We start from the raw sequence: 141,750 nt of genomic DNA, 5'->3' as shown, positions 1-141,750 counted from the left end.
TTTCAACTCTGTGAGAGCCACGTCTCATCCTCCACTAAATCTTTCTTCCTCTTCTCTTCCTCCTCTCTTAATTGCCACTGATCAAATCCCCCGTTCTCTCCCCTCATCCCTCCTGCGTCCTCCAACGTCTCCCTCCTCCGTTTCCAAAGTCCCGACCTCCTCCTCAGTCGTTCCAAGTTCTGCAATGATGAGAAAGTTTGATGCGGTTCTTGTCACGGACACACTGAATAAACCTCAGATAAAATCAATGTTTAATTCAGATGACTGCAGGCCATTGACTGAACAGTGAAAGCCTTTCATCTATAAAAGGACTGAGAGAAAGAGGAAGAGAGGACTGACAATCCAGAGGATTGCCATCGCTTGACTTCGCAGCATGGAAAACTCTCGACACTCCTGATATAAAGTGAACGCCTGCAGATCGATGCGTGTGATTGACGAGTTGATATGTCATACATTAAGTCAACATATCACCGTTTGACCAGCAGGAAGGGTCATCATATGTGGTGGTTGCTGGTGCAATACCATGAAATCCCGTGGGATATATAAGCAAGCGACAAGTTATCTGATACTAGTATCACTTCCTTTCACTATGTTGATTGGTTGTACCTTAAAGATAGGCAAAAATTCAAGGTGTGGTTACGACTTTTAAAGATGGAAAATCGATATTTTGGAGAGTATATCTTGATGATGGTATCACGCGTTTATTGTACCTTCTACTTGGATTGTGTTTGTTTTGTCTGCGACAGTAACTACCTCCTAGTTTATTTCAAGTTCCCTTCTAGCAAACACTGCAAAAATGGAAGCTTTCAAAAAGATGTGTGCATTTTTGTCAGTATTTGTATCCGAATTGTATTCAATCTGAGCATATTTTTTAAACGTGTGTGTGTTTTTTAGATTTGTCCTAAATGTATGTGCCACAAATACGCCTCAGCAATAAAAGTATGAACACGAATCACAACCGCGACACATAACTGTAAAAAAAAAATGTATGTGTCTGGTTTTCGCAAGTATTACTTATCGATCCCAGACACAATGGCTTTAATGACGCGGCAGTTTGGACGTGTTGTACTCATAGCTTCTCTATTACGTCCGTCAGACGAAGGTAACATCAAACGCGACGTGGCTGAAGAGCTTAACAACGGCAGAAACACGGAATGAAATCAGGTTTTTAAAAAGTATTCCATTGTTCCATGTTGCCGCTGAACTGATGCTGACGAACTACTGACATCTGGTGGCATTGACTCAATATAATAAATATATAATAAAATAAATTTAGACTCAATAGGGATTTTTGTCGTTTTCATCACAAGTTTGATGAAATTCTGTCGACGGACGTAGAAGATCTGTACACGATGTGTCTCAGATTAGCCTCGATATAAGGTACCATTTTCTCGCACTACGTACACTTGTCTTGTTTGTCCGTTGTTGTATTTTAGCTCTGAAATGTTGCCAAGCTATTTATTGATACTGTAGGGTGTTGATATTTGGAATACACTCGCTCACCAACTCTTACCATCTTGTTGTCACAAAGATAATCATAGACATTTTTCAAAAAAAATTATATATTATATATATAATATTTACTTAACTGTGACAGAAAGTACTGTATGCTTCGGATTGTGATATTTTCAATACTGATCAAAACTATCTCCGTTTGTTTCAATGTTAGTCTTACAATAGCAAGTCTCCGTACAAATTTCAACGTGCCATCTAGCGGTCACACAAAATTGATTTTATTTGAAGGAATTTATCGGATTTATAGTTTACACTAAATAATTTTCCCCCCAGACTTTCTCTATTGTCGTTTTTAGAGTCCATTTATAAATAAGTGTCTCCATTGTTTCCATGGTTTCAACAGTTTCTACGGCCTCAGTTCAGGTGTAGTATGGTTTTAAAATTAGCTTATTTATTTATTTTTGGAGTCAAAAAGGTGAAACAACACTGCGTTATGAGCCGTCGACATGAATTAAAATGACTTTTCGACTAATTTTCTGTCTCAATAAACACTGTACAGCAAGCGCCATATGTCGACCTGGAAACTATTTGTTCCTTATCATGGCGGGTCAGATTATGACACGCGTGTTCTAGACAGCAATAAGTAGCTCGCTAACACTACCCGTCGTTTCTCATTTATCTTGTTATTTTAACTGTTGTGTCAGAGCTGTGCCTGTTGCAGTGCAGTTTGGGACCTGCAGTCATAATATACATTACATGTATATATAGCTATACAGGTATGAACATTTATTAAAACGTAGGTGAATTAAATTTTCATCCTGAGACCTTAGAAATATATTTTTTTACTGTAGTCAAACCACTCAATGGGAAACTTTCCAGTAGGCACTGAGATGTTCAACAAATGGGAGCGAAAGTGGCAAAAAAAATCCAATTATTTGAATGTATTAATACCTTCATGGATAAATTCCAACCCGCTTACTTGGTGTCAACAAGTAACACATGCACAGAAACGGCTCCCACACAACATATGGAAATGCGGCGAGCACGTTGCGATAACGTCACGTGTATCCGAACATCAACCCCTGCTGGCTCCGCTGTTCAAATGTCAGACCTTTAACCTTTTCGAGATTCTTGGCCCGCGGCGGCGTCCAGACATGCGAGCCCGGGAAACGTGTGGAAATAAAGAAATGAAAAGTCTTTTATCTGCCGCAGAAGAGACAGAAGCGTCATGCGGAGAATCTGTTCCCGTGCAGGTGGCGAACAGAAGGCGCAGACCGAGGGGAGGACGGGGGGGTGGGAAGGAGGCGAGGAGGAGCGGGTCTTACACCCGTTACATCATTAATGAGACGAGAAGACGCGTTTAAAACACAAGTTTAATTCCTCTCAAGACGGAAGGAACGAGAACGACGCCTTCGATGTATTCGGCGTGTTTATAAAAACTCTCGATACACAAAAAGCTCCAGCAGGACAAGAGTCAAGAGCTACTGACAGACTTTTTAAATCAATTAACAATCAGTACCGTTTCCGGAAGCTAAAACATTTTAAAAAAGCTGTATAATGTAGCTGCAGGGATGAGTTCACTGGGTGGGGGCGAGACAATTACTATTAATATAATTATTAGGAAACTGTTTCCTTCAACTGAGAAAAATCTCTAAACTTAGGAAAATATTGTCGGAACATGATCTGGAGCTTGTAATCCATGCGTTTGTTTCTTCTCGTCTGGACTATTGTAACAGTTTGTTTTCATGTCTTAACAAGAAGGATCTGTCTCGTCTGCAGTTAATACAAAATTCTGCAGCGAGAATTCTGACCCGCTCAAGTAGAAGAACTCACATTTCTCCGATCCTTAAAACTCTTCACTGGCTTCCAGTTTCTTTCAGGATCAACTTTAAAATTCTGGTTCTTACTTTCAGATCTATTCATGGTCAGGCTCCTCCTTACATCACTGATCTGATCCAGCCTTACACCCCAGCTCGGGCTCTGAGGTCTGTGGATCAGAATCTACTTATGGTTCCTCGCACACAGCTCAGGAGAAAACTTTTCAGACTGTTGCTCCTAAGATTTGGAACGATCTTCTTTGCGCTTGATGGAGTCTACTGACTCCTTTAAGAAACATCTTAAGACTTTCTATTTGTTCAGGCTTTTCCTTGATTTCCTGTTGTGTTATCAGTTTTATCTTGACCTTTAAAGTATATACTTTATTGAATATTGTTTTGATTGTTTAAGCGCTTTGTGACCCTGGTCTGGAAAAGCTATATAAATAAAAATTACTTACTTACTTACTTACAATTAGACTCAGTTGGAAAACACATTTGGAGTTTGCTGTGTTTATCGAGACAGAAAATTAGTCGAAAAGTCATTTTGATTCATGTCGAAAGCTGATTATGTTTTGTTGCTTCCGCTTTTTCATTAAAAAAATAAATAAATAAGTAAATGTTAAAACCTACCACTGTTGAAACCATAGAAACGAAGGGGAGACTTATTTATAGATTTACAACAACAGAGAACATGTTTGTAGGAGGGTGGTGAGGTAGTGTACGTAACATAAATTATTTTATTTGAAGGAATTTATTTGTTTTGTGTTGCAATTAAACTTCCAGCCACTAGATGGCACATCGAAATTCCGCTAAATGCTGGCGATGACTGAGGACGAGAGGATACAGTCGACTCCAGCAGCTTTTAATATCGATGTTTGGACATATTTTGGTTTGAAAACCAATGAAAGCAGTTACGACTTCGTCAAGAGTCATGTGGTCTGTAAATTCTGCAACACCAGAGTCAAGTACTCGACAATACTACAAATACATCCTCTTTACTACAGTGTCACTATATATATTTTATTGTTGCCACTGTAACGTATCCCCAGATTTAACTATTTATATATATATATATATATATATATATATGGTTCTTATTCATCTTATATTCCTTTGTTTTTTCATTTAATTTAAGAATTAGATATTAAAAAATGTATTATAGTTCTCAAAGCATTTTTTAATAGGATTAATGTTCTACAAATTCTTATGTGAATCTTGTAATTTTATGTCTTTATTGAATGTGTGAAGAAATTAATAAAAGTAAAGTGGAAAAAGCAAAAACTAACCAAATATTATTTTTGGTCAAGGATCCAATTCATGTTCGACATCTTAAAAAATTGAATACTGGATATTTATCTTTCCAGGCAAAAAATATTGTATAATAAACTGTTGTTTTTTTGCAAATATGCAACAACGTTTTGCTCTCGATCTTTTCTAGACATGATTCTAGTGTTTGTGTCAGTTTCTCCATCGATGTAGGTGAAAGTGTGCGTTTGTGCGCACGTGCACTGGTGTCAGCGATGCGTCAGCTCACAGATTGACAGGTGACCACACTACAAAGATAGAAATGTCAAGCGGCGGAGGGTGACGGGGTGATGAAGGGGCCGTGTTGGGGGAACAGCAGCCCAGAGTGACGACTCCATCGCTGCAGCCCCTGTCACTTCCTGTTAGCGCCGCGGACACACTCGCGCGCGCTTACTTATTAATTAGACGCAAGTTTATTGCGAGGAATAAAATGTGCATAGGGCAGTTAGAGCGAGAGTGTGTTTGTGTGTGTGTGTTGCATCATGTAAAGAATGAAAGCTGACAGACTGTGATGGCATGCTGGGGGTTAATCCAGCAGGAAGCTCCTCCGCCCACATTGACACCATTACCTCTCCACATGTTCTGTCAAGGCCACTTATGGACTGGCAACATATGATGGTACGTCTCTATAGGATAGAGCGGACATCATCATCATCAACATCAGAAGGAAAAAAGAAAAAAAAAAGAGCATTTCAGCCGCTCTGGCTTAAACGGGAAGAGAAAAGTCAGAACTGGTGATCTGAAACAGGTTTCATCTGTCAGTCAAGAGACGGAGGTATTCTGTTCGCGTACATGTCATCTTTTATTTAAATAAAAAAAGAAAAACCGGGCTGGAAAATACTTGAACTGAAACTAAAACGACAGATGTAGCCACTTTGTTAGTTTAGCCAAAAGATGCTAATCATCCCGCCATTTTCCAGGTTCCTCTCCTACACAACTCTGACTCCAATCTATATATTTATATTTATATGTAACTGTGTCATGTCTCTTATCAAGTCAAAAAATTCAGTTACAAACAGTTACAGCTGTAATAATAACTAGCATTAGAATTTTTGATAGGCATTTGTAGTTTAAGACACAAAACCGTGAGGTTTTTTTTAAAAGAAAAACAGATAACAAAGTTAGCCAATTATGTAGCGACAACAAGCTAGGATGCTACAGATTATTCTCATTGCTTCTGTCTATAACAAATCTGTCAAACTCAAGGCAACAAAAACTGTATTGTCAAGTTGTTTCATTTAAAAGGAGGAACAGAGATTTTTGATGTCAACAATTAAACGGAGACTAACAATAAAAGTGAAACGGTGGTTGAAAGAAAGGAATTTGATGGGAATTTGATACTTTATGTTTGGTAAATATCGGCCCGTTTTTTTAAGTCATTCAAAATTCTGAAAAATGTCATTTTCACGTTGACTAATGCTGCTTTATTTATTAATTTGAGAGAGTGCATACCTCTGTCAAGGAAACTTGATTCATACATCTTTATAAATTGACAGAATAATACAGTTATGAAAAAAATTAAACAACTCAAATTATTGTCTAATCAAAGAAAATGTGTACATATATATATATATATATATATATATATGCTTAGTGGGTCAAGTTTTCTGCTCTTTCCCCTTCAGGGTTGCAATAGTGTCTACAAGCAAAGCATTGAAGGCATAAACAACTCTTTTTTTTTAAGGGAAATCGCTTTATAAAAGCAAATCCATTTTTCTTTTCACCAACACTTAGGAATCTCATTTATAATCATTCAGAACTTTTTGAGGGTTCGTGCCAACAGGTCGAAAGATGCATTCTTGCGAGGAAGCAGCCAAGTCGACCATCAGCAGCTCTCTAGCTAGACAACAACCAAGGATGTGACCACAGCAGCAGCACTATTTAGACGTTGTTGTTTTTTTTTTTTTAAATGTTCAAGGTGAATCACAAGTTGGGTTCAAATCCCTTTTGATGATGTTAACTTGCTTCTCTTCGCACCACCAACCCACGCACACGTGCGTCACCAAGTTTCAGCAAATGTTTTTCATTCCGTTCACAGATGCCGGTGATTCAAAAACCAACCGTTTATATTTACAAGAGATTTTTCTGTTTCTTCCCAACATTTCCCTGCAACAAGTCGACTCCAGTTCGGGATTCTCCGGGGACGACAACACACACTAATCCTCGAGGACACACTCTGATGTTGCACTACAGTACATTACACTCCAGATTTTTCGGGGGTGCACGGAAAGGTGATCTTTTTTTTTTTTTCTACAGAGTTGTGTCACTGAACCAGCGCTCAAACGACTGTCAGATCCAGGTCTGCCCAGAACCTTGCGGGCAGTATTTCATAAGTGAAGCCCACTATTCTGAGAGTGGGCCCGGACCCAGGTCTTACTGAGCGGAAACCACCTGACCATCTGTGGGTCTCCACGCCGTCCTGGCACCGCCGCTCTGCAGACGCCCATCTCTACACGACAAAAGCAACTTTGATTGATAAACACAAACGTTGTCAAAGATGCGAGGATCATTTAGGGGTGAGATAAAGAGGGGTGAGGGGGGGATTGACAGAGAGGACTCAGTTAGGTCCGTTTTTGTAAAGAGACTTTTAAAGTCGTCTTCATCCAGTTTTTAACCGCATTTTTACGACAAAATATCCGTTTTTTAAATTGACCAAATGTATTTAATCGGCAAGAGTTGACACTTGTTTAGAATGTTTGTCTCGTCGTCGGCCAGCTCGGCGGCTCGGTCGAGTCGACCTTCTGCGGTGGTCGGGTGGGAGGGCAGGAGGACACCCTGTGCCCCGGCCTCAGCCTGTTGAGAGGCCATCTGGTCGGGGGAAAGACACGCAGAGTACCTGGCCAGACCCGAAGCCCGGCGTAACCTGCATACACACACTGTAAGGTGACTCCTAATAAGAGGCGAGATCGCGGGTTTTTTTTTTTTTTTTAATAAAAGGAAAATTCGCAGCATCAACTGAATTAGGGGAGATAATTGATTGATGGCGCTTCCTTCTTTCAGGCCGGTTAAAAAAAGCATCTACTTTAAGTTGTGTTTTACCCTCAGGCACCAGTTAAATTAACTCTTCTGAGAAGCTGCTTCGTATCCGGGCGGCACGAATCCCTCTCACAGTTTTCTTCCTGAAACGATCACACATTCAAACTCGGGGTGTTTATTGTCAAGAATTTGTTAAAACGATGCACATCACAACACAGACGCAGTGATTTATATCATGATACTGTAGTAACAAGATTATATGTGTAGTATTGTCAAGTACTTGACTCTGGTGTTGCAGAATTCAAAGACCACATGACTCTTGATGAAGTCGTAACTGATTTAGTTTGTTTTGAAAACAAAATATGTCCAAACATCAGCTTTAAAAGCTGCTGGAGGGGACTGTATCCTCTCGTCCTCAGTGCCAGGATCTCGCAGGATTTAATCATTTCTTTAGCAGAGGACGTAAGGACTACTGCCATCTAGCGGCCACACAAACATTAACAAAAGCCAAGAATCTGTGTATGTTAATTGTAAATAAATTTAATTTCTAACACTTAATTGAAATATAAACCAAAGAAATCGATGCTGTTGAATATCAACATGAAACTGTAAAAAAATATATATTGTCAATATCCTAACCATAAAAATTAATTTTATATTTGCTTCTTGGAGTTGAATAAGCATTAAGAGGATTACTACGAAATCCATTAAATCTGGTTTTGAAATTTCCATCTGGATCCACTGATTTTTTAAAGGATTTGTGGTCAACCGAGCTGCAGCGTCTTTATCTTTTTGTGCTTTCTACTGCCAACTGCCGTCTCCAAGAGCTATTTGCTATAAACCACATTTCAAATCCTAGAAAAGAAAGGTTATATAGATGGTAAAAAAAAAAAAAAAGAACTACAATGGGGTGTTAATGAGCTGCTTGGCAGAGGTCTACGCTCTCTCAATGCTTTTTTGCAGTCATTTTGTGAAGCGCTATTCAAACATTTACTTTATTATTTGACTTAAAACATCTAGAATTCAAATAACCATTTTAATGAGGTGACATTTTATTTTGAGGTCTCAATATTTTAGAATAAATTGTAATTCAAACTTTAAGCTAAACATTTTTTTTAAATCATCATAAGAATAGAAGACAAATCTGAACTAATATGGATCATTTTTGGTATTTTATCAGCCTGATAAGATAAAAGAGACACAAAAATCAGGTGCGACTAAAGAGAATCATCTGTAGAAACATTTCCAGCATCCGTCCATCTCCACATCTGCACGTCTGTGGCTGCGCACGTGACTTCCTCCCGAGTACATTAAAACCAAACACAGCTTACAGTCAGACTCCCACTCACACGGGCCTCGCGCAGCACTTGTCTGAACGTTACACTCTCACATTCTGCCTGCAGATGAGTGTTTTACATTTGGTTAAAAACATTTCTGCCTGCGCCGCTTTGTGGAGAGCTACATTTGGTTAAAAGCCATTATTATGGAAATGTGAGGGTGCTTGAGATAATGGCGAGATGAGAGCGGCTCGATTGCCTCTGACATAACAACCCTACTCCATCCATCTCTTCAAGCTTCTTCCTCGCCCGCTCGCTGGAGTTTTGCACACTTTTCTCGCTTTACCTCACAGAACCCGCTTCACTCACGGTTTCTAACGTCTGTTTGATCCCGGATCAGGACCCCGAGAGGTGAGGGTTTTGTTGCCGCAGACCAGAGGCGGGAGAGAGAGAGCCTGAGCTCCGAGAATCAGTCGCTGGCAACAGATTTTTCAGGTCACTGGCGTTGAAATCCGTGAGTTGATGCCGACAGACAGGGAGGAGAGAGATGAAGAAGGAGAGTCAAAGAGGTAGAGAAGATCAGTGGAAGAAAAGAAGGGAGAGATTGAGGGGAATGTAATGCCATGCACATCAAATTCCCCTTAATATGATTTTGTGTTCTGTGCCTATTCAAGTCAGCCCTGATTTGGTTGTGAGTTATAATCGCATCAGCGGAGGGATTTGCTGGAGCTTTTTCACCGCTGTTGTGTTGTTTTTTCTCCTCTTATTGGAGTTGGCATCAGCCTTCATGACACAAATCCCCTCTGATAAATTAAAAATGATTGATTCACAGTCAAAGATGGAAACGGCACCACGGGGAGGGGGCGAGTGTCTCCGATTGAGGCGTGCAAAGAATTTTTTTTTTTTTTTAAAGAACGTGCAGGAGAGTTGCAGCATCACAACAGGGAAAGGAATGTTATCGGGATGAAGACGTGACTACAATGCTTGGGGGGGTGGAGCTCATCTGACGCTCTTGTTTTGCTGACACTGGTGATAAATTTAACACCATTTGATATAAATTCTAGACGGTTTGTCCTGGAAAAATACCTTCATAAATCAGTAACATGGATTTTAATTATGCAATTTTTTATGTAACAGCATGTATTGAACGATGAAATTGAATTAAAAATAAAAATAAAAATTGTTTAATTAGAATTTTCTTAAAAAAAACGATCAAAGAGCTGCTTTATTCACTTTTATTAATTATGCCTTAAAATATATTCCATTTTCTTTTAGTGGATAAAAAGGTTCTACAGTCTATTCACATTTTTTATTAAACAGGTATGAAATTAAATCTATTTTACCTTCAATAAACATCATCCTAAAAACATTACATTTTTAGATTAGTTACAAATGTGAATTTAATTTTGAAGGTACAGGTATATAAATGAACTAATGTGGATGTTATTTTTTTAAACTTGTGTCTCTTGTGTCTCATAGATGTTGGACTCTTTTGTATCATCAGTGTCTGTTTGTACAAATCTCTTTTTCATTTAAATATTGAAATTAGAAAATGAACTTAAGCCCCGCCCACTGAAATTGCCACCGTTATTGGGTCGAACATAAAAGGTTTGTCACCACGCATCATCAATCCCGGAAGTCTCCACCTCCAAGGGCATCATTGTATAAACAAAGCAGGGCGTGATAGCAGCTGGCTGGAGAAGGAGTAAAGACCTAAAGATCATTACGTCATGATGGACTCCGCTCTTGTAAACTCTCTTTCGCCCAGATTTCAGACGGGGGACAACTTTATAAAGTAATAACTTCAAAAAATGGTCATGATGAGAGACTTACTGCATCTTTAAGAAAGTTGAAAATAGCAGATATGTCCTCCAGCTCGTCCGTGGGAATACAGAAGTGCACCATGGTCAATTGACAAGAGCTTTAAGCCTCTTTTATCAGATTTTGGGCCCTGAGGGTCATCTTTCCTTCTTCAGACACGACCTAAAACAATTGATGAAGAGACTTCCCTCCTTCTATCACTACTAAACAAGATGCCAAACCCTTGTCTGACTGAGAACCATGGTCTTGGACTTCAAGAATGGAAGGTACCTTCAGTAACAGATCATCTAAAAGGCCTCTCTCATCAGTACTATACTGGTTCTAGAACCTGTTCTGGATTCTTGGTGCTGTCATACACCATTAAGAGGAACTAGAGTGAGAGGGTGTCATTAAAGTAGAAGAAACACTAACTCCTTAACTTCTTTTTGTCAACACAGATGATGTCACGGTTCGGGAACCAACTTTTGTGGTTTACATCTCTGTCGGAACCTCAGGAATTTTGTTCCCACAGTAGTCCTAAAAACGTTTAGTTTTATGGTTCCTTTTAGAACAGTTTATTTTAATTGTGTCTCTTTAGATTACATTTCAATTTAAACTCATCACAGATTATCGCGCGATACTCAAGAGCCAACGTCTCGGATCAAGAAGTCCATTACCTGCAGGTCAAGAGGCCAAGGTAATAAATCACGATTGGAACCGACTTCCGTGTTCCTCGAACAAGCGAGTTCATAGATTTCCAATTTCCTCGACTACCGGCTGAGACATTTGGACCAGAAACCAACGGAGCCGTGAGTCTGTTACATACATTAGAACGGCGACCAAAAATATGTTGGCTTAATTTAGAGTCTACATTGTCTGACATTCACTTATTCCTCCTAAACCAGATTCTAGCTCTTTGACACACACACACACACACTCACACACACACACTTATTGTGGGCTCCGGCTCGCCCAATTAAGTGGAGGAGTGTTGTGGAGCATCAGTGTCGAGGGATTCTGCTTTCTTCTCCTCTGTCAGGTCTCATCACAAAGGCTCCTCATTAGTGTCAACCTCAGCTGTGCCGCCACTTCCTTCCTCCCCTCTTTCCTTTTCTCCTTCGCTCATATCTCGTTGACTTTTTCCATCCTTCATTCCACATCTCCATCGCACCCTCGTTTGACTTGTGCATTTAACCGGCGTCTACCTCTGCCAAAAAGCTCGCCGCCCGGGCGCCCGTCGTCATCCCATCCGTCTTTAGGGGCCCCCGGAGTCGAGTGGCCGTTTCCTGCTCCCCACTCACGCCATTTGGCGCCCTCGCCCGCCCGCCGCCAACGACGACAACAAACAGGTGTTTGTCACCGCCGAACCCGTAATGACGCCTGAAGAGACGCTTGGTTCGACAAGACAAAAAAGGGGTTGCAAAAGTTGGTTCTGATCATTAAAGCGACGGAGCGGATGGTAGGAATGTTAATTTATGAGTCACCGCGCGGCACCGCGGCGCCGTAATGATGGTAATGATCAACGCGCTGCAAACACGGCAACATGTAAACAAGGCGACGGGGGAGTCGGCGCGGAAAGAGTGAAGTTCAGAGATCACTAGATGCACGGGGAGGACAAGATCACTAGAACAGGGAGTGAGATAAAACACACAATTGCCGTTTGTTGTTGTGTTTTTTTTACCCCCAAGAGCAACAGTTCCCTTCACCCACTACAGATGCTCGTTCCTCCTCTTCTTTCACATCATCAGTTTTCCTCCCCGCAGTCCGTCTTTGTCTTTCTTCCCCCCTCGCTGTGAAAGTGTGCCAGTTCCATTTCTATCTTTACTGCGGCTTTGATTTCCACGCAGGGTTAGAGGTGCTACAGTGGGGTAGACCCTCCCCTCGCAAAGACTCCTCTCCCAAAATCCCACTCTGGGTCTCCCTCCTCGCAGACTCCCCTCCACTGCTTTGTTTTTTTTCTTCTTTTCTGCACAATTTCATATCAAAGACATGATAATTAGGCTGCACAAGAGTTCATCTGCTTCTGTAACGGATCTTTAATTAACGGTGTCGTAGAAAGTTACAGTGAAGTGACACCAAGACATTTTTTTTTGTATTGATAGCTTTTTATCTTCTCCAAAACTGTACAGATTATGCTTTTAACTTAATAATAGCACAGAGGCTTTAAACTTTTTATTGAAGGTCCATTTTTATAAATGCAGGCCCAGCACGGGACTCAAATCTTTGTAAAATGTCAGATGGTTAAGACCCCTGCTTACAAACCCTGCTTTTCCAAAAAATAGGGATAGTTTGAAAGAGCAAAACTGGGTCCTTTGTGTGGAGTTTGGAAGTTCTTTCTAAGGTTTGCATTTCCTGACCTCCAGTTTTCTCCTAAATTCCACGATAAACAAATTCCTGATGAATCCAATTTGCCCATCTAATTTAAGTGACACACAACTTTATTTAAAGTTGATTTCGTCTATTTTTAGCTCCTTTCCTGTTGCAACATTCAAATGACCATAGATCATCTGAAGTATATCATATAAATAAACTACAAAGAGGACCTAACTAACAAAGGCTTCAGGCCCAAATTACTTCTACTACATCCAGACCCAAGATTTGGAGTAGCACTGTCCATTTTATAAATCACTATTTCCCAGTATGCCAGGGTCACAAAGGGCTACGGTAGGAGGGGGAAACCCATGACAGAGCATCAGTTCATCATATGTCCAATGCAGACAGACAACAACCATCGATCAAACTCACTTTTGTCCCTCCATCCCTCATTCTCCTCACTCAGCTGTTCTTACAACCCTGAGAAGACGGAGCCATGGCTCAAGGAAAGATCTGAAGTAAAGGACTTGGACTTTTGAATCCACTAAAGTTTGGTCAAACCATATTTCAAGATTTACCCAGACTTTAGTAATTAGATTTATAACAATCGTGTGGATTGCGTTGACCATCATGGTAAACAGCTTTTACTTCTTACTTTTTTTCCTTGCTCGTTCAACTATGAGGAGCAATAATGGGTGTTAAGGGTGTTTCACTAGGAGACACATCGACACAAACGCATGGAGATCTAACTGGTGACCTCAGTCAAAGAGTAACCGCTATATACCAGGGATATTCTATATCTAAAAATATAGATTTAAAATATCTAAAAGATACCTGAGGGCGAGATTTGGGCTGGTGACAGCCGTCTTCTACAATTTCCTGTTGACTGTTACAATAAAAATAGATACACAATGTCGTGAATCATTTAGCACTTTCCACCTCAAGTACAGTAAATCTTCCATTTTTTGTCGCCGAAAAGTGACGCAAAGTGCGGCAAATCAAGAAAACTATAGTTGTGTCAGCTTTTTGAAAACACGTTCATTTTGCAGACCAGTTCAAATAGCTTGAAGAACAAGAGCAGCTTCATTCTCCAGCACATATTGGTATAAATACATGGAAATTTTCATGGCTGTGGACGTCTCCGAAATGGGTGTTAAAAAAGTAAAACAGGTAGATAAAAATAAACAATATATTCTCAATATATACCAAATTATACAAAAGAAATGCAGAGGAATAAATAAAAAAACAAGCAAAAACTGTCAAATAAATTGCAACAAATGGAATATAAATGGCATGCTGGGAATTATCTGTTCATGAGTGAGTCGACGAAGGGGAAGAAAGTGTTCTTGAAGAGCCATAACTTGCCACTGACTTGATTAAAGGTAACTTAAAACTCCAGGTTACGGACTTAACCTGAAATCCATTCCATTGACGTCACTTTATTACTCTTAAACTTTACTTTCCTCTCACCCCCCACCACCCCTTCTCCATGTAGCATGATTTCTCGTGTCGCGGCTTGCGAGGCCTAATGAGGACGCCTCCTCAATCACCCCGGTTCTAGTCTTGGAAAGCAGGTATATCTGAGATTCGCTCTCTTCCCCCTGCAGATGAAAAACAAAAAATAAATAAATAAACAAATAAAAGCACGTTTAATGTGCCGCGCTGATGTGAAAGGAAAGGGGGGAGCATGAGAGGGAAGACTTGAAAGAGGACTCGGTGGGAACAGAGCAGCGCTGGATTCACTAATCTCTGAGGAGGCATAAAGTGAACATGCCAACCACCTTCGGCTCCAAAGGAAAAAACACCATTGGTTCGGCGATAAATAGGATTTAAGTTGGGGTGACAGCTCCTCTGTATGTGCGCGCGTGCACGTGCGCCTCAATGTAAGCCTGCGTCCGTGCGCACGTAAACACGCCGGATACGTCGGGCATTCTTCCAGCGAGCCCCGGATGCTTCGCTCCCAGTCGTTGTGACTTATCTCCCCAAAACAAAGATGGATGTGTCAGCGCGCTTATTAAAAACATGCTTTTAGCCCTGGCCGCCACTCTTGAGGAGGAAAATCGCTTTCTGGCGGAGATTGACAGAAAAGAAAAGAGGAAACAACATCCTCATTTAGGCCCCAACATCTCGGACATGATTGCTCGCTTTAAGCTGGGTGTTCCTATTGAGGTTTTTTAATTGTTGTTCGCTTCATTCGCTCGCAGCCCCATATTCGTGGAGCCAGGCGGCCATGGTTGGAATCTTTAATTACCTTCAGTACTCATCCCCGTGATTTCAAACAATTGTATGATTAAAGTAGTGCTTCACAGTATGCGCCGCGTCCACAGTGAAGTAAACAATTTCGCAGTTTGACTAGTTTGTTCAACAGTTGAGCTTTTGCTTTCAAAGCTAAAAGGAGTGTGTGGTGTGTGTTTTTTTATTCCACACTCAGATTCAGTCGATTCCCGCCTCTATCACATTATCGCGCGGATACGACGGTGTCAAGCTAGCAGAGGGGATGAAAAGATTGTTGTTGACAAATCATCGGTGACAAGAGTAGCTGAAGAGATCCCTCCAGCATCACACAGGATTAGCATCCTGCCATCTTAAAACAAACACTGTGTTGCTATTTCCATCACAGATTAAAAAAAAAAAAAAAAAAAAAACACTACAAAGAGAAGCCAGCGTTTAAGTCTTGGCAAGCTGATGGGCGTTCTTCAATCAGTATTAGCAGATTAGGCGTGTTTTATGCGGCGATCACTCCAGATGATGTGTGTAGATGCAGCAGGACGAGGGGGGGGGGGGCACTTGAATTATGAGAGGAACAATATGGAACAGGAAAATGTTCATCTGTTACGATAATATTTCCGCGTCAGCTTCGTTTTAATGATCTTCTCTTTGGGGTGCCGTCAAATAAAATGAAAGTTTTCTCTACCTTTCATCTGAATTTGATCACTAATTGATGACCCCTGTCAGCTACACCTGGAGGTACAAAAAAAAAGAAATGCGATCTTATATTTTGACCGGAGCGTGATCCATTCTTCGTCGGCCCGGCGGCAGCAACGGAGCCTCGATTTTTAGTCATGCAACAGGATTGTTCCGTTTTCTTGATTCCGCTGTGATGTCTTGCCAGAGTAATCGAGGTAATCTCTGGTAAGAGCGCAGAGGAAAGACGAGGAGAAGCGAAAGAAACGCCGAGTGCCGTCGAATCGTATCAAAACTTGTGTGTATGAAAGTCTCTGTAGGTTCACAGAGAGGACGGAGTTTCACATTAAGTCTAAAGAGGAATGAAAAAAATACAGTCAGAGATCTAATTTATTAATGATACACTGACTTGTAGTAGCTTTCTTTTGCTTTAGGGATTAAGTAGAGTTGACTGAGATTTAGTGAGATCACAACTGTGTGAGATAAAGAACAGGAAAAACAGAAGTTTGTGTTTAACATGATGACTTTTGTGTTGCTTCCAGCAGTAGTACCAAAACCGAAAGAGACCCTGAAGCACTTGTTAGAACACACGAAAATTAAAACTCATATATACATGTCCATTGTTAGAGTCTGAAGAGGTTTTTAGATTTAAATAAAAAAACAAATTCATTCTGATGTAACTGTGCGTCTTGACTAGTGTTGGTCACGTATAAATTAATCAGAAAATAAGCCTGCAAACTAGTGAAAATGAAAAAAAAACAACTACTCACCCACCTCGTCTGAAAAGCTGGTTCCTTTAAAAATACTTACATTAAACTGGTTCGTGGTACAAAAATGTTTGGAGACAATTAATGGTTTTTGACCAAAGTTAAAAAGCTTTTACCCTTAGAACCCAAGTAAATTTCAAGAAAGAAGAGGCTACCCAGCATTCACGATTCAGGATTTTGTGAAAAATTATTGGTGTTTATTTATGTGGTGTGTATTGGCAAGATTCTGGCAATATGATACACATCACAAAACAAGGATAACAATACAATATATTGCAAAACAAGGATACATTTGTAGTATTGTCGAGTACTTGACTCTGGTTTTGCAGAATTTACAGACCACATGACTCTTGACAAAGTCGTAACTGATTTCATTAGTTTCTAAACCAAAAGTTGCTGGAGTCACTGTATCCTCTCATCCTCAGCTATCACGAGGTCTTGCGGGATTTCATCGTACGTTTAGCTGCGGAGGACGTAATGACCGCTTAAGTTTAATGACATCATAAAATTTAACATACAGTCACAGTATAGTGAAATAAAATATCATGATTTATTGTGGTATTGATATTTTCTAAACCCTCCACTGGTTAGTTTGAGTTCAGATTCCTGACAAAAGATTTTGAGCCAGGAAAGAATCATTGAGAGAAATAACTCAACTTTATATATAAAGGGCTTTAAAAACAACAACAGTTGTTACAAAGTGCTGTACAGTGACATAAAAGGAAGCATAGTTAAAACACACAAAGGTAAAAACAATATCAAATAAAACAAGTAAAAAGCACTTAAAGCAGCTCAGAGTCTCATGCTGTGTTAAAAGCCAGGGAATAAAAGTGTGTTCTTAAACGAGATTTTAAAAAAAATGGCTAAGGTAAGTGGTAAGACTGGCAGGGATGTCAAACTCATTTTTTTTATAATATTTACAGAAGTGTCTGTGACTGATCTGCTATACAAATAAAAATGACTTACTTACAGTATGTGCGACTTTGATATATAGTCCATCATATTTATAAGAATCTCTTTGTTTGTTCTTGTTAAATGTTTTCATTTGACAGTTGGTCAGTTTTATTCTTATTGGAAGTCTCTTTATAATCGTTGACCTACAAAATATCCTTCTTATCTTAATCACTGGCATCTTTACATCATCATCATTTTAGTTCGGCCACATAAAATAACTTGTTGAACAAATTTGGTCCCCAAAGAGTTTGGCCCATGTTCCACAACAGGGACAGGAAATATTTTCACTGTCGGGTTTAAAGCTCCAGCGTGAAAGAAATGGACGGGTCAACCTGGAACTTTTTTTTGGAAGGTAAAGATCTACAGCAGTTTGGATCCGACATATTTGAGTGAGGTCTGTAGGTGCAGCCGTTGATATTAACTTCCTCTCATCACTTCCTGCCATAACCCGAGGGGACACAGTGTCTACAAGAGACTTCAGGACAGTCCTGTGGCCTAATGTGCCACCCTGCCTACTCGGGTGTCCATCTGCCACTCCGACTGGTGTGAGTGCCCGTCGCCCTCGCTTCCGTTAATGGCTTCCGACACCCCTGAACCCTGAGGGTCGCCCCCCCGCCCCCACCACCACCCGCCGAGGCCGAGTGGTGGGCACCTCGTTTGCGGGACCACAACACATGTTGACCTATTCTTTTGGCTTTAGCGTCACTGTCAGACCGCACTCCCGACTCCTCAAGTCAGACGGCAGATAACCTATTCGCTCGCCGACATCAAAGAGACGAATGTGCGTCGCGGGCAAACACGCCGATCGTGTGGGGGGGCGGGGGGGGGGTACGGAGAAGTTAACCCTTTCAGCGAAGAACCTCTGGGATGACTTCAAACACTTAATGATGCCAGGGGCAGGAACAGCGAGTGATTACCACAGCAACTGCCTACAGTGGTTGCTATAGAGACAGTATCCAAAGACGGCTCGCGACGGAGCCTTCAGTTCTCACACTTTCCCGAGGAACAAAACTTTAGTAGAACTGCTATCAGCACAAGTTTCTGCCAAAACTTTGAGGCAGTGGAAAATATTGTGGGATGCATACGAGCATCAGCACAACAGGATCCTCCCGGCCGGTTTTTAAATGACTCTAGTGTTGACCGAAGACTGTATGGATCCTCTGTGAGCTGTATATTCCAGACATATTGCTGTATAATTGCTAACATGGGGAAGCTCGTCCTCCCATCCGTCTGCTCGTCCTGCTTACATTTTCACCCCTAAGCGCACATTTTGAATCAAAAGACATATCCTGCTTCTATTTCGGTACATGCCGCTGTGAAAATATAATTTAATGAAGCTATCCCTGTGTGGAGGCACGATAAAAAAGAAAAAAAAAAAAAGGTGTGGAAATACTCACAGCTCATCTTTTGTTACACACCGACAGAAGAGTCAGTCAATAGGCTGAAAAGAGCATTGTGGCGCGAACGATCCCCCCGCTGGTTTCCAACGCCGCTATATGTGATCATTGTATACACATTATGAGTGAAAAGTGTACGGGGTGTGTGTGTTTGTACGATTCCCCAGCATGACACGCTATGATTACCTATGGTGCGATAATTCTCAGTTTCATAAAGATGGAAGGCAATTTTCCAGAGGTGAGCGAGCATGTAATCACATATGAGCCGTGTGTGTATGCAAGCTAAGAGGGCATGGCGGCGGCAGATTATCAATTTACAGCACAGTATATACTACTGCCATGTACGCCAGGAAAAGATGGAGAGACATTAGGCCGAACGGACGGTCACGAATGCCTTGGGGGGGCCTTGAAATCATTACCGTCTTATTGCTTTGAGACCAACTTTTTGACATCACCCCCTTAGAGCCGACAGCTGACCACACAGAAGACAGGGAGGGGAAGATAAAAAAACAACACAAAACTCATCCATCCTTAATTTTGTGTATCGCTTTCTCAAGTTGGGTCGTTCACCCAGACGTCCCTCTTCCCAAAACTTTCCTTTTGGTCCTCTCTGGGTGAATAGGAAGGAATATTAAGGAACGTTTCAAGATCCATGTCCAGGTTCTTATTGACACATTGTTTTACAAATACATCGATCGCGGTCGATCAATGTTGCGAGTCGATGGCGTGACATAATAAAATATGATTAATAACAAAGAAGAGAGCTCACATTGGCGGCTTAGTGCGGATTTCCCGACAGGCATTTCAGAAAAACGAGAAGGAAATATAGCTTTGTTCTTATAATACAACGATAAAAATCTTTGCCACGAGAGACACAGAAACAACGTCACTTCTTTCAAACTGAATCTGCAGGTTCAAATGAAAAGCGCATTAAAAGCCGGTTTCCCCTCATGTGAGCGGAGATACCTCCTACATCGCTAAGTCGTTTTATGCGGCCCCTCGGATCGTCTCAAAATCAATGTAGAGTAATTTCGTTTTTGATATAGTGATCTATAAAGACTCTTTTATTTTTTTCTTCACCACTTAATCCTGTATGGGGGTTGCGAAGAGACTGAAACCTACCACAGTTCTTAGATAACAAGACAGGGGACACCCTGGACAGGACGCCAGTCCATCACGGGGCACACACAACACACAACCATTCACACACACAGACTCATAACTACAGACAATTTCGGCAAGTTCTCAATCAACCTCTGTATGTTTTTTGAACTGTGGGAGGAAACCAGAGTGCCCGGAGTAAACCCACGCAAAAGACAACAACGCAGGGAAATCTGGAATTTGTTTGAGACAATTAAAAAAGGATTTAGCTTCAAATCAAAAAAATATTCTACTTCCTGATGGGTAAATATACGTAGCGTTCTGCCTCCAGTTTGGCCCTCTTTGTGTCATCGAGTTCGAAAACCAAACATGGTTGAAACATTAGCTTTATTTTGTAGCACTCCTGTTAGAACCGGCCCCCTGCTGGTCGCCCTGACATTAGGGTGAAGGAACGCTGTAGCAGAAAGGTCAAAACCGAGCGAGAAAAACCAGCAGGAAGAATAAAGTACATAAAGAAGAAGAGGACGGCGAATCTGAACAGGCAGGTGGGCGAGAGAGGTCTGTATGCTGCAGAAAAGGTCTTTCCTCCGACGACTGGAACAACAAAAAGTGCCATTCAAGACCAAGTCGTGTGTTTGGGGGGGGGGCGGCGTGGGAGGTGGATGGAGGATACCCAAAATAAGAGAGGGAGAGGAGGAGCGATGGCTGATGTCGACGAAACCATGGTGTAGGTGGGAAGAGAAGAAAGGAACGACCGGAACCGGAAGAGTCGAAGAAAAAAAAAAAAAAAAGCCGAGAGAGGTAGTCCCGTCATCGCCCCCTCAGCACTGGTGTCAGAGAGGAGAGCCGGTGCTGAAGCCACCCACAGAGCAACAGTCACTAGGGGAGCCCTGCTGTCTGCCTGCTGCCTCCCACTCCACGTTCAATAACCAACCTTTTCCCACCCACTTGTTACCTCACCCGGCCGCCGACTCGCGGCACAGACAGCCGGATGATTAGTCAACAATGACGAGCAGGAATCGGGAGTCGGTTGTCACCGTGACATAGGAGACGGAGGAGTTTGACGGTTTTCGCTTCGGCAACGACTTGAGCAAATGACGCCGGATTCTGGTCGGATGAACTTGAGAGCAACGGTTCATTATCAGTTACATATTCATGTGGAGAACCTGAAGATAACCCCCCCCAAAAAAATCACTCGCCCTCATGTCGACTAAGGGTTGGGATTATTTTCAGAGAAATCTGTTTGTCTTTTTTAGACTTATAGGCAAAAATGTTTGTTCATTTTAATGTAGTGACTGGATCTTTGTTCAAAAATACATATTAAAAAAACATCAGTACTGCTCGTCTGTAACGTCCCTCTTGTATTTTAGTGTCGACACTAGAAATGGTTTGGATAAAAAACTATATTTTAATCTTGACTTGATTTGGAATAAGTCCTTTAACCCAGGGTGGATGATCTTCAAAACGATGTGAGCAAGCTATATTTTTAAACTGAAAAGTCCAACAGTCTTTGTCCAGAATGTTTTCCAGAAACCACAAAGGTGCACCCCAACATTAACTCAAGGCTTATTCACAAAAAGCAAAGCAAGGGGCGGGACAAATAAATGATTGACATGTCACAAATCAAATCATTCTGAACAGGCGACTAACAATGACGGTTTTACACTTCTGTACATTCCCTGGGTGACAAAATGGTTTTAATTTTTGTGTTAATAATAAAGTGAATAACAGAAAAGAGAACTGAAAAGGAAATTGTTACTAATATACCTTCAGTGGTACAGAACGAAAGTGAATATGATCAAAGTTGCTTTGTTGCAAGAAGCTCATATATTAATTGTATTTTATTTTCATTTTCATTAGTGGAAGTTTAAACTATTGACTGGGTTTTAGGTGACCAAATTGCCTGAAAAAAATGCTTAAAATGTTAAAATAAATTAAATGTAAGCCAGAGAAGCAGCGGTTCAAGCAAGTACTTTTCAATGACTTCTTATTTATTTAATTATTTATGTATTTTAAGTAAATATTTTCACAACTATACAAATATTTCCTTTAACTCCTACAGTAAAAATATGTTTTTTAAATCTCAAACATCTCATGAATTGAACGACTCCTGGAACAAATTGATTTAAAGTATTTGTATCTGCAACTTGATAGTATGGATAAAAGATGCTAAACTTAGCATTAGCATCATATCAGTATTTAGCTTCATTTTAACTTGATATTTAAAGTCATTAGATATTGTTAACTTCTCACTCATATTTGTACAAACCTTTCCTTTGCATTAGTGAGACTCCTTTGTATTGGAATAAGATATTTTTTCATGACAGTATTTGGATAAAACTTCATAAAATGTATTCAAACATTTACCTGAGAGCAGGTGCAGCAGCAGATCCTCAGGTCGACAGACAAGATGTCCGCCTTCAGGCCTCTTTTGTCTTCTTCTTCTTCTTCTGCGCGTGAGCTGTCGTCTCACAGCGCCCTCGTGTGGACGGGAGCGGAACCTTTTGTCAAACTAATCATTAAGATGTATGTACGTGTCAGGAGTTTTGCTCTCGAGTGAGGGGGAGACATTTAAGAAGTTGCACCTCCAGATCCTGAAGGATGATATGAAACTGTATCGTGAGCGATTCGATGGTTCGAGAGAACAAGTTGTACATTTGTATTCTTCTGTCGTGACCTTTTGTTAATGTCACGAGAAACCAGATCCTTCTTATCAGCTGCCGAGAGAACGGAGTCGGAGCGTCTTCTTATCCGACAGGTGACGCGACCTTTTTACTCTTCCTGCTTGACCCTGATGCTAATCAGCATTAGCATTAGCATTGTTAGCATAGCTTTTATAACTCCATTGCTCCTTCTTATTCGTCCACACACCGGAGTGAAGTGGTCATGTGACTTGATAACATGATAACACATCTAAAATTAAATCATTAGCAACTTCATAGCTATATATAAGTTTGTCGCTAATGTTTATCGTTAGCCATTAGCTCGACTCTTGCGTCTCCATCCCGGGTCCAAAAACCAAAAACATTCACAGGTCACCACAGGTCGACTCTAAATTATGCGTGAGTGAGTGGTTGTTTTTCTATATTTATGTTGCAAGATGGACCTTTCCAGGGTGTCCCCTGACTCAAGCCCCTGCTGTCTCAACAGTGCAACATGTGTTCAATTATTCTTGAACATATCTTTTAAAGTAGAAGTTCAGCATCTGGAGTTTATCCAGGAGTTTGAGAAATATCGATTAACTTAAACATTGCGATATTTTTCTTTATGATACGATAATTATATTTAGCACTGTATCCATTTGTTAATTAAATAAAAGTGTTTTTGTTTTTTTTACTTTCATGGTATTTTTTTAATCTTAGCTTATTTATGGTTTATATTTTAATAGTGTTTAAAATAAAATAATTCAATTTTTGTGTTTACGATTAAAATGCAAATATTCATGGTGTGTTCATTTTTGTGTTGCAATTAAACTTCTGGCCGCTAGATGGCAGCAGTCATTCCGTCATCCACAATTTAAGGAACAATTGAAATCCCACGCAATCCCAGCGGTGACTGAGGACGAGAGGATACAGTCAACTCCAGCAGCTTGTTTTTTTTATTCTTTTGGCTTTTCAAATATATATATATATATATATATATATATATATATATATATATATTTTTTCTATCATAGATAGCAGCAGTCATCCGTCCTCCGCAAGTTAAGAAACAATAAAAATCCTGCGAGATACCGGGGATGACTGAGGATGAGAGGATACAGAAAGATAATAAAGTTGATGTTTGGACATATTTTGGTTTCAAAACAAACGAAAGCAGCTACGACTTCGTCAAGAGTCATGTGGTCTGTAAATTCTGCAACAACAGAGTCAAGTACTCGAAAATACTACACATATATCCTTGTTACTACAGTATCATTATATATCGTAAAGTTGCCCGTGTATCGTATCAGCGGATTATTAACAATAAAAGTCGGCCAGAGAGTCGTTTCCTGTCCAATAAGAAGAGAAAGGACTCGGTCACCAGTGACATTGACAGAAGCAGTGGAGGAGGAGAAAGAAAGAGAGAAAGAGAGGAAGAGAGGAAGAGAGAAAGAGAGGTATCCAGGAAGAGTGTGTGGGCGGAGGTTAGCCCTTGGGCTTTCCCCAGAAACCGGCGGCTTCATTACAAAAGCAAACACACAAGTACACAGCGAGGCACGAGGGCTTCCCTCGGAGCAGCTGCGAGGCCGCGACACGCTCGGGTGTCCACGGCAACACCTGGATGGAGAACAGGTAAGACGTCTATTATCCGCCCGGCTGGACTCCGACGCCTTCCTCCAGCAGCGGCAGCAGGAAGCTCAATGTTATATTCATAAAGTCAGGAAGTTCATTATTCAAGCGTGACGGCGAATACGTGGGCGAGGGAAAAAAAAAAAAAGGGCTTTCCCGAACACATGGACGTGTTACATAAACACAATAGTTGTTCATCCACCTACACTGGAATGATCGCGTCACACTTACATAAAGACGGATGGCCTGAGTCAGACCAGTGCAGATGGATGCTTCACACACACATGAGCAGAGTGACACACACAACACAAACACACGTACATGAGTGACACACACACACACATGTACAAGAGTGACACACACAACACACACACACAGGCCAGTGAGCAAAACATCAATACTATTGAAGACACACTATTATAACAGTCTGTGTAACAGTAAGATTACATGTATTTTTAATCATTATGAAGTTAAGTCTTTACAACTATGAAAAATACAACATTAATATGAAATTAATTTATAGATAAATACACTAGAATGTAATAAATCAATTCAAGGTTTATTATTTTCACTCATGTAGCAAAACATTTCTCACTGACGCTCTTGACAGAAGGAAGTTCTTTATAATGACTTAATTAAATGTTTAAGGTAAATGGAAAAGATTAATTTTGCTGCACACACACACATGTGCAAACACACAAAATCACACACAGACACACACACACATGTACATACACACAAAATCACACACAGACACACACACGTGTACATGCACACAAAATCCCACAAAGACACACATTTACATACACACAAAATCACACACATACATGTACATACACACAAAATCACACACAGACACACACACACATGTACAAACACACAAAATCACACACACACATGTACATACACACAAAATCACACACAGACACACACACGTGTACATGCACACAAAATCCCACAAAGACACACACATGTTCATACACACAACATCACACACACACATGTACATACACACAAAATCACACACACACACAAATGTACTTACACACAAAAACCACACACAGGTACATACACACAAAATCATACAAAGACACACATGTAAATACAAACAAAATCAAACACATGTGCATACACACAAAGTCACACACAAACACAGTGATATGCATATATACATTGTAATACAGAAAAAGTGCATGCATTAGCTTTCCCCAACTTGCACACTTACACACTCTGATGCGCACACGTGGATGTACTTGAACAAGATTCATGTACACACAGACACAAACACAGGGAATATGCATGCACTTTAACACACGCACGCACACACAGACAGAAAAATGGACACAAATACACAATCAAATGCAATAGCCTTCATCGAGGCACACATTAACACACATGCATGAAATTAGACACACACAGATGCATGAACTCAACACACAAACACGTATATAAACTTTGACACACACATGCACACACAAACACACATGCATGATCATGACACACACACACACACACATATATATGCATGAACTCAACACACACACACACACACACACACACACCCCCACCCACCCACCCACACCCACACACACACACACCCACACACACACGTAAGTAATTCGACACACACACAGACGCACACATGCATGAACTTCAACACAAACACACTCACATAAACAAATACATATGCGTGAACTTCGACAGACACACACACACACACTCTTGCACATAGACACACACACAAACATTTGCATGAACTCCGACAAACTCACACACACACACCCTCACACACAAACACAAAAATGCTCCAACTCAACACACACACACACACAAATATGCATGAAATATGTTTGTGCGTGTGACTCTGCGTGTGTGAGTCGGTGTGAGTGGGTGTGTAACATGCAAATGAAGGACTCCCACAGTAATACGAGGCTGATTAAAGCATTGATTATTTGAATGTTAATTAAATTCTTCTTTACGTTACATTATTATGTGTTTCTACTTCAATCACGACTCGTGGATCCCTCGACGCTCCACCATCTTCTTCACCTCCTCGTTCACTCCTTCACCTCCATCGCTCCCTCCTTCCTGTCGGCTCAGCACATTAAAGCATCGGCGGATGCCCGAGTCCCAGTGACTCACCCTCGCATGTGCGTGTGCGCATGAGCGGATACGTGTGTGTGCGTGTGTGTACGCGAGTGTGTGTGTGTGTTTGTGTGTGTGTGATTGTGAGTGCGGGCTTGGCATGGAGACACAAATTGGTTTGTTTTCATTCCTGTGCTGCGCCCAGAGAGGTCTTGTAGGCGACTGTCAGGAGGAGCTCGGGTCGTTGATACACACCTCAGCAGGACGTGTGTGTGTGTGTGTGTGTGTGTGTGTGTGTGTGTGTGTGTGTGTGTGTGTGTGTGTGTGTGTGTGTGTGTGTGTGTGTGTGCTGTAACTGGAGCAGTTGTTTGAAACAACACAACTTTGCAGGTGTATTTCTTCTCTGGAGGTGAGTCGAGTGAATACAAACACTGAGGTCACAGCTGGTTCTACTCTGAGGCTCTGATGGTTGACAGAGCTGTTCAGACCATCATGTGACTCTGCAGAGAAACTAAACAGCTGCTCCAATCTACTACGTTGGTCTCTTGGCTGGAGTAGGAATATATATACTGTATATATATATACAGTGAAGAAGTGTATATATATATATATATACACATCAGTGGGAACAGCAGAAGTAGTAATATTAAAGAAGAAGTAGTAGTAAAAGGAGTAGAAGAAGTCATAAAAAAGTAGTATAACTGATGGTAATACTGATGGTAATATTGATGGTAATACTGATGGTAATATTAGTGGTAGTACTGATGGTAATATTGATGGTAATATTAGTGGTAGTACTGACGTTATAATCATATTCTACTGAATATAAAACATTGCGATGTTGATGGAAAAGTTAAACTTCGTGATTTCTAGATTCTAAATGTAAATTTCTTGATAATGAGTCAACTCAAGTCAAAATTCACCTTTATTTCTTCTCTTCTTTCCCTCCTTTCTTCACTCTGGTCTCTCTCCCTTCTTTCTTCCCTCTCTTTCCCTCCTTACTTTCCTCTCTTCCCTCCCTCCTTCCCTCCTTCTCTTCTCTCTCCCTCCTCCCTTCCCTCTCTTTTCTGTCCCTCCTTCCCTCCTTTCTTTCCTCTCTTTTTTGTACCTCCTTCCCTCCCTCTCTTCTCTCCTCCTTTCCCTCCTTTCTTCCCTCCTTCTTTCCATCCTTTCTTCCCTCTCTTCTCTCTCCCTCTTTCCCTTCTTTCTTCCCTCTCTTCTCTCTTTCTTTCCCTCCTTTCTTCCCTCTCTTCTTTCCCTCCTTCCCTCCTTCTCTTCTCTCTCCCTCCCTCTCCGAGGTACAGTAAGTCAAGTAAAGTTTGGATCCTCCACTGAGATCGTGTCTACACAGTGATGGTGAATTAAATGAGTCGTCGTCTTAATAATGTGTTTGTGATGTAAAAAAAAAATGGCGGCTTCATCTCCACAGATTTGCTTCCAGCGTCAGCGTGTCCGTGTGTTGACTCTCCCCGTGTGATGCTGCTGCTCAGGGGAGAAGAAGATCCTGCCGTCTCACAAACTCTCACTGCAGTCATTCATAGACCAGAACCACTACATTCTATGGCCACCACCATAACCTCGCGACTAATACCACCACATGAACCCACCCTCACCAACCCAAGTCCACAGACACCCCTTTCCACAAACCCCATGACCACCACCCCCACCACCACTACCAACCCAAGTGTACGGGCACCCCCACCACTAACCCCCGATCCCCACCACTACAAGCGCTTCCCCATGACGACCACCACATACCCAAGACCATCAGCACCACCATCACCAAACCCTGATCACCACCAGCACCACGCCATGACCACCACACCATAACCACCCCCACCCCATAACCACCATGACCAGTACCCCGCCCGCCCTCCTCAGCATGTGTGGTTATGTAAAGCGTGGGGCGAGGAGAAGTGGAAAAAGGTCCCCGGAGAGCGTGGTTGTCATCATACATTAAACAGCACCTCAGGTCTGACTAAACACCCGCTCATTAATAAACAATGAGTGGTTAAATATAGACCCTCCCCCCCTTCCTCTCTCCATCCCTCCATCCCTCCCCCTCCCTCGCCTCCCCCCCTCTCTGACAGGAGCGTCTCCACGTGGGGGGCCGCCGGAGAGGCCACTTCTTCTGGACCCATGTTTGGTTCAGCACCACGGAGAGAGCCACGTGTGTGGAGTAAACAACTGTTGATAGGATGTCAAACACACAGCTCACCTTATTTCCCCTCTGGTCTCTGAACTCCCTCCTTCCTCCGCTTCATTAATCCGCTACTTTCTTTTCTCCTGACCTCTTCTTTCACCGCTCGCTCAACCTCAAGCGCCGTCCTTCCTCGCCTCGGAACATCCACGCACAATGTCGGCGCCTCACTCTTTAATTCCTCTTTCAATACCTTCTAACATTTAGTTTTTCTACCTTTTTTTTTCTCTCCATCTCTAACAAACTCCTTTCAGACGCCTGTCGGATTCAAGCGCCGGAACCATCTCTCCGTCCCCTTCCTCAAAAGGGCAGATGGATTTTCTTTTCATGAAGGAGGACGAGCAGGGAGGATGAGGAGAGTGTGAAGCCCCCCAGAGAGGGATAAAGGGGAGAGGACAGAGGCGGAGGGTGATGCAAGCGGCAGACAGTTTTGGGAATCGACGAGTCTGAGGAAAGCGGTTCAGGTGTGTCGTGGAATTCACTCAAGACGGACGATTTGTTTCGCTTATTTTTTGGTCTGAACTTTCACCCAACGTTTAGAATAGTTCACAACCGCATGGTAACGCCACAGATACTGATTTAGTTGCAATTTCCCGATTAAAAATATTGAACCAAAGCACTTTTTTTTTAATTGTCATATTTGGGATTAGCATCAGTCGCTAACGCTAACCTCATGCTAAGGCACACATTTAGCTCCAAAGTCAAACTGACAGAAATAATTACAAAAGCATAAACCAGGAATTAAAAATATATTTTTTTTAAAGTTTTGGGCAACTTTGAAAAATACCAAAAAAATCAAATTCAAATAAATAATTAAAAATACATGACGCCTTGTAGTCGAAGGTTTGAAACTTTAAATGTTTATATATCGTTAATTATTGTTGATCATTTAAGATATTGATGCAGATTCTTCGTTTGACTCACAATGAGACGACCAGCATCATAGTTCCAAGAAGTATTGTGTGTATATCGCTGTATTTTATGTGACCGGTAGGGGGCCACGTGTGGTCTGATCAAGGGCCACACATTTTTTTAAGTAAACAGGCAAAAACTGAGCTTTTAATGGCGACAACCTTCAAGAAATGATTTTGAGGTAAATATTGGGCGTTAGCAGCATTAAGTGTAAATGAAGTAAAAACTCAACTTTTGAACATTTAGTTTTTGATTAAGTTAAACTGCTGTGTGTGCTTTTTCAACTTGAGAAAAAAGGTTTATTTGAAATGTAACTAAAATATGAAAAGTAATTTCTATAGATATTTTCTTGGACAACATTTTATTGAATTAGAATGATACACTTAAAAAAAATTAAAGTATAATTACATTGTTGTGAAACCAGTGTATCAGGCCCGTGTGTTGTTTTTCCTGTATTGTACTCTTGAAAAAAACTCTTGCAGCTTCAAAAATACTCTTGGTATTTGAGACAAAAATGGGAATAAATGCAACTTCTGTCTCCAACCCCATGGCTGTTCTAACCTCCTAAGGGCCTAATTATTACAGTCAAAGGGCCAAATGTGCCCCCATGAACAGCATTCAGTTCAATTGTCAATTCATTTTAAAAATCTGAATAAAACTTTTTTACACTAAAAAAAATAAAAATAAACACTGAAAATGGGAAAAACGTTTAAAAAAAACTGAATTAAATAAATAAATACTTATTTTTGGTTGTTTTCTTTAATAATCAATATTTCTAAATAAAGCTTTATTTTATTTTAACTCTTTAAACTACACTTGATAGTAATATCACTAGTAAAAGAAGTAGAATTAAAAGTAGAAAAGTAAAAGTTATCAACAGTTACACCTATTTTCTATGTCACAACAAGTATTATTGAATACTCAGTTAGGTCCAGACGTGAACCACATGTTGGTGCAGATATATTTGAAGTTTCCATCATGTTCAGTTCCAATGAGTCACACCCGTCCTTGAAGCCGTGAAGGTCTAACCTCCGCCCCAGTCGGAGACCAGTCCTGGTCTCCCTGGTCGGGCGAGAGGGAGGAAGACCTGGAGTGAAACCCGGACCACCGTCCCGACACCATCATCATCACGGAGAGATGAATCCGTGTGAGTCAGTGAGAGGGAGAGGGGGAGGAAGTCGGGGTGAAGGTCCAAAGTTGTAGGACAGAAGAGGGTGTCGAGTGACGCTCAGGAAGGTGAGCCAATTGTCCCGGTCACTTGACCCGCCGATTACCACGGCGACGGTTAATTAGCGCCGAGGTAAGCTCGAGTAATTACCACGTCTTGGACAAGAGGCGACACACGGATGCTTCAGACACACACACACACACACACACACACATGCGCAAACACGTTGCTATGGATACCTAGCATCCTCTCCATCACCGGGAGGAGAAACGAAGAAGATAGAAATAGATAAAAAGATTTGAGGGAAAATAACAAGAGCAGAAACAGGTGGAGAGCAAACAAAAGGAAGCAGTAACGATGTTTAGTTCGGCGCCGCAGACGAGAACTTTAACGACCGTTGTCTCCGTCGAGGAACGCGTCAGAGGAGACGAACTTACAAATGACTTATCAAGCACATCAACCTTAACACGGCGGAGACGCTTTCATCAGCTCGACAGTCAAGCAACTTTTCCAGCAGAATGTCTCGACAAGTGTTTCTCTTCTCGTCAGATCAGGTTTGAACCGGCTCGGTGATTAGAGGTTCAGAGAGTCCTTTTTTCTTAAGGTGTTCTAGTCCAGGTTGGTTTCAGACCACCTGTGGTCTTCTCCCTCAGAAGATATGGGGGGCTTCTGGGTAGAGGAAAGACTGGTATACGTGTGAACCAAAGTCAAAAAGATAGAAGAAGAAGGACTGAGTTCTCCAAGAAAACGGACTTGGTTCAGGGAGGCCTACAAACTGGACTGAACTTGGAAAAAAAATCGCAGTAACAGATCATTGAGGACTTCTGATTCAGACCTTCAGATGTCAAAGAATGGTTTGAAACTCGGTCTAAAACGGCAAGAAACATGTTCACATTTCTGGTCCGCTTCTTCAGTTTTATCAGTTTAAACATCTAACATCTGGACCTGGTCTAGGTCTTTAGCAAAGTGCTCTTAATTTTAAACATGCAAATCCAGTTCTCCGAACTCGATTCCTTCAAAAAACGAAGTCCTTTTCTCCACCACCGACTACCCCACTTGAGTTTTGCCTCAAAATCTTAGGCCCTCGGACAATCTGGATTATAAATCCTAAATCGGACCTGGGATCAGATTGCAATCTGCTGGGATCTTCACCCCTGAAATGATCTGTACTTTTTGGTCGGTACTGGTTAGAGTTCTGGTCCAACAGCTCTTTCTGTCTAGAGACAGAATTACTCGGTTTGTCCTTAAAAAAAATAAAAGTATTGGCCTCAATCTTCCGCCCCAAAAAGAATCTGGTCCTGATCTGAATCCCTGAAGGTCTCAACACCATCCTGGATTTCACCTAAATTAAGTCTCCCAAAAGGTCACAACGTGGGTTCACAAGAAAGTCCTTATATTTCGATATTGTTTTTTTTCTTCTTCCTCTGGGACAACAATGTATCGTAATCACAGCGAGAAACAAATCCCTCTGATTGGTTCAGATGGCGCGCTGCATTACGGCCTACTCCCATCAGCACCTGATGCTTGAATATGCCGCTTGGTTTGAAGTCCTTTTGGTGCTGGACAAGTACTATACAAGTAAGACCCGTTTACCATTTTCCCCTGGTCACCTCCCTGCACTTGTATATGTTCTTTCACCAAAAAGTCTTCATAAAAGTCCGTCCTCGTCTGGATCAAGAACTTCTCGTGGAGCACACACCGGCTGCAGCTCAGAGACCGGGTCGCGGCGTTTAACTCATCACACAAGCCATTAGTGACACTTCTCACCTCCGAGGCTTCGTACCAGGAGCTGGCGTGGGTGTTTCTCTGGGCAACCCTTTTTTTTTTGTCAAGATCTGACACACCAGCTCACGTCACACACACACACACACACACCTTTTCCATACGACGCCTATATACACTTACACACACTGAGGCCAGACAGATTGGTCCTGACACTCTGACCCGACTCGTTGGCCCTGTCAACACCTTCCACCCTTTAAAACACTGATATAGTATGTCCTGGAACACACGTGTGCATGTACACACACACCCGCACACACACAGACACACACATAGACACGTGTCTCCCTGGTTTAGTTGACATCTTGCATAAGCTGTCGTGAATTATATTTATCAGCCAGAGAGCAGGAGTTCTGGTCTCGGTGCCAACTTGGGCCACGAGTGTCACGGACAGGACGACCCGCGGCCCGGTCAAGAGACGCCACCGTCGGCGGGTGAAGGGATTCAAAAAAATGGTCAGAATAGTTTGGAGTTTTTAAAAAGAGAAACACGCTTTTAAATGGATGATGACTTGTTTTCTTAGGAAAGTTGTTAAAATTGTTGTTGCTCACTTGAGACTTCAAACGTCCTGGGAGCGCCCTCTTCAGTCAAAAGATGGTATTTCTTCTACATTCTTTATTGAAAGAGTTGCTGCTTCTGGAACGATATGGGAACAAATATTACCAGGGATACGGTAATTGTTCAAATTTATTTTCGCTAGATTATTTTTTATATTTATAAAACTTGTTTTGTTTTTCAAACTATATTTATCACATAGATTGCAGGTGGTAACAGCCTGCACGCGACTTAGTTTAGGAGACAGCGCCACCAAGTGATGAGAGCGCATATGATTAGTCAGTATTTGAACCAAAAGAAATGAACAATTTAGGCGTGAGGTTAACTTGTATGTATTAAAAAAAGATTTGTTTTAATGGCAGAATTTCGTCTCTTTAATAGCCATTATTATTATTAAAATGAAAATTTAAACACAAAGGAAATGAACACGTCCGCCTAGTAAATATATATATAAAAAAAAAATTAAAAATGGAACTACTTCGAAGCTTTTATTTTTTAACTTTTAATTATTCCTGCTTAATATAAAGTCATGACTTGGCGTAACTTCAACTTTTAATCCTAAAAAAAATAATATAATTTAAATAAATCGCAATTGGCGTCAATCTAAATGGATGCGTTACGTTTATCTAAGAGGGGTGTGTGGCGCCCTCTTCCGTTTAAATACAGCAGTGCAGGAGAAAACGTTTTTTTTTTATTCAACAATGAACTCTATTGTCCATTTATTATTATAACTAGTATTATGATTATATGTACTCTATATAGTTTTCAATTGGAAGCTGCTGTAGGAGTCTTTCGTCGATATTTGGTGCAGGTAGTTTCTCTGAATAGGTCAAAATTGAAAGTATTCTGGTGCCACGTCTTTGGAACTAACCTTTCCTGGATCCACAGCACCACCAGAATTAAATCAACTACTCCTCCTGTTTATATCTTCCGACATGCCCCGGGGCCTCCACCCAGATGCAACTGAATTACCTCACCAAGACGTCCGAGACCTATTTAACAAATATAAATATAAACAATTGGTGTTGGAAATTATATTTAGCAGGTCACTAGATGATGAATATACTTCATATATATTTATTTGGAGTTAAGTTTTAATAAGTAAAATAGGTAAAAGATCCATTTGAATGATTGACAGAGCGTTTAGTGTTTCTTTGATTTCCTTTATTAGCAGATTCACTTACACGAAACCCCTCTCAGCCTCTGTTGCTCAAGGGCACATACAATTTGATGAGCTTCGACACAAGAGCTCAACTGAAACAAATATGCAGTTTAAAATGTGGTTTAAACGCAACAAAAAAAACTAACAAATTCCGATTCAACTTAACACTGTTTCAACTTTACAAATGTCACAATGAAAGACAACAGCGTTTCCAAATGTCCTTTCGGCAAAGTGAGAAGAATTTAGATTTGCAGCTGCGTTGTCGGTCATCTGTGTAAAAGATATTTAAAGAAGGAAGCACCTCGAATCACTTTTGCTAAATTAAAAACACTTAATAAAAATGAGTATATGCAAGTTCAGAGCATGAATAAGGCAAGCAAGCTCTTTGTTTTACAATGTGTCTATTTACAATGTGTACACTGTCGAGCAGAAAAGGTGGAGTTTGTCTCCCCCTACTGGCTCAAACAAGGGTGACGCAAGACAGACCAGCGGTGCTCAAGCAGAGAAACCCTTCGTATGCAAAACAACTTCCCTGAAGTCTAAAACAGCATCTCAGAGATTTACTTCTTTAGCCGTCGTATGTTTTTTTTGGTTACGTTTAATAGTTTATGCTGCAACAGAAGACTTTAAAGTCACTGATGTGACTCCTGGACCACGTCAGCTTGTATCCAAAAGTAAAGACGCTAGAGATTTAATAAATAAACACAACAGGACGTCAAAACAACATGGTGGCGTGGAGACGTGTGCTTTGTAAAGCCAGACTCCAAACGCTCAGTCGATTTAAAATGGCGTCAATTAGAAGAATAAAACTGGTCACAAAACAGCTTCATTATCTTTCATCTAAAAATCGAAATGAATCTGATCCGACAAACTGACCTATAGGTGTCACTAAAAGCAGAAGAGATGATTTAGAAAAGTGTTAGAAGACAAACACTCACAGGTGAGTATTAAGAGATCAAGACCACCGACTGTCACCTACAAGAGTAAAGTCTTACTGTCGCTATAGATACCTAAAGCAGTGCGTCTGTGTGATGGGTGTGTATATACCAGTGTGTCTGTGTGATGTGTGTATATATACCAGTGTGTCTGTGTGGGCTAATCTCAGCGGGGGGGCAGGCTGCGGGTGAACGCTCAGCAGATGTGAACTGCTGGACTCATGGAGGCGTCTCAGCGGTGGTCGTCGTCTTCTTCTTCACAGTCTTCTTCACCGTCTTCGTCGCGGCCTGTTTGGACAGTGAGCGGACGGACAGAAACTGTTTGTATACGTTGTAAACGCTGTCAACAAATGGATGGAAAACCATGGGTTATAGATCTAAAAGTGGTCACTCGGCCACTAGGGGGCGGAGTACAGTTACAAGGAAGGTGCAACAGGTTTAAAGAAAAAGATGAAAAAACAATAAAATACAACCTTTAATCATGAAATGATTCAATGTTTACATGTGCAGACAAATACTGGTAAGATGGGGGTGGGGGGTTATTTATGCACCAATGGGGACCCCAACAAATGGTTGCAAACCCCTACAGCTCTAGACCCACATGTCCATCCGTGTTCATCTTCCTTCTCTGACTTTAGAGATATCGAGGCGAAAAAACATGTTTTCAAATTTTATTTTTTAGTAGAATTAGATGCTCCCCAGTCCATTAAATAAAACTCAACAATTAAACTAGTTAGTGACCCTTTTTGATCTAGTTTGTTTCGTGAATTAAACAATATTTGGTGAAATATTTATCATAGTTTCATCAAGTGAAGCAGTCAAAAAAATGGATCCTAACTTTTGATGCCGTGGATCCTAACTTTTTGAAAAAGTGTGCAACCCAAATACTACACTATGAACAGTAGTGTACTACAGTATGACGGACATCAAAACATGGAGAGATTAATTGATGTTCTGATGTCAATAATAAACCTGCCCAAACACTTCTTGCTAGTGAGGATCAACCTGAGGCATAGCTCAGTTCAGACTTCCCAGTGTGGGAATAAGAATAAAGGTTACATCTTATATCAAGTTCAAAAGGTTCTTTAAGCCGCATTTGTCGCCCCCTGTCGTTAAAAATCAATACATCTCCCTTTTTTTTAAGTGTTTGTAATTGTTCATTTATTAGACAAACTTGTTATTGAGATGTTCCTGAAAATAATCAGCATCATAATAACATGTATACTAATATAAGTTTAATTTTTTGTATGAATTGTGTGTGTGTTGGTTACCTCCGTCTTAGCAGCAGCAGGTTTCTTGGTGGTCTTGGCGGCAGCAGCCGCCTTCTTGGGGGTCTTGTCTGCCACGTCCTCGTCAGATTGTTCGGTCCTGGTGTCGGACTGGTCCGAGCCGTGTTGTGACGAAGTGTCTTCGGCAGCAACCGATGATGCTGCCAGTGAGCGAGCTGTAAGAGTGAAGTCTCGTTGTGAAAGAAATAGTGTCAAAGTTTTATTCACGCATAACTTTATTTCTACGATACTCTTCACAGCGTTACTGTGCTGAGGACAACCTGCCCAGAGAGTCACATGACCACCAGCCTACTTAGGGCTGCAGCCATACACTAATCTCACGATACGAGATATTAATCTCAGAGTCGACTGTATCCTCTCATCCTAAGTCATCAATGGGATCTCACAGGATTTCATCGCTCGTTAAGCTGCGGAGGAAGTAATGACTTTTGCCATCTAGCGACCGAAAGTTTAATTGCAACACAAATGAATAAACTGTGAATATTTGCATGCTAATTGTAAATTTAAAAAAAAAAAAAAAGAAAATCTATTTGTACACACACAATTAAATAAAAACCATAAAATAACTGCTAAAAATAAGCTATGATTTTATTTTATATTTTGTTATAATAATAATAAAATCAAATAATTAAAATGCTGTTGAAGATCAGTACCATGCAACATTAACTTGGAAAAAAAAAAAAAAGACTGTTCTAGATATCGCCGTATCGTTTTTTTCCCCCCACACACCCCTAAAACTGCTTTACATTTGGCAAGAGTTTTTATGTGTTTATATTTAAAACTACAGAAACTCATCTTATTTTGCAAATAATTGAGGACTGAAAACTGAGTAAGATTGCAGTTGTACGATTCCGACACTAGAGGGAGCTATAATAATAGCATGTTTCACAATAAGAAACTTTTATTGCAAATGTTGTAAATAAACATCGAATTTTTTGTGGTACAAGTACAGAATTAAAAAAAAAATGCAATAGTAAAACAGAACCAAGCACTAATGCAGCCCTTCTAGAGCACCTTTTTCTTTTAATAGTTACATAAGCTTCAGCCTTTTCAGAAATTTCCCTGAGAGTGTCATCTCAAAGGGATCAATAAAGTGCAGTCTAAGTGCAGTCTAAGTCTAAGCCGATACGAGGAGTAATGTTTCTGAAGACCAAAATGTTTTTAAGAACGATAAAAATAATCTGCAGCTTATATCGCACCGACTCATTCAAAAGTCATTTTGATTCCTCAACTAGATCAAGTGATTTTATATTCAAAGAGAACATCCACAACACTTAATTATATGGTGAGAACGTTGCTCATGAGCAGGACGAAGCACAAGGCTGTGGGTACATAAGGACACATTTTGGAAAAATTCAGAAAATGAAAAATCAGCGAGCAGATTATTTTCACTCGTGCCTGTTAAACTTGGGTGAATAATTCAAGTCCACATTAATGAGTCTGAACTCTCGACAACCTCAGAGTGACAAGTCACTGCTGCTCGTCACAGGTTCTGTCGGGCAGAGATTTAACTCTTTAAAACAAGGTTATATTCATGTCATATCCTGTCGGCAGTGACAGGATCTGCAACGAAGAGTTAAACAAACACTAAAAGCTTTGGGGTTATTTCTTCTCTTTTTACTAGTCTCTGAAAAACAGTTTCTCTCTGTATTCTGCTCACAGCATTTGAGGTTCACACAGTCAGAATTGTGCGACCAACAAAGAGGCTTACCCCCCTCCCTTCACTTTCAACACCACATGACCACATTTGGATCAGCTCCGGTCCCTCTCCGACAAGATTTAACGAGATAAAGCCCCTTCAACTTAGAGCCAGTCATGTGGAGGGAAAGGCTTCTTTACTCGGATGCCGTGGGACGACGAGCACAGTGGTTGCGACTGTGTTTTGACTTACTCTGTCTGGCCGCGGCGCTCTTCGCCCGGGGCAGCGTGCTGGACCCCGAGCTCAAGTCGTCCATGTGCTCCCGTCTCGTCCGGGCCTCGGTGTGGAGGGACAGCTCGTCCTCCGAGTTGATGAGGGTCAGGTCTTGCATGCTGAAGCTCCGTAGTTTGTCGGACAACACGCCCTGCCCCTGGTTGTGGACACAATATATATATTTATTTTTGTGCGTCAGAAGGGTCAGTGCCAGAAGTTAAAATGCTTTATATGCTGAAGGAACTTTGCAGAAATGAACTCATAGTATACAAGACGACATCATGAAAGAAGCCTCAAATATACACTCCCGCAACATTAACCTTTTTGTTGTCTCAGGGTCAAGGTGACCCGGAACCCTTTAAACAAATACGTTTGAGGTATCCCTTATGTCATCTCTGGGTCAAGGTGACCTAGAATTGCGTCAACAAATGCGTTTGTGGTATCCCTTGTGTAGTCTGTGGGTCAAGGTGACCCCGAAGCCCATCAACAAATGTGTTTGTCGTATCCCTTGTGTTGTCTCTGGGTCAAGGTGAACGACCTCCACCACTGCATATGTATTTACGGAAGTCAGGGAGGTCGTTGTCCTTGACCCAGAGGCAACACAAGGTATACCACAAACACATTTGTTTTCCGACCTTTCGGGTCTCCTTGACCCAGAGACAACAAAGGCATACGACAAACATTTGTTTTCCGGCCTTTCGGGCACCATGACCCAGAGACAACTAAAGGGTTAAGATCATAAAAATGACATAATAAATCAAACTAAATTGGAAAATGTTGGAAAAAAATGAATACCTATACTTGAATAAACTCATTGTACAGTTTGGCCCAGAAAAATCAAATCATTTCTTATCATATCGTGTCCACTTCCTCATAGCGGCACTTCGAAAATCCAACAATGTCACAAAAGGGAACAGAACGCTCTGAATTTCAAGCATCTCATTATCAGATGGTATGAAGGAATTTTTCAATGCAATTATTGAAACAAGGTCAGAGACCTGATAGTCGCTAAATTCTTGTGATTGAAGCACATCTTTGATATTTTTGGCAGGAGAAATGTTATATAAAAACTAGACATTTTAAGTTTCATAACAAAACTGGATTTTGTAACCAAATGACATGTTAGGAACTGAAGCCTTCATTTTAAATGTAACTATTTTGAATGTTAAAAATAAACTTTCAATCCTGGTCTTTCAGTTCCTGAACTAAAGCTAACTTTAACAGCACTTGTGTTAAGGAGATTCTTCAGCTGAAAAGCAAACCTTCCTTGTCTTCCATGTGCCGATCGATCTGGTCTTTGGAGATTTATATTCATTCTTCCTGATTTGAAATCATATTTTCATAGACGATGGAAAAAACTAATTCAGAGAAAATCATTTCTCTTCACCTTGGCAGCTGCGGTGACGGCAGCAGTAGCGGCGATGTTGAGACCCCTCTTCCCGAACTTCATCATGGTCTCGTAGCTCCGGTCTTTAGCCTGTGCAATGTACTCGTCGATCTCCTGCGACGGATGAGAAGAATTAAAGCAGCCGTGGAACACAACTCAAAGACACAAGAAGCTAAAATTTTTACATGTCATCAATCATCTCTGTGGTTCGTCAACTACTCCATCCAGTTTTCCTTGATGTTCACATTCACTAAAGCAATTTGTGTTTTTCTTGTTCATGTTTAGTTTTTGAACAATGGATACAAACTCTCCTCATCAAATTAATTTGTTATCCTGAGTTGGCCCCCGGGCGTTTTCCAAAAATTGCCTCGTAAAATACTTATTTTTGTTGAAAGACAGACACCGTTATATGAATGTTGACGAATATAAATATACAATACAGCTGGTGTGTCAAACTCCAGGAATGCTGGCCACAATTATAACATTGGGCTTTCACACAACTTGTCATCAATTTCCATAGATATTGATTCCAAACAATGCCAACTACATTAGTACAGTGGCTTAGCATACTACATTAGCATGGTAGCTAAGCTTTCTACACTGGCAGAGTAGCTTAGCAGACCACATTAGCACAGTAGCTTAGCTAACCACACAAGCAGAGTAGCTTAGCGAACTACACAAGCACCGTAGCTTAGCTAACTACATAAGCACAGTGGCATAGCTAACTACATAAGCACAGTGGCTTAGCTAACTACATAAGCACAGTGGCTTAGCTAACTACATAAGCACAGTGGCATAGCTAACTACATAAGCACAGTGGCATAGCTAACTACATCAGCAGAGTAGCTTAGATAACTACATGAGCACAGTGGCATAGCTAACTGCATAAGAACAGTAACTTAGCTAACTGCATAAGCACAATAGCTTAGCTCACTACATAAGCACAGTAGGTTAGCTACATAAGCACATTAGCTTAGCTAACTACATTAGCACCGTAGCTTAGCTCATAAATAAGCACAGTACGTTAGCTACATAAGAACAGTAGCTTAGCTAACTAAATTAACACAGTAGCTTAGCTCATAAATAAGCACAGAAGGTTAGCTACATAAGCACAGTAGCTTAGCTAACTAAATTAGCACAGTAGCTGAGCTAACTGCATAAGCACAGTAGGTTAGCTACATAAGCACAGTAGATTAGCTAACTAAATTAGCACAGTAGGTTAGCTACATAAGCACAGTAGCTTAGCTAACTAAATAAGCACAGTAGGTTAGCTACATAAGCACAGTAGCTTAGCTAACTAAATTAGCACAGTAGCTGAGCTAACTGCATAAGCACAGTAGGTTAGCTACATAAGCACAGTAGATTAGCTAACTAAATTAGCACAGTAGGTTAGCTACATAAGCACAGTAGCTTAGCTAACTAAATTAGCACAGTAGGTTAGCTACATAAGCACAGTAGCTTGCCTTCTCTTTGTTTGATAGCGTAGGGTGGACAAACTTGCGGTACAGCACGCTGGATCCCTTGGTGTATGGGCTCAGGAGCCAGATAACAAAGGCAATCTTTAGCTCAAAGTAAAACGGAAACCTGCAAGACAAATCGTAAACAAACATTAGAGAAAATTTAAGCTGAAATATTATCAACGAATGACTTTTAAATCATGGAATGCTAAAGGCCTTGAGGTTCAAGTGAAAGAGTCCATTGATACGACATCAGCACTTCTTTTATCACCAGCTATATTGGGCAGTAAAGTCTGGAACCACGAGCGTCTCCTGACTCACCACGAGACCGTCATGTCCGTGACCGTCTCTGCCGTTGAAAACAGCGCAAACACGATCCAGTACATCATCCACTTCACCTGTAAACACACCAATAACACGAGTCAGTGTCACTAAAATAGCATATGGAGCATCAGCGTCTCTGAGCTCACACGTGTCGAGGCATGTGGACGGATCTTGATCGTAGTTTTTTTTCATAAATAATGGAAAGCTCTGGGTCACATGTGTCTCAGGATTGAACTTGCAGTAGATAAACTGGGGCAACTTTAAGTTATCAGTTCTAAATGTGCTGCCCTCCACTCCGTCCTGCCTCACTTGTTTTCCTGGACGTCTGCTTCAATGGAGATCGAGAGGAGGTTGCTATGGTAACCCGTCAGTAGGAGGAGAGTGTTCAGCACAAATCTAGGCTTTGAGCCAAGGTGCAGGAATCTACTCCTCCAGGACCCCTTTTTTTAGTGCCCTGCAGTGGTGAGGTAAGTGGGATAAGAACTTCAATGCTACTTCTCCATTTAGTTCACCTGCACCTCTGATTCATGAACGAGTCGACATGTACTGTGGGTTTAAAAATACATCATATTTATTCAAATAACAAACCCTAAAGAACCTCAAAAGGCAATTTGGAAATATTTATTGAAAAATACTCATTTGAATAACTTTAATTAATAAATGTTTTGTGCACAAACTATTAGAAATAATAATAAACCTTTAAGATTATGCTTTAATAAAGAGAAACTATTCAAAAGCACTAATTGAAAATATAAAATACTAACTTCATCTGACATGATTATCAGCTTTTGTGTCCATTTGTTTTTGCAAAATAACGCAAAAACGGAAATCTCTCAGGATATGTTGACTACAGGTGACAGAACAGTGGATTACCATCAAGCTCCACTAAGATTTTGAAGGGTAAATGGAAAACATTCGTCGTAGAGACGCTTTCTCCCTTGCAATGGATCCTTCAAAGAGTTCCTTGATCGAGAACATCGTAAGATTTTAAGAATTTAAATGTTTGTTTCTTGTTGCCTTATCAAGGTGACTCATATTTAAGTAATACGTCTTCTATTGTAATTGTATCGTAATTTGTAATCTGAAAGATTGTGTAACTTCCTGGCATTATATACAATGATGGGACAAAACAATATGTTTCCCACCATATTATTTATATATATAATACAGTAATTTTACTCAGATTAGAAGACTGTGAGACCTGAAATCCAGCCTTCACTTTCATCCAATGACAAATACTTTGTCAAGGATTTACGCAAAAGACTGAAGGTTTTTAATGAAATGTATTCAACAGTAATCAAAAGATGGTAGAACAGACTCTGCCTCGAGGCTCACGCCATTTTCTTTGGCTTATATTAAATCGAGTCGTCTAGATAAATAAAACGCTTCAAAGAGTCAACGTTTAATCTGGACTTTGTCTTAAAGAGAAACACACACACAGAGTACCGGACATTTGTGAAAAAGTAAACGACTGACACTTACATATTCCTTCACGTTCTTCGTTTTTACAGCCTTGTACGAGGCGTAAGCCGGGTAAAGTGTCCCGAAAGCGAGGCTGTAAAAAAAAAAAAAAAAAAAACAAGGGACAGAAAAGTGTGAGTCAGAGAAGGGGGTTCAGAAAGAGAGTGTGGCCCCCCTGAGGTGTTGACTTGAGAGTGAATGTGCTTATACAGCAGGTTATCCCCGTACGGTCTGTACTTAAGCACAACTGTCGTTTCAAGTCACTGGATGAAGGATAAATCTGACTGGAGGTCAAAGAAAAAACGACTCTGCTGAAGGCTTGGATTAGACGAGCGTCACTGAGCAGTTTTGTCTTTAAATACACATTTTACATCCATAGTTTTAACATCTTATTTAGTGGTTTTTAACAATGTTATACGTCAACACTCATGACAGAAGTCAGTTTCACAAACATGTGTTGACCTGTTATTGTTTTTCCACCTGAAAGAAGATATTTAGTTGAATCAATATTGCTAAATAAATGTATATAAAACATGGTTTATCAGAGTTTTAAAGAACAATAATTTAAATATTTCCTTATGATTTCTTTGCATTTCATTTCCTGTTTTTCCTCATTTAATAAAAAACATCTATTCGTCCATTTTGTTTATCCCTGTGGACTTTGTCCATTTTCTGAGACTATGGGATGTTTAGGTAAATATTGCTTCTTTGTGACAAAGTTGTAAATAATGGTCTAAGAAAATATTGATACACTTAAATATTGCTATAGATTTATTTTCATTATACCATATCAATATTGAACAGTACTGTATCAATTGTATTTATTTATTTGTATAATTGAAGGTATCTCCAAATGTATACCATAGTTTCTTTATGGTTTACATTTCATTAACTAGTGGATTAATAAATAATTAGATAACTTTTATTTTATTTAAGTTTTAGTATTAACATACAAATATTCACAACGTTTGTTCATTTTCATGTCGCAATTAAACTTCCTCTATTAACAACGTCCTGTGTGCCAAAATCCCAGCGATGACTGAGGGCGAGAGGATACGGTCAACTACAGCAGCTTTTAAAGGTGATGTTTGGACATATTTTCTTTTCAAAAACAAATAGTTATGACTTTTGTCAAGAGTCATGTGGTCTGTAAATTCTGCAACACCAAAGTACTTGACAATACTATGAATATATCCTTGTTACTACAGTATCAAAAAACATCGTATTGCTGCCCTTGTATCGTGATACCTATCGTGTCGCTAGATTCTTGTCTAAACACAACCCTACTGTAACATTATTTTATAGTAGTGTACATCAAGTAAACATGTTTTCCTCTTGCTTGACTGTTGTTAAAAGGGAGCAAGAATCATGGAACGGCAAACAAGCTCGAATAAAATCAATAGAATTTATAGATTATGATGAAACAGAATATCATCAAGTTAAAAAAAGACTTTCTGAGCTCTGCCCCGGCCAGAGGACGACACGACAGAAACATAAAAAAAAGGCCCCGTCGAAGGCGCCAGGAAGGCAGTTCTGGTGGGGGGGTCACATGGAAAAACTGACAAAAGGTGGGGAACGTGACGCGACTTCAGGGGTCACATCCTGCTGATGTGGCGGAATATCGAGCAGGGACCGTTCACGCCTTCATCGAACCGCTTCACACTGTGCTTTCATCTTGGAGTGAAAGTAGGAATCTGTTCGGCACAGAACATGCCATATTGTGATTTAAATCTGATTATTAGACGTCAAATTTTGGCAGAAACTAAATTAAATGAGATTATTTCAATCCAGGCTTCCATTGGTGAAACACAAGCAGTGAGAGCCGCAGTGAACTGGACAAACCAGATGGAAATAAATTAACACCTTTGATGATTCTTATGTAATATAAATGGCCTATTTATAGACACAAGCATTTTGGTTTCTTATCCACACAACAGGGAAATATCAAAGTCATGCTTATCCTTCTTTTAAAATTGAAAAAAAATAAAAATGCTATTTTTAAAGATGATTCCAGTTATTTTTAGCTCATGTTTACTGTTAGCATGATGCACCTGACATGAGTCATGCTTCAGCCTCGACACCATGTTTGATAACAACTACCATATGGAGTCAACACATACATAAATATATATATTTAGTACATTTATATTTGTTTACAAGACAACAAACGCGTTTGTTTGTTCGCTTCTTAAAGGCTAACGTGTTAGCCGCAGCAGCTAGCAAACACAAATATCGCTGAATCATTCAATTAATTCAATATTGAGTCAAAGTGTGACTCGAATAGTAATAAAGTCGTTAAAATGTCGTTTATGGCGTTTTTTTTCTCCCTTTAAATTCTGACAATAATTCCAGCAGGAACGTGTCGCTCGGACGTTGATGCTTCGACAACAGAACCAGTGACTCACACGACCATCCTCGATATGATCCACGACACCATCTTCGCTGCGTCTCTGCCGCTCCAGGGGAACCTTTCTCGGGGGAACTCAGCGGGATATGTTGCCCCCCATTCCAGTCCAGCCGTGGACCGGGTTGCGTGGGTGACGTTGACCGGGAGGCTCCAGTGCGCGCAGCCGAGGATGTGCTGCAGTCTCTCGGCTGATGCTCGACTCTCTCCTCCGCTGATGGATCCGCTCTTAAAGGAGCCACACATGACGAGCGGGTTTTTTTTTTAAACAAAACAATATATATTATTATTATTTTTTAATAGATGCTTTGATGTTGTGTCGTCATGGGGTTTTATTTATCGCTACTTGAAGTTTAAAATAAAATATATGGTATTCTAGTCATAATTCAGGAAAATAAAAGTTTAAATTTACTCCGGGGATAATAATAAATTAATATCTTTGGAAAATGAGATTGTAACAGAATAATATTAAATAAGTAAAGAATTACGTATTTGTAAATGTAAAATATTCTATTTTCCTTTTAACCTTAAGTTTTGTTTTTTTCTTGGGTGACCTTTTGACCTTTTAGATTGGAGGCTCCACAGTTATATAATACGAACATTTAATTTTTCCAATTTATTTAACTAGTTCAACTGGTCTAGAAAAGCGCTATATAAATATAAATGACTTACTTACTTACGAGTAACTAACTGGAAAGACAATTAAATTATTATTTATAATAGCTAAAATTGTTGATTTCTAAATAATTTGAAACGAAGTGTGAATTGAACTCAGTATGAAATTAAATAATTTGCAAATGGAGAATTATATCTTCCTATTTTATCCTTAAGGTTTTTTAGTTTGGCTAGTTTGTACTTTAGATGCCCTCACAGTAATATAAAGAGACAAAACCTTTTTATTTTCTACTTGTTTAACTAGTTTAAGTAACCTTTGCCTCGAAATCATTCGGCAGACAATTGAATATATATTTACATTTATTAAATATTTTAAAGTAATTGTCTGTTGAATTTAGTATAAATTAAAATATTCTGTACAAGTAAAACCACATTTTCTTATTTTCTCCTTGTTACTTTTCTCACGCGGTCTAGTGGCCGCATGTGGTCCTTACACTTTATTTTGTAATACAAAACAACAACTAACAATTTAAAGTGTACATTTAACTTTTTTAATAGATTTAAAAAAATGTAATATTAGTTTATTTTTACAGTTTCTCCTTGTAACTTAAGCTTTTAGTTATTCATATTAATTGTTGATTTTTCTTCAACGCAGCCCCCAAGATAATTCAGTTGCATGAAGAAATTAAGGTTTCTGGTCTGGATGTAAACGTTTCTTGTCCAAATATGAAAAGGTTATACTTTCTTTTTTCCAAACTAACTTTTACCATTCTATTGAATAGAAACATTATTGTTAAACTGAATCTTTAAGCAGGTCTCTAGAACTACACTCCCCATAATCCACCAGCAAAAGTAAAATGGCTGCCTGTCACCCAATTGTAACCTGTGTTTCTATCTTTTAAGGTTAAAACCTGATTTACGTTAATCTTTATTTGTGCACATTGTCACCTTGTTGTTGACAAAGTAAGACGTTCAACCACTTGTGTTTTTGTAAACTTTATTGTGAAAAATCATACAGACTGCTTAGATCAATATATATATTGATGCGACATTAATGGCCAGTAGTTCTGTTCAGCTGCAATTCATTTCTTGTTTTTTTCGGTGACTGTGAAAACCTTAAAAGAACTCCCGCCTCTTGCTCTCTTCTTCCGGCGTACAAAAAAAAACCTTCCAAATGCATGAGAAAACTGAACGTAAAAAAACTTTGGTCTGCTTTCCGTCTCTGGTTGCTTCACAGCTTCCAGCGCCGCCCGTGGAAGAAGCCGTATCAAATGTGTGATGAAAGAAAATCTACAAAATCGATTTGAATCTCGTTCCTAGTGAAGTAAAATAAGGAAAGCGAGTCCAGAACTCGTGATACGTCGCTTATATGGTAGCTGAACACTTGCTCTGAAGGCACGTCAGCCGATTCCTCCCACACGTTTTACATATACAATGAAAACAACAAAACAATCACACTGACCTTAAATACAGTTGTTAAAAAAATTCAAAAACAACTAGACAAGTTTAAGGGAACTTGTTAACAGTGATAAAGGAATTTCCCTTATCGAAGCGCTTATCACTCCTGTTTAACGTTCCGCTGCTCCCCGAAGGTGACACTTCACTGTTCTAAGAAAACTATCTTCAACCTTTTTTTTTTTCTTTTTTTTTTTAATAATCAGGAGCCCGCGAGTGCGTGAAACTGATGCGCTGTGTAGAGTGGTCGACAGATTGAAACAGCACCAGGGGGCGGCAACTAAGGACGAGCTAGTTTAGGTTCATGGGCCTTCAGTGTGCCGACGGCGTCCTTCACTGCGTGATAGATGATGTTCTTCACCTGAAAATAAATAAGTACAAGACTTTAAGATCACGCTTAAGACACAAGAGGTTTTCTTTTCTTATTTCACATCTGAACACATTTATTTTGACAGATTGTATAACATTGAAGTCCAAATTATGGCCCCTAAAATAAATAAAGATTAATCAAATACTTTAAATGATGTTCGCCACTACATCTTCGCGCCAGCGCGCCGCTAACGCCCTCGCGGCAGCACACCGCTAACGCCCTCGCGCCGCTAACGCCCTCGCGGCAGCACGCCGCTAACGCCCTCGCGGCAGCACGCCGCTAACGCCCTCGCGGCAGCACGCCGCTACGTCCTCGCGTCAGCACGCCGCTACGGCTTCGCATCAGCTCGCAGTGACAGCTTCACGTCACGGCTTCACATCACGGCTTCGCGTCACTTCGCCGCTACATCTTCACGTAAGTTCGCAGTTACATCTTCACATTATTCCGCTGCCAATGGCCTGAACACAAATGCATTTGATCTTCTCACCTGCAGCTTGTCTTCGTGGTTGGTGTGAGTGGTGGAAAGATGTCTGAACTCCTGGGTCAGCCTGAAACAGTGTCTCACGTGCTCGGGGGACACAAAGTCCTCGGCGACCTTGATACAGCTGTACAGGTTGTGCACCTGAGACACAGACATGGAGGTGAACAAAGAAGCTTTGACGGACGTTTAACTTGAGCGATGAGGATTTAGCTGACCTGGTGAGGAGCACCCGCTGGGATGAAGACGGCGTCTCCCAGGAACTGTACGATGGCCCAACCCTGCACGCCGTATTCTTCGTAAAGCCTACGGCGGAGCGTCTGGTCCAAGTACCAGCTCTGGTCGTGGATGGGATCGTGGTCCGGAGGGTTCTCTTGACCCTGCTCGTCCCCGACCTGAGAACCAACAGAGCAATGAGTAACCATCGTTTTTAACACCAAACTAATTCTAAGACAATGCTTGGGCTGCTCTGACCTTTCGGAGCAGCTCTCTGATCTTCTCAGCATCCTTGGCAGCGTAAATATGCCAGAGAGCACCAGGGTTTTCCTTTCCCACGTACACCCTCCTCTTTGTCACCTCATCCACGTCACCCTCCTCAATCGTGATCATGACCTCTGCAGGAACATTTACACACACAGGCTTCAGAACAAATGTTAAATAACATTTAACATCACCACTCATCACCAAAGGCAATGAAGTCGACTTTACACATCAAATATGAAGTACTGACTGGAGTTCTCAAGTGGCGTCACCAACTACGTGAGTGAAGGATCAAACTTAATCTATTAGTGTCTAGAAGTGTAAATCGGAGGCATTAACAGCGACTACCTCCATCATTATCACAAATGTGAGGTGAACATGCATCAGAAGAGGAAGAACAGAGATGAAAAGTTGTTGTTAACCATTTGAGAATCAGCGGAGAGAAGTTACAAGACACTCACATTTACTAACACATCAATAACTAGACGACAGCTTTACATAACAGTTGATGGTCATACAAATCCAGAAATGTCACTTTCACTTAGGGGTGTGAGAAAACATAGAAACAATGATATATTGTGATATTGTTTTTCACTATACCGTCTGTATTTAAATGTATTTAACATAAAAAATATATATAGTTTTTCTAAAAACATATACTGTACATCATTTCAATGTATTATCATTAAAATAGTTTTTTTTATATTTCAATAAAGTGGGTCTTAAATAAAAAAAATATATATATATATATATATATATATATTGCAAATATTCAAAGCATTTGTTCATATTTGTGATGTAAATCAACTTCCAGCCTCTTCCAGTCATTACGTCCTACGCAGCTAAAGACTAATTAAATCCCTGAGATGACTGAGGACGAGAGGATACAGTCGACTCCAGCAGCTTTTAAAGCTTATGTTTGGACATATTTTGGTTTCAAAACAAATGAAAGCAGTTTCGACTTCGTCAAGAGTCATGTGGTCTGTGAATTCTGCAACACTAGAGTTAAGTACTCGCCAATACTACAAATATATACTTGTAACTACAGTATCACAATATATCGTATCGTTGCCCCTGCACCGTGATACACATCATATAACCAGATACTTGCCAATACACATTCCTATTCCATATAGTAATGAGGCTAAACATTCAATTACATATCTCAATATTTATACATTTCTATGAACCCTCACCTAAGTTCAAAAGTAAGTAAAATAACATTTGTCTACAAGAGTCAGTATGGAAATCCTGAAACAGGCCCGACTTCACATGGAACCAGGATGGCAGAGGTTTAAGGGAAGTTAGTCAGGAAAAGAAGGTCATGCTACTGGAATAATACGATCAAAAGTCAACAAACCTTTGTGTCCAGATATTTCTTTCTCTGAAAGGAGAAATTTAGGCAAAATGACATCAAATAAGACCAATTGAATGAAGGGTCCAAATCAAATTCAAATAATTTGGTCATCAAGCCAAAATGATAATGTTGTTGTGAAAGTAATCGCACACAAAAACAATTTTTAATTTTACCAATCATGACGCTGAGAAACATATGCGTCAAAAATAAGGCCGGATCTCTGACGTAGAGTCAAAATTATGTGGCCTGCTAGATAGTTGCCTTTAAATAAAAGTAGATTCATATTCACCACGTTTAAGATTAAATAAATAAGAGATCATGGATGTAAAACAATATGCTGAGAATTCCTATACCAGCAAAACAGGAAGAAATAAATTGAATGTGAGAAAAACTTGGATTTATTAATAAGGCTCACATTTCCAGCCACAGACAGTTTGGAAAATAAATAAATATTTCAGCCAACGAGCTTGACTGATTTAACTTTGGCCTCATCTGTGATTCGAGTTTGAAACCCCAGATATAGGTAATACTTAAGGAAAGAACAGCAATTATGAATGTTGATAGTGAAGCATCGTGACCTTGGTGAGGCGAGCATTTTTGTACAAATGCCCTGATAAAGAAAGAAGAGATGGAGGCTCACCTTTCTCCTGGTCCCCTTCTCCTTGAGGTATCCCAACATAAACCATGACATTGACGGCATCAGACACATCCAGATGGAGGTTTGTGGTGCCAACTTTCCTGTCCTCAGTTGATGTCAAGCCTGAGAAACGCAGGAAAGAAACAACAATGACAACTATAAACCAAAAGGAGAGATGAAAAGAGAAAAGTATATCTACCATAGGCGTTGTACATCTTTGGTCCAAGATCAGGACGCACAAAAAAGTTGGGCAAACGAGCTGCAAGATTTAGACGTCCGTCTCTTTTTGTGTACTCGGGAAGAGGGAGGTTGTCCATCAAATCATCGAACCTTTAAATAAATAAAAAAATACAACAAGTTAAAATGTGATTAACCAATACACTACAACACAATTGTTAAAGTAATGACCCCACGGCTCAAAATGAAAGTAGAATAATGTTTCTAATGTGTCAAATTATAGTGACAGTAAAAGTAAGTAAGTCATTTTTATTTATATAGCGCTTTTCCAGACCAGGGTCACAAAGCACTTAAACAATCAAAACAATACTCAATAAAGTATATACTTTAAAGGTCAAGATAAAACTGAGAACACAACAGGAGTTCCAGAAAATCAAGGAAAAGCCTGAACAAATACAAACGTCTTAAGATGTTTCTTGAAGGAGTCAGTAGATACTCCCTGTAAAAAACAGTTATTGGCCAAACACATTTTGTATTAACCTAACTAAGAGCGTTTAAACTGTTAACCAACCTTGTGGGCATCATGTCTCTAAAGTCTTCTCCTGGTGGCCAGTCCTTCAACTTCAACACCATAGGTTGGCCCTCGGGGTCTCGCAGCCGCTCTGTGTTCATCAATGAAATCATTTTCAGTGACTGTGAAACTGACGTTACCCAAAAAATTCAGAAGGGAGGAAAGACACTCACTGGAGATGACCTGGAAGCCGTCCCAGAAGTCGCGCACCTTCACGTCAGAAATAATGGTGCAGTTTCTGCAGTTGACCAGATCCACATCTTGATTCCCAAACTCCTCACTGAAGGCCTCCGGGCGCCATAAATTAGATTTTAGCCGCCTGTGTATTCCTGAAACCAGTACAGGCTGCAAACAAGAAGTTAAGGTTAAACATTGGAGGACACTTTGAAACCACCAACGGCTAGAACAATGGTTCTTACTTGTCCCTGCTTCCAGCACTCTCTAAATATCTTCCAGTTGTTGCCGTTCCTTGGATCCTGAAGGCAAAGAAGTCGCCCGTCACAGAGCCAGGTGTGTGAGGTATGTGGTTCCAAAACACTGAGGCCCATAACTCCTTCTTTGCGACCTCCCAATATGCCGATCTCATTCCCCTCAGAGGGTCCTGTCCGACGACCCTCTGCCTTCTTGGTCTCTACAACCGAGGCTATGATGTGATCCAGGAAGTTGGGAAGGCTGCTCTTCATCTTGTCACTCTGTCAGGTAAAGATAACGTTATTAGTATTTGAAGAAGAATTTTTAAAAGTCGCACAGATCTTCGTGATACTTACTCCTGATGAAATGAAGACAGACGGGAATGGGACTCCACTCTCTCCAGTGCCCTGTGAAAGCTTTCCAGGTCCAGAGTTGAGCAAATCTCGCAGACTAGACCCTTCAGGTTTGGACTGGGTCATGCTTGAACCCAGCAGAAGGCTGTTAAATAGCTTAGGGCTGGAGGCTGAGGGTTTTGACAATGCACTGAGTGAGTCCAGGCCGAAAGGCGGCCGACAGTCTTTGCTCATCATGGAGCGAAGTGAACCACTTTCTAGAAAGAAAAAAAAAAATACAAATGTTAATGTTACTTCACATCAATGCACTTGAAGACACATCTTTACATTCTTTATCCTACATACCCTTAGTGTCATCCTTTGCTTTCTGTGTAGCCAAGTCTGCTAACCAGTGAAGGGCGGAGCTGTTCCCCTCGCCGGATGAACGCGACTCCTTGGCAGGAGGTTGCGTGACGTTGCAGGGAGAAGATGTCCCGCTGGTGGAGTTACTGGTGCTGCCCACACTTTCTCCACCGCCGCTATCTGACGACACCGGTACTGCTGCACCTTCTGTTTTTACAGCGGGGGGTTCTCCTTCAGTCTTTGGGGCGGCTGCTACACTTGCGGGTAATGAAGATACTGAAGGAGTAGGAGTTCCACTTCCACCACTGTTTGTGTTGGACTGTTGTGGAAGAACAATAAAAGTTACTCATAATCATTGATAGCTATGATAAGACATCAGTAACAAAGATCTTCCTGAGCATTTTTGATTTGAAAAATGTATGAGTAACAAAGGGTGACTATATTCTGAATCTTAAAAAAAAGCGCCTACTTGCCTATACAAACTTAAAAACACGGATATTTAAAGGATTTTATAAACTCCCCCCCAGATAGGTTGGAATGTCCAGAAAAAGAGGACATGTCCAGGTAGAAGAAGACGTGTGGTCAACCTATCCAACATCATCTTATTTATCTTAAGTCAGTTGGTACCTGGGAAATTCCATTTGGGGCACCGGCTCTCATTAGAGGCTTGGTGTGTCGACTGGTACAAGGACAGTTGGCCTTAATCCCCCACTTGCCTCTCGCTGAATGAACCATATCACCAATGTTGTAAAGGGCTGTAAGAAGTGTAAAATATATATTTTTAATAACAACATCTTTGAACGAACATAATGCAAGTAGCAATGTTACCTGTTCCAGGAATAATCTGAGTTGGCATAAGATTCTGCGGCTCATGAGGTTGACCTTTGGCACACTTCAACCAAGAGAAAACGTCATCTTCTGGAATATCTTCAATTTCTTGAAAAGGTACAAATGTGATTAGACGGCATCGACGTCTAGTTTAAATAATCAGACGTGGACCACTGACCCTCTCTTGGCCTGCTGCGACGAAGCCAGTAACAATCCAAACACACTCCGAATCCACACTTGCGGCAAACCCAGTGAATGTTGAAAAGAGTGGTTTCACAAACGTCGCACATCTCTCGGACTCCTCTGACGGCTCGTTTCCAAGCAACTTTTTCTGTGGAACACACCAAGAGCACCAAGTGTTTAGAGAACACATCGATGGAGATCAAACCATTTCTGGTGGAGCCCCGAGAAGTAGACTTACGGTGGGGTTCCACCATCATCATGGCCTCCTTCTCAGACATGACCAGTTGACAAAACTGGTCTCCCACGTTTGCCAGGATGTACTTGGAAGTGTCGAGGTCCAGACCTTCTTGTACAGCCGGTGCAGGTAACCATAAACCCATAGCCATAGCGTCACTCTGCTGGGGGCTCAGGAAACCTTCAACTCGCAATATCCCTTTGCGTGTGAAAGCTAACCTAAAATTATCAAAAAGTATGGATGTTAGTGATCTGATCAGTTGGGTTTATTTTTATTATTATAAGTATTAAGTTAATTTACCTTCTGAAGTGGAAGAAACGACAAGCTACATTTGGATCATCTTCATCATCACTGTCTTCTTCTGCCGTGCGGTATTTGCGGTAACGCTCGAGGCGACACTCTCTGCACTTGTGCAGGTGCGGGGCCACATTAATGCAGGAGCCATCCTGAAGGAAGGATTCCCCCGACTGCTTCAGACGTCGCACCTTACTCTGATCCTTGAGAACACTCTGTCCAACTGTGGGGAAGAAAAATGATCAGATTCTACAACTTTAACTGAATTTGACACAGATGCTCAATTTGATTCTTACCCTTGAAAGGCTTGTTACGAGGTCGACTTTTCGGGGCCTGCACTTTCGCCTTCTGCAACATGAGGACGTCCTTGGCCCCCTGTTGAAGCTGACCCGGGATCTGGCCTTTATCCAGACCCTCCTCGTTCTCACTCAGGTCAGACAGGTCACTGTTGCTGCTGGACTCGGAGTCACGTTTGGACGACTGCGGCCTTTCTTCCAGCGTAAACTTCTGCGTTTGACTCTGATCAAATGACATAGGCACTTCATTCTGTTCGACGGGGCCAACGTTTCCAAACATGGATCCAGAAGTGGACGTTGGCATCTCCTTGCCGTCCTGGCCACCCAGCTGAGACCCCTCGCCGTGAGGCCTTAAAGACGAAGAGGATGTTGAAGGCGAGGAAGAGCTGGCCGATGAGATTGTCGAGACCGCTGGGAAAGACGATGAACAAATCCCTTTGGGTGGCTCGGCCATCGTGAACAGGTTTGGATTGCTGTCCGAAGACTGTGGAGGGTTGGATGACTCGGCCACAGAGAACCCACTGAAGGGTGTGTGGGAAGTTTCCCCCCCTTTTCCCAGGAATGGGTTAGAAGGCGTTTTAGAGGCCTGCAGAAAAATATTCTGATGGCTATCTGACACAGTTGCACCGCCTGATGCGGTTGTTCCATTACTGCTGCTCTGCAGAGAACTTTGACCTCCAGAGGTGGTCGCCATGCCAACAACGCCGCTTGCAGACCCGCCAATACTCTGGAAGACTGACGAGGGTTTAATGAATAATCCATTTCCTGTAGGATGACTCTCTTGTTTTTTGTACTGATCTGGTGTTTTCAGTCCCTCGGTGGAATGCTTGAAGAGGTTAGCTGGCTCACTGTTTGGGTTCTGAGACAATGCTCGGCCCGGGCTGGAACCAGAATTCTGTGTCATGCACTGGAAAAACAAGTTCTTGTCATTCTGCGTTTGGGTCTCGCTCTTGGCTTCACCAAAACCAAATCCAAATGGCTTGGGGGGTTCTTGGGAGGATAGAGAGGTGGTCGGAGCGCCGTTCGTTTTGGATGCGATGTTTCCAAATACCGGGGCAGCAGTCGTAGAAGACGCCAAACCGAAACCCAAAGATGACTTTGAGGCCTGACGGATGAGAAAAGATTATGTGTTAGACAAACCCTGCTAAAGGAAAAGACGGTCAGGTTGTCTTAGGACACTAAAGCTGTACAGAGTACAAATCACGGTTCAACTTCTACTATTTTTGTTTTTTTGCGCACGCAACTACATATTCATATTAGTAAGCTGTCGTAAAGAACGGCAGAGCGCCTTGTCTTTGTTCACACCGTTACATATAGGTCATTTATTTTAACACTAGATAAACCTACACTTAGTGTGAGGCACTAATTACCCCAAACACATCACTTATCGTCAACACAGTCAACTCCCATGATGCCTCACTCTTTCTGCTCCACTTAAGTTGGTGAAATGCTGTATTTAGGATCCAGTGCTGTGTATCCAATCGCATACTTCTCTTAGTATACTAGAAGTTAGTATGCATCAGGATAGTATACGTACTAACTAGTAGGAAAACTCTCCACAGATAGTATGTCTCAAATCAAACAATGCCGCTACGCACTGACCGGAAATGACCAGACAGCTTCTTCTTCTACTTCTATTTAACAATGGTTGCAACCAGCAGTTGGAACGCTATAAATGACACCTGCTGGGAGCACGTTTTGCAAGTTTTAAAAAAGAAATAAAGAAAAAATATGAGAATCGAAATATTCGCAAGATATTTAAGCTGGTATCAGCACTGAAGACGTCTCATACTTCTACTGCTGCTGAAAAGGAACCTGTAAGTATATGCATATATATATTACGTAACTTCCGTTTAAAACGTCACTAAGATGGCAGCTGTTTAGGGTAGATGTGTCCATCGAACCATAATCGGTTTTGTGGGCATTTTAGTACGACAATTTAGTGTGCATGGCGCACTAAATTTCGCATACTAAGAATTGAGACGCACTTACGCACTAAAAATAGTAACTTTAAGGACGCAAGTATGCGATTTGAGACACAGCACAGGTCTATGTTGCTGTCAAAAGTGATCGGCGGCTGTGATTGGTTGGCTGAGCCGTTAAGATCACTTTTACTGAGAAGGTTGTTGAGAGACGGCTCATCATTAGCAAGGTTGGATTTGTAAGTTAAAATAATGTTGGTCAATACATTTTTTTTAACCCTGCAAAAAAGTGACCAGTGTATTGAAGATAAACCTACCTCAGCTTGACCTCCCCAGGTGGTCGTCTTAGCATTAAAACCGCCCGACGTAGAGAGAGCCACACTTGGACTGCTGTCATGTGAAGACCAGGAAATGGTGACGGGACCAGGGGAAACGAGCGCCGCTGGTTTGGACTGGGAAGACTGCGCCACCTCCTGCCTGTCGGCCGTCTGGGGCGACATGGAGGCCTTCGGAGACGGGGCTCCGGGAACCAGGCTCGGCATCTGTCCGAGCGAAGGGAACGATGTGGTGGAGAAGGGAGAGGGCGCTGGCTTGAGCGGGGGAGGATTCAGGGCGTGAGAGGATGCTGTCGTAGAATCCGCCGCTCCTTGGGTCGGGACAGCACGACCGTTCTCTTTCACACTGGAAGGGAAGAGAGAGTTTGACTGGTCCGCCTGGAGGGACAAGCTGGTGCTGGAGAGCGAAACTCTGCCCTGTGGAAAGTTTCCCTCGGAGGAGCTTCCGTTCTTAGTTGTACTGCTGACTAAGGCTCCACTCCACCTCTCGCTTCCTTCGGTTGGACTTCTGTTCATCTCGTTGCACTCCTGGGCATCAGTTCCCAGGTTCCCTGCGCCCTTGAAACGTTTTAAGTTCACGTCGTCCTCTCCTTCAGACGGAGTCCTACGTCTGCGTCCACTGTCACACTTGACGGTGTCACTGCGTTGTCCATTCATATCAGGCTTGAAGGTGAAAAAGATGAAATAAACTGTTAAAAACATTTAAACGATCTTTAAGACCATTGAGAAAAGATGGTTTACCAATAGCATTATCAAATGTGATGAGCCAATTTAAGGTTTTATATTTTTTAAATGTTCAAAGACGGTAATTAAAACACGACACAAGAATTTCCAGGATAAATCCTCACCTCACTTTCCGCCAGCATGACGTGAACCACACGCGGATCCACCAACTGATTTTCTTTACTCTGCAAAAATATGTGATTAAAGACTTTTCGAGGAGGCAAAACTCTGGAATTGAGATGAGAAAAATGATTAACCTTGTCCATTGTTATCTCCATGATGTGTGAGACTGGGTCATGGTGTGAGATCAGACCAGGTGCCCAGCTCTCATCTGCCTCTGGTTGGTACACACACACTCTTCGTCCTTGAATAGTAAAAGAACCTGCACACACACACAAAGAAACCATTTTAAAATGTGTCAAAAGGTTTGCTTTAATTACATAGATTAAGTCTAGGATTATGAATCTATATTTAGAGGCTTTGGGTCACTTTGAAAACCCTTTGACGGAGAATAAACTGACTTTATTCACTTTATTAAATACAGCAAACATTTGCCTTTTTTAAATTCACATTAACTCACTTCTTGTGAATCTGTTAAGATAACAAAAACATATCCTGAGCAAAAGAAAATATTCTGACCTTTTCTGAAGATTTCCTGGAGTTCAAAGTCACTGTGCCAACTGGAAACAGAAGCACGCAATCCACTCTGCTCCAATGTTGGATGTCTCAGGTCCTTATCCACCTTCAATCAGAACACAATGTTTGAACACAAATTACACTCTCAAAATGTATATTTAAGGGCATACACTATAAGAATATGAATGATCAGAACCAGATGCACAACTTGAATGATGACTACACGGATACAATTTTGTATTTTTCCCTTTTTTGTTTCTATTATAAACATTATATTGCTATAAAATAATGAAGAAAGGATACATTTAAAGTGTTTTGAATCATTTATGAGGCAGACAGATTTGTTGTACTGATCTCAAAATAATTTAATTAATAATGAACTGCCTTGTGCATTAAAAACAAGTTGCTTAAACAAGCTCAACAACAAGAGTGAAATTAGTTTAAACTATAATTTGTCTAAAGACCAATGAGGAATTTGGTTTCCCAAGTCTAGTTATTTACCATTAATCCTTAACAATATGTCACAAGTTTACGATTCAAATAAATGGCAAACAGACTAACCTCAAATCTTTGGACAGACTTCTTATCTGGCAGGAAATCCAACTTTTTGTTTCCAAAATGCTCAACGGCAACAATTGATCCCAAACCAACCTTGTCAACGAGTGAGCGGAAGAGCTGAGGAGGAGAGACAAAATGTAACGGACCATGTGAACAATAAGTGCTGATTCTGGTTCCCAAGTCCTTATTTAAAACATAACAAAGTAAAGAAAAAGAAAGTAAATGAATTAATATAATATACACTGGCTTATCAGGATGCATTAGTCTTGTAGTAATATCATTTTATATCACAAGAGTTCTTTTAGTATAGAAGACAAACAATTTAAATGAAAATAATTGAAAAAATAACCAAACTAAACCTTGAAGGTTAATTAATATTTCAACACAGCTCTTTAAATCTTACACTCAAGCGTAACCTGATACTTACCAGAGCTGGCCAAGCCAAAGCTGCTGCAGCTGGAGCCCCAGAGTTCCCAGAAGTGTCATTTCGTAAAACCCAAACAATAGAATCCTCTATCAACGCAGCTTTGATAGTGTTATCAAACACCTGCACCCAAGAGCCCCTCTTCGAAGCGTTCTCGAAATCCACAAAGATCTGTAAAAAAAAGTAGAGAACAAAGTGTTAGAATGTGTTATTGGCTCAGTTTTTTTTTTTTTAACGACGGATCACGCAGAAACTTCTCAGCCATGTGTACGCTAAAACGAGAACAACAAAGGGGAAAAACCCTTTCGATCGTTTCAGTGATCAAAGTCAGCTTTTTTTTATGGTTATGAGTCACGTCCTATCATGAATTTTTTTTTATTGACAATGACACCATATGCAACACCCTAATGAGTTTGAAAAATAACTACACATGACAATAAAGTTAGAACACTTAAATAATGGATATTGTAAAGTTTTCAACTATATCAAAGCAAAGATAGTTCAAGATTCCCTTGACTTTTGAAAAAACCTGCCGAAGTACATCACAACTTAAACTGTTCCCTTTAAAATCCCATTAAAAACTGTAGTTTTAAAGGATTTGTGTTGCTCTTATCCAATTTATTGCATGATTTTTTTTCCTATCCTAGTCATGTATTCATATATTTATATATATATTAGGGCTCGGTATGGAACTTCTGTTATTTTGTGCCACTGATTGAAATGCTTGGTAATGATATGCTTGTTAACTTCCGCTTCCAGTGAGCCTTTGTGTGGCTGCTACGAACGTGAGCTCTTGCAATCTCGATGTTATCTTGACCTTTTAAGTATATATTTTATTAAGTATTGTTTTGATTGATTAAGCGCTTTGTGACCCTGGTCTGGAAAAGTGCCATATAAATACAAATTACTTACTTACTTAATACCAAGTATTAAAGCATGCTTCGTCTTTCAGTGCAATGTTTCAGTACCCAAACGTGATCAAAACTTGGTAATATGTGGATTTTTCTGAATAAAAACCGTTACATGACAAGGCAGAGAACAGCGGATTGATTTGTCACTTGTTAGCAAGGTGTCTTTACACTGGATTTTTTGTTGTTTTGTTGAAAACAGCTTGGATTGGAAATTGGTCAAATACTAAAAATACGACTATCAAATTTTCTTTTTGTTTGAATTGAGTACAGAAAATGTTTGATCGATACAAAGCTCTAATATATATGGGATATATTCTTTGTGTGTTTCTTCTTTTCCTCGCCGACTAAGAGGTTTATTCGCAGGAGTGGACAGGGGTCACAGGTCACTATCCTGTGAGAAAACTCCACTATGCATTGACCCAGTAACCTCTTTTCAAAACCTACAACACAAACATTAGGATGGACGCCAACAAAAGCATCTGACTAACATTATTACGTAAACATTAGAATAAATTGCTGTGTTGCTTTTCTAAAGTTTATTTTGAGTCACAGAAAATTGTTGACATATGTTGGCAAATATAGGTCAACCAGTTCCACCCAAATAAAAACGCTATATTTCATGCGATTTACTAAAGAAAAGTTATTAAATAAGTCACATTAGTGTATGAGACATTTCCCTGAAATGGTGGATAATATTTATTTTAAGTAAACGATCCAAGTTAACGTCGAGGCCCTTCACTAACAAACTGACATGATCGAAACATCCTGCTGTTTATTCACGTACATCCTAGACGTGTAACGAAGCGTTTCACTCGTTTTGATCGTCGTTTATGAAAAGAAAAAGGGATAGAGTTCGTTTTAACCTTCAAAACGTGAAATACGGGAACAAAGCGGAGGCCATTAAATCCCCGACCTCGAGTTTTGCTTCGCCCGCTTGTTAGTCGAATGCTAGCGGGCTAACGTGTGCTAGCTTAAACTTGAAATAATCCCATAAACTGATAGTTAATGTTAATAAAAGATGTTGGTGGTTATGTTTGTGAGTCCGCTTTGTGTTGTTTCGGGTTGTTGTGTATCCAACAGCGAGGGCTGGGTTCGCATGTCAACACTGACCGTCAGACCTCCAGGATGGCTTGTTGTCGTCTTCGCTCCCTCCGGGACGGGGAGGCCAGTCACGCGAACGGCTCTCACGGTTCCCCGGAGCCACTCCCGGACCAGGGCGGCCTGCTGTGGCTCGGTGCCGTTGGCGGTCCTTCCGTCGTCGAGGAGCAAGAGGAGTCGTTTCCCGATGATCAATTCGTGAGAGTCGCCCATGTTTTTTTTTTTAGCTAGAGCTGCGTCCACCGAGCCACCATGGACGGACTAACTTCTTCGCTCTTCGGTGCCAAGTCAAGAATGCGGAAAAAAAAACAGGGGACGAAAAAAAAAAAAAAAGGTTCAAATGAGAGTTAGGAAGTGTGACTCGGGGGTTTTTACGCAGCGGCGGACCGAGTCACGCCAGGGAACCCGACGAGCAGAGATGTTATTGTCCTCGGAGCTTGCGAGACTCCACCGCTATGTCCGCCATTGAGCCCTGCAACAATCAAACGCACTCCTCGTAGACAGCTGCAGCGCCTTCGGGGAAAACAGCGGCCACTAGTGACCCAGAATAGAATTACACTGCGTGGAATTTACTTAGTTAGTTTCCTGCTGCATTATTTATTTAAATAATTTTTAATAGTACGTGACATTATAGCAATATTATATTGTTGTACTTTCTATTGAGTCTGTATGTGTATATACATTATTGATACACATGTATTTTTTCCATGTAAAAAACAAGTGCTGATTCTGGTTCCCAAGTACTTATTTAAACCATAACAAAGTAAAGAAAAATGAAGTAAATTACTTAATATTATATAATCTATGTGCCAAAAGGTTTGTGGTTGTGTGTGTACTGCATTATTTATTTCAATCATTTTTAATAGTACGTGACATTATAGCAATATTATATTGTTGTATTTTCTGTTGAGTCTGTATGTATATATACGTTATTGATATACATGTATTTTTTCCATGTGAAAAATAAGTGCTGATTCTGGTTCCCAAATACTTATTTAAACCATAACAAAGTAAAGAAAACGAAAGTAAATTAATTAATACTATATAATATAATATACACTGGCTTGATTAATATAATATAATATAATATACACTGGCTTATCAGGATGCATTAGTCTTGTAGTAATATCATTTTATATCTCAAGAGTTCTTTTAGTATAGAAGACAAACAGGATGCATTAGGATGCGTTAGTTTTGTAGTAATATCATTTTAGCAATTATAAAGAAATTAAAGCAATATTATATTGTTGTGTTTTCTATTGAGTCTGTATGTATATATACATTATTGATACACATGTATTCTTTCCACATTGTGGAAATTTGAGTTGCAGTTCACAAGAAAAAGATGACAATATACAGTATAAGGACATTCAGTACAAACATACAAAAAACGTATACAAAACAATCAAAAAAAAAATAAATAACAATACAACAAAAATAAGCAGAAAATAATGAAAAATATATCAACAAAATAAACGTTAGTACAAGATTCGTTTTTTAATGCACACACTAGTAGTACAGGGGAGCATGTGGTGAATCATTCATTCGTTTTCTGCTATTGCCTTACGGGTGTCGTGGGGGGGCTGAAGCCTATCCCGGCATCTTCGGGCGAGAGGCAGGGGACACCCTGGACAGGACGCCAGTCCAATGCAGGGCACACAGAGACATACAAACAAACACACACTCATCCCTCATATATATATATATATATACTTAATTATAAATCGTTTTGTATGTTCTCCCGTGTTTACTCCAGGTACTCCGGTTTCAACCAACAGTCCAAATACATACAGAAGTCGATAGGAAATTGTCCGTCGGTATGAGTGTTGATTGTTTGTATGTCTCTGTGTACCCTGTGACGGACTGGCGTCCTGTCCAGGGTGTCCCCCGCCTCTCGCCCGAAGATGCTAGGATAGGCTTCAGCCCCTCACGACACTCATAAGGGAATAAAGAGCAGTATATAAATGAATGAATGAATGCTGTTGATATATTTTTCATTTTATTTATTTTCTGCTTATTTTTTTAATATTATTATTTGTATGATTATTTTGTATACGTATTTTGTATGTGTGTACTGAATGTCCTTATACTGTATATTGTAATCTTTTTCTCCTGAACTGCAACTCAAATTTCCACAATGTGGAAAGACTTCATGTGTATCAAATAAAATGAACATGTTTATTTGATTCTATCTTTGTAAGGTTAAAAAAGTGACATGTTGTAGTAGAGAACTATGGGATGCCAGGAATGCAATTATAAGATATGAAAAGGCGAATGGAAATAGACTGACTGGGGGTGAAAAGGAAAACGAAATTAAATGTATTATGTGTAAATAAATAAGGAAATACATTTATCTAATTTAAATTTTCACATTTCAAAAGGAATTATTCCAACAACTCTTTTGTTTTTTCACTGTATTGTTCAGCTCCTTGTCAATTCCCCCACCTTTTTTTCCTCCGGTCATATACATCAATATTTATATATACACACACACAGCTTGTTATTATTATCCACCTCCAGAAAAGGCTGCTATTTGTTTCTCGTTCTTCATTTCAAACAACTGAAATATGAGGCAAAACTGACATCAACATCACGCCTAAGAAACACATCACAACACAAGCCTCGCAGACGTTTTTCATTTGTTTTACAAGTACCTACTGCAGTTCAGACTTCAACCACATGGGGTAAGAAAAGTTCTTTTTATTGAAAAAATCTCTTCAGTAATACACGTGACACATTACAAAGTATTTACAAAATCCAGACATGAAAATATCAAAAGAGGTCAAATAACACAAACAAAAAAATCTACTCTTTCAATGAACAAGTTGCTCATTTCATCGTCTTGACATCGTTACATAAGCGTTTGGCTTGTTGTCTCTTGTGGATATTTATAAACCAGGGTGTGAAGTTACTTTTGAAAGAGCTGCATTTGTCAAGCATGTACAAGTTACCTTTGTAAACCAACTCTCCAGACCTTGTGAAGGTATGAAGTACGTGCAAGGAATTCTATGTGCCAAAAGGTTTGTGGTTGTGTGTGTGCGTGTGTGTGTGTGTGTGTGTGCATGGTCAAACTGTTTTACCGATAACGACCTGTTACATTTCCTCCACAGTTCATTACTATAAAGACATTCACCATCCATCACTCCTCAAATTATTATTATAACCTCAACATGTCCATCCAAACCTCACTCTGTGCTCACTTGTTTTTCCACGAAAACCCGCCAAAAAGAACTCTATTCTTTGGGTTTCCTTTACAAAGACCTTCTCATCTGTCCGCAAGAAGCAAAAGATACTTTGCAAAAGTCGTCTTCCTCGGTCCAGCAGTGACATCTTTAGACCCAGTGTTGAATGCTGGCAGCTCCAGTGCTCAGGTGATCCGCAGGTTACTGGAGTCTCATACAGCTGTGCGGTATGCACTCAGCTTGTTCTTCCAATTCGGGACACGGGGTGCCAGAATTTGCAGGCCGAAGAAGGATGTAACGTGTGCGATGACGGACTCCACCTTTTGAACAGGGGCCCAGGCACAAACCCCAGGAGGACCACAGAGATACTTCACAGTCAAGTGGTGTTGCTGTATTTAGAGGAGGGGGAAAGGTGTGATACACACAAATAGAATGAGTACAAATTACAGTACAAGTGTCTTTTCTGTTGACCCAAATTGCTAAAAAAAAGATTTTTGGATAGGTTGGAATCGTGTAAAGCAACGTTATGAATACATAAAGAGTCCTCTACAAGTAACTAAAGTACTTCAGACGAGGTTCAATGTAGCTTCACACCCGCTGCCTGGGGGCCAATTGAGGTCAATAGGATACAACTCTACACCGAGTTAATATTGGATTCCTGCTTTATAATAGTGCTTCCTAGGTTTTTCTCCATGCACTGTAAGCCATTGTGGGCTCGGACGTTTTACAGCCAACTACCCACTGAAATTGGTCAAGTTAACTTCAACAGAACTTTGAGTGACATTATTTTTAATTCTTATTTGTTAGCCTCACTGGGTTAAAGCAGCAGGTTCATTTGATTCAATTATTTTCTATCATGTCTGAAGTACTAACTGGACTTTTTGAAGCTTCCGCGAGGATAAAATGTTTTTGTTTTGTAAACAAATGCACATGCAGTCGCGGTTGGTCCTTCAGTTACACTACTCAAAAACTAGGGGGCGCCAGAAACAATCTGCTTTAATCCGAAATGTGCATCTGCTTAGAACTTTAAATCAACTCTGAGTCGCTCTTACCTGAGAATCGCTGTGGATTGATGGAGTTTGGCATGATGTGATTGGACATGGGTGCGTGGCGGTTGTGGGGTCTGCTCAGTCGCGTGATCCTTATGCTCGCGATGGGGGGGAGTTCTTTTAGACGTGGATAGTAGTAGGAGTTCGCCGGATGGTTTGGCATCTGTGAGGTGATCTGAAAGATGCAAAGTGGAACAGATCGGAATAATTCATCGGCCAGCAGATTCCGAACAAAGGTTCAACAGTCCACTTAGAAACACATGGGTAGAGAGAGATGGACCGTTACGTAAGAGAGGCGATTGAACCTTGAATCACTTTGGGCTGAGGATGACAGTTAAGAATTACACCTCACTCCCAAACGATGTCAGGGCACGGAGCGGGACGGCCATCTGGGATCTCACTTAAATGCGTTTTATGTCATAATATTGTTAGTAACTTCAACCTTTGACTCACCTTTGTTATGTTTTCTTGTGGAACGGTGGGAAAGTTAGGGGAGGAGAAGGTGAATCCGCTGTCGGTCCCTGCGTCAAAAGGCTGCAGGTCAACGGTGACTTCCTGTTTCCAGTGGTTACCGTCGCAGAGGTTCAGGCTGTCCACGCCAACATACCAGTCGGGGCTCGGTATTATCTTCGCCATCATTGAAAGCTAGTGATCAGGAAAAATATCACAGAATAGAATTAGAATCAACGATCACTTTCTACATTCATTGAGATATAAGTGTGTGTTCTTGGATGTAGAAAGTTTTTGACGCTGTTTTTTTAAAACCATTCATGCAAGAAATTAAAATGATAAATAAGATATAAGGGAAGATGAATTCATGACTGAATTCTAGCATAACGCATCTCTGAATAGGCCACAAATACTCAACTTTGCGGTTTTAAAAAGTTCCCCGATTATTTTTTAACATAAAACCACCTGGCAAAGGGCAAAATTAAATTTTGCATTCTCTGTAGGTCATAATTTCACCATGCATTTGGAAGGGGAACTCTTGTGGACCACATCATTTGACTCTGGCAGGCCCAGGTCCTTGAGTTTGATACATGTGATTTTGCAAATTACAAACAGAGAAAGTCTAAAAAATGTTGTCTGTCTTCAAAGTAGTTAAGAAAAAGAAATATTTTCTGACAGATCACTTTGGTTGACATCTTTGAGGTTGAATTTCTCCGTCAGATTTGTAATCCACATGTCTCACTCTCGCCACACAATGTAAACCAAGACGCTCCTCAGGGCTGATATCAATCGTAGAAAACGTGTTGGATCAAACAGAACCACTTGGAGACTCATGAAAGAAATGCGCATCACAACAGAGTTCGACAGATTTAAATACCACACACAAATAACAAAACAAGAAACAGGAGGTTGTAAATTGTTTGGGCAGGCCTCGAAAACAGCATGTGTGCGTCAGTGCCTGGTTTTCCCGGAATGGATGGGACGGTGTCTCTTCGGTGATAGATGAATCTCCGGAGCTAATACAGGACGTGAGGTCAGCGCGGGCTGAGGTGGCAGACAAACAGAAGATCCCTCCTGAGTTGGAAATATGACATGCGAGAAGCTGCTGTGAGACATCCAAGCTTAGGAAGCCAACAAAGGATGTCACACATGTGTAGCGCTGGAATAGACATCACACCGGGCAGACCGGAGCACTCTGGTTCAGGTCAGTGTCAGCGTGACACTGGCCGTCTGTTCCCTGTGCCTTTGAGCTACAAATCTGAATGGGACATATTGCTTTTCAGAAGTATCTTTTTCATCCACTCGCTCTTCTCGTCCAGCGACACCGCGGTGTTTCTCGGAGCTGCTGTATCCATTGAGCCAACCTGAAAGGATGTGAGGGGTTTCCCTCGCTCCTCGGGCCCCTGTGGGTTCGCAATATACAGGCCAGGAAGTATCTCCGGGATACAGACAGTTACTCAAAGCTCCCATGATCCATCTTGCTTTTTTTCTTCATCTCAGCAAATCACAAAACCTCCGCAGAGAGACCTTAGCGAACATGCAGGCCAGCCCGGTAGCAGAAGAAGCTTAGTGCACAGCTGGTATAATTCCATTATGTCTGGTGCCACTGATCCTACACAATATAAACTTCTTCAGGATGATAAACCTCGGACACGGAGGGCATTTATTTCATGTTCTCTGTCTGCTTTCAATTACACGTTTACAGCATGTGAGCGCAGAGATAGGAATCGTGTGTGTTTGGGAGATTTTGGTGCGTTGCGTGTGGATGTTTTGGTTTGTGGTGAGACGAAAATGAGTTTACCAGAGACAAACAGACAAAGCGCATAAACAGATTTCAGCTGATTCTCGTCCTCTTGACTAACTTTAGTTCACCTCGGGAGCTCGAGGCAGCCGCAGACGTCGCATGCGAAGACGACGGGCAATAAAGCTGCCGTTCACAAGTACTTACCGACAGACTTGTTTATGGGTTTTTCACGGCTCAAGCGTTTATAACCCACCGACAAATGTAGGTCATCATAATTCAAGGCAGACCCCAAAAAACCTATCTCTAAAACTGCTTTCTAACACCGACCGCAACACTTTCCTGTAATTTCATATCTCATTCTCAAATGCCAAAAAACTGAAGAGAAAAATAGTCCTTGCTTTACCTTTGCTGCGCTGTGATGTTGATGCATTTGGATGTTACATTGACCCAATTCCATTAATTTGAGGGTTATTATTGAGTCTTGGCAGGATGGCTAGACGTTCATTTTGAATCAAAGCCGCGCATTCATGAGCTATACTTGACCCTGGATACACCCCAGACGTATGAGTGGTTATTGTCAGATTTATATTGTTCAGGCCGTTCATGGTTTCCATATCCAGAATTGAGCAGATCTGGACTTCATCTGAAAAGCAGTAGCAATGAAATCCCTCTGTAGTGGATCTGCCGTTAGAATATATTGTCTTGAGGTCTTCCTCACACCCAAGACCAGTCTGATGCATTAGTTTCATTGACTGGCCCTTGAAGGCGTGACCGACTCAACAAATGTTAAGTAAATAATCTAGTTGACCCATCTACGTTGACGGAGCCGATTGCGTTGTAAGTGACTTGTCTCAAGACAATCAGGTGAAGACGGCCATCTTAGAAACTCCCCAGTCTCCCCGGCATATCCCTGGTATCCCCATCGGTCTTCTACCGGTGGGACATGCCCTGAAACTCCTAACTAGCAACGTGTCCATGAGGCTCCTGACAATATGCCAAAGGTGACAATGTCAGTGGTGAAGAAGTCAAATTCAAAGATTTGGGAAGCAACCACAGAGAAGCTTCATGCTAAAATGAATCGTCTCCAAAAAGAGGGGCAGGGGCTCTAGCCCAGGTCTCTCCCCAATGACCATGATTCCCTTCAGATCGCTAAGGGTTAGGGTTAAGGTATTTGTTCGGCTTGTACCTGCAATATTCTTCTTTTGGTCACTTCCAACTTTAATGACCATTGATGAGTTTTGGAACCTAGTTGGACTAGTATACCTTGAGATACGTCTTTTGCAGATGCAAATGATATAGATAATTGAATCTATGTGTCTGGTAACAAATGCCTCACGAAGGGGACTGTGAAGTTACCCAGTGGTTTGTGACCGTTAGAAAAGATTCAAGGCAGTCATTGATCTTGAATTGTTAACTCAAGATCTATAAGGGTAAATCAAGGCCAACATAAATCATTTTATGTGGTTGACAAGATATTTTAATGCAAAAATTGCAATTTAATTTTAATGTAAAATGCACTTAAATCCAGACCAGCCCGGCCAAACCTTGTTGATATTACCAAGCCTGATACTCAGGACGCATCAATCAAATTACATTTGCCAGCATTTAATGTGGAAATAAGTTGACGAAGAAGCAGAAGAATTCAGTGAAAGACAGGAAAATTGATGTTTGCCCTAAACAGAAAAATGTCTCCCAGGATTATGAGATGATGTCGGTGGTGAAGAAGTCCAATTTTAGGGATTTGGGAACCGACCGCAGAGATGCTTCATAATAAAGTCAACCTCAAATAAGACAAACCGACATCACTTCGTGTTCATACCCTTTCCCAGTTAAGGGAGCGCCAGTCGACGGATGAAAAGGTCCAGGTCAGTTTGGGTCACCTACACCAAGAAAGGAGGGACCCCAAGGCTTGCTATAGCTAGTTTACGTAGCTAGGCTAAGGGGCTTCGGGGCCACAAAAACAAAAATTCCTCTTCCATCTATCTTTCCATTCCCTAACACATTTTTAGCAGGGTAGAAATATTTCTCTTTCGTGGAGATGACGTCCATCTTTGAAAGTGCCTATGATGTGGTGATAAATTGTCCAACTCTAAGCTGTTACTGAATTTCAACCTGGGCCCCCTTCCTAAGCTCCCAGAGCGGAGCGGGACAGGCAGCAGACAAAGTGCAGACCATGCAGGATGGATGTGGGCGTTTGTGGCTGCAGGGCTTCAAGCACTTAAGGTTAAACACAGTCTGATTGGATCATGGAAAGAACCAGTGAAGTGTTTGGTCGGTGCGGATGGACCGTATTACGCGAAGGCTCGGGTCACCAGATGACGAAACAGATTTAATCAAGCAGATGTGTCAGTGTGTGTGTGTGTGTGTATTGTTTCAATTACCAGTGAGTTGCGAGGCTGCATAAGCAACTCGGTGGAGCTGTGCCCAATGCCATTAGGAATACCAGCTGTCCGGTACATGGCGCCAACGGAACGTCTCCTTCTCGCTTCCTTGGCCTCCTTCATTATTTCCACCGTCACCCCAATTTCCGCAAAGTTCTGAACCCCTATGCTGGCCCGGGCTCCTTCCTCCCACAGCCGATAATGGTGGTTATGAGTCACAGCTAGAGGGGGATGAAGAAAGGCGAGCATTATTTTGCAGAAAATGGATTGATTCTCGAGAAGAATGAGACACTTCGAATCGTACACCTGTGTTGGCTTAAAGCGATAGTTCGCCCCAAAATTCAAACTTCGCTCGTTTTCTACTCACCCTTATGTCGACTAAGAGTTGAGATTATTTTCAGAGCCATCTGTTCTTTTTAGAGCTATAGACAAAAATGTATTTCAACCTCGCAACTGGAGCCCCGTTGTCTTCGTCTTCATCTTCATCCAAAAAGACACTTAAAGACATCCATACTGCTCGTCTGTAGCGTCCCTCTTGTATTGAAGTCTCGACAAGAGGAATTTATCTGATAAAAACTCAATAAATCTGTATATTTTAAGTGCGTTTGTAGTGGAACCTACAAGTTTTTTGGCTCTTGCTACAACTATATACTTGTTCAAGCACATGGTCAGTGTCAGCGTGCAAGATTTACGCCGATACCCTAATAGCATCCGCTAAAAAACAAACTTAAAATATAGTATACTTAACACATATTTGTTTAAGTTTTTTCCAAACAATTCCTAATGTCGAGGCTCCAATACAAGATGGACGTTACAGACGAGCAGTATGGAGTTTTTTTTAGATGTTTTTAAGTGTCTTTTTGGACAAAGACAACTGAGCTCCAGTTGCTACATTAGCATGAAATACATTTGTACCGATAACTCTAAAAAGAACTGATTAATCTGAAAATAATCCAAACCTTAGTGAGGTGAGTAGAAAATGTTTAAATTCTTGGATTGTATTGGGCTCGCTAGCCTAGCAAGCTAACTCTCCAATCAGCTAAACTGAACCCTCTAATGAATTGAGTAAAACCAAAGCAGGCTCATCATAAACCTCAAACCAAAGTCCAACATTGCTGGATAGATTTATCTTCTAGTTCCCCAAAAATCCATTTATATTCCACGATCAAGATCATCTGTTTAGAATCAACGAATCATAATGACGTTCAAAGGTCGCGCTGAAAGCAGCGACGCTACCGGCCCACGGCTGGCGGTTTCCAGGGCAGAGCCGGGGTTAGCCAAAAAACACGCTGACAAATGCTCCAATTCCTCTGCCTTACCTCACATCCAGACGCACCACCATGTCGTCATTCCTTAAACGCTCCTGACACACTTACTGACACACACTCACGCACACGTCTCTCGCACACTTCACACACGATCCCGTTTCTTCCCCCGAAAACTGTCATTACTTAAGCGCTAAATTACATTTCCATTCCCCGGGAAAATTTCCCACAACCTTGAAATCCGATGACAACGTCACGTTCGTGTCCCGTCGAGACTTTTAAAAGTACCGGGCCCGAGTGGTTTTTAAGTTGAAAGGATCGACAAAAAGTCCGTCACCCGTCCTTGGTCCACTGCCCCCCCGGTCAACCCGATTCAAAACCCCCATTAGAGGTCCCCGGATCCCTTGACAGGTTGTTATTTGTGCGGTGACTCCATGTGTTTTTCTTTCCTCCTGTCAAACGATGACCAGGACCGAGGCACACTAAAGACATTGTGCGAGGAGGTCACGATACAACCGATGTACACACAAACACACAACATCTGCCAGCCACCCTGAGAGCCGCGGCGTGGAAAAGTCGGGCCCCACTTGTTTCCTTGTCAACCCCCGTCTCTGAGCGAGGACTCTACCGCACCCAACCACCTTCACTGCGGCCTCGCACTGTGGCGCACCGCTTGGGAAAGAATGAACAATAAAAAAGATATTAAAGACATTTCTGGACAGACGTTACTAGACAGTCGGGCCATCTGGAGGATTTTAGCAAGTCATACTTTGTCTGCTTCGTGTTAAGGCCTTTGCCTTTTCTCGCTTCTGACAGAACGACTGCAGCAATAAAAGGATTTTGAGTGAAATATAGCTTTTGAGTCCTTTTTTTTGACTCCAGTTTTCACTGCATTAGCGCGTATGCTAGGGCGCGAGCTAGCTTCTCTGTACCCGAACGTTTTTAAACGTTACGATATCTAAATATATCTTGGTTCTTTCCCCGCAACTGTACGTATAAAATGGCTCCAACCTCCATCACATCGCTACGTAACAAAGAAAAAGGCAGATGATGTCGTCATATCGCGTGCAAACTTTTCAACCAATTCTGAGTGAAGACTCCGAGACGTTCACATGCCAGAGTGGAAAGGAAACACTTAAAATAGCAAATTCCTTGTGTAATTTCAGGGTCAAGGTGACCCGGGGGTCCAAAACCAAATGTGTCTGAGGTATCGCTTGTGTTATCTCAGGGTCAAGGTGACCCGGGGGTCCAAAACCAAATGTGTCTGAGGTATCGCTTGTGTTATCTCAGGGTCAAGGTGACCCGGGGGTCCAAAACAGACTGTGTCTGAGGTATCGCTTGTGTTATCTCAGGGTCAAGATGACCCGGGGGTCCAAAACCAAATGTGTTTGTGGGATCCCTTGTGTTGTCTCTGGGTCAAGCGAACAACCTCCAGCACTGCATATGTATTTATGGAAGCCAAGGAGGTCGTTGACCTTGACCCAGAGACAACACAAGGGATACCACAAAAACATTTGCTCTCAGGCCTCCGGGTCATCTTCACCCTGAGATAACACAATGGATACCACAAACACATTTGTTCTTAGGCCTCTGGATCATCTTGACCCCGAATAACACACGTGATACCACAAACACATTTGTTTTTGGACAACCAGGTCACCTTGACCCTGAGACAACACAATGGATAGCACAAACACATTTGATTTCAGGCCTTTGGGTCATCTTGCCCCTGAGATAACATCATGAAATTTCTTGGAGGTGCTGATCCTCTTCCTCTGCGTCTTAAGCGATCATAATGTGTGGTATTATTATGTTCCGGCTCTGAAGAACAGGAAGAACACATTTAAAAGAAGGTTGAACAATAATTGGCAACAGGGTCCAGGATCACCCACGAGATCTTCAGCTCATTCATCAGGTCCAGTGACATCATCGCTTAGAGACTCAGAACAGCTGCTTGTCTCCATTAGAAAAAAAACACTTTTGAATAACAAGCATGTTTTCAAATCCACCTGAGAAATCAAACCTGGACGCCTGGACTCAATTACAGACACTCCTGGAGAATGAAATACACGTCTCTTGGGTGGATGTTGATTTTACGACTCGTTTCATTTGTAGCGTCTGGCACTTGTTCAACATTAATGTCACTTTTCCGACTAATAAATAACAGAACAAACAGGAGTTTTCCTGCCAATTGATAACATCAACGTCCTGCTTTCCTTCAGAGTGTTGGGACTAACCAGCATCTGGCTCACCCCCCCTCATTAAACTCAGCGCGTCAGTTAGCACAAGCTAGTTACCGATGAGTTTGGACCACTGCGCTGGAGGCCGGAACAGCGGGTACTGCTTGGGGAAGGCCTGAGGGTCCCAGTGGCCGGTGAAGACCAGAAGGTAGGAGGCCGGACCTTTGGCGGAACATTCTGCGGAACCTACTGGTCGGAGAAGAGCCGCCAGCGTGAGCTGGAGCTTGAGGAGCACGACGAGGAGTCGCTGGAGCCAGCAGGTCTGCTGTGGGGCCGACATCGTCTAGGAGCAGAAGAAGAATTACTGGAAAGAACTTTTAATTGAGTTTTTTAAACATAAAACAAAACTCAAAATAGTCAAAGAATTTTATTTTATTTTATTACAAAATTAAAGTCGTATATAATACATTTATTAAAAGATTGAAGTTGTACTAAAATACATGTAGTACAAGTTTAAAAACTTATAAAAATACATTTATCACAAGATTAAAGACGTATTAAACTACATTTATAATAACATTAAAGTCGTACAAAATATATTTATAACGAGATTTAAGTCTAAATAAAATGTATCAATTAAATTCTTACAAAAAATATTTATTACTAGATTGAATGTGTACAAAAATGTATTTATTACATGATTAAAGTCGTACAAAAATGTATTTATTGCGAGATTAAAGTCGTACAAAATATATTTATTCGGAGATTAAAGTCGTACTAAAATATATTTATATAAAGATTAAAGTCGTACAAAATATATTTATTCGGAGATTAAAGTCGTACTAAAATGTATTTATTACGAGATTAAAGTCGTACTAAAATATATTTATATAAAGATTAAAGTCGTACAAAATATATTTATTCGGAGATTAAAGTCGTACTAAAATGTATTTATTACGCGATTAAAGTCGTACAATAATAAATTTAATTGCTATAAAAGTCGTACAAAAATATATTTATACGAGATTGAAGTCGTACTAAAGTATATTTATAACGAGATTAAAGTCGTACAAAAATGTGTTATGAGATTAAAGTCATATGAAATGGACAAAAATACATTTAAACAAAATTAAAGTTGTATATAAATACATTTATTACGAGATTAAAATAGTATAAAAACAAAGCGGATATGACGTGACTTTAATCCCGTATATATTATTTTTACGTTAAGTTTGATACTCCATCATAGTCTTTACATATTGAACAACAATTATGTTTTTACATCTTAAATGTTGGATGCATTTAACATTTAACATCTAGAGAACAACACACAGAAAACAACAATTTAAACTAGAAATATATGCAAGTGTATTTTCATTGCTGCATCTTTTGTCGTTTCCACTTCGCTGAAGCGGTCAATCATCTATTTGCGAGCGTGTGGTCGCCCGATGATGGCGGCGGTCACGAAAGCGAAGATGCCTCTCATACCTGCGTCCGAAGGGCCCAATAAACATCGCAGACGACCCTGAGACGCAGACCTGCCGCGGGTCTGACCTCAGCGCCGGACCATCTGGCCGCGGCCAGGAATGTGCTGAACCCTCGCTCGGGACGTCTGCTTCTGTCGCTTCCATCGTCACGCAGCGAGAGTAATGTCAAACCCAGGGCGACGAGGTGTTTTTTTTAAAAGCCTATAAACTGATAAAAGTTGTCGTTTTGTCTGTTCCCAGAAGTACTTTTTATTTCTTGACATATTTGTTTGAAGTATAATGAAGTGACATGAATCACCGCAGCGTTTGCTCGAGACTCGTCGACGGAGAAGATATTTTTCCTGCTCCATCGTTGGATATAAAACCTCGGAGCAGCTGAAGACGGCGGTTTAAATTTGGACGCACAAGCGGGCGAGGTGCGGACAAACGCACAAATAACAACCGCGTCCAACCGAAGTATTGTCCCTGAAGTCTATTTCCAGGGATCAGATTGTGTTTCTCTCGAGGACCTGCGGGGCCACATGTGCCACGGGGCTCTTGACCTGGATTTCTGGGAGCGGGACGCAGGTGTGTGTGCTCCTCACTCAGGGAAAACCAGGTCGGTGGGGTCAAAGGTCATCACGGGGGGGGGTAAAAAAAAAAGGGTTGAGAAAGCTGTTCCAGCCGTTTCCTTAAAAATAGACCCGAAAACCATCCGTTACTTCACTTCTATAAAAAGATGAACTTGTGCAAGTGACATCATCACAGCTGACGAACTTGGCTCCCGTTGAGATTTTGTCTCCTAAAGCGTTGGACTGGAGCCAGAAGACTCGAGAGGTTATCGGGGATAAATCCGAGGCAAACATGTGACCTGAAGAGGCTCTCTGATTGGTTTTCCTAAATCAAGTAACTCTAGTTGTCGTCCCAAATATTCCAGGAAACGACATCGAGAGCATAAATTAATTAAAAACGGTGTTTAAAAAGAGAGAATGTGTATGAAGAACCACCATTCAAACGGCCAGAAAATTGAGTGTGGATCGATGGACACTTTCCACCCTCAATGGCCGCCATCTTAGTGACGCTAAACTGAAGCTACGTCACTGACGACGCTTCTTCGGAGCAGATGCCGGCGTAAATGTCTCTAGAAAACACTAGTTTAATCACAAAACAACACAACAACAATAATAACACACGATAATGTCCAACAGCTGGTTGCAATCAATGTTAAAAAGTAGTAGAAGAAGAAGTTGTCGAGTCATTTCCGGTAAGTGTGTAGCAGCAGAGTTTGATTTGAGACAGTACTACACTCTCTTAATTTGAGCACTGGGCAAGTAACTGCACTTCATCACAGTGTACTCTAAAGCAGTGCACTTAGAGAAGTGTGCGATTTAAGACAGTACTACATGTCGAAATGTGCACGCTGGGCAAGTACGTGCACTGTCTTACAAGTGTACTGTAAAGCAGTGCACTTATTTTTGTTATTTTATTGCCCGAGTGCCTGAGTTGTTTAGTTTATTGCTATTTTATTTCCTCTCTTGAGCTAATTTTTGTTATATTCTGTCTTTGTTTTGCGTCTGTTTTGTGTGTTTTCTCCGTTTCATGCCCAGTAGTTTAGCGATCGTGGTTTATAGTGTATTTCTCAAGTCATTTAAAATAATCAATTAAAAAAATATATCTTGTAATAAACTTGCTTAAATTGCTTTAACAGCAAAAAGGTGATCAGGACTGACTCGGTCAAGGTTTCTTGGAGGAACCTCGGAGTTGTCGGCACTGACTCCTTAAAACTAGTGATGGTCTGATGAAGCTTCATGATGCAGTGTCATGTTGTTTAGAGGTCAGTAGGTGGCGCCACCAGTTTTTAAAATGACGTGATGTTTTCATTAGAACAGTTGTTCACAGGTTGAGATGTAAAATCACCAAATCTACCTTTCATTTTCCATCTTAAGTGGTTTTAAAAATGTCCAAAAACAAAATCATTTTGACAGAACAGAGTCATAATAAAAATGCACTAAAAATGAAATTTGTCACAATAAAAAAAAGAAAAGAATTGCTTTTATTTTAGTAGAGAAAAAAACGCAACAAAAAACCAGCTAATGAGCAAACATTAAGTTTGAGGGATGTTGGAGTTGTACCCCAAATTGTTATTGTTATTGTTGTGAGTATCTTTTTAAGTTTTAAGTAGTTTACTTAGAGTATAAAAGTAAGATTACTTATAGTACTAGGTAGTGATGGTCTGATGAACTTCATGAAGCAGTGTCATTATTCTCAGAGTCCACTAGATGGCGCCACCTACTGACCTCTTAACAACATGACACTGCTTCATGAAGCTTCATCAGCACATCACTAGTACGAGGTACTAGGTAGAGAAAGGGTTTGACTTGATAAGCTTATGCTTCTCAAAACTCCTTTTCAAACTTTTTTTCTTTCTTGAATAGTTCAATCTGTATTTTGTTGATCTTTACATGTTTGTATTAGAGTACAATTTTAAAGTATTCATTCATTCATACATTCATTAATGAATTAATTCATTTATTTGTGAACTGGTTCTTATGTTGCTGTGTGAAACTACAGGGCAGTCTTGGGTAAATACTTATCAGTAAACTTAAATATTGCGATATTTTTTTATGATTTAACAGCAACACTGACAACAGCAAAAATGAAAAAAAAAGTTTTTATTTAAAATTTTATTAAATTTACAATTAACATGCAAATATTCAATGCATTTTGTTATTTTTGTGTTGCAATTCAACTTCTGGTCGCACTCATCACGTTCTGTGCAGCTTAAACAACAATAATGACCGCCAATGACTGAGGACGAGAGGATACAGTCGACTCCAGCAGATTTAAAGCTGATGTTTGGACATATTTTGGTTTCAAAACAAATTAAAGCAGTTACGAGTTAAGAGTTATGTGGTCTGTAAATTCTATGACACCAGAGTCAAGTACTCGACAATACTACACATATATCCTCGTTACTACAGTATCAAAATATATATCGTATCGTAGCCCCTGTATCGTGATACGTATCGACCTGCTTCTCGCAAATAGTCTCTGGACTTCTCAGCCGAGAGCACATCTCAAGAAATTCAAGAGCGACGCTCAGACGCGAACACTAAAATGAAAGCCGTCCAGGAGCGAGAGAAGAAGAAAGACTCGTCAGACTCGTCTTCCAAAACACGAACCGACTCTCTGACCTTCGCTCTGAACTTGTTCCACTGACACCGTGACACACTGACGGGACATTTTTGGAATGATTCGCTCCGAGCAAGAATCAGAAACCTGCAGCTGATGTGTGCGCGGCTGGAAAACACGCCGGCCGGCCGGAGTAACTGAGGAATCTACCGAAGCACGACGTAAAATCTTTGGACTCTTAACGTCCGAGCTCATCAATCCTGGAAGAATTTCTCTCTCTTTTTTTTTTTCAGACGTGATAAAAGCGGTGGATGTGGCACGGAGCCAAGCGTCATGTCTGCCGCCCCTGTGGGCATCTTCAGCGTGTAATTACAGACTCATGCAGGTACGACTGATCCTAGACACGCTCGTCATCTGGAGAAATCCTGTTAAAAACCTCTTTTTTCTCCTGATACTGACCTCAGTCAACTTCCTTTTCAACTCCTTTTCTTTTTCCACTCTTTTAACGTCAAGAAATTGTTGAAATAAAACCATTTTTTTAAGTTGAAAAGTTTCTAAACTGCAACACCAAACTCAAGTTCATTCATTCTCTGATGTAAAAGAAGAAGTACCTGTTTTCAGAAGCCGGTTCTCTCCTCCTTTGATTCCGACCTTATCGCTCTCGATCCTTCCCTCCTCTCTCTTTATCTCCTTCGTCTACGTTTCTCTCCTCCTCCTCCCCTTCGCTCGCTCATCGTATCTCCCAGAGTTACCCTCTTCTCTCTCTCTCTCTCTCTCTCTCTTTTTTGCACCCTCCCTTCCTTCCTTCCTTCCTCCTTCCCTCCGTCTCCTTGTATGGAAAAGGAGGTTAACGGCGTCTTTTTCTTCTATCGTTCCGTCTCACCACGCGCTTCTCTTTTCCAGTCCCTGTCGGTCGGCTGCTGTAAACTCGGCAACCTTCCTCGGCCCGACGAGGTAATCAACACCACATTGGCTTCTCTCTCGAAGCACCAAGTATTGTCTATTATTCCTCCTGGAGGTGTCCCGTTGCTGAGTAATGTCCGCCATCACCGAGGTGGACGAGAAGTTCCTCCGCATGCAAACGTTTTGGAGTCCAGGAGCAGCTCATTTGCTGATTGGACTCTCATGATATCAAAGGGGTTTTTCGGAGTCTCTGCCGTCATTTTTCCATTCAGATAGTTCTTCTTTCTGTCCTGTGGCGGCTCCAGCTGTGGACCTCAGCTGTGAGAAGCCCTCTGTTCGGGTCAGATAGTTGGACCGTGTGTGTGTGTGTGTGTTGGTGTGTGTGTGTCAGACGTGTGGTCGCCCACAGCTGGTGACCACATGCGCGACCAGAGAGGCTTCTGTTACCGCACTTTTCAACGTGTCATTGCTCAGATTGAAGTGTGTATTTGTGTGTGTGTGTGTGTGTCGAACTTTCTGAACTTTTACCAGTTTTTCGGGCCAAAAGCAGTGACTCACTGGAACCTCAGGTGGGTCGAACGGGTCGCCGTTGCGAGATTAAGAAAAACGCCGGGGTTTTGGAAGAACATGGAGTCTGCTAACAATTGCGTCTTTTGTAAAAATAAAAAAAAAAAACCCCGCAGCCATAAACAATCAAAACACATTTTTCCATCCCGGTGTCCTGGTCAGATCCTTCTTCATCTTCTGGAAAAAAGTGGTTTCTCCAGAGACGACTCCACGAGAGCAGCTGCCGACGGTTTACTCGAAGGGCGACCGTACGTCGTTAAACGTTCTCCGAGCAGAAGCTGAGCCCGACGGAGACGCCGCCGTGAAGTCGGACAGAAAGTGCACCAGAGCAAACACATTCGACACATGTATCAAAAGACATTAAAGCTGATGTAGCAAAAACTTGACACACAGCAAACAGAACACAAATGCTACACAAACTCATATTCACACAGCGCACAAAGCAAATGTAACACAACAAAACGTAACGTAAATGCAACCAAAACTTATATGCAACTTTTATCAAATGCCATGAAAAGTAGAACACAAATGCAATGGCAGCGCAAACACAACGTGTATGCAAACACAACATCTATGCAAACACAACGTGAATGCAAACACAACGTGAATGCAAACACAACGTGAACGCAAACACAACGTGAACGCAAACACAACGTGAACGCAAACACAACGTGAACGCAAACACAACGTGAACGCAAACACAACATCTATGCAAACACAACATGAATGCAAACACAACGTGAACGCAAACACAACGTGAACGCAAACACAACGTGAAGGCAAACACAACGTGAACGCAAACACAACATCTATGCAAACATAACGTGAATGCAAACACAACGTGAATGCAAACACAACGTGAACGCAAACACAACGTGAACGCAAACACAAAATCTATGCAAACATAACGTGAATGCAAACACAACATCTATGCAAACACAACGTGAATGCAAACACAACGTGAACGCAAACACAACATCTATGCAAACATAACGTGAATGCAAACACAACGTGAACGCAAACACAATGTGAACATAATTGCAACATCCAGCAAACACAACACGAACACAACGTGAGCGTAATTTAAACATGTATGCAAACACAACATGAACGCAAACACAACATCTATGCAAACATAACGTGAACGCAAACACAACGTGAACGCAAACACAATGTGAACATAATTGCAACATCCAGCAAACACAACACGAACACAATGTGAGCGTAATTTAAACATGTATGCAAACACAACATGAACGCAAACAAAACGGGAACACAAAAAGAAAACACGAACACAACGTAACCGAAAATGCAACATGTACGCAAACACAAACACAAACACAATGTGACCGTAAATGTAATGTGTACACAAATACAACACAAACACAACGTGACCGTAAATGCAAGATGTACGCAAATACAACAAAAACACAACGTGACCGTAAATGCAACATGTACACAAATACAACACAAACACAACGTGACCGTAAATGCAAGATGTACTCAAATACAACACAAACACAACGTGACCGTAAATGCAAGATGTACGCAAACACAAACACAAACACAATGTGACCGTAAATGTAATGTGTACACAAATACAACACAAACACAACGTGACCGTAAATGCAACATGTACACAAATACAACACAAACACAACGTGACCGTAAATGCAACATGTACGCAAACACAAACACAATGTGACCGTAAATGTAATGTGTACACAAATACAACACAAACACAACGTGACCGTGAATGCAACATGTACTCAAATACAACACAAACACAACGTGACCGTAAATACAACATGTACGCAAACACAAACACAATGTGACCGTAAATGTAATGTGTACACAAATACAACACAAACACAACGTGACCGTAAATGCAACATGTACTCAAATACAACACAAACACAACGTGACCGTAAATGCAACATGTACGCAAACACAAACACAAACACAATGTGACCGTAAATGCAACATGTACACAAACACAAACACAACGTGACCGTAAATGCAACATGTACGCAAACACAAACACAATGTGACCGTAAATGTAATGTGTACACAAATACAACACAAACACAACGTGACCGTAAATGCAACATGTACTCAAATACAACACAAACACAACGTGACCGTAAATGCAACATGTACGCAAACACAAACACAAACACAATGTGACCGTAAATGCAACATGTACACAAATACAACACAAACACAACGTGACCGTAAATGCAACATGTACTCAAATACAACACAAACACAACGTGACCGTAAATGCAACATGTACGCAAACACAAACACAATGTGACCGTAAATGTAATGTGTACACAAATACAACACAAACACAACGTGACCGTAAATGCAACATGTACTCAAATACAACACAAACACAACGTGACCGTAAATGCAACATGTACGCAAACACAAACACAATGTGACCGTAAATGCAACATGTACTCAAATACAACACAAACACAACGTGACCGTAAATGCAACATGTACGCAAACACAAACACAATGTGACCGTAAATGCAACATGTACTCAAATACAACACAAACACAACGTGACCGTAAATGCAACATGTACGCAACACAAACACAAACACAATGTGACCGTAAATGCAACATGTACACAAATACAACACAAATACAACACAAACACAACGTGACCGTAAATGCAACATGTACGCAAACACAAACACAAACACAATGTGACCGTAAATGTAATGTATACAACTACAACACAAACACAACGTGACCGTAAATGCAACATGTACACAAATACAACACAAACACAACTTGACCGTAAATGCAAGATGTACGCAAATACAACACAAACACAACATGACCGTAAATGTAATGTGTACACAAATACAACACAAACACAACGTGACCGTAAATGCAACATGTACTCAAATACAACACAAACACAACGTGACCGTAAATGCAACATGTACGCAAACACAAACACAACGTGACCGTAAATGTAATGTGTACACAAATACAACACAAACACAACGTGACCGTAAATGTAATGTGTACTCAAATACAACACAAACACAACTTGACCGTAAATGTAATGTGTCCACAAATACAACACAAACACAACGTAACCGTAAATGCAACATGTATGCAAATACAACATGACCGTAAATGCAAAATGTACACAAATACAACACAAAGTGACCATAATTGTAACGTACACAAACACAACACAAATGCAAACACAACGTGAAGGTAATTGCAATGTGTACGCAAACACAACACCAACGCAAACAATGCGAACGTAAACACAATGAGAACACATTGCGATAATAATGCAAATTCAAGGGGAACGTAAATGCAACATCAACACCAAAGCAACAAGAACGCAAATCTATTACTGGGAGTGAAGGTGAAAACATAAAGCAGCAAATACTTGATCTAGTGAATGAGAGCACATTACGATTCTGGCGACATGAGATGAAATCGTAAGTGTGTGTTAATGTGTTAACATGTTGTGACTGAATAAAGTGTAGTGTTTGTGAAAACAAACCCATCACCAGGTAATGAACCAGCTTTGATTGACAGGTCGTTGGAACCGCACGCGCACGAAAGGAAGCGTCGCACGATAACATCTCCACTCTGGAAGAGAATCAGCGAAGAGTTTGTTTGCAGACGTTCAGAACCCGTTACCAGGAAGAACCGAGTCTGCCGACAATCAACGGATCAGATAATGGTTCCGAGCCGAGCTCGTGTCTCCGTCGACCCGCGACGCACCGAGGCGGCGAACGCAGCTGCGCCGACGCTCGTCCAGCATCAATCAAACCTGCGCCGCGAGCTAGCATGAGCGACTCCCGAAGACGAACCTTCTCCGCCCGTCAATCAACGGCGGGAGGAAAACCATGAGCTCATCACGGACCTGATCCGGACCAGATGAGAATCAATACCAGGCCCTCGGGGACGATGATCCCCGATCGGGTTCGAGACTCACTTTTCTCTGAAGCCATCGATGCGATGAAAGAAAAGTTTTCAAGGAGCTTCAGTTCGTCCTGAAGAGGCTTCGTTTTTTTTTTTGGGGGGGTGTTTGGGGTTTTGTGGGCGACGTTAACAAAAAGGCAATAGCTGTGGTGAGCCGTCCAGAAACAGCGAGTGTCGCCCAAATATGCAGCAATAAACATATTTGAAGTAAAGACGCTGAGAACCACAGTCGAGCCGCGAGAATGTTTCGAGGAAATTAAACCGTCTCCAGAATTCGCTCGTGAACCGATGCTGGTTTCAGGAGAGTTTGGTTTAAAGACGTTTCCTTCGCAAATGTGGGGGTTTTTTTAGGAGCCGTTTTAGCAAATATTCTATTTAAATCGTTTTATTTTCTTTTTTTATATATATATAAAAGCCAGAAGAAACTATATATATGGTTGGAAGTTACAAAGATATTACATTTATGTGGAAATAAAAGTTGTTTGTTAATCTATTTAATATTTGACCTAAAAATATAATTGAAAATGTAGCAAAAACGATCACTTTTGCTGATGATATTTTCAGGAGATCATTCTTTTTGAAAAAAAACTTTATTGATAAGAACAATCTGAAAGTGTAAAAAAAACAACAATATAATTTTATCGTGAAATTCCCAAGAAAGTCACAATTAAGTCCAATGTTTTAAACGTATTATTTTGATATAAAAATAAATATATAATAAATATATCAGTAGAACAACTCAAAGCGGTTTTTGTTACTTTTATCCGTGTATAATTTTTCCGCAATGTTTTTATTTTTCCTATCATTTTGAACCATCATGACACAGTTGAATTCCTGTTTTAACTAACTTCGTAATTATGTCCGGGAAGACAGAAATTGCATTTATTTCCATAAGTTCTGTTCAAATAGTTTAAGAAAACAAATGTGTTTGTAGTATCCCTTATGTTGTCTCTGGGTCAAGGTGACCTGAAAACAAATGCGTTAGTAAGTAAGTAATTTGTATTTATAAAGCACTTTTCCAGACCAGGGTCACAAAGCGCTTAAACAATCAAAACAATATTCAATAAAGTATATACTTTAAAGGTCAAGATAATACTGAGAACAACACTAGTGGTTTCCCTTGCGTTATCTCAGGGTCAAGATTACCCAGAGTTCCTAAAAACAAATGTGTTTGTGGTATCCATAGTGTTATCTCAGGGTCAAGTTGACCCAAAGGCCGAAAACAAATGTGTTTGTGGTATCCATAGTGTCATCTCAGGGTCAAGATTACCCAGAGGTCCTAAAACAAATGTGTTTGTGGTTTTCCTTGCGTTATCTCAGGGTCAAGTTTACCTAGAGGCCTGAGAATAAATGTGTTTGTGGTATCCCTTTGGTTTTTTCTGGGTCAAGGTGACCCGGAGGCCCGAAAACAAATGTGTTTCTGGTATCCATTGTGTTATCTCAGGGTCAAGATGACCCAGAGGCCTGAGAACAAATGTGTTTGTGGTATCCCTTTTGTTATCTCAGGGTCAAGATTACCTAGCCGCCCGAAAACAAATGCGTTTGCGGTATCCCTTGTGTTATCTCAGGGTCAAGTTTACCCAGAGGCCCGAAAACAAATGTGTTTGCGGTATCCCTTGTATCATCTCAGAGTCAAGATTACCCAGAGTTCCTAAAACAAATGTGTTTGTGGTATCCCTTGTGTTGTCTCTTGGTCAAGGTCATTGACGTCCACCACTGTATTTTTTTTTTTTATGTTATCGTAGCTCGAGTGCTTGAATCGAGGCTCGTCTTCTTCTCCTTCAGATCCGTTCTCCTAGAGTTCTTCCAGATCAGACGAGTGTCTCCGGCCCAACACTTGATTTACGGCAACATCATCTGGTCGTCTTTCTAACTGCAGGAAGAGTCATTCTTGGAAGGTTACGCAACATCTGAAACCTCCTAATTTTTATGATGATTACACCAAAGATGACGACCGAAAATAAATATTTACTCACACAGCCGAGGGGCAGGTAGTAAAAGCCGTCCGAGCGGGACAGGTCGTCCATCTGGAGACCGATCCATCACTCGGACATCTGCTGTAAACACACACTTCCTGACCTTCCCCAAGGTTATCAAAGAGCTCTGAGAGCGAAACGGATCAAAACCCATTGTTAACGGACGATCAGAAGGAAGACCTGGAAGTCCAAACAGATCTGGCGACCCAGCGTGAGGGACGTCGGCGATGCTCGGCTTGAACTCTGTTACACAATTCAGAGCGAGACTCGAAGTCTGTTTGAAGTGTGAGCGTAACTCAGGCCTGTTAAAGTTTACATCCTGGGCCTCCTTCGACTGCTGGAACATGTATCCTCGCGCCGTTACGTAACCTGACCATCACTCAGACGCGATCCTGGCACTTTATTCACGTTTGTACTAACAAGAGGTTCATCATCACCCTCCAGCTTCAGACACATGCTGATTCATGGACATACCTTTGAATAAATTGAGAAATATGGGAAATGACAAGATGGGGAACTGCTGCCATCTAGTGGAGGGAGGTCGTACTTAAGAGTTCAAGATGAAGTTGGGACGAAGAAAATAATGTTCCTTTCCTCGATTACGACAAAGCAGAACATCTCAATTGGTGACAACTTCTTCAGTGAATATGATCCTGAACTCCAAGCGGTACATGGCCTGGTACAAGTCCCATAATGCACTGAACCGGCAAACCATAAAAAGAAGATGCAGAAAGTCTGCAACGTTCCAAAACCAGAACAAACAGCATGACTTCCTCAAAGGAGAAAATGGATCGGAGGGTGGATCGGGAGAAGGTTGAGTGTACGACGAGGTGTGATCGTAAATCAGAAGAAAATAGACAGTAAAATTTGGAAGAAAAAAAAAAAAAAGTTCAGTAAGTAGAATCTGGAAAAGTTGAAACAGATGTAAAAATGTATGTACACTTAACCCACATGTGGGTGAAAATGTATCAAGATGTTAATACTACTGAACCCATTTTCATCCTAATTATTTCAAAACGTGTTTAATTATATGTATTTTTACAGTGGAGCATTTTTATTGCATCTTTTTTTTTGTTATTCTGCAAAGAGTAAATTAAAAGATGATTTAAAACTCAAAAAAATTGACGCAAAGAAACATTTTCGATGGAAAAACAGTAACGGAATCAAAGAAAATCTTTTTATTTCAAGATCGAAATTTATACAGTTTTTAATGCAACTGATTAGGTCACTAAAGACTAGATCCGTCCAGTCATTCCAGGTTTTCCCAGAGTTTCTCCTCGTGTGCATGTGGAAGCAATTTCAAGGCTGATAATTCCTGCACCTCCCCACCCTGGAGGTTAACGCAGAACACCCCCTTTTCCCGCACTCCAGCCCTGCCGACTTGTAAAACAGTGGCTGCCCTGGCACAGCATCCCATAATAAAAAAAAAACAAAAAAAACAACTGACTAAGCCTGGTAAACATTTTTTGTTTACAACAAAACCTGTAAACGAGCGGATCGACCACAAGGCGAAAGAGAAAGTCGAGGATTATTTTAAGATTTTATTAAAATACGGTGTGGAGTTTACCATTGGAAGTTACCATCACAAACATGATTGTTTCTAATAAAAAAAGTAAACAAAACAAAATAAAGCTTAAGAGCCTAGTTACAGGACATTTTTTTGTGTTTTGTTTTTGCAGTCTGGTGAAAAAAAAAAAGTCACAAACGATGGTTGGTGGGGAAGGGGAAAAAAATAAAGAAAAAAAAAACAAAGCTTACATGTTGTAAAAATACATTTCCTAATTTGAACAAAACAAGTCACTTTCATTCACTCACTCGCTCTTGGTTAGATGGTTAGATGTCAGTGCCAAACGAAAGAGGGAACAGAGAAAGAGAGGACGTGTGCATAAACGGGAGGGGGGGTCGGGGGTCAACACAAGCTTGGATGGGTCGAGGAGGAGGTCGGGGTGGGGGGGTGTTGTTGGGATGCAAGACGGTGGGCGACTGCTAGAAGATATGTGTGCATTTGAACCCTGAGAGAAGTGACCGAGTCAGTTTTTTTTTGAGGGACGACACCTTTTTTTTTTTTTTTCCATCTGAAGCCCGAGTCACGGGAGTGACCCGGGGCGTCCTGACACCCACAGACGGGCGGCGGCATACATCTGATGTGCTTATCTGTCGGCAAACACATGCACGCCGGCCCCGAAAACCAGAACCAGGTTTGAAATTGTCTCAACAGGGACGACGTGTTTCGTAACTGAATGTTCGGCCATTTTGCTTCTTTTCATCTGGGTGCGTGTCCTGACTTCACCTGCTGTGGTCAACTGTTTAAGGCAGTGAGTGGTTCCATGGTGGCTTTTTTTCTTCTTTTTTTATATATAATAATAAGAGCTACAGGGAGAGAGTCAGTAAGGCCCGAGGGACAGCAGCTGGGGGGACGACAGTGGGGGGGTTGAAGATGGTGATGAAATGTTTTCAGTACAACACGTCGAACACACAGAATATCCATAGAAATCCTACAACAAAACAGTTTTCAGAACAGTGCACTGCTGAACAAAAGAAAATATATAATCATCAGCAAAAAATTTAAGATTACTATGACGCTCATAATCAGAACTATGGGGGGGGGGGGTTATTTTTTTTTTTCTTAAAAAATATATACTCGTCACATAACAGAGGAGCCTGGCATCTCAGGACTCGGACATGCTCCGCGTCGCTCATAGACTCTGAGGGGAAAACTGTACATCACTTGAGACTGACCACAACTAAATGGGCTTAACACACTCCATGAGGCCGGAGAAGCAGAAGGAGACCACAATATTTTAGTCAAAATCTTTTTTTCTCCCCCGTTTAAAAAAAAACAAACGACCTCACATGCACTACAGTTAGAGCAGCTCGACGATTAGAGAAGAAAACAAAACAAAAGAAAAAGGGGCCAAATCAATAAACAGATACGACTACGACTTAAGTTCTACTGAAGAAATCTAACCACAACATCCACCTTCTTCTCGTGCTCTCGCTTAGTCCAGCCGGTGAGAGGTTCGGGGGGGAAGAAAAAAACCACCCCGGGACCAAGTCTGGTGAGAGGTTGTGCCGAGCGACACGAGGAGGAACAAAAAAAAAAAAAAAAAAAAGGTAAAAGGCAAAGAGATCCGGTCGGTTCTTGACGCCTGAGTTCTGTCAATTTCTTTCATGGGGGGGCGATGTGTTTGTTGTTGTTTTTTTAAATCATACTGCTACAATTTCAAAACCCTTCCGCTCAAGAGTAGTTAAGAAGTATCTAGAAAATCTGTACAAAAAAGAAAGAGGGTATGCACAGTACATTCAATATCTGTTACTGAGGTACTAGTTCGGTGTTGCCTGGACACCAGGGCGACAGCTTTTAAGAGTGACTCGAAGGTTCCTTTGGAAAGACGACAGCTTGTTATCACACTGCGGGAGGAAAAACTCAGACGCACACACACACACACACACGCTCGCACACGAAGACACACACACACCTGTCATCGACAAAAGTCAGCATGCAAGAATTTTTTTTTTTCCTCTAACGACCTACTGGGAATCTACATCTTCACTGTCCCCTCGTGTTCGAATCAAACAACCGGCGGGGTGGTCTGTGGGGGGAGGAAGGGGTGAGTGGGGGGATAGTGGGCCGCGGATGACGTCATAGATCGTGAAGTGACACATGATAACTCCCCGGTGTGCCTTGGATAAGTGCGCGAGCGGCGCCCCCTGCTGGCAGAGCCATGAAAATACTACTCTCGATGCCTTTTTTCGTGGTTCGGTGGCGGGCAGGTGGTCTCTCTCCGAGTCGACCCTTGAGCTACAGCAGTAAGAAAAGTTTGAACGTCTCCGTCATGATGAGTCGAGCAGAACTAGAACTGGAGGGGCTGATGTAGATAGAACTCTATTTCGCATGATTTACCCACTACTATCCCAAATAAAAAAAGGAAAGGGTCAGGGAGAGGAGTGGGGGGGGGGAGAAAGAAAGCAGTAACATTGACATGATAAATGTTGGGGGGCGAGGAAGGGGGGAGGCAAACCTCTGGTTGGGTCTGTCGGGGGGGAGGGAGGGAGGACACAAGAGTGTCGAGTAAAACCAATCAGAACAACAGCCAACTGAGGAAAACACCAATATGATCATTAAATCCTTGAGAACAATTATTGCTGATGTTGAGGAGTGAGGAGGGGGGAGGAGGGGGGAGTATGGAGGAGGGGGGAGTGTTCTGGGGATGTAGGTGTGATGGCTGCATCCTGTGTTCGGTAAGTGACCTGAAGACCACACGAGTCCACATCAGGTTTCATGATGTCGTGGAAGAGGACTGGGTCAGGGGTGAGGTTGGTGGAGGGGGGGGGGGGGGGGGGGGGGGGGAGAGAAAGGGGGAGGCGGGGGGGTTATGGGGTTGGTTTCCAAGGGTGACGGAATGTGCTGGGGGAGCCATGTAGGTGGAGTAGGGGGGCTATTGGTCTGAGGGGATGTCTCTGTCGGCTTCTGCTTTAACAGGTTGGCCCGGGGAGGGGGCGTGTGGGGGGTGGGAGACGGGGGCGATGCCGTGTGCCAGAGTTCCTGAAACCAGACTTTCGACCCCGGCGCCGGCTCCCGGGAGACCCCCTGCTGCCGCGACATTGAGCAGAACGGGTGGAAATCTGGAAGAAAAAGTTGCGACAAATCTTTTAGGAAGTTTTCCACCATGTTTCCTCTTAAATAATCATCTTAGTTGGTTGATAAAATGACACGTCGCTGAGCAGTCATGTGACACTGAAGCTAATCTTAAAACTGCTGCCCACTGTGTCGCCTGAATAAATATCACCAGATAAATATAATCCTAAATTAATTGCAGGGTTTGAATTTAACCGCAGCAACCACAGCACTTGTCATAATGCCCTGAAAAATGCGTTTACGGCAACAACTTGCCGTGACCACCCTCGGCTTTTAATTTGTTCATAAATACTGGTAGCGTCGAATGAACATAAAAAAAATCGTCCCGACTTCACTGTTATTTTCAACTGTTTTCAATATCTAACAGGTAAACAACATGGGCGCAGCCATTTTGGAAGCTTGTGTCAAAGGTTAACTGACGACGGAAACAGCCGAGCAGTTCGTTACATCAGCGTCTCGAAGGAGGTTAGGTGTCTGATGAATTTTGGTCAGGTACGGAACTTTAAAAATGCAGAGCTAGGAAAGGGTGAAAAAAAAAGTAAAGGCGAGGAATTACTAGCGGTTTGGAAAATATTTAGCAAAATACACAACTTTTTTAGGTAAGTGTATTTTCATTGTTTTAAAGCAGTGCTGAACGTATTTAGGGGTTTCTTTTGAAACTCGCCAGTTCCTAAACCTCAATGTTGTTTATGCGTGCGTTTATTTTTATTTGTGGCAGTCAGCGACCGAGTGTGTAAGATACGTGTATTTGTATACTTTTTGTTAAACATTGAATACAAGTCACTAACGAAAACGATAATATTGATAAAATGATAATTACATGCCGTTTTATATATACACGTTTATAATTTCCTCTACAATATAGCTATATTGAGGGAAAGGGGCCTTTTATTTAAGTTTGTGAATATTTGTTGAATAATATTTGTTGAATAAAATAACATTTTTGCCATAAATGAATAAATACTAGCAGTAGAAGCAAAATATGTCAATGAATATCTGATATGCTAAAATGACATTATGCCAAACCCGAGCGCGTTATTTAAAAATGTTATTGCATTATTTGTTGCAAGTCAAATAAATATATATTGAAGTTGTCATTTTACTTTCTTGTTGTTTAGGTGTTAACAAGAGCATGATAGATATATAGATTATATATATATATATATATATATACACACACATATACAAATTTGCTTTGGTGCCCCTACTTCAAAAGAAATGTTTGCCTTGGTGCCCTAAAATTTATGCTCTTCTTTAGGGCAACACTTGCCTTGAACTAAAAATGTTTAAATTCGAAACTCGTTATTAGAACAAATTGTGAATTTTATGTGGTGTTCCTGATTTACCATTTGAATCCAAGAACCCTTTGAGGGATTGATGACTTGTCGAGAAAGCTTCAGTGGCGTTTTTTACTAATCGTGATCGATTATAATGAGCAAAAGCATCAAATAACATGTTTATGTCAATAAAGGATAGTATTATTGGATAAAATGCGCTCAATTAATGTTATTTATACGCAACACAACAATCTAATTATAGGGTATTCGAGAACCGACTTTGAAGCAATGATTTTTAATGCCGTTCGACATTACAAAAATAGAACATGGAGTCATTTTATTGCCCAGTCAGCATTAATGAACCTCACCTGTAAGTAGCTCCATTCAGTTCCGGGTGAACGGTGGCGGCTTCCATGCTCGGCCACTGAGAGGCGGCCATCAGGTATTCTTTATTCACACAGTTTTTCAAATTGTCCGGGATACGACCTGTTGCAACAAAACAAGAGTACGAGGTCAAAAAAAAATACCACAATATCTCTTCACGACTCAAGCAAGTTTTGAACTAAATAAATGTTAGATTTTGTTGCCAAGACTGAACTCATTTGTTCACTGTGAACATACGGTTGCTGAACACTTATTTAAAGTAGAGTTAGATATTTTACACAATTTACTTAAATCACAAATACAACTTGTTTTCCAGCAGGAAACAATATGATAACTTTCTAAAGTTACAGACAATTGTAACTTTTCAGAATAATATAAAGAGTAACTAAAAACAAGACACTTGAATATAAATGTTTTGACAGTATCGTGACATTGCAGCTCTAGCTATAGTTATTACATTGTAACAATATATCAGGCAGAGATATGAAGATGCACTGACCGGTTATAGCTCGGCGTACTTCTCTGGCCGCCTCCTCTCGAGCTTCTACAGACGCCTGTTCGCTGTACCAGGAGGTGTGGGGGGTACAGATGAGGTTTGGCGCGTCCTTCAGGGGACCGGTTGAAAAACTGAAACAAAGAATAAATATATACATGTAAATAAAATAAAGAGTCAACACAAGCATGTCTTCCACAGAACAAGCGGGCGCACGTTGATTACCTGAAGGGTTCCGTCTCGTGGACGTCCAGGGCTGCGCCTCGTATCCGGCCTTCTTTCAGAGCCTGGGCCAGTGCTTTCTCGTCCACCAGGCCTCCTCGTGATGTGTTCACCAGAAAAGCTCCCTGACGCATCTGCAACAACCATTTAGATCAGACTCGTTCATGCTTTAACACTTTTCAGCATATTGTCGAGTCTTTAGTTTCAATCAGAGCAAATATATGGTACTTTAACATTCTTTGCAGCTAGTAACGGATTAAGGTAAGATAAGAAAAAAAGTATATAATGTTTGATCTTCTATGGACACGGTAAAGTGTGAGTGAAAAATGGATGTTGTAAGAGGATATTTTCAAGGCTCTATTTAAATTAAATCAAGTTGTTGTTTTTTTTTTAAACATAAGTTAAATTTACTTTGTGAAAAGAATTACAGAAAAAAAACGGGCATCTTGGAAATAGACAATTTTTTAAACCATATACACATTTTTTTTTAAAGTAACACTTATTGGCTTTCACGTAAAAAAAAAAGAGGAAATACTTTTCTACAAGCACTTTCACATTTGATTAGATAAAAACGCCCTATCGCCGTTTCTTTTGTTTGACAGAGAAAATGAAGAATGTTGCTACTAGTGGCCTGAGGTTTAATTGCACCAGACAAATAAAGACCATCAATAATAAATAAGTGCCAATTGTAAAATACAACTTCAACAAATGATTGCCTTTTATACACACACTATTGAAACATAAACCGAAAAAATAACTTTGAATTTAAATAAAACGTTTTTTTTATAATATCAATAAGGTATCAGGAATAAAAACATTGCAATTTATCGTTATATCAATATTTTCCTCACACCACTAATATATATATATCCCTGCCATTTTAAAACAGAGGATTTGTGACGCAATTTCAGAATGTGACTAGGGTTGAACGAAATAATCGCAATATTAAAAATGTGATTATTTTATTGCAAAGGTTGGCGATTTTATTTAATTTCGTTTTCGAGCTATCATGTAGTCAAATGACTCATGAGCTGCCGAGCAGAACAAGCGAGACGGACGTAAAACAGCTTTAACCAGTTGATCACTGACGTCTACAGACGCTAAAGAGCAGCAGTGCATGACAACTGTGTGGATAAAATGCTACCAGTGACAGGAGATGCACTTAAATATGACAGAGTATTAAGAAACTGTGCAAAAATATGCAGTAAGAAAAGTCAGAATGAGTGACCAGTTATTGCACTTGTCTTTATTCTGCACTGAAGTTTGTGTGATTTATTATTGACTTATAAATGTTTACATCACACCTTTTAGCTGGAGTTTTTAAAGTATTTGCAGTGAATATATTATGTCTGTTTACAAGTGTTATCAAAGTAACTAAATTGCTTAATATGCCTTTATCTTAAAAATGGCAAAATAAATATAAACAATTACAAAGAAATATATTTTACTGTTAAGTGAATTGTGTATTGTATTAGAGAAACATGCATAAAAAAGAGGAAATCACATATTTAATCACAATATTTAGGAAAATAATCACAATTCGATTATTTCCAATAAGCATTTATCTCTAAATGTCATCATAAAATTTGTATTATGAAGCCGTCTCCTCTTAAACTTCCCAATTCCACTAACATTAACCAGACTAGAGAGAAACCTCTCTTTCTCGATCTTTTCAGTTTATATATTTTTTTGTATTTTTTATTTCTAAGCGCTTTGCGACCCTGGTCTAAAAAAAGCACTCTATAAATATAAATTATTTACTTACTTACTTTTTCAGCTAACATTTTTAAAAATAGTTGATGTAGTTTGTGGACTTAGGTTGTACATAGTACGATATATTCCCAAGAAAGGGTTTCTCTTCGTGAAAATCCTCACACTAGCGTACATATTTACAATCGATGTTTGGTTAACGATTATTGTATTTACTCTTTATGGATAAATATCAGTAAAAATAATACAAGAATATATCTTTGAAAATATTATTTATCATAAAAAATAAACTTTTATTACCCAATACATTTTCTTGAAGGAAAAAAACAACTTCTGAACAGAGACAAAGAGACCTCAATAACTTAAATCTGCCTTAAAATGCAACAATTGGTGAGAAAATAATTGTAATTACTAGCAGTTGCACATGAAACAGCACGAGCTTCTACACTCGCCCACAATAATCTTCCATCTTCCTGTTTATGACACACCAACAGCATCAAAAGACGCACACAAAAGAGAAGTGCTGATAAGCAGTTGTCAGACAGGGGGATCTATAATTGAACTTGTCACAAGTGTCAGATAAAAACGTAATACAATTAATTTTCTTAAGACACTGTCTCCATTAAAATGATGATCGAGAAGATTTATTCATACATTATATATTTCTGAAAGGAAACTTCTGTGACTCTTGTTCCTTCGTGGTCATGGCCGTCAGTCAAGGGACCAAAATGTTGTTGGAAGACTGACATAGATAATCTTTGTTTATTATCTTATCTCGAACTCTGGCATCTTCATAGGTCAACCACTTTAAATTACTTTGTGGGCCAGACATTTAAGTAAGTAGAGGCTAATAAATCCATATCCAAAATCTCGCACGCAAAGCATTTCTCAAATGAAATGACCCAAAATACATTCAAGACAATACCTGGAAATACCAAACCACTAAGATCCTCACACACTTTCTAATTATAAGCACGGGGATTCCTGCTTCTGATCACAAATGGATGAGTCTCTCGCTTGAATCCGTCAGAACCAGAAGACGCAGAAAGGTACCTGTTTGATGGTGAAGTCGTTGATGAGGTGGTGGTTGTGCTCGTTCAGGCTGCAGTGCAGCGACACGCAGTCGGAGTGAATGAGCAGATCCTGAAGCGTGGCCATGCGCTGCAGACCCAGCGAGCGCTCCACACCGTCCGGCAAATAAGGGTCGTAGAAGATGACGCCGAAACCGAAGGCCTTGGCGCGCAGAGCCACCGCTTGGCCGACACGACCTTGATCACGAAAAACGGATGTCAATACTAGCACCCGAGTTAAGATTAGAATGAAATAAAAGTCAGAAACTCACCTAAACCTATTATTCCCAGGGTCTCGCCCCGAATACGAGCGGCGCCGCCGGCCACTTCCCTGATCTGCTCCACGCTCGAGGCGCGCGTTCCCTCTCGGAGCGCCTGGTGCATCCATGTGACTCGCCTGTACAGGTTGAGGATTAGACATAGTGAAGTATCTGCCGTCTCTTCCACCGAAGACGCGGGAACGTTGCACACTGCGATGCCTACATAGGAACAATAAAGAAGGTTTAATCACTTGATCAGAATCATTTTACATTTCGGTGTATTGTCACAGCCTTACCGAGCTCCGCGGCTGCTTTGACGTCCACGTTGTCGAAGCCGGAACCGATCCTGACGATGACCCGCAGGCCTTTGAACTTTTCCAGATCATCTCTCGACAGAGTGATGGTGTGATATAGCAGAGCAGCCACGGCTTCATTTAACACCTTCCAAGGGGAAAAAGTGGTTTTAAACCTTCGGATAATATAAAGAATACAAAGACTAGGACTTATTTTAGTTTAATATTTTAAATTACTATTTTTTTCAAGTAAGAAAAGTGATTTTTCTAGTTACATTACATTATAAACTTGTGATTGTGTTCAAGTAAAATAGCATGACAATTCACTTATATTGAAATAAAATCTTTAAAATGGGAAAAACAGGGTGAAAGCAGGACACACAGTTAAGTTAAAGCATAATTACAAATATATTTTCTTCAATGCTACTACACCATTTATTTCTGGGATAGAATACTTTAGATCAGTTTTTAAACGGCACCTAATAATGATGCATCACTTATGAAGCACTATACTTAATATTTACAATGGGAGCCAAAAACTTCTTCATAAGAAGAGAAAAAGAAATTATAACGACAAGTACATGTCAAGTTGGTGAAGTATTAATAGAACCATTTGACCCAAATATTTTCATAGCGTTTATCAATCTTACAACAGCTACTGAGATTATCTTAACGAAAAAGTTTAAGTATTAAGTCATTCTTGAGCCAAATAAGGATTTCTTTTTCACCTTCTCGTGTATCTCCTGCGTAGACTGGGCGTCGCAGAAAGCCACCGTGGCCACATCTTTCAGGATGGGCATTTCCACCGTGCAGTCACGCCCGTCCAACAGGGCCACCAGTGGGCGCGGGTGCATCGGCCCATTGAGGATGGGGGGGCGGATACCTGCGCAGAGTTATTAGCACCGTTAGCCACTGTAAGAACATCTTATCAACACTACAAATGTCCACATGGACGAGGATATTAATAGTTTTGGGGACAGTTTGGGGATAACAAGTAATAAAGTAATGAATAAAAATCAAACGTAGTAAACTGTTAATAAAATCTTCTTCAAGGTTCCTATAGTTAAAAACCATTTAAAATTCAAGTAGCTTGGAGTTTTTTTTTTATATATTTAAAAGCAACTCAACAATCAAAAAGCAAAAGTGAAAAATAGAAATATCAATTATTGATACAAACATGATTTTTCTTTTTATAAATGTCCCTGAACACGTGACCTGGTACCACTTTCAATCGTGAAGAAAAAGCCAAGTCTAATTGAATATACAACCGCCTATGTTGCCCAAAGCAAAAGCCTCTTTTCAAGGATGCAACGTGAACCACGATGAAGTAAAACCACAATGTGCATCTTCTCCGAGAGTCCCTATTGCAACAACTCAACTGTTATTTATTCCCGCTACTGTGATTACACATAAAGATTTATTTAAATAAATATATTGCGTTCACATTTCTAAGACTTGAAAAGATTTGAATGCCAATAAAGCCTTGTTTTTTAGGTTTATGAGTTCAATTCATTTTAAGACTTTAAGGATTGGAATGAACGCCTTTTATATATACTTCCTATTCTGCAGCCAACTTCAGTCAATTATAATAAAGCCAGAAAATATTTCCCAACAGCACTTTTCATAATAGAATCCTAAACAAGCAACAACAAGTGAAACTCTTACACATCTATAAAGCAGGAAGACGCCTGACTCACTCTTTATAGAGAAAAACACTAGACTTAAATGGTGAGACATACGTGCACAAATATAATCCAATATCCAAATATAAATTTAAGAAACTAATTCTGTGAGAACCATATTTCAACAGCTATACAACTACATTAATGAATGAACAAACTGCTGAAGACAAGCAAAAAAATAACCACCATCTCTCACTATCCTGTTATTAAAATTGTCATTTTGTTTAGATCTACTATACATTAATGGACTCCTCAGTATCTGAGAACTTGACCTGCCTACTGTAAGAAGCGAGGGCACGCTGGTGTGCAGGGTGGGGGGGCTGTGCGATCGAGGTGATGGGAGTGCAGCAGCTGGGGGGGAGGGGTGGAGAAATCGGCACGGTCTGAGCGAGGAGGTGGCATGGGGGGGTTCACGTGGGGGTCTGAGTCATGACCTAAATTCTCCCATCTGGAATCGTCCACTTGTTTTTTTTTTCCCCCCGCGGTTCTTTATCATTTTCTTGAGATGAGCTAACGTAGAGCTAGCGAGACGCTGGACGCCAGAACAGGATGTAGTCGCGGAAGAGCATTTATTCAAGATTATCTCTAGGGTCGACCACAGATCTGTAGCCACCAGAACCATTCCCGACACTCGCTGGTGTGCGTCGTGACAGGTGTGTTTACCCCCAAAACGCACGAGTCGAGTTATCCCGACAAGAATGTGAGCGACAAATCGTCTGGAGCTCTGGAAATCCATCAATGTTTTAGAATCGAAAAGGGGGCCGGTGTGAGTTACACCACATCAGAGACATCCTCGAACCATGGTACGGGTCTCCCCCGCAGATGGCCGGAGAATACCGTCGACACACCAGATGCACAATGAGACTCTCACGAGGTCAGAGAAACACCAACAAAAAAAAAAGAAAAAAAAAGGGGTTTGTTACAAAGACGCTCAGTGAAAAGCGTTGGCCCTGGACGGAGTAATTCGAGTAAAGGACTCTGGCGTAGTCTGGGCCTAGGACGTACAAGCATGGCCACACACAATACAATTCATTCAGTGATTCATTCATTCTCCCTCTCCCTTTCTTTTCCCCTCACTCCCTCCTCCCATCCGAGCTCCCTCTGGTCGCAGTTGGAGGAGTAAGAGGTGAGGGGGGAGGGGCAGCTAGCACTGATAATGCAGCAAGAAACGCTACTCCACCCAGACGCAGCTACACACACACACACACACTTTTTTCTCAGTTCCTTGAGGGCTGCGACGTGCTCGGAAGCGGCAAACTGTACAACAAAAAAAAACACACACACACATCTAGGGCGCCACACCCGAGACTCCCCGCTCCACGGCCGCACACAGAATACAACCCCGACAAAAGAAAACATGCGAGCGCATGGCCTAACCTTGCATTATGAAGTCTGTCAGCCCGTCTTCCTCTCGCCTCGCTCTCCCTCTATTGCTTTTTTTCCTCTCCCTCTCTCTCTCTCTGTCAGGCTGCTCTTGGCTGGCTGTGTCCCAGCTGTCATCCACGCCCAGCCCCTCCCCCACGGCCGGCCTCCAATCACGGGCGGCGCCTTTGAGGGCCGGCCAACCAGCACTAACCTCATTAGCATAGCCCGAGGGCGGTTTGGACTGTTGTCGTTTTTTAAAGAGACAGCTGGCCCATTTCTGCCCCGGCTTTTGCCGCGACCCTTCACCCTTCCCCTCTCTCTCGCCCGTCCCCGAGTCCCGGAGACGGTTCCCTCCATTTTGGCCCTTGACTGCGTCTCGTGACTATGTAATAACTGTCCAGTAATGCTGGACCATCATTGATAATCCTAAAACAAATTCAAAATTTCCGCCATCAATCCTTCTTTAGTCGTATAAACTTTTGGACTACTTCAAAATCATCTAAAAAAAAACAACATGTTAATAAACGCTTTGCCAATCTTTTAGAGGGTGTTACAGATATTCTTCAATCCACTCTTCTTAAGAACAAAATACATCCCTGGATAACATGGTTATTCACAACTATTTCATCCAACTTGATTAAGCTAGCAATAAGAGACATTCACCTACATTAGACCAAACCCTTTTAGAAAATAAGGGGGTGTTAAACCAGCCAAGACCGCTCAAATTCAAGACTTTTATAATTCTATTCGAAATTACATTTCAAATCCAACAATATTTTGTTAATTCAACATCAACAAGGTAAGGTAAGGTAAAAACTTTATTGATTGTTTCAATAACACGGGTTTAGGCAAAATTTCACCGAAATTTATAATAAAATAAACATGATTTTAGTCCAAAAATGTTCCTTGACCGTCATCATACCAAACGAATAATTTCTGCACAAAGGATGCCTTGCCATACACTTTTTTTTTTACTTTCAAGAATTTGCTACATTAACAGTTTTAAAGTACAATAACGATGTGCATCCGTTCTGAGTAAAACTGCTTCACTTGTTTTTAGTATTGCGATCGCACAATCTTGCCAAAACAATCAATCGTCGCAAATAGTTTTTTTAATTAAATGTTACCAAATATTTTGAAACAAGACAACATAAAATCTTCCTTTTCACATTTTAAAGACTTTTGAAATTTTGATTCAAGACATTCAACGCCTTTTAAGATTATTTAAAGATCCATAGTAACCTTGTTAATAAACCTTGATTTGACGCCTACATTTCAAGAGTAAAATATAACCGTGAATCATCATAAATAATAATAAACCTAATATAATACCTTGTGTTTTATGAGCAAGTACAGAATTATTACTTGCATAATAACATCATAAATCTGTTGCCCAGTAAGAATAAAATGCTGCATGAGGGAATCAACCTTATCCAGATTATTACAGACATGTTGTGATATAGTGCGAAATTATTTAGATTTCATTCCCTGCAAACATAATTCTCTACAACAGACCTGGGCCAAACGTAGCCCCTGGACTGTATTTATGTGGCCCCCATGAGGTCAAAGATCATAGAGACTAAAATCATTTCATTATTTATATTAGTCATTATTAGTGTCTTAACATGACTATAGGGTTTTAGAACTTGTGTCCTAAACTTTGGTAACTTTGACTATTTATTAAACACAGAATAAAACTAAAATTGTATTTGGATAAAAAGGTATTTTATAAAAAAACATTACAATGAAATAATCATTTCAGCATATTTAGCTTTATTTTATTACTTGATTTTACTCTTCAGGTTAGTTTAACGGCCCCTCGCAACAGCCACTGTATAAAATGTGGCCCCTGAGGAAATTGAATTCCCCTCCACTGATCTACGATCACATTTAACAAATATTTATACGATATACATTATTCAGAGTCAGCAATATGATCAGTTCCGTTGAAAAACACATGTTTTTAAAACATTGCAAAAGTAAATTCGACTTCTTACCTTCACAAATACGGTCAAGTCGCTGTCGCTTGACCTGTTTATGTTTGTCCATCAGAGCCATAGGCTAGTAAGTCTGAACCTGGGACTGAGGAAGAACAGATCTTAAAGCCCCTTTAATGGTGTCCACCTGAAAAGAAAAACAAAGGATGAGCTCTTTGACTTTTAATGAAAGATGCCATGTCAAATTCTAGAACGTGTTGTAAAGTTTAACAAAGACTACTTTGTCTCTCAAAACAAAGAATATCAGAATATTCAGTAATGTACCTGTCTTTGTGAAATATCAAAAATAATGATCAAGAATCACCTGAATTATAAAGTCCTTGTGCCAGTCAAGTCAGCAACTTTGTAGACACTAAAAAAAAAAAAAGAAAAGTAAATTCAATACAACTTGAAAAAACTTTTCTTTGGAACATTAACCACTTTGATTCAAAGCAACACACGAGAACCAATGGAAGTTTAGTCAAGTGACACATCTTTGATTTAAATCACATACTTTATAAAAGTGAGAAACTAATAAATACACTAGTTTTAACTCCAATGCTCGACACTAATCGATTATAAGCTGTCATAAGATACACTTTTATACCAAAAAGAGTCCGATTAAAAAGCTGACCCCTGGTTGAGTCATTTTAAACCGTGTTTAATTCATTCTAGTCGCTTCGCTGCAGTCGTTTAACCAGCACTTCTTCTCCAAGACGACCAACAAGTTACCGTTAACTTATTAGCTCGAGCTGCTACCTCTCGCACGTCCAACGACGAGCCTCTTATTTACCAACAAAAAAACGCACTTTTTATCTTTTCACCCGCTGGTTCCAAGCACACCCTTGAACTCGAACGAAGGCGGCGAAGCGCTTTGTAAACATTTACTTCCGTTAACTTTTAGTTATTTCAAAACAGGGGGGCGAAGCTAGGTAGCTAGCTAAAGTAATGAGTGGCTAGTTTAGCCAAACAGTTAAGTATAAATAGGGATTAAACTTTGCAAAAATGGTTTAAAATCGAATTTAGTGCATAAGGTTGTGTTATTAAGCGACGGTTGACTCCGTTTTCGGTAGTAAAATGTAACTAAATGGTGGTTTAGTTGCCTTTTTTTGAAGAGTGGCGTGTTAGCCATGCTAGCGTTAGCCGCCGTAGCGTGAGTGTGTGAGGCGACTTGTTATCAGTGGCGCTAACAACGTGAAACATCCTCCAAATTCAAAGTAACTGACGGCGAGAGAGAGAAGAAAAAAGTGCGTCGCTTAGCGTCGGTTTGCTTCGACTCCGGTTCGAAATCCGGCAACAAACATTGACCCGCTGCAGTATTTACCCCGCGTTGAAACTCTTGTGAAGAGTGCTGAGACAGAGTGCGTGCGTCGGCTGCTGCTGCGTTCCCTCTCTCCCGATCGCCATGAAATCAGACAAAAGAGGAAGTGGTTAGTGGACGCGGGGTGAGGAGGGAGGGAGGGGGGGGAGCGAGGTGGGGGGAGTCGGCCGGTCTCTAGAAAAGTATCCGCGGACTGGAAGGAGCGCCCTCATCTTCCACGGCGGAGCGTTGACCTTCTTTTTTTTTTCCTCTCTCATCCTGCATGTCAGGATCCTGGAGATGAAAGAAAAAAATTAAATTAAAAACAAGTGATGAGTTTTGAAAACTTTTTTTTAAAGTTATATTTTTAATAGTTTTTTTTTCAGAATAATAAATTGAATACATTGCAACTTATTTAGCCTAATACAAGTCACAGCCTAATGACGAATGTCCTTTTTCTATATATATATATATATATATATATATATATATATATAAGAATAAATTGCAACTTATTTAGCTTAATAAAAGTCACGGCCTAATGACGAATGTCCTATATATATATATCTATATCTATAGATATAGATATATATATCTATATATATATAGATATATATATATAAAGGACATTCGTCATATATATATATATATATATATATATTTATATACAATAATAAATTGCAACTTATTTAGCTTAATAAAAGTCACAGCCTAATGACGAATGTCCTTTTTATATATATATAATATATATATATAAGAATAAATTGCAACTTATTTAGCTTAATAAAAGTCACAGCCTAATGATGAATGTCCTTTTTATATATATATATATATATATATATATAAGAATAAATTGCATCTTATTTAGCTTAATAAAAGTCACAGCCTAATGACGAATGTCCTTTATATATATATATATATATATATATATATATATATATATATAAGAATAAATTGCAGCTTATTTAGCTTAATAAAAGTCACGGTTTTTTTTTTTAAGGGATTTTTTTCGTCTTTCTTTTTGCTTCACGGCCCCTAACTGTATAGTTATACTTATTTCAACTGTATAGTGTCTTGAGATAACTTTGTTATGATAAGACACTTTAAATAAAATTGAATTTAATTGAATTGAATAACAACATTCACATAATTGAATGTGGCCCTTGATGAAATTATTATTGCCCACCCTTAAAAAAAAAGGACATTCGTCATTAGGCCGTGACTTTTATTAAGCTAAATAAGCTGCAATTTATTCTTGTATGCATCTTATTTAGCTTAAAAAAGTCACGGCCTAATGAGGAATGTCCTTTTTTTTTAGGGATTTATATATATATATATATGAGTTTTTTTCAAAACATTTCTTCAACTAACTTATAAAAAATGTTTTTGAGGGATAATTATACACTCGAGAAATTACACACAAAAAGTAAATGAGTGTTATGTCGAAAGGTAAATGAATAATAAATACATTTTTTAATGCATTAGAACCATTTATACATGATCATGCTTTGACAATACAAGGGCCACATAAATACAGTCAAAGGGCCACACTCTGCCCAGGTACTGTACTAGATATTATCAGACATAAGGCAGGTATGGTTCCTCCTGCATGACCTGGCTTTGACCCAGGACATCCCCCCCTGTAGTCCAAAGCCATGGAATACCAGGAGAACTATAATTGTGTAATAATAAAGTGTTTGAAAATAGAGACATCAAGGGTCGAAGAAGTAACAATAAATATTGAAACATGTTTATAAATACACTTCATTAATGGTAAATTTGCTCTAAATTCAAACTTCACTTCGACTCGCCCTCGACTACTTGGGATTATTTTTCAGTGTAATCTGTTACTTTTTAAAGTTATACACAAAATGTTTGTTCATTTTAATGTAGTGACTGGAGCTCAGTTGTCTTCATCTTCGTCTAATAAAACAAAAAAAACATACAAATACCTCCGTACTACTCGTCTGTAACGTCCATCTTGTATTGAAGCCTTGACATTAGGAATTGTTACTAAAAAACTTAAATATATCAGTATATTTAAAGTTTGTTTGAAGCAGAATTAATGAGTCTCTCAGTTCCTGCCTGACGTATTTAAATCACATTGCAACTGTCAGTTTGCATGCACAAGATTTAGGCAGCTAGCCTAGCAGCGTCCGATAGGAACCATCTTAAAATATAGAATTGTTCAATTTATTTCTGAACAATTACTAATGTCGAGGCTTCAATAGAAGATGGACGGGACAGGCGAGCAGTATGAAGGTATTTGGATGTTTTTAAGTTTGTTATTTTGGAGGAAGACGAAGGTGAGCTCCAGTTGCTACATTAGCATCAACATATATTTATGCCTATAACTCTAAAAAGGAACAGATTACTCTGAAAATAACTCTTTTTCAACACAAGGTTGAGTATAAAAAGCTGAAGTTTGAATTTAGGATTAACTAACCATTTACATGGCTATGAATACATAAATACACACATAAATGTTTATGAAATATGTGTATCCACCTTATATTCTGTATTTCCAAAACGCTACCTACAACTCTTTTACCAACTATTTTGTTTCCTCACCTTGTTCGACCTCATAGTTGTTTCCCTTCTTTTAGTTTTTATTCTTTCATGTAAAACGGTCTACTTCAGTGTCGGGAAATCAAATGTCCTCAAGGAAAACATTTTGTACTCTTACGGTTGTAAGCAGCCATAAAGCCAAGAACAAACAAGAGCTATTTTAAAAAAAAAGAGAAAAAAGTTGTATAACTGCCATGACATGTGTAACTAAGCAAAAAAAGTGTTGATTCATTATAAATAATATATAATCTAAGGCATTTAAGGATAAATAAGAAAGAGGGGAAAAGTCCTTAAATCCTGCTACGTTTTTTTTTTTTGTTATAATGAATACTTGAAAAATGTTCGTTAGCTATCAGAAGGCCTTTCTACCTGATCATAATCAAACCTCTTAAGGGCCGCATGAATATAGTCCACGGGGCCCTCAGCCGGCCTACATGGTTGTGTAGGTAGTTACACTCCCTGGAGCTGCTCAAGCACAGATGCACATTTTATGTTTGGGTCCAATTTTGAGATGCATAAAAGCTACTAAATACATTTTTTTTATAGACTTATGTGCTTAAAAGGCTTAAAAAAATGATATTGAGTTCTGTTTATCTGAACAAAAAAATGCATTAAAGAATTAAAAATGAGCAAATTTAACTTTTGTATATAGAAATGTAATAAAGAAATGTTCAAGCTACATCCATACAATTCTTCTCTTCACCGACTTTAGTTTGCAAATGCATTTAAACGATTTAAAAAATATATATAGATATCAGCTGCTTTTCTAATTCAACACACTTAGAATTGAGGGGTGTTTTTTTTAATTTAAGGGCATTGATTCACCACCCGCTGACATGTGTCAACAAGCAAAGATGAAAATCAACTTTCTAAACTTGACAGGTAAACAAACCTGTGTAATCTTTTCATCCAGTTAAGAGAGGACTGTTTGGGACGCGAGAACTGATGCAGGATCTGCGGCGAGATCTCCCGATGGTAAGAGATTTTAATCATTTTTCTCCCCTCAGAAGTTCCATCATCCATTCCACAGAAGGTAGAATCGAGAGGATAATGGGGGCATTGCATCCATCGTTTTGTGGAAATTCTTTTGAAAGTTCTCCCCCCTAGCTGAACCAGCAGGGAGAGCCCAGAGACCAGATGGAAAGATTACAGCTCCACCCTTGACTATCTCGTAGCACATACCGGTGTCGTTTCTGTGTGCGAGTTTCTTTTATTCATCCCCTGTGCCTGCACTGGAATTTTCAGCGCCACCTGCCCCCCCCCCCCCCGGCTCCTCCTGATCCAAGACAACACACTTTTTTTTTTCCACGAAAAGATAATATTCTCTATTGAATTTAATTTGTACATAAATTGTGCAATAGGTACATTTTCATCTGAAAACATTGCTGAAGGCCACCACAGTCGTCTTACACGTATGCGATCTGTCTAAACTACGCACGGTCGTACCTCGCTGTGCCCTCCTGTCCTCGGCGAACAAAAGATTTTGGAATAATCAATCGAGCGTCAGGGGGGTGCATGTGACACTCATTAAAAGAAAAAAAAAAAAATCACAGCAAAGTAGGATCGTGACCGTGTCTGCTGACGGAGGCTAAGCACCGATACAATGCATTTTGGTTTAAGGCGACTCGTGGCTTCCTTCGTATTAGCATTGTAAAATGTTGCTCGAGGGAAGTAAAACAGAAGTGAGAGAAGAGTAAACATGTGCTATAGTTTCCGGGAGGAGGTTAAGACAAGTCAGTTACATTCAAATTCAGTAGCTTTGGAGATTTTGTGTCGATCCACGGCCGTCATTCTTTTTTCCTGCTAATATAGCACTTCACAAGAACAGCTAAAAATATGTGTCGAAATGAACGTGACGGAACATGTCGCTCATGTAAAGTAACTCCGGGATCATGACGGGCTAATGTAAACGTCTTTTATATTGAAGCTAGCCGTCACGTCGCACCCCTTTTTTTTTTCTTCTTTGGATAACCTGCCAAACGTAGCGTTCCGATGATCCATCGATCAATACGTGGATGAACAAGTAAAAAGGGGGAAACGTGATCATGCTGGATTCTCAACATTCAAGCGGTACAATGCTTAAATTGTATCAGAACGTTGATCCGCCGATTTAAATCTGAACAAAAAAAATAAATCCCCAAAAATAAGATGAAAAGCTCTAGCTGTGCTTATTATTATTATTATTATAAATGCTGTATAATCTTTAGTTCTCTTCTATAAGGTTCAAGTCTAGTTCAGAGCAGTCTCGTTGAAAAACCCTCGGTCCTTCGTCTGCTAGAGTCCGTTTGGCCTCCTCGCGGTGGTCTTCTTCTTCTTCTGCTTCGCTCTCACTCAGTGGTCCAATGCTCGCTCTTCCAAAGAAGTCCGCCGGAGAAAACGGGGAGCGCTCCTCGGCTCGTGGCCACATCGGCATCACAAACTCACCAGTGCTGTGGAGTGTCTCGCCACAGCCGATCTGGGAAAACAGAAAAAAAAAAAATATTTAAAAAATGGTTTATGGCAGCATTTAACACGACTTGTTCGTACCATAAGATGAATACGGCGACTTACTTATGGTGCAAACAAAACAGTCAACTCGCACGATGCCTTTCTACCCATTAGTTGCTGCAATACTGTATTTAAATTCTATGTTGCCATGTGAAAAGTGATCCACAGCTGTGTGGTTGGCTGGGCGGCAAAGCATCATGGCAGCTGTTCAGATAACCGTAGATTGTTGAGAGGGGCGGCACCTCAAATGCCATGTTGCTTTTGCAAGTTTAAATACATTTTGTTGATTTAAAAAAAATATCAGATCCCGAGTTCTCTCCAGCACCTCCCTCACTCTTCTCCTTATCCATCCGTCTACCCCCCCCATCCTTCCTCCCAGCCGGTCAAAGCAGGAGGCCGTCAACAATGAGTCAGGTTCTGCTCGAGGTTTCTGCCTTCTAAAAGTAAGTTTTTCCTCGCCATAGCTCACTGTACAGTGTTTCGCCTCTTGCTCATTTTTGAATTGCTGGGATCTGTTTTTCCTTAATCAACTATAGTCAACTTGACACTTTAAATAAAATTGAATGGTCTCTACTGGATTTCATTTAATGCTGGGGCGTTTCGGACCCTAACCCTCGCAATAAACCACTGTAGTTTGTGAGTACAGATTCATTGACAAATTTGACGCTCACCTGTTTCATTTTGCTGAAGTTAAGGACCGGCCTGGCGACAGGAAGACACTCCGAGTCGCGCCTCCGTTTCAAGCGAGGTTTGCGCAGGTCGCACGGCTGCGAGTGGCAGCGAGGAAGCGCGGGGTGAAGGCCTCGCCGAGAGGACGACGGCGTGCTGCACGCCGAGCTGGGCGACGGCGAGAGAGCGTGCGGCTCCGCGCCGGAAGAGGAGGAGACTTTTAAAGAGGTTTGATGGGACATGAACCCCATGGACTGCATGTGCAAGGGCGACAGGGAGAAGCGGCGCTGTGGCGCCGACCGGGAGGTCGTGGGGGCCGGGGACGACGAGCAGGTGGAGGGGGTCGCCAGAGACGTGGAGCAGCCTCTGTTGAGGGCGTCACAGTTGTCCCACGGAAGCGGGGAGTCGGTGGAGAACGCGAGGCTGCAGAACGTGGGACTGGACGAGGAATTCTGGGAGATGGAGTTTAAGGAGGATCTGGGCCAACAGTGCGGGAAAGAGCTAGCGACCGACACCGAACTGGAAGTGCTTCCGCTCTGACAGCGGGATCTAACCGGGGTCCAGATCTTGAACGCGCTGGGGTGCCAGGTGGACCGACATCGGGACAGGTCCTCCGGAACCGACAATGACCTGCATTGGCGCTTGGGCGGGGGCGGCGGCGGGGAGCTTTGGAGCGCTTCGGGCGCGAGCGAGACCTCGGGTTTCTGGATCGGCTCTCCGAAGTGGTACGAGGTCCACAGAGAGTCGTGTCCGCAGGAGACATTCGGAGGCTTGGAGGATGGATTAGTCAATAACTTGGCATCTGAAAATTATTTATAAAGCAAGTTAATCAATAAATCAGTTGCCAAGATGGGTTTATATTTGATGTTAATTACATTATTTTATATGATATTACTGTTTGCACTAACATGACCAGGACATCTAAATATGCATTAAGGTAGTAAAAAGTGTTTGAAGTAGAAAAGAAAGAATGGAAATGATGCAAGAGATGTAAAACAGCAGACATTGGAAAACTCCAGGTAAGTTTTAAGAAAATACATGTTTTTTGGTTGAAGTTTTGTCTCATGTGTCTTCGTCTTTTAAAGTATATATTTTAACTGTGTATTGTTTTTCCTTGTTAAAGTGTTTTGTGTCCCTGGTCTAGAAATATCTTTACAAATAACTATTACTTATGATAAATAAATGGGTCATTTTATATATCAAGACTCTTTGACTAAAGGACCAAATAGATTATTACAGTGTAAGCTTTATTGTGAAAATCGTTATATGCTCAAATTTTAAAAATAAAAAAGAATCTCAAAGTTACTGTTGTGATCACAGTCGAACAAATCATTTCAGAATTAAAAAGTAATGACGGTTAAGATATGTCAGAAATTTAGAAAACACAAAAAATACAGTTTTAAATGAAAATAATTCTAAGAAATATTCATACAGGATGTAGTGGAAAACCATTTGTGAAGAGTAAATGCCACAAAAATATATACTTCAAGTCAAACTTTACTTGAAGGTTTTCAAAAGGCTTTGCTATTAACTGCCAACAAAAGCCATCTTCACTAAAGAATAAAGAACTAATCTTACCTTGTGTTGTTTGGCGAGGACTCCATGAAACCGTCGGACTGGACCCCACCTGTGGGAACGACTTGTGGAGATAAAAAAAAACAGTTATAGTTTAAATAAAGAAGCGAAAATTAATGTTATACAGAAACGTTTCAAGTATTTACCACATTGGTATGGAAGGGTGAGGACCGTTGACCCGAGTCGTCTAAACTTTGCTTTCGGAGCTGCTCGGTGATGAGCGTCACCATCGTTGAAACCGAGACGCGGGGCTCGACATGAAGGCGGTCGGAATGATGGCGGAGTGCAGAGGCTGAAGTCAGATGATGCCTGGCACGCTCTGCAGTGTCACCTCTTCATGCCATCTTCGCCACCATCTGCAGATAAATTTCACAAGTTAAGATTCAAAGGTTTTCAGCCGGGGTGACATTTTACACACACAAAATGCTTCTTAAGAACCTGTAGATTTAAAAAAAAAAAAAAATGCTGGATTAAATGTGTTTTACACCCCGGCTGAGCTCGGGTCTCATTCACATATGAAAGACAGAGGCAGGGGTTCACACTCACAAAGGAGGAGAATGTGTGGAGACGCAGAACAAAGAAACCCTTCACATTCCATCATTCTCAGTGAGGAAGAGAACTTTTTTTTTTTTTTACTTGGTCCAAAAACTTTTACTAATAGAGTGAAGGAAGCAGAAAAAACAATTAGGAAATCCTGGGGGAAGACATTTCTGTCAAAACGTGTTTTGTGCCGAGAATAAAAGAGTCAAAGAATGTCATGGTTCAACGCTGAGATGGATGAAAAGTGACCATAGATGTTGAGATAAGACTTAAGAAATGGATGTCATTGAGATTTCAAACCAACACATAACGATTGAAAGTTTGCAGCAGAAGTTACGAGTGACTCATTAACCGTTCATTCAAAGTATGCCATGAACTGAAACCAAAACAAAAAAAAAAAAACGAGTGTCTCGTGTAGTCGATTCATTGGTTATTTTTCTTTAAAAAAGTTTGAATGACTAAAGTGGTGGCAAAGGTCTGGAGGAAATGAAATGACTCTGGTGAACAGTTGCTGTCAGCACTCAGATGTGGCCTCCAGGGCTTTGGCTCCATGAGACAAACATGCTGCATTGCTAACGCAGATCCACATGTCAGCAGGGGCCACTTGAACGCTGGTCCTAGTCCTCGCATCGTGCCAGTAAAAAAAAAAAAACACGAATCGAGAAATAAACCCATTCAATTCGACCCTAAATGTTAAGTGTCAGCTAATAAAAAAATGAATTAATTCGAGGTATGAATGTGGATCATTTCCTGCCCTGGAAACAAGAGAAACTGATCCAGACATGCAACACCAAATATGAACTTTGACAACTACTTTAATATAACTTTATTGTGGAGTTATGGCTCCACGCAGAGAGGACATTATCGAGCTAGCTCAGCAACATGATGCAGCCCGTTTATTAGCTAGCACAGATAGCAAGTGTCGCTACTTCTAGCTTTTGTTTTTTCACCATTTTTGTTTTACCCCTCACTCGTTTAAATGATACCCGCAGCTCGTTGCCGTTGTCCCGGTCCATGCGACATCCAGGCTTAGTCCCCCGGACATGTGCAACGTTAGCCCGGGGGGTTGCGCAGCTTATTTCCTAAGCTAGTTGTCCTACAACTGTGTCAGTGTATTACCTGCTTTCTGCTGTTCCTTAGCAACCGAGGCTGCTCGCAGGCCACTGCCAGGCTGCGGCCGTCGCGTTTAAATACCGCATGGGCCGTACCATTATGCAGGGGGGAGGAGTCCGTGACTCTTTGGTAATAATCCGCGTAAAATTTAAGTTACGATATGTTAGATTTGAAGCGAGTACTCTCGGTAGTGTCCCCCTGAATAAATACACAAGTATACGCATTCGAATATACATTTTAAAATGTTTTGAACGAGTTCGGTAAATTCCCAACCCCTATAGTTGGGCACCTCGAAATAAAGCGACAGAATCGACGACTAAAGTAAAGCGGATTTATATACGTATTTTATTTATTTATTTTTTGTTTTAAAAAACGTTAATGTCGTGAAATAAAAATGAAGACTAAAGCAGGACAGATAATGCATTGTGTTACACTTTTTTAAAATCCACATGACTTCCTTTAACGCATGCGCAAACACGCCGTTAGTTTATTTTCTTTTATCTACTTTCGGAACCGACATGGCTGCAGAAACGTTCACGAAACAGGACACGCTGTCCATGAGAAAGAGATTAGTCGGGTATAGTTTTAAAAATGAAACGTCCTGAACTGTCTCGACTTCTCTTTGACACGCGAGTTTCTTCTTCTTCTTCTCCTGCAGGCAGTCGTGCAGACTCTTCTACTCGGAGGACCCCGTGAAGATCCTGAGGGCCCGGGGCCAGTATCTGTTCGACGAGAACGGAGAGCAGTATTTGGACTGCATCAGCAATGTTCAGCACGGTGAGGAACCAAGTATCAGTGACACACTGTCCTCCTTTATTAACACGGTGTGACCCCTACAGTTGGACACAGCCATCCCAGTGTCACCAGAGCAGCTGTGGAACAAATGGAAGTTCTAAACACCAACTCCAGGTTCCTACACGATAACATAATCCTGTACGCCGAGCGACTGGCCGCGACTCTGCCGAAGAAACTGTCCGTCTTCTACTTTGTCAACTCGGGGTAGAGTGTTTGATAGAAAAAGTTGCTCTTTACGGTTGACGTAATAAAGATTAACCTTTGATCCTTTTGACAGTTCGGAGGCCAACGATCTCGCCCTGCGTTTAGCTCAGCAGTTCACCCAACACCAGGATGTCATCGTGCTCGACCAGTGAGTGGTTTTTTAAAGAGTTAAACAATCCCCGGTCGAGTCAAACTCAACTTTTTTATTCGACAGCGCGTACCACGGTCACCTCACGTCCCTCATCGACATCAGTCCCTACAAGTTCCGGAAACTGTCGGGGCAGAAAGAATGGGTCCACGTGGTGGGTTTAACACGGATGACAGCTTTATCAAAAGCCGCTCTTGACTTTATTATCGTCTCAAAAAGGCCCCTATTCCCGATACCTACAGAGGCGAATACAGGGAAGATCACCCGGATCCGGCTCGGGCGTACGCCGATACCGTAAAGGACCTCATCGAGGAGGTGCACGGCAAAGGCCGGAAGGTTCGAAAACCAGTTTGTCAAAGAAAAACTATTGTAATCATGGAAGTGCGTGACCAAATGTTGACCCTCTTTTATCATAGATCGCTGCCTTCTTTGCTGAATCATTGCCAAGTGTCGGAGGGCAGATTATTCTACCACAAGGATACTCTCCGAAAGTTGCAGAGTAAGTATAGATCCATCAAACTTGAAACACTATCATTTAAGTACAAGTTAAGGGATTTCGGAAAGGTAGAAAAGTAAGTAATTGTTATTTATATAGCGCTTTTCCGGACCAGGGTCACAAAGCGCTTAAACAATTAAAACAATATTCAATAAATGATATACTTAAAAGGTCAAAATAAAACTGATAACACAACAGGAGTACCAGAAAATCAAGGAAAAGCCTGAACAAATAAAAACATCGTCTGCACATCCACAGGTATGTTCGTGCCGCTGGGGGAGTGTTCGTAGCAGACGAGGTGCAGACAGGGTTTGGTCGCGTCGGAAGTCACTTTTGGGCTTTCCAGCTCCAAGGAGAGGACTTCTGCCCGGATATAGTCACGATGGGAAAACCCATGGGTAATGGACACCCCTTATCATGCGTGGCCACGACAGCAGAGATAGCAGGAGCTTTCACCGCCAACGGAGTGGAGTACTTTAATACAGTAAGAGTGACAGGGACGAGTCCAGAGCAGGACACACATTGAATGCCCAGTGTCGGTCAGGAAATAGTTCCTTTAAAATTATGGGATACGAGAAAATTGATGGACACTTTGCCTTAAGTTTAGATACATAGTTTAAAAACCGGTTTGTAATCACAATATGTAAAAATGTCATCTAATGAAGTAAGTTCTTCTCAATACAGTTTGGGGGTACACCAGTCTCCTGTGCCATCGGTCTCACCGTCTTAGACGTGATCGACAAAGAAGACCTGAGAGGGAACGCTACACGAGTTGGAGATCATCTTAAAAAGTTGCTCATGCAGCTAAAGACAAAGCACCAAATCATTGGAGACGTAAGGTAAAGCCAAAATTATGAAACAATTTTACAGTTGTCCAATGAAGCCGAAAGAGCTCAAGTCTCGGAAAGAAGTAATTACTGAAACATTAGTTATAATTAGTGGGTAATTATTAAGTAACAACGTAGCCAGAAGAGTACACAGAGTTTAAAGCTACTAGCCAATCATTTTATCAATACCTTTGTAAAAACCATGAAAGAAATGAGCTCAACCAAGGCAGTAGCTTCTGTTGTACCACAGAAGACGACAAGTAATGACTTAGGAATCAACGACCTTATTCAAGTTACTAGTCGCCTTTATTAACAATAGCTGAAGATTTAAATCAATAATTACATAATTTGTGTTTGGGCTTCCAATAGAAAGCAATATTTTAATGGAAGTCTGTTTGGAAACGACATGGCCAGAATTCCTTTACATTCCTCAACGCCAAAGACCGTGCAAGCAAGCAGGACTTTGAACTGTTGAATCTTGTCTACAAATTAAGATTATCCCTTGAATATGCAAATCAGGGGCGTGGGTCTATTTCTTGGAATCGAGCTGGTGTACGACAGAGTGGAAAGGACACCGGCGACGGCAGCTGCTGGACAGGTCGTGAAGAGGTTTGTACGTTTCGGTTGTTGAGCTGTCAATGCGTTTGATGTTTAATTCCAAAATTTACCACATTGGATAGGTTGAAAGAGGAAGATCGGATCTGTGTCAGCACAGACGGACCTTGGGAGAACGTAGTGAAATTTAAACCCCCAATGTGCTTCAGCATGGAAGACGCCGAACTTGTCGCACAGTGCATCGACCGCATCCTAGCAGGTACAGAATCTTTTAAACACGCATTCTTTTATCAGGAATATACTCTTGAACAGTTCCAACATCTCCTCTCAGATATAGAAGACTCCGTGTGAAAAAGACGACATCTAAAGAGGTTTGTCAAACCTGTAGAAAAGTTTTAATGGCATCAGACATTGTCAGATGGTCACATTCATGATGTTCAAGAGGTAGAGAAATAAATATCTATACTTCATATCCCAGCAGATCATAAACACGTTCATATTTTTTCATTTGGCATCACAGGTTCCCATTTAGACAACAGTGACTCCTAGTGGAAAGCATCAAACACTACAAATTTGGTGTAGAGAATTCCCCCATGCAGCGTTGGGTCCACCACTCCGGAGGTCAGTTCAACTGGAAAGTGAATGAGGATAACAATGACCGCCTCGAGATGTGAGAGCTTTAATAAAGCATTTGAACTATTTCTAATCCGTAATTGCCGCGAGTTTTTATCCCAGATAAACGCTCAAGTTCTTTCTTCTGAAGTCTACAGCACAAGTCAGGTTCACACTTACCACACCACAAGCTAACGCCAGTGCACATCAACAGAAACGTGACCAGGTAAACAACTCCCGTCCGGGGGGTCGGACAGAAACGCGTGAAATACTTGTTCCCTTGTTTTCATCGGACACTGGAAGTTCATTGAAAATTAACATTAACAAGACAAGCAAGCCATTTTAACAGTACAATTTCATTTAACATTTACCTTTACAAATAATAACAAAAAGATCCATTTGTAATATAAATCAAAAGTTTATTTCTACCAATTTGACCAAGACACTAGAGGAATGAGTTTCCAGTGAGAAGGGAGGTGCCCTCTTACAATAAACAGGCTTGCGTATGTATGGTTAACACTAGTAAAGCACTTAAAAATGCAAACATGGGGGGAATAAGCAAAAAACAAACAAATAATGCTGGTTGTCACCGTCTACTGGTCCATCTGCACACATTCATTGACAAGCTTACAAAGAACTCGTGATTAGTCAAATCCCTCATCCAACTTCACCACACTCCGAAGCCATGCATTTTTTCTTAGCCAACGCTCTGCATGTGAGATTTAAACTAAAGATCTACAAACACCAAACGAAAAAAGGAAAAAAAAAATGCAATCGTTTTATTCGCGAGCTTTGGAAGCTCTTACTCCTGCGCATCTGTAAATCCAGTAGACATGTAAAAATACAACCATACAATACATTAGATTCAAAGAGGTACCAAAAAGTACAGTAAAAATAACACTTCCATCACTGGAAATGTAAATGGACACAAAAACAATACAAAATAAAAAGGTGGAAAAGTGACATTTGCTTTCCCAGTTCCTCACTTGATCTGTACAAATGGAGCATGAGTCCAAATTTCTGCCAACTCCAAAGGAAAAGCCAGAGTCCATGTTCGCTGTGGTCAGACCATGGACCTCTTTCTTATTTACTTTAGACCTTAAGAGAGAAACACGGTGCTTAACGTTACTGGGAATAGACCAAATATGGCATGCAGTTACACAGAGACAGACAGGTGCATGAATGATTTTGACAAGTCGGGTGAATGGACACACTCCTTTGTAGGGAAGTGGGGTCGGGGACGGGAGGGACATGACCGGAAACTGTTACACCTAGCACCCTGGTGAAAGGTGTAACTGTCCAAGACTCGGTTCTCAACCACCACCAACTCAACCCTTATTGATCAAGTAGTGTTTGTAGAGATGCATCTTCAGATGGCTGACAGGTGGAATGGTTCCATCCTTAATGATCACACAAGGCCTATTCTAACCCCATAGAAATGCTCAATGGAAATATAGTAAATGAGATCTTTGGGGGTCAAAAAAGGCACCAATGGTTACAGCTATGTTCTCATACTACCACGGATGATGCAAAAATGCATACCTGCACTACGTGTGATCAGTATGGCTTGTAGCTATTCTGGTGGCCTCCACGTCTTGGAGTTTTCCCATAGCCTGTATTGCCCTGGTCTGGAGGACAAGAGAAAAAGGGACTGAGTTCTTCTGTACAACAAGGAGGACCAAGAAAATAAAGTTTCTCTCATTTGTTTTCCCTGGGGGCACTTATCGCTTACTGTAATCGTAGCCACCCCCATAGCCGCAATAAGCGTAGTCATAGTTGCCATAGCCGCCACCATATCCGTAGTTTTGTCCATAGCCGTAGTTCTGGTTGTATCCCTGTTGCCAGTAGTTGTTGTAGCCTGGATTCCAGTTCTGACCAGGGCCTAAAAACAAACCTATGTCACCACTTTTGATTCACTCCAATCTGAGTAAGTAACAGCAGGGGGTTGTTTTTGGACAGAGTGGCTTTCTATTAAAGTGCTTACCTGGACGACCCCTACCACGTCCTCCAAATGGACGGGCACCGTACTGCTGCTGCTGGTAGAGCTCTTTGGGCTGGGCTTGTTTGATTTCACACTAGGGTAAAAAAACAACCACATTTTACAATTTTGACTATATTCAAGCAGCTACCGTCGAGTCATGTTTAGCTAGTTACCTTGCTTCCACTGACTGTGTGAAACTTCTTTTCCATAACTTTCTTGGCATCCGCCTCCTCCTTGTACGTGATGAACACAAATCCTCTTCTTTTTTCTGTCTTTGAGTCTTGAGGAAGCTCAATTCCCTCAATCTAAGGAGACAAACGGATTTATGAGCAAACTTTAACAAAAAGAACATCACACGATTACGATCACGTACCTCTCCAAACTGCCCAAAGTACTCCTCGATCACCTCCTTAGAAGTCTCTGGATTAATTCCACCAACAAAGATCTTCTTAATTGGTTCCCGCTTCATGGCCATTGCCTTCTTTGGGTCGATCTGCCGCCCGTCCAGCCGATGCTCTTTTCGTTCGAGAACCTTGAAACGCATTATGGATGTTGAGAATCGATGGAGACTAAAAAAAATTGAACGACTAACCACGAAGCTTTATTCACCTTGTCGACGCTGGCGGGGTCTTTGAACAAGATGAAACCGAAGCCCCTTGAGCGGCCGGACTGCTGGTCCATCTTGATGGTGCAGTCCGTCACCTCGCCGAATTTGGAGAAGTAATCCTTGAGATCCTTCTTGCTCGTGTCCCAGCTGAGGCCACCAACAAACATTTTTCTAGAAATGAGATAAAGATTTAGATAACGCACAAAAAAAAAATACTATACATTTCTTAGATGGATGTGCGATTGTGTCAATAAAATGGTGAATGTAAGCGTAGAATAAAATGGTGGATTGTTAACAAGGATGAATAAGAATACAGGGTGATCCTTAACCGTTTCCACAAGTAGATTTTTCTTTACAGCGATCAAGCAATCGTTTTTAGGGGGAAAATGTAATCTGAAACGAAACCTAAGCGATAGGAAATGATTCCACTCGATCATGTTAAGCACGATAGCATCAATGGCGGCCGGCACCCCTCCCCCCTCCACTCTGCACATGGCGCCAACAAAGGCCGGATGAACAAAGAAACATGGAAAACCTCTCACACAGGACTAAAAAAAAAAATGGGTCGCACTGGACTCACCCTGCATCCTCCTCGCCTTTGCTGGCGTCGATTTGGTTTCCCTCCGAACCCCCGTTCTGGGAAGTCTCGTCGATGTCGGCGCCGTTATCCTCCTCCTTGACGTCGGCGGCTCCATTCAAGTCGTCGACGTCTTCGTGGCCATTTTCCGACGTTTCCATGTACTGCTGCTCGACCTCCGACATTTTTTGGGGATTTTTGCTACAAAACACACGACGATGATAAGACGACGTTACGTTAAGTATAAGAGATGAGGAGGAGAAAAAAAAATCGTCGCTACACCGCCATCTTTAATAGTACCGGTTTACACTGGTGATACGATCGCCACCATTTTGGCCCGCAGGATCAAGGGAATTCTCACTATAAAAACACCTTTAAAGTGATTTATCACATTGCAATATAATCCAATTTTACTAATAATTAACGAATTTGCATCCAGGGTTTAGTTTAAAGGCCAATCCTTCCCACTTTATCCCGACTTTTATGTTACGTAACCGTGAGGCCGAGGCGGCCGAACGCTTTTCCCCCCCGTCGTCGTTTACAATGAAAAGTTCTCGATTTTTTTCCTCAGAAATAGTCGCATTAAAAAAAAAGAGAATTCGACACTTACTTGACACAAATAGCAAAGAAAACGACGCCGGGGGAGTACACGGGCCTGCTCGCTGGTGACACCGCCGGAGAGCTCTCACTTTAAGATGGATTCTTCCGCCGGAGCACCACTCGTGGTTTTCTATCACCGGCGGAGAGCACACGACGCAGCTGTAGAAGAAGCTTCGCGATTGGTCGAGCGACGCTGCAAATCACCGCGTTGTCCAATCAGGCGAGGCGAACGATTTTTGTAACGCCCCTTAACACAGGAAGAAACTGTAATCCCGTTATTTTAATAATAATTACTTATTTATTTACATAAAACAACTTAAAGTGTTTGTAGGGAAGGAACATCGACATAAATTGCTCAGGATTAACCACACCCAACCATAAACAGCAGCTTCTTACATCCAACATTACCACCCATCTAGGAAAAATAAGTTTATCTACTTTTAATCCACTTTTCCATTTTTGAACCGGCTATGCACGTTAAGGATAGTTATTAAATCAGATTTCGATACATCACCATTTCACTACATATTACTAGGTCCAGACAAATAGATGATTTAGTGTTAAGGTCTTTCAAATTATTGGAAGATGTTAAACATGAGAAACATTACTTCAATCATGAACTTTATCTTGTGATCACACTCATTGTTTTGCTAAAACTATTGGTGGGACCCTTATAAAAGTGGATTTAACATTAAAAAAGGCAATGAGTTAACCCTTAACTGAACACAATTTTTAGATAAAACTTTAACTCTCCGCTTACTTTATTGATCCCCAGCAACAATAGAAAATGCAAAGGCTTAGTTGTTAAACTGAATTTCTAAACTACTACCCATTGGGCAAATTAAAACGTATGCAACAGCCAACATAGTTTAATATAATGTAAAATCTTAACAGATAATTTTGGGACAACCAAAACCCATACAGGCGACTTGACATTCTCAGATCTTGGATGCTGTGCTTGCATTAAAATGTTTAAAGAAACTTTATTTCACAAGTTAAAAAAAAAACAACCAAAAAACCCCCAGAAAAAAAACAAATAGTCAGCGATAATCACATAATGCCACAGTTATTTTTTTTAAAGTCTTTTATTCAGACGTTCTTTGATGCAAAGTTCTTATCGTGTTCCGATAGTGACCTGCCACACTTTTATGTGGTTGTCGGTGTAGCCAGCGAAGAGGGTCTGGACAAAGAGAAAAGAGGTCAGTAAAGGAACCGTGACGGGTCACATGACTGCATCTTAAAAGTCCCCTCATATTTGCAGGACTGTCAGCATTTACATCAGAGTTAAAAGTGAATGGGTATAATCACCAGGGAATCAAACATGTCATGTGCCTGATAAAGATTCTCACCTGTCCGTCAGCAGACCACGCCAGACAGTGACCTAGGTTTTTTTATTATAATCTTCTAACGCTGGGGCTGAAACAGAGGGCCTTGGTGTCGCCACTGTCCAGGGTGTAGAGGTGCTTGCCCTCATTCAGGTCCCACAACATGGCTTGTCCGTCCTACAGCGAGGAAATAATCAATTTAGTTTTACGAAGTTTATCCTAAGGTTACAGTTCAAATGAACACTAATCATGTAACAGTGCAGGTAACACTCAGAAACAGCCTCTTTTATCATCAATGATAAACAGATAAAGATTATGTTGACATCACTGCAGAACCAGCACTACATACTTTTACCAACTCATGCACATGATTGTAGAACAGATGTTGACGTCTTTACCTTTCCACCAGATGCACACAGAGAGCCATGATGGTCACTGTGTGTAGTGGCCAATATGGTTGGTCTTCAGCTTGCGGTTAGCAAGATTCCAGACCTAAAAGACAAGATGGACGACTGAGAAAACAGTTCAAGTGGGATTCAAACTTAAACTTAAAATAAAAGTTGCCCTCAGCAAAAAGTTTTTCATTCACTAGAAATATGAAGCTAATACATGATTGAAATCATCAGGCGAGCTGTAGAAACGACAAGAGTGAGAAACCAGTGACTAACCTTGACCATCTTGTCCCAGCCACAAGAGACGATGATGGGGTTCCTCACACAGGAAACCCACTTAGAGTGACCCTCTTCCTGAAGACACCTCCATATTGTGGGAGACATCTCATCTAGAAGTTCAAATAACTGAGTCCAAAAAAGGGGCTCAAATGGATGGTTGACGTTGCTTGTCCGTCCTACAGGGAGAAAATCATCCGTTCAAGTTCGACATTCATCATAAAGTTACAGTTCAAATGAACACTAATCTAGTAACAGTGCAGGTAACACTCAGAAACAGCCTCTTTTATCATCAATGATAAACAGATAAAGATTATGTTGACATCAATGCAGAACCAGCACTACATACCATTACTAACTCATGAACATGTTTGTACAACAGATGTTGACGTCTTTACCTTTCCACCAGATGCACACAGTGACAGTCTCTCCTGATGGTTCCGTTTAGTGGCCAATATGGTTGGTCTTCAGCTTGAGGTGCACAGGTTCAAGACCTAAAAGACAAGATGGCCGACTGAGAAAACAGTTCAAGTGGGATTCAAATTTAAACTAGAAAAGTTGCCCTCAGCAAAAGGTTTTTCATTCACTTGAAATATGAAGCTAATACATGTTTGAAATCATCAGGCGAGCTGTAGAAACAAGAGTGCATCACCAGAGACTCACCTTGACCATCTTGTCCCAGCCACAAGAGACGATGATGGGGTTGTTGCTGTTGGGGGAGAAGCGCACGCAGGACACCCACTCAAGAGTGACCCTCATCCTGAAGACGTCTCCATATTGTGCGAAACATCTAGTCCAGCGAAGAGGGTCTGGACAAAGAGAAAAGAGGTCAGTAGAGGAACCGTGACGGTCACATGACTGCATCTTAAAAGTCCCCTCATATTTGCAGGACTGTCAGCATTTACATCAGAGTTAAAAGTGAATGGGTATAATCACCAGGGAGACAAACATGTCATGTGACTGATAAAGATTCTCACCTGTACGTCAGCAGACCACGCCAGATACCGTGACCCATGTTTTCCATTATAATCTTCCAACGTTGGCGCTGAAGCAGAAGGCGTTGATGTTGTCGCCACTGTCCAGGATGTAGAGATGCTTGCCCTCGTTCAGGTCCCACAACATGGCTTGTCCGTCCTACAGCGAGGAAATAATCCATTTAGTTTCACGACATTCATCATAAAGTTACAGTTCAAATGAACACTAATCTAGTAACAGTGCAGGTAACACTCAGAAACAGCCTCTTTTATCATCAATGATAAACAGATAAAGATTATGTTGACATCACTGCTGAACCAGCACTTTATTACATACTTTTACCAACTCATGAACATGTTTGTAGAACAGATGTTGACGTCTTTACCTTTCCACCGGATGCACACAGAGAACCATCAGGAGAGTGTTTAGTGGCCAATATGGTTGGTCTTCAGCTTGAGGTTAGCAGGTTCAAGACCTAAAAGACAAAATGGACGTCTGAGAAAACAGTTCAAGTGGGATTCAAACTTACACTGGTCAGGTTGCCCTCAGTAAAAAGTTTTTCATTCACTTAAATTCAGCTAATACATGCTTATTTTAATCACCGGGCGAGCTGTACACATGACAACCAGCGACTTGACTCGATCTATATATAAAATGGGTCGCACTGGTCTTACCCTGCATCCTCCTCCTCTTTGAGTTCGTCTCCATCTGAACCAGCTTTAGGGAACTTTTGGCAGATGTTGGCGCAGTTTTCGTGGCCATTTTCCGATGTTCCCACGTGCTGCTGTTCGGCCTCCGACATTTTACTACAAAACAAGACGAGATATATGACGTTAAATGACATAAGAGGAGAAAACACAGGAGTGACATACGAGAAGAAAACAGCACATCTTTAACAGTACAAGTCTACACGATCTTCACCTTTTTTGGTTCTTAAGATCAAGCGAATATATTCACCATATATAAAAGCATTTAACATTGAAATATAATCCACTTAAACTAATAAAGAAATGGCTATATTTTGGTTGATTTAAAAGAAAAGTCCTCAAACTATATCTTCTTACAGAACAAAATGACATTTTCTTTCGTCGTTTCCATTGAAAACTTTTTTGCAGCAATAGTCATGTAAAAAAGAGAAACTTACTTGACACAAATGGCAAAGAAAACGAGGGAGTACACGTGCCTGCACACCGGCGACACTGAGCTCACTTTAAGATGGATTCTTCCAGAACTCGTGGTTTATACACGCGGAGGGCAGGCGACGCAGCTGAACAAGAAGCGTTTTGATTGGTCGACCGACACTGAAAAATCATCGTCTTGTCCAATCAGAGAGGCGGATGAATTCGCAGCGCCCTCTGACACAGGAAGTGACTGTAATTCCGGTTTTTAGTTTAGAAAACTAAAAAAAAAAAAGTTTTAATGTTGTGGCATTACAGAATATAAAATGTGAATGAAATAAAGGAGATAAAAAAAAAACATACAATAACCTCAAATAGAACAAGAGATATTACGATAAAATTGCATTTACATTAATAATGAATTCTTACTAAAAATAAAATACATTAAATTTAACTAAACAATATTCATGATCCGAACAACAGAGTAGTGAGAGTTATTGAATCGGGATTTTCTGGTCCATATAGATCTTAGTCCTGCCTGAGGCGGAGTGGTTGGAAAAGGGGGTGTCCCGAGTGAGAGTAAGTAAGTTAGTAAGTAATTTTTATTTGTAGAGCGCTTTTCCAGACCAGGGTCAGAAAGCGCTTAAACAATCAAAACAATATTCAATTAAGTATATACTTTAAAGATAAAGATAAAACTGATAACCCAACAGGAGTTCCAGAAAATCAAAGAAAAGCCTGAACAAATAAAAACGTCTTAAGATGTTTCTTAAAGGAGCGAAAAAGGGGAAAGAAAGATCGTTCCAAAGCTAAGAGAGGGGTCAGCTACGATCCTGCCTCCATTTCCTGGTGACATACAGTTCCTGTAGAGATGGAAGATGGCAGCCAATCACCTTCTAAGCAAAACGGATAATCCGCTGCAGTCTGTTCGGGCCTGTAACTGTTGCACTAGAGTACCACACGGTGATGGAGGAGATGATGACGATGATAGACTCCACAATGGAAGTGTAAAACTGCACCCGATTTATCCGTGGAAGGTGGGATTTCTTCAACTGTCGCAGGATGTACATCCGCTTCTGGACCTTCCAAACGATGAGACCGATGTTCATCTTCAGATCTCCTGTGAAGAAACTCCACGATGTTGACCGTGGAGCCGTTGATGATGAGAGGGTTTGGCCGCAACTCTCCGATAGTCCACGGTCATCTCCACCGTCTTCTTCACCAGTCGATCCACAAACTTGAGGAGCTTGACATAGAGATGAGTTGATGTGCGGCTGTTGGTGTTCAGGGAGAAAGGCAGAGGAGAGACAACACATCCTTGAGGTGTCTCCCCAGCTTGACCTGCTGTGTAGGATCCTGACTTGTCCAGGTGCTGCAGGATGTTACACTTTTGCAGCAACTGTATATGTTAATGAAAGCGCCTTTTTTTACATTCGTGAATTTATAAAATCACATTTTTTGATCTAAAATCAGTACGTTTCACGACGTATTACTTATATAAAAAAATATTACAAACCAGAGGTGGATAATTTACAATGTTACCATCTTCAATAGATTACAAGACCTGACGGAAGAGTTTTTACTAAAGGAATAAATTCATTACTTTATCAAACAGGACCTTTATTTTGGGATCAGACCAAGTTATATTGATGCGTTTTACAAAAAGTAAGTAAGTAAGTCATTTTTATTTGTATAGCGCTTAGGATTGACTAGACTTCGTATCGATCCAAAATGTCCGACAACGCTTCTGAAACCGATACTTTCACTTCGATATGGATTCCGGAACAACATTTTTTTTTTAAGATACCAATTTCACAAGATAAATTCTAAGAAAATAAAATAATATTACACGTAGTACGTATGTTAAGCAACATTTTTTTAAGCTTTGGTAAATTTCCACTACAAATTAAGAATAATTTACTATTAGACTAATGACACTTCACTATACTATATATAATCTAATGTTCACTTTTATTGTCACATTTTCAAGCTTGAATCACACGTAGGTACCGAAACTTAGCACCGGGAATATACCATACTAAGAACCAAAGTTCGGTACCCAACGCTAGGATTGACCCACGTTTATATCGCAAATAAGATAAACTTCTTAAGTTAATTGAAATAAAATATATATTTTTAAATGGACAAAAACCTTCCTTTAACAAAAGAGGAGACCTTTCTTTTACTTCACTTTAATTCTACTTCCTGACATTCCCACGAATTGCACGCGGGTGGTTTGGATTGTGTTCGAGCAGCCAGTCTGCGAGCCAAAGCTATCGGGAGCAAAAAAAAAATCAGATGAAAGACGATAAGAACCTCAATGAATAAAACGACATTATTATATTGATACGTACACAGTCGTTGATTGGCTTGTGTTTACAGAGCTCAGTGAGTCCGTCTATCAACGTCGGATTCACAAATTTGCTCAAGTATTCTTCGGCGTCCTCGTTTGTTACGAATGACTCAAGTGTAGCTGCAGGGAAAGTACAAGCAGAAGTGAAAAGTTGATTCCAGAACATTTGGTCACCAGCTTTGCTTCTTACTGTTTGGAAACATGAATTTGAGCTCCTGCTCTGCTGCCACGAGGGACTCACTGCCATGGAGGCCATTTTTCAGATCTGTGGTTCCATACTTGGCCCTTAAACTGCACGTGCACAAAATTTGAATTGAAAATTAGAACAGCATGTTGCAATTAGAACAGCATGTTGCAGGACAAAAAAAAACATCCCAAAAGTTGTGCTCTACTTTGGGATTAAAAATGTTTTTCTTTTTTAAATATAACTCAAACATCTGCATTTTTAATGCTGTCATTTTGAAGCATACACATTTCAATCAAATTAATAAAATAAAAAAAGATATGAATCAAAAAAGGAAGCTGCAATTTCCTAATTCAGGATTAATAAAGTTTATATTAATGTTAATATGATTAACCTTAAATATCTGCATTATAAGAGACCAGGTGGAGGAAAAGCTGTTTCTTGAAGGGGTCAGTAGATCCACCAAACACAGAGGAAGAGGAAGATCATTCCAAAGCCTATAGCTTGTAAAGGGAATAAAGTACAGCAAAAATAAAAAAAGGACCCAGAACACAACCTTGAGGGACTCCACACAACAGATGCACTGAAGGAAACAGTTTCTGGTCAGTTTTCTGCAGTGTTGTACTAGAGTCATGTCTTTATCAAATACAACACCCAGGTTTCTCAGTTTGACAGACTGACCTAAGTCACCCAAGTACTGACTCAATCCTGGCACCTTATCATCGGACTCAATAACCAGATTCAGACCTGCTATTTTAGACCTTATTTGATTGGCAAATACAATGAAACTGCGCCCAGAAGGGTATGATGAGAACCATTCTAACACAGAACCAGACAGTCCCACTTCCTCCCCCAGTCTTCTCAGTAGGATCTGGTGATCAACTGTGTCAAAGGCTGAGGACAGATCCAAGAGAACCAGAACAGTGAATTGACCCGAGTCAGCCGACATCATCAAAAGGGAGCGGCAATTTCCTTTTTCCGTATTAATAAAGTTTATTTTAATATTAATATGATTAACATTAAATATCTGCAATATAAGAGACCAGGTTTAGGAAAAGCTGGAGAGGTGGAAATATGCTCTAAAAAGGAGAGGAATGAAGGTGAGTCGCAGCAGGACAGAATATACATGTGTGTGAATGAGAGGAACCCAAGAGGAACCATGAGGCTACAGGGAGTAGAGATGAAGAAGGTGAAGGATTTTAAGTATTTAACATCAGCAGTCCAGAGCAGTAGAGATGGTGGAAAAGAGATGAAGAAACGTGCTCAAGCTGGGTGGAATGGGTGGAGAAAAGTGACCGGGGGAAATGTTTGATAAAAGAGTATCAGCCAGAAAGAAAGGAAAGATCTACAAGACAGTGATGAGACCAGCCATGCTGTATGGTCTAGAGACTGTGGCACTGAGGAAAGGGCAGGAAGAAAAGCTGGAGGTAAGAAAGATGGAGATGTTGAGGTTCTCTTTGGGAGTGACGAAGATGGAGTCAATGAGAGGAACAGCACATGTTAGATGTTTGGGAGATAAGGTCAGAGAGAAGGAGATGGTTTGGTCGTGTACAGAGGAGGGATAATGAGTATATTGGTAGAAGGATGCTGGGGTTGGAACTGCCAGGCAGGAGGTCTAGCGGAAGACCAAAGATAATGTTTATGGATGTAGTGAAAGAAGTAAGTAAAGTAAAGTAAAGGTTATTTGTAAAGTGTCTTTCTAGACCAGGTTCACAAAGCGCTTTAACCATCAAAAACAATATAAAACTGATATATATATATATACTTTAAAACAGGGGTCTCCAAACCGGTCCTCAAAGGGCCGGGGTGGTGCAGGTTTTTGTTCCAACCGATCAAGCATGTACAGTTTAACCAATGAGGTTTCAGCTTAAACAAGCAACACCAGACTGACAATCAACTGATTACACTCCATGACACCTGATTGGATTAAGGGGGGGGGGGGGGCTCTTTATCGGTTGGAACAAAAACCTGCACCACCCCGGCCCTTTGAGGACCGGTTTGGAGACCCCTGCTTTAAAAGGTCAAGAAACATAAGACAAACACAGGTGTCCCAGAAAATCAGGGAAAAGCACAAATAAAAATGTCTTAAGATGTTTCTTAAAGGAGTCAGTAGATCCATCAAGTGCAAAGAGAGAGGAAGATCGTTCCAAAGCTTAGGAGCAACAGACTGGAAGGATTTCTCTCCTCTGGTCCTGAACCGTGTGCTTGGAACCATCAGTAGATTCTGATCCACAGACCTCAGAGCCCGAGCTGGGGTGTAAGGCTGGATCAGATCAGTGATGTAAGGAGGAGCCTGACCATGAATAGTTCTGAAAGAACCAGAATTTAAAAATTGATCCTGAAAGAAACTGGAAGCCAGGTAAGAGTTTTAAGGATCGGGGAAATGTGAGTTCTTCTACTAGAGCTGTTCAGAATTCTCGCTGAAGAGTTTTGTATTAACTGCAGGCGAGACACCTCCTTCTTGTTAAGACATGAAAATAATTTGTTACAATAGTCTAAACGAGAAGAAACCAACGCATGGATTATAAAAAGAGGAAGACATGAAGATGGTTGGTGTGAGAGAGGGGTATACAGATAACACGGTTAGATGGAGGAGGTCGATTCGCTGTGGTGACCCCTGAAGGGAGCAGCCGAAAGGTAAAGAATAAGCAGAAAATGACAGCATTATTAATGGTTTCATATTACTTTCCAAGCAAACCAATTTTAATAAAATTAAGCATCCGAAAAAAGAGAGCTGAAATGTCCCGATTGGAATTCATAAAATGTTTTGTTTTTTGTAAAATATCTGCATTATTAAAATAAGATTCCTAAAAGTGTGCAGCAATTTCCTAACACAAAAGTAAACATAGCTTGTCAAAAATATTTCATTATAAAGGCTGTTGTATTCCATTGAAGCAAACATATTTTAATAAAATGATAAAATAAAGAAAAAATAATGGAAAGAACATATGCATCCAAAAAGGATCTGCAATTTCCTAACTTGGGATTCATAAATATATTTTATTTAAGTATCCGTTTAAATTTAAAAAAAGACAGAAAATATGCATCCAAAAAGTGATCTGTATTTGCCGGATTTGGAATTAATAGTTTTTTTCTTTTCAAAGTAATACGTTTAAGAGTATTGTGTCAATTTAATGGATTATAACTTAATTCTTTGTTTAAAAAAAAAAAGTTCTCTCTTGTGATCCTCTCACCAGTCAGGATCGGAGGCTGGATCGTTGACACTACTCGCAGGTCCAATGACAGACCTCCAGTGATCCACTGCGTCTTCTCGAGCCAGAGACAGAGCGATGATGGGCCCCGAGCTCATGTAGGACGTCAGGCTTGAAAAGAAGAGTTTCCCATATTGTTGCGAATAGAAATCGCTGCACTGCTCTGGAGTGAGCTGGAGTTTCCTCTTCTGTCAAAGCACAATACACTATTTTAAACCCTATTTTACTTCACATTTTTGGGAGACACCAGACCTGCAAGATGGTGAAGCCGAAGCTGAGAATGACGTCTTCAATCTCGTCACTCATCGAGACCACGTCAGGTTTTATGAGCGCCAGAGTTTTCTCCACGTAAATACGACGAAACTCTTCCATCTTGTTTCCTCCTGGAAGCTGGAAAATAAAAGAAACAAAAAAAGACTCTCCGTCGCAACTTCAAACACCTCGCACAGATGCCAGGGTTTGGTGTCGATGCACGAACGCGAAGCAGCTTTTATTGTTATTTGAAGACACGACTGGACGGAGCGACATCAAAGACCTCGAGGAAAACGTTTGACGGAATAAAGCCAAAAAAATAAACGCTTTCCCGGATTCAAATGTCGTAATGAAATCTCCAAATCCGCATTTACTCAAGTGTCTAGAATGTTTGTCGCATGAACGCAGCATAGTGGTCGCTAGGATACCGTTCCAATGGTGACGGTGGCCGAAAGGACACATTTTTGATAAACTTTTTAGGCGATAAATTCATAAAGAACAAGAACAAAGCGCAATAAAAAGAAAGTGTGCTCTAAAGATATAGAACATGGATCAAATAAAAATAAGATTAGCATGAATTTAAGATTAACATTGAATATCATATTTTCACTCCACTCCTGCCCCTAAACGCAGAATTATACAATCTAATAGCACGAGGAATGAACGAGTCCCTGAGTCTGTTAGTGTTGCATCTGCTTCTCTGCTCACTGATGACAGTGCTGAGAGGTTGACTGTCATCATCCATGATGGACAGTAGTTTGTCCAGTGATCTCTCTTCAACTGTCACCAGTGAGTCCAGCTTCAACCACAGAACCAGCCTTTCTGTCCAACCTGTTGACACTCCTCTTTGACACATTCCCACCCCAACACACCACAGCATAGAACAGGACACTGGCCACCACTGACTAGCACATGCAGATGTTAAATGACCGGAGCCTCCTCAGAAAGTACAGTCTACTCTGAACGTTCTTATATACATGGTCTGTGTTGCAGGACCAGTTTACTGTCCAGCCACACACCCAGGTACTTATGGTTATCAACTCTCTCCACCTCGTCACCTCTGATGGACACTGGACGTGGCTTTGTTCTGGACCTGCCCAAGTCCAAGACCAGCTACTTTGGTCTTTAAGGTGTACAGCTCCAAAGATGGCATCTTCCACACAAACCGTGGGCTGGTAGGCAAACTGCAAGGGGTCTTGCGTGGGCTGAACTTTAGGGTTTTTTCGACCCGATAAATTACACAAGTTTAATGCCATCCCCCTCCCCCCCCAAAAGTTACTCATGCCCACTTTTAACTCCGAGCAGCAAGAGATGTCCTTTAAAATGTTTTAACTACAGAATATAAAACACATGTACACAACTTCATAGCATTAACAATCTCCCACTAACATTGTTTAGATAAAAAAAAAAGTATCCATATTGGTGCCGTAATCTACTTCACTATCCATTGGGCAACTCAATGAAAAAGAGGCAACAGTTAACAATTTACTTTTAAGTTTCAGTAGAATAACCCACTGAGCCTAGAATTGACTCGATATTGTGACATCTCTCTTTGACAGGCTCACCTGGTCCTTCATAACAACTTGGATAGACTTGCATTAACCGAAAAGACTTTCATAAAACTGACATGAACATGTCATACAAACAAATGTCAAGATAAAAAGGAAACTCCTTCATGCGTTTTTATTATTCTGAAGTGCAAAACAATCCCGATTAAATTAATGTCAAAAATTGAACAAGAAATCATGTTTTAAGCTGCAGTGAAAAAAAAAGAAATCCATGAATCACCAGAAGGTACGACACGTTCAAATTTTCAAAGTGTCTTTTATTCAAACGTTCTTTGATGCAAAGTTCTTATCGAGTTCCGATAGTGACTTGCCACACTCTGATGTTGTTGTCGGTGTAGCCAGCGAAGAGGGTCTGGACAAAGAGAAAAGAGGTCAGTAGAGGAACCGTGACGGGTCACATGACTGCATGTTAAAAGTCCCCTCATATTTGCAGGACTGTCAGCATTTAAATCAGAGTTAAAAGTGAATGGGTATAATCACCAGGGAGACAAACATGTCATGTGACTGAAAGATTCTCACCTGTCCGTCAGCAGACCACGCCAGACAAGTACACTGTGGTGGCTCGGCCTTGCTGTTTGAGCTGATCACTTCCTGTCTCAGCTCGTCCACGATAATCTTGCCTTCCAGATCCTTGAAAACAGAACATTAAGATCATAAGCAAATTTGGACGAGTCAGTGAACTTGAAACAAGCCTCTTTCATCAGAAGTACAAATGTAATGCATGTCGTCAAGAAAGTTTATTCTAATCCAACGTTAAGGGCTGAAGTTCTTACCCAGATCTTGATGCTGGAGCCGGTCGCGGCACACAACCAGTAACGGTTGGGGCTGAAGCAGAGGGCGTTGATGCTGTCGCCACTGTCCAGGGTGTAGAGGTGCTTGCCCTCGTTCAGGTCCCACAACATGGCTTGTCCGTCCTACAGGGAGAAAATCTTCCATTTAGTTTCACGACTTTCATCATAAAGTTACAGTTCAAATGAACACTAATCTAGTAACGGTGCAGGCAACACTCAGAAACAGCCTCTTTTATCATCAATGATAAACAGATAAAGATTGTGTTGACATCACTGCAGAACCAGCACTTTATTACACACTTTGGACTCAACTCATGAACATGTTTGTAGAACAGATGTCGACATCTTTACCTTTCCACCGGATGCACACAGAGAGCCATCAGGAGAGACGGTCACGGTGTTCAGGTAGCCGCTATGGCCAATATGGTTGGTCTTCAGCTTGCAGTTAGCAAGATTCCAGACCTAAAAGACAAGATGGACGTCTGAGAAAACAGTTCAAGTGGGATTCAAACTTACACTGTTCAGGTTGCCCTCAGTAAAAAGTTTTTCATTCACTTAAATTCAGCTAATACATGCTTATTTTAATCATCAGGCGAGCTGTAGAGACAATAGCGAGTCACCAGAGACTCACCTTGACCATCTTGTCCCAGCCACAAGAGACGATGATGGGGTTGTTGCTGTTGGGGGAGAAGCGCACGCAGGACACCCACTCAGAGTGACCCTCATCCTGAAAAGACATGTCCATAATCGTATAAGACACTTCCGTCTAGAGGTTTAAACAAATGGGTCCAAAGAAATATCGGGGCTCACCTGGATGGTGTACTTGCAGACTCCCAGGGTATTCCACAGCTTGATGGTTCTGTCCCGAGAGGCGGACACGATCTGACGGTTGTCGGTGGAGAACGCCACGCTCAGCACATCCTTGGTGTGGCCAAGGAATGTGCGGGTGGTGTTGCCACTAGAGAAGCAGACGGGTACAAGGTGAGCTACAGCGCCGATGGACAAAACCAGTACATTAACAAGATGTCCACATGTGAATGAAGACAATGTTGCAAACATTCCAAAAGTACTGGTGGAACCGTTCCAAAAAAGGCCTTAACATTTAGCCTTATAATTTCTTGGCCAAACAAGATGTCGGAGGATCCAAAAAGTTCAGCTTCACTGAGGTATATACGGTCCACGAGCCACTTCCAGCTGAACCAGACGCTTGCTCTTTAGCTTCTGTCCATTATTGTCGTAGGCTCTTAAATTAACCAGACACGAGTTTTACTTTTAATTGATATTGAAAACCATCTTCCAGTCCACAGCAAGCAAAAGAGACAAAGAATCAATCTTATTTTAAGATGACTCATTACTACTCATTTAACCAATCGTAACACCTGAAAATATCACTGAAAGATTTAGAGAAAACTAGAATCTCTTTCCAATATAAAGCAGAGTTTACTTTGGTCATCACAAGATAAGTACAAGTTTAACGACACTTCAACAACAACAAAAGAGGCACAAGTGTCAGGAACTCACGTGATCAGATCCCACAGACGGAGGTTCCCGTCCCAGCCGCCGGACAAGGCGAACTGTCCATCAGAGGAGATGACAACATCACTGACGAAGTGAGAGTGGCCCTTCAGGGACCGCTGGGGGATGCCGTAGTTCGTCTCATCGCGGGTCAGTTTCCACATGATGATAGTCTTGTCTGGAAGAAAGACCTTTCATTACTGACGTCATGACGTGCGACGCTTTAGCATGGTTAGCTCCAACATGCTAATAGTCGTTTAAACCTCTCATGAAACGCGATAATAGTAGAGATTTAAAAACATTACTAAGCAGATATTTAAGTCGCACATATGTTATTAATATAAATACATAGCGGTGCAGTTGAACACGTAACGTGTTAGCAGCTAACATGCTAACTCGTTGAGTTTCTTAAAGTAACGGACGGAAAGGACACGTTTGATACACAAATATTTAATAATTAAAACTTTCTAGATCCTCGAATATTTGCGTTGAACTGGACACGTGTGAGCGTGAAGGCCCGGCTAGCGCCCGGGTAGCCATGTTGGCAAAGCCGGCGGGGAAGCCTCACCTCTGGACGCCGACAGAATCATGTCGGGATATTGAGGCGTGGTGGCGATCTGGGTGACCCATCCATGGTGGCCCTTAAGGGTCCCCCTCACGGTCATCTGCTCGGTCATTTTGGCGCTGTTCGGTGTTGCCGTTTACCAGGATGGATTCGGATTATACAGAGGTTCCGAAACACCTAGCTCCTCATCGCATCAAGGCAGAGAGGAAAAAGGAAGTCGGAACCCGGATGCCAAAACTATGAGGGGTTACGGCGGCGCGGTGGGTTGTGGGAAATGTAGAGCGTTAAGATGGTTGCGAAGGTTTTTTTTGTAGTACTTCTTTTTATATAGTAGAAATACTGCTTTTTCTACTATATGAAGGACGATAAATTACATAATAATAAATACATATACAAATACACTAGTTAATGTATAAATACATGTAAAAATGTCTAAATAATTAATTTATTTCAGTTTTTTTTTTAATAACGGCGCTATGTCTCGGTACATATACATTTATTTATTCATACATTTAGTAATGTATTTATATACGCTTTTTTAAAAAAAATTCATTGATCGTCCTTCATACTACTATTGGTTGTGTTATTCATTCTATGCACTACTTAAAAACATTTATTCTATTTATACTATATTGCACTATTTTAAACTTATTCATATTTGTATTTATAATTTTTTATATACATTCATTCTATGCTGTGTTTTTTAACGAAATTTTGTGAGCTATGTGCAGAAAAAGATTTAAAGTTTCCAAAAGATATGACAGCCGGTATGATCAGTACATTTAAAATACTAATACTATTATTAGGTTGTATATTAATAATACTTTAATATACAACCTTAACTTTTCGTTCTTCACCTCTGTAACATAGATGTATAGAAATCGGACAGACGTGGAACAATTCTGAGATCTTCAATTTTTTGAAATGAAACAAATAAAAAATATAACGTGTATTTCAATAGTTAATAGTTAGAAGTGAAACTTCACCACTAGATGCCGCTGGACCATCATTATGTTTCACTTGCTATTTTTTTTTAACAATGATTGGCTTTGTTTATTGTTTATTAATATTAATATGTTTATTAATATTATTTTTTTGTGGAATATTGTATTTAATTTCAATAAGAAATGCACAGATGAAAATAATTATTGGACATTTTCTTGATGATAATTCCCCACTTTTCTCCAAACTGAGATAAATAAGAAAATGTTTGTGTCCTTGAGCTGCATTTTTAACCTTGTACCGTTGTGTGACTATTATATTTGACACACATGCTTTTCCAGCTGAGTTTTTCTCCACCACCTGTACAAGAAAAACATCTTCAAAAGCAAACAATCAGCAAATTCAGCATTTGTCGCCATTTGGCCTCTAGCTTTTATCAAGAAAGACAGAATGTAATCATTATAACTCCATCAAACAACATTATGCAGGAAAATGGCTTCTATTTCTTTTTCCGTCTTCCAAAATGATTGTGCAATTTAACTAGAGCCAAACCGAAAGCACATGTTGATGATTTGTGAAAGACTTTTTTGATTTAGATCACGTTTGTGAAATAAAGAGGATAATTCATGGTCATTTATTTTGTCAAATGTTCTTTGTCCAAAGAAAACCTCCCGAAAAATTATGCCACAAGGATGAGAAAATAACACACAACTTCAGATCTGTGCGATTTTTAGTCGAGCGACCCCGGTGGAAAAAAGTGGTAGTGTTTAGCCGACCGTAGACTACATTTCCCATGAGCACTCGCCCGGTTTGTAGCAGTTGGAATCACATTGTGGATAATGGAATATGCTATGACGGCTTTGCTAATAAAATAACTTTAACTTTGTTTTTTACCGTAATTCGCCTCTCCTCCACAACCAGCGCGATATGTATGTAGCATGTTCACACCACCCCCAAGAACTTTTACAGTGAAAATAAAAATCACACAAAACACCTCAAGTTACGGTATACGAGTCATTCAACTAGTTTTAAGCCAATGTGTCATCACAAGTTCTTTTAGTACAAATATATTAAAGTACCACAAACTACCCAGAGCTGCTTTAAGAATTAACCTTTTTCAGAGTGCAGACCTCTGCCAAGTTCATCATTTTAATCTTTTTTTTTATCCCAAATATATTTGTCTTACAATTATCCTATCTATATAATTTTATCTTTATAAAGAATTTGAAATACGTATATTTTTTGTCCCATGACCTAAACTTTTTGGACAATTTCACTAAAATGTCAGTTTTTGAGTTATTCTGACAAATATCGCAGGTAAATAGGTAAATATTATGTCATGAACGGCCATTTTGTTTAAAAATAAAAGGAAAATAAAGTGTATCTATCTATCTATCTATCTATCTATCTATCTATCTATCTATCTATCCATCCATCCATCCATCTACCTACCTATCTACATATCCCTTTATCTATCTATCTATCTATCTATCCATCCATCCATCCATCCATCTATCTATCCGTCCGTCCGTCCGTCCGTCCATCCATCCATCCATCTATCTATCTATCTATCTATCCGTCTATCTATCCATCTATCTATCCATCTATCTATCCGTCCATCCATCCATCCATCCATCTATATATCTATCCATCTATCTAATGGTTGATAATAATCACACAAGCGTATTTCAATAAGAGTTTATTTCAGTCCGTTTGTTTAGTTGAACATGTGTGTTATACATACAAACAGTATACGTAGGTAATTACAAAAATAGCTTCATTCTTTAATAACCAAATTCACAATCACAACATTCAAGCTAATACTGTTATATACTTGATTTTTTAACAAAAAAAATCTGTGCCATTTGACTCATTTGAACTTCAAACAGAAAACCGGTAGAATCTGCGAAAGAAATAAACACGTTAAGTGACAGATAACTACCAGATTCCAGTTAAAAACAAGTGTTCATCACTTCCCATCCAACAACAATAATAGAAAACAAAACATTCTACTGAGCTCATGGAAATAGAACTTATAAAAGTGTTGATGTTTGAAATATTTGTTTCTGTCCTTGAGTACTATTTATCGAGAGGAAGTATTTTCTCTGACGCCGACAACAGACGATGGTAAATATTAATGTTTCAGGATCGAGTCAATGTCATATGATACTTTAAATCGTATTCATATCAACAAACTTACACTTCACATCCTGAAACTATGGATCCTAAATCAAACAAGTTTGTAAAAAAGACGAGGATTAAATCAGTGATTCAAATGGAATTCAAGATGGCGTCGCATCGATTGGTTTGCGTTTATGTTTCCGTAATACCACCACCAGCACTGGCAATCAAAGGTTCTGATGCAGAAAAGCAGAAAAAACATCCGCCAGTTTTGACTCTAAATCCTTAAACATGACGTTCAAAAACATGCTAATTCCTCCTTTATGTCCGTCCAGATTCCGGCCTGCGGGTCATTTTCTGACCTTGATCAGATAACATTTGGCCCATCATGCTTCATCATAAATGTTGCATCATTAAAAGAAAAGCCAGAAAATCAAAACAAGTAAAGCTAAGCTAATCGCTAAATACCAACAAACCAGAAGTATATTCAGCTTCAAGGAGAAGAAGCTCCGGATTTAAAGCAGCACTACGTAACATTTTAACTTTAGTACAAAAATTGTCACGTTTTCTGTGACGATGTCTATGTTTTGTTAGTCTTGAATAACCTCCTGATAAGTCAATGAACTGCTCAACGGCAACGGTTCAGAGACGGTGCTTTCATTTATTTCAATTAAGTTCTGAGAGAGATTTTTAAAGCTACCGAGAGAGTAAGCTGATCCAAAAAATGACTCTGGCGACGCTTCAGTTTTCAAGCCTAAATCTAAAGTGTCGCTTGTTTTTAAGACAGATGGGAGGTTGAGTAAAAATGTATTCAAGTCAATCTTCTGTAGTGCGGCTTTAAAACAAGGCAGGCCTGTATTTGAAGAAACAAAATGTGCTCGTAAAGAATCTTGGCTCCGTCTCACTTCTTTCCCATCTTTTGAAAATAAAGACACATATGCTCGACAGGTTCTTGAGTCGCCAGGAAACCTTGTTAAATCTTAATAATGTGGAATATTTATGAAATGACAGGATATATTTATCAGTTTAAAAAAAATCAACCCAGTAAAAAAAACAAGTGGGAGCTACAGGCAGCCTGTAAAAGTGTCAGGATTGCTTGAGTGAAACTTTTGAAAACACAGTAGTTATTTTTTTTTTTAATTTGGAAGCAATACTAGACCATGAAAGGATTTCATTTAAGGATTGGCAAATCGAAGTAGAGAGAAATAGTGGTGGGAGACCTGGGGTTGGTTAAGGAGCAGTGATGTCGCTGAAATAAGCTTCATAAGTATTTGAATTATGTCGACAACAAACATTATTTTCATATAAAAAAAAAAAAGAGTCGGATTTGTATGCCCTTGAATTATAAACACAAAAAAAAAACATCGGAGCAAAGTAGGTGGTAAGACAAACGTGGCCTGTAATACTGATCAAACAGAACATAAATCCGTCTTTATAAACGTCGGAACACGATGAAAAAACACACTCAAATCAGCAGCAACAAGTTCACTGTCGAAAACAGCAAATTAACTTCATTCGTCGTCAAAAGATCAGAACGTGTGGAGCGAACAGAACCGAGGCGGTGATTTGACACGTGAACACTGTTGTTGGTTTGAGATTCTCGCTCCTTGGCAGCGCACGGGAATGCAAAAAAAAAAAAAAAGTAGCTACGACAGTTACTTAGTGATTTCTTTGGTAGGTTATTTCTGTTAAAACAGGTTTCGAGAAGAGACCACGAGTCGCGGCGGATGCTAAAAACACCGTTAGAAATGGATTAGCATTTTTAAAAAACACGCCGTTTCCGCCGCGTGTGAATCATCATGTGCCGGCGACGACATCCATCCGGGAAATAAACGATGTGTCCGCTGAAGCTCCTCCTCCTGGACTTGCGCCGGAGGATCCGAAAAGTTCTGCTTCACTGAGGCAAATAGGGTCCCGCGGGGCCACTTCACGGCTGAACCAGACGCTTGCGCTTTAGCTTCTGTCTTGTCTTCTCCTCCTTTTTTTTTTAGAGAGAACAGAAAGAGAGTAGTGATCCACACTCCTCCGCGAGCCACTGACGCATCCATCCATCCATCAGCCCCACACAACAGGTTCTTGATGATTGTTAGTCTGGCAGCAGGACAGTGAGTCTCTTGTGAGTCCAAAAAGCTCGTCTCAACAACATGGATCTCCAGTTCGAATAATACTGAGGACTCCAGAAATGTCCGGAAAAAGTAAAAAAAAAAGAAAAAGAACCTCAATATATTATATGAAATGTCTTTAGGAAGAAAAAGACTTGCTGTAGAATTCCAATATATACCGGATCAATATGTACAGATTCCATGTTGTTTATTAGTGATCACTGCAAAGAAGCAAACATTAGTGTCATTAATGTCAAAAACTACACACACACACACAATGAAGTACTTACAAAGTGTCCCTGGATTGAATCAAAGTCATGCAATGCAGAACCGTCATTAGTTCAGTGTCGATAGTACGTCATGTTAGCTTCATTTTAATACAGTAAAGCTGCTCTTGTTATGTCACTTCCTGTCATCTGTACAGAACTTAAGGTCAAGGACACGAGGTGCTCACCTTGTGCCAGCAGCCTGGTATGGGCAGCCCGTCGTGTCCCTGCAAACATGTCACACGTCATGAGAAACTGTTTAACACGAGTTACGACATCATCACAAAGACTGAAAACTAGTTCATTGAAAGTTGCTGTTGTTTGACACTATTAGCCTGCAATCATTCACTGATGACGCTGTCTATCCGCAGGTACGCCACAGTTCATTGTTGCTCTCTAACGTTTAATTTGATAAAAACACAGTTATGGTTTTTTAAGTTAACATGCAGAAACATATTGTAATGTATATTGTGTCAGTTATGTGTGTTATTTTATACCGTCTGTTTAGCTAATCGGTGGCTAATTGTGTTAGCACTTTGCTAACAGCAGCTATCGCTGTCTGTCCGCAGTTGGCTGATGAAAATAAACGGTTTCATGGTCTCCATAGAAACATCCACTACAGTTCTCCCGTGGTCATTTCGTGGGAAACCAGTCGCGCCCCTGCCTGCGTCCTGAGTTCCTGTGTACCCCATTTCTATTGTGGATACATTTTTGTTTACCCGTTCTTGGGCACGTTTTGGATTTGTACCTCTTTTTGTGATTACGTGTTTGAACTTTTTACTGAATGAAAGTAAACTGTTTCTGCATCTTGGTCTCTTGACTTTGAACACTTGACAGTTTGATAGCTGTTCCAAAAGAAAGATGTCAAGGTTTCGCTAAACACAAAATCTCTATTCACTTTTTCTTTAAAGGTATAAAAATAAAAATATGAAGCTTTTATACTACAATAAACAATAGACATTTTGTAGTACAGTGTTTAAATATATATGTAACAAATGGGGAATGTTACGCTAACACTTTATTTTAAATAATTTTAAACAAGATTTATTAAGATCAGAATCTGAATCAGGAAACGTTCATTGCAAGTGTAGTATCATCATAATACAGGATTTTTTTTTAAACGTTGATGACAGTATAAATAAAATTAATGAAATAAATATAAATAAAATACAATAATTTTAAGAAAATAAGACTAGAATATAGAATGAAATAATTCTTAATAATATATAATAAAAGAAAAAAAAATAAATTAAACAAATATATACAGTATATATACAGTGTATATGCTGTATATAACTCCAATTAAATTAAAGGACAGAACATGATATTAGAGGTGAATAAGAAAAATCCTGTAATGCTTGGAAATCGCATAATAACATAAATCAATAAGATAAATAAAAAAGTTTATATGAACTTTGAGTTAAGAGCATTTGGAGAAATACATCTGATTATAAATAAATAATATTTTTATTCTATTCTATTTAGATCTTTCTTTTCATTTTATTATTCTATTTCTGGGTGTTTTTTAATTTTTTATTAGAGGTATTGCGCTTGCTGTTGTTTAAACTGAATTTCCCCTCGCGGGACAAATAAAGGATTTCTGATTCTGATTCTGATTTCTGATTTACAAAAAACATTCAGTACAACAAAAAAGTTAATTATAATATTAAAGTAAAAACATTATAAAAATACAAATTGACACGTATTTAGTACTTAATTTCCTTCCAAGAATTATACTTTGAAATGATGACAAGATAATGCTCAACATGGTCCAAGTAGTTATAACGTGTTTTAACAACATTCTTCTTTCACAGTGAGAAAAAGAAAAATGAAAAAGAAAACCAGGAAGGAGAAGAAAACAGAACAGTATGAAGAGTGAAGAAGCAGAAGAACTACTGTACCACAGGACAGGGGGCCTGAGGGCCTGAAGGAGGAAGAGCAGGAGGAGCAGAAGAAGGTTCTACCTCCACTGACACACCTTTACTTTCACCACAACCCTGTGAGCAAGAGCCAGTCACACATGCAGGCACAGGGTTGACAGAAGAAAGTCAAGAGGACAGAAAAGTGCGAAGCGAAAACAGTGTGTAGATGAAGACGTACCACAGGACAGGGCTGGTCTAGTCCAGGAGGTCCCTGCTCGCCCTTCTGCCCCTTCAGACCTCTCTTGCCCACTGAGCCCCGGTCACCCTGCGTGAATGGGGTCAGTGTTAATAAAGGTCGCAGGTCAGATTTCAACCTTGAGCAAGACTCTAAACCTGCAATTACTCTTGTCTATCATGCTATTGTTTTCAGTCTTTTTCTCTTCAACCAACCTTCTCTCCAGAGTCTCCTCGGTCGCCCTTGTCTCCCATCATACCTGGAAATCCCTGAAAACAAAATTCACATCAGGAACTGTATTTCTGAGAAAACTAATGAAACATTTGAACCGTGAACTCACGTCTAGTCCGGGCTCTCCTGGTCTCCCCTGATCAAAGGTAAAAGCACATCATGTTCACATGTTCTCTTCTCAATACGGCAAAAAGAAATACTCACTTTATCTCCCTTAGCGCCCGGTAGACCCACTAACCCTGCAGGACCCGGTGCACCATGGTGACCATCCAGTCCCTGTAGAGTCAGAAATTCACCATGGTCATTGGATCTAGAGGTGTTTATTGGCAAGAATCTGGCGACACGATACGCATCGCGATGAAAGGGGCGACAATACGATGTATTATGATACTGTGGGAACAAGTATATATGTGTAGTATTGTCAAATACTTGACTTTTGTGTTGCAGAATTTACAGACCACATGACTCTTGACGAAGTCATTACTGCTTTTATTTGTTTTGAAACCAAAATATGTCCAAAAATCAGCTTTAAATTCTGCTGGAGTCAACTGTATCCTCTCGTCCTCAGTCATCGCCCGGATAGTTTTAAATTAAATTTATTTTTTATTGAATAAATACTTTGTTGAAATATAAACTATAAAAACTATGATAAAATATGATTCAAGAGCAAAATAATCAATATAAACATTTTTAAACATTTAAATATGGATACAGTATTGTGAAAATGTATTGCGTCATATTAGTGTATCAATATTTTCTCACAGCCCTACTTAAATCTTTTCTTACGTTGTATCCTGGCGCTCCACCATCTCCCTTCTCTCCTTTGATTCCATACCCAGGCTCTCCCTGTACCAGAGCACAAGAACCGTTAGTCCACTACTGTTGTACTCAGTCTTGAAGAAAGTACTTTTACCTTTGGACCCGGCATTCCATGAAGACCCTGCAATACAACAGATCCGGTCATTCAAGAGCAACAATAGACAAAATATTTGGTTTGAAAACAGAACAAATGTATTGACTGGACCCACCATGGACCCGGACACTCCAGGTGGACCTGGTGGACCCGGTGGGCCGGGCTGGGAGATCATGTGGACCTGAAGTGTTTAAACAGGAACAC

At 40.6% G+C, this 141,750-nt stretch overlaps 9 protein-coding genes, 1 long non-coding RNA gene and 1 pseudogene across 14 annotated transcripts in view; 1 reads left to right on the top strand and 10 right to left on the bottom strand.

The window, feature by feature from the left end:
- Nucleotides 1-34,181: 34,181 nt before the first annotated feature.
- On the bottom strand, nucleotides 34,182-45,552 carry reep2 (receptor accessory protein 2). Its single transcript, XM_087799308.1, has 8 exons — nucleotides 45,372-45,552; nucleotides 42,988-43,060; nucleotides 41,503-41,579; nucleotides 41,188-41,308; nucleotides 39,725-39,838; nucleotides 38,317-38,494; nucleotides 36,408-36,580; nucleotides 34,182-35,424 (listed from the first exon to the last, which is right to left on the bottom strand). The coding sequence occupies exons 1-8, from the start codon at nucleotides 45,401-45,403 to the stop codon at nucleotides 35,356-35,358; spliced, it is 837 nt and encodes a 278-aa protein (XP_087655434.1). The 5' UTR covers nucleotides 45,404-45,552; the 3' UTR covers nucleotides 34,182-35,355.
- A 1,413-nt stretch (nucleotides 45,553-46,965) lies between these two features.
- On the bottom strand, nucleotides 46,966-61,376 carry kdm3b (lysine (K)-specific demethylase 3B). Of its 2 annotated transcripts, XM_087799012.1 has the most exons (25): nucleotides 61,072-61,376; nucleotides 59,054-59,221; nucleotides 58,630-58,743; nucleotides 58,072-58,174; nucleotides 57,690-57,814; nucleotides 57,558-57,617; nucleotides 56,692-57,372; nucleotides 54,453-55,557; nucleotides 54,163-54,379; nucleotides 53,866-54,080; nucleotides 53,623-53,775; nucleotides 53,445-53,552; nucleotides 53,244-53,371; nucleotides 52,620-52,935; nucleotides 52,278-52,531; nucleotides 51,930-52,202; nucleotides 51,684-51,855; nucleotides 51,511-51,601; nucleotides 50,962-51,092; nucleotides 50,766-50,885; nucleotides 50,129-50,152; nucleotides 48,763-48,902; nucleotides 48,507-48,683; nucleotides 48,298-48,432; nucleotides 46,966-47,801 (listed from the first exon to the last, which is right to left on the bottom strand). In XM_087799012.1, exons 1-25 carry the CDS (start codon nucleotides 61,270-61,272, stop codon nucleotides 47,721-47,723), a joined length of 5,292 nt encoding a protein of 1,763 aa, XP_087655138.1. In that variant the 5' UTR covers nucleotides 61,273-61,376; the 3' UTR covers nucleotides 46,966-47,720. The 2 variants fall into 2 exon arrangements, with proteins under 2 accessions (XP_087655138.1, XP_087655139.1); XM_087799013.1 differs by lacking the exon at nucleotides 50,129-50,152.
- Nucleotides 61,377-63,931: 2,555 nt separating this feature from the next.
- Nucleotides 63,932-78,566, bottom strand: spon2a (spondin 2a, extracellular matrix protein). The gene is made up of 6 exons (XM_087799047.1): nucleotides 78,520-78,566; nucleotides 73,428-73,653; nucleotides 69,866-70,086; nucleotides 65,744-65,935; nucleotides 65,294-65,465; nucleotides 63,932-64,630 (listed from the first exon to the last, which is right to left on the bottom strand). The coding sequence occupies exons 2-6, from the start codon at nucleotides 73,648-73,650 to the stop codon at nucleotides 64,443-64,445; spliced, it is 996 nt and encodes a 331-aa protein (XP_087655173.1). The 5' UTR covers nucleotides 73,651-73,653; nucleotides 78,520-78,566; the 3' UTR covers nucleotides 63,932-64,442.
- An 8,284-nt stretch (nucleotides 78,567-86,850) lies between these two features.
- ctbp1l (C-terminal binding protein 1-like) lies at nucleotides 86,851-102,138 on the bottom strand. Its single transcript, XM_087798586.1, has 11 exons — nucleotides 102,019-102,138; nucleotides 101,020-101,067; nucleotides 100,716-100,842; nucleotides 96,400-96,554; nucleotides 95,675-95,819; nucleotides 95,391-95,597; nucleotides 95,102-95,316; nucleotides 92,342-92,472; nucleotides 92,123-92,250; nucleotides 91,608-91,725; nucleotides 86,851-89,949 (listed from the first exon to the last, which is right to left on the bottom strand). Exons 3-11 carry the CDS (start codon nucleotides 100,774-100,776, stop codon nucleotides 89,763-89,765), a joined length of 1,347 nt encoding a protein of 448 aa, XP_087654712.1. The 5' UTR covers nucleotides 100,777-100,842; nucleotides 101,020-101,067; nucleotides 102,019-102,138; the 3' UTR covers nucleotides 86,851-89,762.
- A 3,668-nt stretch (nucleotides 102,139-105,806) lies between these two features.
- On the bottom strand, nucleotides 105,807-110,987 carry LOC148072052 (protein FAM53C-like). The gene is made up of 5 exons (XM_087798587.1): nucleotides 110,953-110,987; nucleotides 109,440-109,649; nucleotides 109,297-109,357; nucleotides 107,721-108,520; nucleotides 105,807-107,017 (listed from the first exon to the last, which is right to left on the bottom strand). Exons 2-5 carry the CDS (start codon nucleotides 109,521-109,523, stop codon nucleotides 106,766-106,768), a joined length of 1,197 nt encoding a protein of 398 aa, XP_087654713.1. The 5' UTR covers nucleotides 109,524-109,649; nucleotides 110,953-110,987; the 3' UTR covers nucleotides 105,807-106,765.
- A 440-nt stretch (nucleotides 110,988-111,427) lies between these two features.
- Nucleotides 111,428-115,133, top strand: phykpl (5-phosphohydroxy-L-lysine phospho-lyase). Its single transcript, XM_087798543.1, has 13 exons — nucleotides 111,428-111,523; nucleotides 111,605-111,723; nucleotides 111,786-111,945; nucleotides 112,019-112,093; nucleotides 112,160-112,247; nucleotides 112,313-112,429; nucleotides 112,510-112,592; nucleotides 112,848-113,073; nucleotides 113,274-113,428; nucleotides 113,936-114,025; nucleotides 114,097-114,230; nucleotides 114,303-114,342; nucleotides 114,492-115,133. The coding sequence occupies exons 1-12, from the start codon at nucleotides 111,465-111,467 to the stop codon at nucleotides 114,320-114,322; spliced, it is 1,326 nt and encodes a 441-aa protein (XP_087654669.1). The 5' UTR covers nucleotides 111,428-111,464; the 3' UTR covers nucleotides 114,323-114,342; nucleotides 114,492-115,133.
- On the bottom strand, nucleotides 114,982-118,481 carry LOC148072050 (heterogeneous nuclear ribonucleoprotein A/B-like). Its single transcript, XM_087798544.1, has 9 exons — nucleotides 118,359-118,481; nucleotides 117,752-117,949; nucleotides 117,174-117,342; nucleotides 116,938-117,096; nucleotides 116,738-116,869; nucleotides 116,568-116,658; nucleotides 116,316-116,465; nucleotides 116,126-116,211; nucleotides 114,982-115,681 (listed from the first exon to the last, which is right to left on the bottom strand). The coding sequence occupies exons 2-8, from the start codon at nucleotides 117,931-117,933 to the stop codon at nucleotides 116,141-116,143; spliced, it is 954 nt and encodes a 317-aa protein (XP_087654670.1). The 5' UTR covers nucleotides 117,934-117,949; nucleotides 118,359-118,481; the 3' UTR covers nucleotides 114,982-115,681; nucleotides 116,126-116,140.
- A 942-nt stretch (nucleotides 118,482-119,423) lies between these two features.
- rack1 (receptor for activated C kinase 1) lies at nucleotides 119,424-133,096 on the bottom strand. Of its 2 annotated transcripts, none has more exons than XM_087799024.1 (8): nucleotides 132,878-133,096; nucleotides 132,316-132,487; nucleotides 131,605-131,752; nucleotides 131,426-131,521; nucleotides 131,146-131,256; nucleotides 130,777-130,917; nucleotides 130,523-130,633; nucleotides 119,424-119,528 (listed from the first exon to the last, which is right to left on the bottom strand). In XM_087799024.1, exons 1-8 carry the CDS (start codon nucleotides 132,984-132,986, stop codon nucleotides 119,463-119,465), a joined length of 954 nt encoding a protein of 317 aa, XP_087655150.1. In that variant the 5' UTR covers nucleotides 132,987-133,096; the 3' UTR covers nucleotides 119,424-119,462. The 2 variants fall into 2 exon arrangements, with proteins under 2 accessions (XP_087655150.1, XP_087655149.1); XM_087799023.1 differs by lacking the exon at nucleotides 119,424-119,528 and adding an exon at nucleotides 130,246-130,355.
- Nucleotides 119,729-122,531, bottom strand: LOC148072049 (uncharacterized). Of its 2 annotated transcripts, XR_015712819.1 has the most exons (9): nucleotides 122,461-122,531; nucleotides 121,991-122,122; nucleotides 121,702-121,791; nucleotides 121,319-121,475; nucleotides 121,005-121,150; nucleotides 120,740-120,835; nucleotides 120,342-120,520; nucleotides 120,072-120,165; nucleotides 119,729-119,850 (listed from the first exon to the last, which is right to left on the bottom strand). It is a non-coding gene; the product is annotated as an uncharacterized LOC148072049 (long non-coding RNA). The 2 variants fall into 2 exon arrangements; XR_015712820.1 differs by lacking the exons at nucleotides 120,740-120,835; nucleotides 121,005-121,150; nucleotides 121,319-121,475.
- Nucleotides 124,611-128,818, bottom strand: nme5 (NME/NM23 family member 5). Its single transcript, XM_087799030.1, has 5 exons — nucleotides 128,436-128,818; nucleotides 128,166-128,371; nucleotides 124,978-125,078; nucleotides 124,789-124,907; nucleotides 124,611-124,707 (listed from the first exon to the last, which is right to left on the bottom strand). Exons 1-5 carry the CDS (start codon nucleotides 128,553-128,555, stop codon nucleotides 124,633-124,635), a joined length of 621 nt encoding a protein of 206 aa, XP_087655156.1. The 5' UTR covers nucleotides 128,556-128,818; the 3' UTR covers nucleotides 124,611-124,632.
- Nucleotides 133,097-135,500: 2,404 nt separating the features above from the next.
- The window catches only part of LOC148072046 (uncharacterized), a 155,892-nt pseudogene continuing 149,642 nt past the window's right edge, over nucleotides 135,501-141,750 (bottom strand). The window contains exons 22-31 of the transcript XR_015712818.1: nucleotides 141,662-141,727; nucleotides 141,547-141,573; nucleotides 141,420-141,479; nucleotides 140,838-140,909; nucleotides 140,743-140,769; nucleotides 140,618-140,671; nucleotides 140,406-140,492; nucleotides 140,207-140,302; nucleotides 138,494-138,532; nucleotides 135,501-138,260 (exon numbers count right to left, since the gene is read on the bottom strand). The product of XR_015712818.1 is annotated as an uncharacterized LOC148072046 (transcript). The remainder of the gene's footprint in view (nucleotides 138,261-138,493; nucleotides 138,533-140,206; nucleotides 140,303-140,405; nucleotides 140,493-140,617; nucleotides 140,672-140,742; nucleotides 140,770-140,837; nucleotides 140,910-141,419; nucleotides 141,480-141,546; nucleotides 141,574-141,661; nucleotides 141,728-141,750) is intronic.

This window comes from Callionymus lyra, chromosome 9, assembly GCF_982586985.1.
Source record: "Callionymus lyra chromosome 9, fCalLyr1.hap1.1, whole genome shotgun sequence".
In the NCBI taxonomy this organism is placed as follows: Eukaryota; Metazoa; Chordata; class Actinopteri; order Syngnathiformes; family Callionymidae; genus Callionymus; species Callionymus lyra.
Note: the sequence above shows the minus strand (reverse complement) of the source record. Positions and strands in the feature narration are given on the sequence as shown.

What these genes read in the sequence shown, in the direction of transcription:
- LOC148072052 (XM_087798587.1), bottom strand. Translation starts at nt 109,523, where the DNA reads ATGGTGACGCTCATCACCGAGCAGCTCCGAAAGCAAAGTTTAGACGAC. An exon ending in CACCCTTCCATACCAATGTG is followed by an intron (nt 109,358 to 109,439) that starts GTAAATACTTGA and finishes TATCTCCACAAG; the next exon opens with TCGTTCCCACAGGTGGGGTC. An exon ending in TCCTCGCCAAACAACACAAG is followed by an intron (nt 108,521 to 109,296) that starts GTAAGATTAGTT and finishes AATAATTTTCAG; the next exon opens with ATGCCAAGTTATTGACTAAT.
- nme5 (XM_087799030.1), bottom strand. Translation starts at nt 128,555, where the DNA reads ATGGAAGAGTTTCGTCGTATTTACGTGGAGAAAACTCTGGCGCTCATA. An exon ending in TCGGCTTCACCATCTTGCAG is followed by an intron (nt 128,372 to 128,435) that starts GTCTGGTGTCTC and finishes GTGCTTTGACAG; the next exon opens with AAGAGGAAACTCCAGCTCAC. An exon ending in CAAATTCATGTTTCCAAACA is followed by an intron (nt 124,908 to 124,977) that starts GTAAGAAGCAAA and finishes CTTTCCCTGCAG; the next exon opens with CTACACTTGAGTCATTCGTA.
- rack1 (XM_087799024.1), bottom strand. Translation starts at nt 132,986, where the DNA reads ATGACCGAGCAGATGACCGTGAGGGGGACCCTTAAGGGCCACCATGGA. An exon ending in CGTCTGTGGGATCTGATCAC is followed by an intron (nt 131,753 to 132,315) that starts GTGAGTTCCTGA and finishes CTGCTTCTCTAG; the next exon opens with TGGCAACACCACCCGCACAT. An exon ending in TGTGTGCATCCGGTGGAAAG is followed by an intron (nt 130,918 to 131,145) that starts GTAAAGATGTCG and finishes TTCTCCCTGTAG; the next exon opens with GACGGACAAGCCATGTTGTG.
- spon2a (XM_087799047.1), bottom strand. Translation starts at nt 73,650, where the DNA reads ATGTCGGCCCCACAGCAGACCTGCTGGCTCCAGCGACTCCTCGTCGTG. An exon ending in TGCAGCCTCGCAACTCACTG is followed by an intron (nt 65,936 to 69,865) that starts GTAATTGAAACA and finishes CCTGATCACTAG; the next exon opens with CTTTCAATGATGGCGAAGAT. An exon ending in CAATCCACAGCGATTCTCAG is followed by an intron (nt 64,631 to 65,293) that starts GTAAGAGCGACT and finishes CTCTAAATACAG; the next exon opens with CAACACCACTTGACTGTGAA.
- kdm3b (XM_087799012.1), bottom strand. Translation starts at nt 61,272, where the DNA reads ATGGGCGACTCTCACGAATTGATCATCGGGAAACGACTCCTCTTGCTC. An exon ending in TCAGAGAGCTGCTCCGAAAG is followed by an intron (nt 48,684 to 48,762) that starts GTCAGAGCAGCC and finishes GTTGGTTCTCAG; the next exon opens with GTCGGGGACGAGCAGGGTCA. An exon ending in ACCACGAAGACAAGCTGCAG is followed by an intron (nt 47,802 to 48,297) that starts GTGAGAAGATCA and finishes ATTTATTTTCAG; the next exon opens with GTGAAGAACATCATCTATCA.
- reep2 (XM_087799308.1), bottom strand. Translation starts at nt 45,403, where the DNA reads ATGGTGTCGTGGATCATATCGAGGATGGTCGT. An exon ending in ATCATATCGAGGATGGTCGT is followed by an intron (nt 43,061 to 45,371) that starts GTGAGTCACTGG and finishes TTTTTTTTACAG; the next exon opens with CCTCGCTTTCGGGACACTTT. An exon ending in CGCTATCAAACAAAGAGAAG is followed by an intron (nt 39,839 to 41,187) that starts GCAAGCTACTGT and finishes CATCCGTCGCAG; the next exon opens with GAGATCGACGAGTACATTGC.
- ctbp1l (XM_087798586.1), bottom strand. Translation starts at nt 100,776, where the DNA reads ATGGCTCTGATGGACAAACATAAACAGGTCAAGCGACAGCGACTTGAC. An exon ending in ACGACTTCACCATCAAACAG is followed by an intron (nt 92,473 to 95,101) that starts GTACCTTTCTGC and finishes TGGTTGTTGCAG; the next exon opens with ATGCGTCAGGGAGCTTTTCT. An exon ending in CTGAATGGAGCTACTTACAG is followed by an intron (nt 89,950 to 91,607) that starts GTGAGGTTCATT and finishes TTTTTCTTCCAG; the next exon opens with ATTTCCACCCGTTCTGCTCA.
- phykpl (XM_087798543.1), top strand. Translation starts at nt 111,465, where the DNA reads ATGGCTGCAGAAACGTTCACGAAACAGGACACGCTGTCCATGAGAAAG. An exon ending in GAGTGGAGTACTTTAATACA is followed by an intron (nt 113,074 to 113,273) that starts GTAAGAGTGACA and finishes TTCTCAATACAG; the next exon opens with TTTGGGGGTACACCAGTCTC. An exon ending in CATCGACCGCATCCTAGCAG is followed by an intron (nt 114,231 to 114,302) that starts GTACAGAATCTT and finishes ATCTCCTCTCAG; the next exon opens with ATATAGAAGACTCCGTGTGA.
- LOC148072050 (XM_087798544.1), bottom strand. Translation starts at nt 117,933, where the DNA reads ATGTCGGAGGTCGAGCAGCAGTACATGGAAACGTCGGAAAATGGCCAC. An exon ending in ACCCCGCCAGCGTCGACAAG is followed by an intron (nt 117,097 to 117,173) that starts GTGAATAAAGCT and finishes ATGCGTTTCAAG; the next exon opens with GTTCTCGAACGAAAAGAGCA. An exon ending in TGGGGGTGGCTACGATTACA is followed by an intron (nt 116,212 to 116,315) that starts GTAAGCGATAAG and finishes CTTGTCCTCCAG; the next exon opens with ACCAGGGCAATACAGGCTAT.